This window comes from Stegodyphus dumicola, chromosome 5, assembly GCF_044657685.1.
Source record: "Stegodyphus dumicola isolate Sdum_Otavi_A_Nest chromosome 5, ASM4465768v1".
In the NCBI taxonomy this organism is placed as follows: domain Eukaryota; kingdom Metazoa; phylum Arthropoda; class Arachnida; order Araneae; family Eresidae; genus Stegodyphus; species Stegodyphus dumicola.
In genome coordinates, this window is record NC_140772.1 from 97,528,112 (window position 1) to 97,672,290 (window position 144,179).

General features: G+C 33.7%; 1 protein-coding gene across 1 annotated transcript; it reads right to left on the minus strand.

Moving 5' to 3' along the window:
- Window positions 1-23,680: 23,680 nt before the first annotated feature.
- Window positions 23,681-120,994, minus strand: LOC118184895 (uncharacterized). The gene is made up of 4 exons (XM_035354620.2): window positions 120,853-120,994; window positions 103,402-104,430; window positions 43,749-43,948; window positions 23,681-29,511 (listed from the first exon to the last, which is right to left on the minus strand). The coding sequence occupies exons 2-4, from the start codon at window positions 104,411-104,413 to the stop codon at window positions 29,470-29,472; spliced, it is 1,254 nt and encodes a 417-aa protein (XP_035210511.1). The 5' UTR covers window positions 104,414-104,430; window positions 120,853-120,994; the 3' UTR covers window positions 23,681-29,469.
- Window positions 120,995-144,179: the final 23,185 nt, after the last annotated feature.

Genomic DNA, 144,179 nt, shown 5'->3' on the forward strand with positions numbered 1-144,179 from the left:
AAAAGTAAATAAAACAAAAATAATACTGAAACAACCCCCCCCCCCAAAAAAAAAATCTACAGGCTTTCAGATTTTACATTATGCTCAAAGAGGCGGTATTTTTTTATTTTTTGTTATAGATTACCGAATACCATAAGAAGTACTATCAATCACATAGTTTCTTTACTTCTGTCTTTTAATTTTTATTGACGACTGTTAACTATTCTATTCTTCCATATAACGGAAAGTGGTAACTATAAGTAGTTATGTTCACATCCGATTTGATGCTTTGATTTGAAAAGATTTCATCGATGGCCGTATATCCTCTATTAGTAAAGTGTTTGGGATTCGCCGCAACTCGAGATTCATATATTGAAGTTCTTCTGAGGTTCTGTTTTGCGTACAGGACGTCGAATCTAACATTATTTGCACGTGGACCACGGCCATTTATACCATTGTTATAATTCGTTTTTAAAAAATAGTTCTCGTTTTTATCCCTCAGTTTGCTGCCCCTTTGAAATATTTAAAATATTAAATTAAGCACAATGCTTTTGTGCTTTACTTGAAATACGATATTCATCATGGGATTCTTCAACGTTGAAAAAATTAAAGACGAAGACCCTCCGTAACAGACCTCCTATTTTATAAATCGTGCTCTGAAAAAGAAACCATCCATCATTTAATCGCGAGAAATTTAATCGCAATTAGGAACGTCAAGATGCTCATTGCAAGGAATGAGGAAATTGGTAAGACTGTTTTCATACGAATAACAACTGTTTCAGCCACTCAAGAACAATAACATCGATAGGCGTTATGGTTTTGCGAATTTAATAATCGAGATAACAGAAAACGGAAAGCATTAGTAATAGAACGTTAAGATTATCACATTAAAAACAATAGTAAATAAAATATCCGGTTTATCAATGACACTAACTTTTAGTTAACGGTTACGTCAATAAACGTTATTGCTACTGAGAAATCCACATTTCGATATTGCATCACCACTAAACCACAGAAATTTGTTACTGTAGTTTGCAGTGCATGATTTACGTAAAAGCTACATAAGCTATAGCTTAGGGCCCTTACTTTCTTGCCTCCCCCGCCAAATAAATTAAAATATAGTATAAATATAATATTAAAATATAGTATAACAGACTTATAAAGGGCTCCATATCTGAAATAGCTTAAGGTCTCATCAAGTCTAAATCCGGCTATGCCAGTTTGCAATATTTTTCGAGGAAATAAATGTCCCTGTAATTTATAGAAAGTATTTTCGCTAGACAAACTTCAGAATCCAAGCATTTTAAAAAAATGTTCACTTAATTCCTGTATTTATTAATTACTAGTCTCATTTAATTATTTTTTACAACTTTTAAACTGCAGCTACTGTAATGAGAACCTGAAGGCGGTATACTTATGATACCTTTAAGCACGACCTACTTGCTTTATACAAAATGGAAAGTCTATCAGAATTCAAGATGTTTTTGCTTGTCTAGGAAAAGCATTCGAAGATGCAGCAGATCTCATCAGAAATGATATCCATTGGTCAAAGATACACTTCAAATTTTAATCTCTGTTAATTTCACTAGGGATTATGTAAATATATGAAAAATTTACTCGAAGAATTGAAGCAATTACTCTTGACCTTAAAGATAAACATTCTGATATGCTAAAATGAGTAATTATTAATTTTAGAATCCGGTTATATACGACCGTAACATTATAAGAAAAATATTTTTAAAACCTTGTTAACTAAAAGTCATGTATTTCTCAGTTATTGATTTGATTTAATTATACATAATCCAATCACATTAGTGCGACCACCTGTCAAAAGCCAGAATAAGCACCTTTTATAGAGCGGACCATCGCCCAGACGATATAGTGGTTAGAGGAGCCTACTACGGCACTGAAGGGCCCGGGTTCGAATCCCGGAGAAGACATGGATGTTTGTGAATGTATAGTGTCGGTGCAGCACAGCGGCACTCTAAATATGCGACGAGCCGAAAGTCCTCTCGTGTGGATTGGTGGGAGTGGGGAGTGGTAGAAGACCCCCGAATCTCCCCAGCTGCTCTTCCTCAAAACTGGGGATGGGAAATAGAAGTCCAGTCTCTCTTCGGAGTAGGCTCTGGCAACCATTGCTCTGTTATATGGACAAAACAACAGCAACATGGCGGACGGCTGAGAGGCGTGCAGGAAGAAAGTCAATTATGTTATTGAAGGTATTCATTGGGATCTTGAGCCATGCCGACTGCAGTGCAGTGGCCAGTTGCGCTAGGTTACTAGTTTGCTGGCCAGGGAAGTACGGTAAACTCATCCTGGTGCTCTTCGAACCACTGCGAGCTGTATGACACTTCACATTGTCCTACTGGTAGATGCCATCATTCTGAGGAAAAACAATTCTCTGGTAGGAGTGGATATAGTCTGCAAGAACAGATGCGCATTTCTTTTTTGATCCATCGTGCCCTTCCACAATGATGAGTGCACCCACAAAATGCCACAAAAACATTCCCCAGACTATAATGCTCACTCCTCCAGCGTGGACCCTTCCGAAAGTTGTTGCAGGGCGTTTGCTTTCCTACGTTTCATACCGTATACGCCAAAGTCCATCTGTCCGATAGAGCATAAAACGTGATTCATTGGAAAAAGCCACCTGTCGCAACTCTGTGGACGTCCAGTTGCGGTACTGGCATGCAAATTTCAGCCTTCGTAGCCGATGAACTGTAGTCAGCATAGGTGTTTTAACCAGGCGTCTGTGGATACCCATACGCAGAAACGTTCGCCGAACCGTCGTTGAACAGACACTAGTGATAGGCTCTTGGTTCATCTGCGCGGTCAGTTTCTCAATGGTTGCACATCTTTTTCCCGAACGCATCTCCGCAACCTTCATTCACCTGTCATCTATGGCCCGTGGTGAACCACATTTGCCACGTCGCTGATTTTGGATAGTGCCATATACTTTTACCACGGAGGCACGCGAACAGTTTACAAAATTAGCCATTTCGGAAATGCTTACACTTTTGGCCCGAAAGCCCTTTTGGACGTCAGGTAAATCGCTACGTTTCTGCATTACAACAACGATTGTAATGTGCTGTGACTTCTGAGATTGATTATTTCACGTTGACGTCGAAAGTAGACGGTGGTCACATTAATGTTACTGTGTAGTTCAGGATTCTTAAATAATAGTCTTTACTTTCTGTCAAGTTATTTGAGCCTCCTGTGAGATCATTACACTGGCCTAGATGATTAAATTTCTTTGAATGATAATTTGCTAGGAAAACAATTCTACAATGCATAAAATTTCTTTGAATGATTTATATTCAGCTGCTAAAGCAAGTATTTAAAAACCAGGCTCTCGCTATCAATCAGTGATTTTAATGACAGTAATAGGTAATTTAAGAGATCGTTTTAAAAACTTTTATAGCTATAACTTTGAGATATTTCTCCTGATGTGAAAGATGACCTGTTGACAGACAAAAATGTAAAGAATAGGAATAGGCCATCTCTTAATGACGTTAAGAAGATAGAAAACAGTTTTTTCTAACCCAGTTTTAATCACTTCCAAGTTCGCAGTATTTTCGATATAATATTTATTTTAATTAATTATATTTCAGATTGCATATGATAAATTAAATATTTCAATTATTTCTCTAGCGGAGATGATTTCTAAAATAATTGATTTAGTTAAAAATTAATAAATTATTATTTATTTTCAATTGCGAATAAATAGTTCTGAGCACATATGAATGCTTTTAAGTTTCTTTAGGTATAAATAAAACAGAATTATAAATAATTAAATTAAATTAGTAGCTATTCATTGTATTCTAGAGATTAGATTTATGACCATGCATTATAAAGGAATTCATTAGTGAAAGTGGGCGTTGAGTTAAATGTTAGTGCTCCTAAATGATTTTTAAAAAATTCCATTTAAAAAAAATGGAATTTTATTCCTCCATATAATTTCCCTACGCAAAGTGATAAATAAAAAAAGAAAAGAAAATAGGCTTATTAGCAATAACAAACGCATTTTAGTGGCAGTAATAAATATAATTTAATTAGCTGCAAGCAGCTTGTAGTTCTTTGTAATACTGATCAATCACATTTTGAAACTCTTAATCGATTATGTACCTTGAACAAATGAGTGTTTAGTGTAAAATAGCAGGCTTTCAAGAAACGCGTGAATTTTGTCACTTCAATGCATTCACCTAGCCATTTCAAAACCCAAATTGAGAATATAATTCAAAGGAACTTCTATTTTTCAATTTTACGAGATGGAAAATTTATTTATTGTTATTCCTAAAAGTTTGGCAGTTGTTCTGAGTGTGTTTATGATGATGAAACAGTGAAACAGGACGTGTTTTTTTTTTTTTTTTTTTTTTTTTTTTTCCTTTTTAATATATTTCCGGTGCACGGTCAAGTTATAAAAGTTTCGTAACCGCATGTGTGAATCATCACACCTGGTCCTCTTCATGGAGTTCCGAATGTCTCGCAATTTAAATTTAAAAAGGCGAAAACAGAGATCCAAATTACCCATAAACTAATCTTGACCTATTTTCTGGACGAAGCAAAAAGTGGCTAAAAGTGGCTGAACCCTTTTCAAGGCGGGGGGGGGGGTGAGGGTACTCTATTGAACTCTACTCTTATTTACAGGTATTTTTGCATTATTTATTTTCTTTGCAGTATAGATCACGAACACACGAAAACGTGATATACTTGTGTAAGAGTTTTTTTATTTATTTTCCTTTCAGCTTTTTATATTTATTATAAATCGTTATCCTCAAATCTCCTTTTTGAATTAATTTCCTTAACCTATATTTAATTGTAAAGATTAGCGAATACTTTACATTTTAATCATTTTCTAAAATACAAATTTATTGTTAAAATACAAATTAGTTCAAATGTAATATGAAATAGGTGCTTTGTACTTTATTTACAAAATACTAATCTAGCATATTATTTGCACCTCAGGTAAAAGTTTTTCATTTTTTCAGGCTGAATAAAAGAACAAGAAGTTTTATTCATTATAAATTGCACAGATTTGAAAAGAAAATTTAATATATATATATATAAATAACGAAATTTTTCATTATTTTCTGTATATAAGTATTAAGGTAAATAATTAAGCTGTGGTAAAATACGCAAAAGCTATTAGCCTTAGAAAGGGAAGCTTTCTAAGGAGAATCTGAGTATTCGGGTTTTCGTATGGAGGAAATCACGAGAGTCATTTAAAATAAACTTGTTTAGAAGTAGGATTTCAGCTTCAGGGTTAACTTCCAATTCAGGAGTATTAACTCATGCTTGCGTAAATCATTCTTTGGAGCTCGAAATAAACAATAATAAAAATGAGTAATGAAACACATCAATCTTAACAAGAAAGAGACACTTCTAGACAGAATGTTACTGAAAATCATATTTTCGTATGACATTAGTCTCGTAAATGTTAAAGGTTAGGTTAATTGATAAAGACAAAGTACTCTACAGGACTATCTATCTAAGAGGTATCAAAGTACACTATCTATCTAAGAGGAGGGATGCCTTCGTACAGACTTCTTAAAGAAAGCTGGCTTGTATGTACTTTACGTTACACGTAGGTAGAATCATGAAAATACCCATACAGCTAGCTCGCTCGCCAGGCGGGCACACTGGCTCTTGATATGGCACACTGTACAGGCGGGCTCTTGATATGGCAAACTGGACAGGAGGCAGTTGACATCCTGCGACAGCTGATCCCACTCCTGCAGTAAGGTAGTTTTCAACTCCAGGATGGTCCTCGAAGCGGGATGGCGAAATGAAATTGTCCTCGCAAGAGAATCCAGACATGGTTAAGTTTAGGTTATCTAATTGGCCAAATCACGCAGTGAGATCAAAGCTGGCTGCGTCACTGAAAAATCGATCCTATGGCTCTCTCTGTACCTCATAGTAGTCAAGCAGTCTTTGTCAAACACATGCAGAAGTTCGCGGCATAATGCTTGTCTAAACCATTACATCTCCACCACACCAAAGATCCTTTTCCTTGATGAGGAAGGGATGGCTGTTCCAGTCTCTTCCCAGATCCGTTCTCATGGCTCTTTCCAGATACATGTACGCCGAGAATCAGTAGCCAGCCTGAATCTCCACTTATCTCTAAACAGCACAATGCTCTAACTGAAGTGTGGTTCAAGGCACATGTCTGCACCATACTAAATGCGCTCTTCTGTGTATTGCAGTGAGCGGGATGCAAGCAGTGGATCAATACAGGTCTATTTCATGAAATCTTCAGGTAACTGTAGATCGTAGAATTCGGTTCCCGTGACTGCATACAACTCACGTGAGCGTTGTGAAATATTAACGGTCCTGTATTGCTGCACTGAAAATGACAAAGAACGATCCACATTCGTCGTTGTTGATCTTCTCGATAAGGATTCAGTGTCCTGAAAGTCTCTCCTCAAATTGCAGACGACAATAGGCGTTATATTGAGATCTGTAGCTATGTGCGCTTGTCACTGGGGCTTGCCTAAAATCTACCAACAATTCTCCCTCTTATTCCGTCATCCATACTTTCATCGCTACTCATTTTACGTGACATCTTATGAAATTTACCAAACTCTTTCGATAAACACTGCCAATGTCATGAGGGAGTACAAGCACACAAATAGCCGAAAGCACCTCATGCTATTATAATTCCCTCCACTATCACAGCTCTGCAGACACGCAGGTGTACGCTTACGTATTCTACTTTGAATACTAAGGCTGTTTGCACACTTTTTAAACGATTTTCATTGTACTTACAGAAATATTTTACCTAAAGTGTTTGTGTTCTAAATGTTCCATTTGATAACCCTTATTCTTCTCTAATTTTCTATACCGTAATTTGCAAGGCAATAAAGTCTTTTTTTTTATTATCGAAAGAGGTATTAATTTCATTCCCTCTTGGACAGCTCTGCAAAGACCAGGGAGAGTTATAGGTCGACGTATGGACAATACGCTTTTTAAAAATCCAAAAGCGCAAAAATTCGTGGTTTATACATCAGGAGATCTAGTAGGAATGCGAGACAAGGATATAGTCTTGATATACCTTTCTTGTTCCATTTTTTCAAAGAGATTAACGGAGGATTTTAACGTGCGGCTGCGTGCTTTGTCTTGATGCAGTTCTACCGATTGCTAGCACTGTGGGTAAAGAGAAGGTATTTCATATCTGAAAACTGGGTATAAAATACGTTCCTGATAATATGTGGAGTTGACCTAAAGACTTTTCTGCAATCTCTTGAATTTTTATTTGTCGTTATATCAAAAACCAGCAAAATCATAAATCCCTTTGAAAAACAGTCTTTAGATTCTTTGAACCATAATCTAAGAGTTTTTTCTTCTCTTTCATCTATTGTGACAACACTTTTCCATTTTTCTCCGAATAATTGTTGCTTATAGAGAATTCTGCAGCGCGCTCTGCTTTCGGCGATATGTCGTGAACAAAGACGATGCACGTTACGTTTTTTCGCTTTTTTAAGATTCAAATCAGCATTACTCACTATGCTTGTACTGATATATACTGAGCATTTTAATAGCTGATATATACTGAGCATTTTAATATTTTTCATTGCTGCTATGCCCTCGGATGCATTAAAAAATGTCCTTTTATAGGACATCGACTGATACTAGTGAGGATGAGATGAGTGAGAAGGACTCGATTAATTCCTTTATCTCAGCGAAATCGCAACCGATTCCATTTCGAAAAGAAGATTTCCTACTTAAGGAGGTTGAAAAGAAGCCAAAGAAGAAAAAGTCTAAGCAAGTCCTGGATCCTGTACCGCCAAAAAAAGGACCCGCTACTACTTATCGTTTTTCAAAGGAAACCCTGCAAGTGCTGTTAGCTCATTTTAAGCCAGAAAAACTCAAAGAAGTCCTTGGAGAAAATATGCCCATTCTAAAGCAGAAGCAGACCGACAGACAGGCGAGATGTTTAAATTCCCCAAAACGATGGTAATCAAGAGAAAAAAAAGTTGCTGTCTGATGGAGAATCTACAATGAAAGCTGTTGACTCTGATGCCGAATGGAAGCAGCCCAGGAATCCAGCCAAGCAGCCAGTTATTCCTGAATCTATGGATATTACTCAGGTGAACAAATTCCAAATACTGGTAGAAGGAGACCCTCTGAACGGCGAAGGAGGAATTACTTCAGTGGAGACGCCTCCTCCCCTAATTTTCCCTGGTGAGGCTACTGATTGAATGGAAGTGGATGAACTTTTGCAGAAGCTTTGTACGGAGGCAACGAATCTAGTGTGAAAAACAGGAGTAATCTTGTATACGTTAAGAACGTAAACGACTACAAAAATGCTGCGAAAGCATTAAGAAACAAGTAGATACCTTTCCACACGTATCAACTTCAAAGTAAGAATAATATCAGTGCGGTCCTAAAGAACTTACCTTCATCCGTGAAAGAAGTGATCCACAGCGATCTTGTGCGTAGAATGTTTCCTGTGGTTAAGGTCAAGCAATTCGTTAGATCCAGGAGAGGAGTAAAGGAAAGAATGCTCATATTTTTTCTCGAATTGAAGCAGAATGCCGAGTTCAACCAGATATTTCCCCTTAACAACTTGTTTAGCTTCGAAGGTCAAGTTAAAAAATACAATCCCAGTAAGCGGCCAACGCAATGCTTTCGCTGCCAGTCGTACGGGCACTCGCAGCATTTGTGTAATAACCCAGAAAGGTGTGTTAAGTGCGGAGGCTCGCATCGCAGTAATATGAACCCCAAGAAACCAGAGGACAAGCCCTGCTGTATTTTTTGCGGTGAGGAACATGTTAGTAGCTTCTGTGGTTGCGAGATCTACAAAGCAAGGTATGAGCAGAGAAAGCAACAGAAGGCACAGCCGTCACCAGCTCCAGACGCGTCACTTGAAAATTTCTCGGAACTCTGTGATGTTGAACAACGGCCGGCGCAAAAATCCAGTGGATCGAGATATAGTAATAAAGTCAAAGGAAAGCCGGATCTACCCCCAGTACTATAGAGGAGATCCTCTCGTGGATATTGCCTAAGTTCAAGAACTGTTAAAAACTGTTTTTGAAATCTTCAGGTACTTGCAGAGTACAAATTTAATGGATAAAGCGAAATCTAGCCTACAAGCCATCCAGAAATTGTTGGAATGTGCAACAAGGGACCTAATTCCTGAGTAAAGACAGTTATTTTCTTGTCACTCGCCTGCTCCACGCCTTTCAGGCTAACAGCTTTTCTGTCCTTTTAGTAACCTTACTATTCAAAATTTTTCTCCATAACGTTATCTCTTAATTTCTCTTAAAACTGTTCTTACAGTCAAAATTTCACTTAGTTATTTAAAACAAATTGTTAGAAATGTCTTTAGTTACTCCGTTTATAATTCCCAATAGCATAATTTGTTTTACACGAGGTAGGGCATCAGCCTAGGCACCCGGGCATCTTAAACACCGTTCTACGGGAGTGCCAAAATGACAATTAAAAAACCATAGAATTTTATATTATATATACTACAAGAAAAAAAAAAAAAAAAAAAAAAAGACAGCTCTATATCTCCCGTTCTACTGGGCCAATTGACGAAATTCAAATTGCACTTTTCATGTCTCGAAAGCGCGACTTAGGATATATATTAGATTTATATATAGCATTGTTCTAACATAGGTATTTTGACACAAAATCGGACTTTTTCTGAAATAGCACACCAATTTTTTTTTCCATATTTCGATTCTATGACTGAAATTATACCTAGATATTATATTTTGTAAAATTTGGTTACGGAGAAATTCAAAAATTTATCTTGGCACAATTTTTTCCGTTTTCGGCAAGAATCATTCATTTGGCGAACTTTTTAATATGTGGTAACCAGTTTTCCTTTCCCTTCCGTTATTCTGGAGGGAGAAAAAAGGCACCTCTCGCCTACCTTTTTACATTGTGCATGAACGGAAAAAAAGCAACATCGTTTCTACTTCGAAATAATTTTTGCAAAGTGTTTAAACCACATTTGATGTTTTATCGCATTCAACAAATATGCCAAATTTCACAACGCGCCAATATATAAATTCACGTATATCTTCGTAAATTTTGAATAAAAAACTGTAATTTTTTGCAGGTATGCTTAGAAATACGTCTACTTTAAGATGATGGTAAAACTTTTACAGGTTATAATTCAAAAAATGTTTTGAAAATTTTTTAAAAGTTATTTAAAAATACAAATTTTAAAACTAAATCATAAAAAATGGGCGAATTTGATTTGGAATGAACCTAAATTTCGAAATGTGAAAGGAATAATGAAATAAGTTTAATTAAAAAAAAAGAGAGATTAATAAATATATATCAAACTCAATTAACATTAAGGAGCTAAAATTTTGAGATGTAATTTTTTAAAAACTATCCGTGCGATTTTTACAGGACTTGGTAGTTTGGCTTAATTTGAATCTTTGAATCGCAGTATGGAAAAAAAAAATTGGTATGTCATTTCAGAAAAAGTCCGATTTTGTGTCAAAATACCTATATTAGAACGATGCATATATAAATCTAATACACCCTAAGTCGCGCTTTCGAGACATGAAAAACGCAAGCAGAATTTCGTCAATCGGCCCAGTAAAACGGGAGATAGAACGGGTAGAATGTCCCATTTGTTTTTGGGGGGGCGCAGTGTACATTGAAATCTAAAAAAAAAAAAAAAAAAAAAAAAAAAAAAAAAAAAAAAAAATTGGTCTAAAACTAATATATGCTAATCCGAAATTCAAAAGCAAGTAGAAATAAAGAGCAAAATAATATTCATTTAAACAAACTTAAAAAACTGGGAGGTCCCCGATTATGCTAAACAAAACCTTTAATATCAAGAAACCGAAAAACTGTACTTCGAGATTTCAGTAAATAAAAGGGTTAAATCTGAGCTTTAAGCAGCTAAAACCTAAAAACCTATTTTGAAACGTTAATTGAAAAAATTGCAAAACGCAAACTTACTGAAATCTAAACACGAACTTCTATGCGTGATCTAACAGAATTCTAAAGATTTAAGTAAGTTCTTGAATACGTATTTTTAGATATGTATTTTTAACTCTGATATTTTATTTTTTTAAATTTATTTAAAAAAGAATGTGGAATAAAATCTTTTTAAATGTTTTTGCTATTGTGATAGGCTCGGGCTTCAATCGATTACATTTATCCGTTTAAGGTTCATGTCAAAAATATCCATTAGAATGGATGTCAGATTTATCTTTATGAAAACTGTAGTTAAGCTTAGCTCCTATTAGAACTTCACAATGTACAGAGCTCCAAGAAGACCATGTTTTGTATATTGTCTGTTTAGTTTTAATATTTTTAGTGAAAAAAGTAAAAAGTATTTTTAAAAAGATCTGAAAGGTTTCAGATTTTAAATTACTTCCAAAGGGGCGTTTCTTAACGTTTTGTGTGTTACCTTTATTTATTAAATATCATGTTCCTCGCACTTAAACCATAAGATCCAGTGCAACAGCAATATCGCAAAATAGTTTTAGAGCATATCTTTAGAATTTCCGATACAGAGACTCACGCGCTGGAAATATAAATGTTTTTTCTGCACAACGTTGCCATTGCTCGCTTTTAAATAGTTGAGTTTGTTACTCAAAAATTCGTTAAAGTTTTACAAAATATGAAATCGATAATAAAACAAATTCCAAATTTCAAATTTGTATTCCACATCGCAGGATCGCAGGATAATCGCAGTAGGATTACGTCATTCAAAATTCGATGGCTCTATGTACCGTTGTTTTATCACTATGCGAGAAATATATATACATTTATGCAGATTTTTCATTATTTAAATTCTTCAAGCATAATGCAAAACTCTAACATTTGGTGGCAACAGTTTGAAAAGAGAAACTGACATAGTGATTCAAAGCAAAATCGCAAAACGAAAACAATAGTCCTTCAGGGGCTAATAATAAAGTAAAAGAAGTATATTCTATTTCATTGTAAAAATAGAATAGCATTAGCGACATTATAACTAATAACCTATAGCTCTGTATCTGCTCTTGATTTTTATTATTTTCACTGGTTAGAACGTATGTTTCTGCAATTAATCAACTCTTTACTGATGCAAATTTTTATAGTTCGACAATTTGGGGGAATTATTAGATGACAGTATGATATATTGTGTAAATGTAAGGAATTAACTGAGCAATCAAAGAACATTGACGTTTTTTAAAAAAAGACGCTTAAAATAAGTTCACATAAAGAATATCTATTTTTTAAGTATCTCAAAATTAGACTGTTAGGGTAGAAAAGAAAAATTAAGATTTGAAAACCCGTAATTAAATTCACAAAAATTTATAAAAACATTATCTCGTTTCCTGCTTCTTATATTAAGTTCCCGTCAAGCATCCTTGATGTTCTGGCAATACAGCAAGAAAGGAGGAATCGGAAATCACCGAATTAATTCATTAAACTATTTTATTACCATGGACAACTAACTCTGCGAAGACTACCTGTACTAATTCTTAATGTTGTTTTTATTTTGTTCATATGACTGGAAGGATACCCCGTGGAGGTACCTTTTAAGGGAAACTGGCTCGTATCCACGTTACACGTAAGGTAAACAACCAAAACACCCATGCAGCCAGCTCGTTCGCCAGGACTCGAACCCCGGGCAGAACTACCAGTGTTCAGCGGCTTTTACCGCTCGGCTCCAAAGAGAGGTTGGACTTCTATTTCGCCGCCATGCCGCACCGACACTGTACATTTACAAACATCCATGTCTCCTCCGGGATTTGAATCCATACCATAGTAGGCTTCCCTAAGTATTATATCGTCTGGGCGACACTAATTCTTAATGAACATTTCAAAAATTAAAATTAAAAAAACTTTTTTTTGTGTAACTTAATATTCATAGTTTTAACTTCATTATATAGATTTTAATATTAAAAAAATCTAAAAATGTAACGTATGTTGCAGCCTGTTTTGTTTTTTTCCACCCGTGAACCAGGATATACCATTACTAAAAGCCTCAAAAGAAAATAATAGCCTCTAGCGTCTAGGGCGATCGCCTTTGAGGCAAGTTTGTTTCTTTTTTTCTTGACAAATATAATCCGATATTACTTGACTAGTTTCTCTGAGCCATTGTCCTATTCGCCAATATTTTTATCTCTCCCAAAAATCTGCTTGCGGAAACAATTGAGACTCCTGTGAGTGAAGAAACTAAGATAAAATCAAAGCAGTGCAGTCAATTGGCATAGTCTGCACTGCAATTCTTTTTTAACATGTAACTGAAGCTGAAGAAGTTAAAACAACCGTGAAAGTTACTATTTACAATCTTAGATACTCAGGTAATTTTCATATTTCATAAATTTAATTACCTTTCAACTTAGAGACTCAGGTAATTTCACCGCTCTAAATGTCACTAAGACCAGTTTATTAATTTATTGCCTTATTTACAAATCTAGGAAAATAATTTTCGACATGAGAGATTAATTCCAAATTAAACAAAAACAAAAAAATATCCCAAATTAATTTCTAGCTTAATTTTGAAAGCAATATATTTTTTTTAAAAAAAGGATAGCTATTGTGTAAAGATGCAATAATAACTTTAATGAGTTGAATAATTAGGAATTCAATGAATTCGTAATCATCTCCATGGTAAGCAGCGGTATTGGGATAAACTCCACTGCAACCAGAATGAATTTCGAGTGAAATAAACAGCATGTTATCCAGTGCCTCTGGCTGTCATTGTAACTTTCAGGTTCATTTCTCAGATAATAAATAATACTGTCAGGACTTGTGTTTCTTTTGATTTGCTTTGGAAACATGGTATGCCCTGAATAAAAACAGGGAGCTTACTCAAGCTATGTTCAAGATTTGCGTATAACAGACGACACAAGCAGGAAGGGTATACGAAACAATTTATTTTCAATACTTTACAGGCACTTTCGAACTTCAAAATACAGAGACTAACCACTTGTGGTCTGAACGTAAGAATATAAAACTACTAACTAAAACTCTAATTAAAAGCTAACTTTGAATTATTATACAAATGCCTAGCACTAACACTGGCCTTTATTTAAAAAGGGTACGTATGTAGTACGCCGAGCTGCTGAAACTACAATACGTTTGCAAATATCAAGAGGGCTAAACCTCTTAAAGGCAACCAAAACCGAGTGAAAACTCGTAAAACTGCAGTGGCAAGCGGCTTGCTTCCTAAAACTCCTTCCATCTCCCTCTTGGCAAAAAGCCACAACTTAAGTACTTGGGCGTTAGCAAGACAATTTGCATAAACAAGTTAAAGCATTTAATTCTCGCCGGAAGTAGAAAAGATGAAAAATATGCAACCGTCTTCGCCGGGAATCGAACCATGGACCTCTGGAATACCGGCCCAGCGTGCTACCGTTACACCACAAAGGTACACCACAAAGTGGGAGAAATACCTTATAATACAAGTAAAAAATATTTCTGGTCACCTATTAACCGTTTTTATTATCAGAGATAACTTTAATTCACTGTCAGTACTTTTCAGTATGAAGTATAATAAGCATCATAACAACTGTCAAATCATTCTGTCAAGAGTAAAATAAATATTTATGTCCAGATACTTGTATTTCTGTGCAAAAATTATGCAAAAAGATCCATTCAAAGTCAAATTAGATTCAGTTGATATAAATGTAACACCAATATACAGAAAATTATGGTCATTTTTAATTTAAATACTCGAATAGATATCTCTAGTAGCCACAGTTTATTTCGTCTGTTTGTAACCATGCTATTTTTATGATATTTAAATTGGTGTAAATGTTTACTTCTCGTGTTACAAATGTTTCATAAGCTCATAAATATGCTTAACTGTTAACCCATTAAAAAAGGAGACTAATTAATAGTTTAGAAAGCTTTTCGACACAATTGAGCACTATCTTCAACACTTTTGAGCCTGACTCCGAAATCTGAATAATGCAGGGGTATTTTTGCATTACATTGCCTTTACTGAATGATGGTATTTGAAATCCACGCTTTCAAAACTCTTCAGGAATTTAATGGTAGGTAATGAGAGATATAATACCCTTAAATTCCAGCCTTTAGGATGTTCTAGATAAAAAAATTAAGTGAAGTTCGAGAGACCTCTGATACTGAAGGTTAACCTCTTAATACATGGTTACTCGTGAGTTCCATCTGTCTGCCTTATTATGAGGTTTGAAATAAGTAGTAATATAAGTAGTAAATATAGATACAAAAGTAGTAGTAGCAGAAGACAGAAGACCATCAACCAGAGCAACCGCACCATCATTTTGACTTTCGGCTTGTATGGTCTATTGATGGATACTATCCACCATCTGCAGCTCAGCGGCATTTATTAAAAACATTTAGTGTGCATGTTACGTTGCAATTGGTTAATGTACAAAACAGAAGAAATTAGAAATATTGAATACATAATATAACTTTCAACGTAGATAACTTTCAAAAAATAAAAATAAAATATTTAGGTAGAAGTCAACATATGTAATAGTCTGTGTAGAAGTCAACATAAATATATGTAAAAAGAAGAAGTCCATATCTTGTAGAATGTAGAAAAATGTTTCTATGTAGAATGTATATATATAGTAAAATTAATAAAATAAAAAGTCTATGTAGAAGTCCATATAATTATATGTAGAAGGCCATAGTTTAACAATATTGTTAATTAGATCAGAATCCCTTTGTTCAATCATTTTTATGGAGCTTTTAAATTTTCACAGTTGATGGATAAATAGTTTATGATATTTTGAAGTTTATTGCGAAGGAAATTGCTTTTTAGTGTTTGTCTGAACCAGAGCTGTGCTGATGTTTTGGTGAATGGCTTGAGGTGGAGGTCCTTTGTGATTTCGCAGTTAAAGAGGTTAGTGATCAAGAGTGCCAGTATGTCCGCAGATACATAGGTTTGAGCGAAGTAGTAGCAGCAGAAATAACGTCATAATTAAAATCTGTTGTTTGTTAAATAGCTGTCCACGGCACTGGCACTGTTACAAGCAAACAATAACATTCTTCTTGAAACTCGAATGAACATTTGCATCACTCTTACAAAATTCTTAGCAGAAAAAATACTGTCTAAAAATGAACAACGAATACCCACTTAATGATCGAGTAGAGTTGATAGATGCAACCGTAGTGCTAGATGCACTCCCAGGCTGGAGACCGAAGATCATCAGTTAAGCCAGCTGTACCGCCGTTATGACTTTTCAGCTTTATTGCTTAACTGATCGAATCATCTACCATCCGTTACACTTATTAATGAATTTTGAAAAATATACATCCAAACACATCTTACACACTATACATCTTGCACTCCAAGGTTATAAACTTTATCAGAATCGAAACGCCATCAAGTGTAAGGTTGTAGCAAGAAATAGAGAAGTTTATAATTCAGGTTAAAATAACACGCTGAATAACGATTATTGGAGAATTTAAACAACAAGAATCTCCGTAATGTTTGTAATTTTTTGCAGGATTAGATTTGATGGTTTAAATACAGAACCATCTTCTTCAGCTGCCTAAGCGCAAATGAACGAGATAGAATGTGGCATTAAGATAAGAATGATTGGAAAGAAGTAATTTTTTCCAGTCATTTGGAAGAAGTGATTCTGGAAGACTGGAAGGAAGTCTTTCCAGTTATAAATTTACAAACATTACGCAGATTATTGTTGTTTAACTTCTCCAATAATAAGTTACGTACAAGCGTATGCATTTGTATTTATACTTCGAAGAAAAATTTAATAAATAAGAGAAAGAGACTAAGTTGTTCTTATTTATTCTCAAATTTGGTCCCACTTAATAAATTTTAAGGTAGAAAGTTAACCAGTGCAAATCCATAGCATTTGACATTTTATTGATGGTTCTTGGTAAGAACAAGACTAATGTTCAGTTCGGTTTCAAGAAGAATGTTGACATATTATATGCTAGAAATAGTGACAAAAACTTTGGCAAGAACAGCAAATTTAACCCATAAATGGCGAGGCCTCTGACATAGGTTCGACTGTTTGAGTATAACTGTTCCTGCAGCGGGGAACGGGGCATTGGCAAGACCTGCATTTGAATCTGAAAATATCTAGTAACTTTTGTCTATATAGTAGTACATATATTGAAAAAAAAATACTGAACTAATAAGTACTAATTTCTGAATAGCAATAAACTGTCCATTGTAAAATAACCACGAGGAAAAAAAAAAAAAAAAAAGCAGAATAAGAACAGAACAAAACACGAACTGAAAGAGCCAAACCTATTCAAAGAGTTGTTCTAAAGATTACAAATGGCAGTTTTTAGTAAAATGAGGTAATTTATTGGTAATTAAAATAAAAATTCAGTGATTTCAAATCTGACCAGATACACTGTGTAAATTGCTAAGTTACCTTTTTCCGGTGAAATTTCAGATGAAGTGATTTTGCACCGTAAAATAAAAATTTAATTCCTATCTCTGTCCATCGCAATTTGCATAACTTATACCTCTGTAAAGAAAAAGACACTGTCGCTAAGTAAAGGATATAACACGATGTACTTGTGACCTACTTTCAACGAAAACCTATTTCGCTCTGCTAAAATTTGGAAGGGGGTTTGGATAAGGATCTAGATATGAAACATCTCAAGTTTCATTCCACCTGTGGGTGTCTGAAAGCAGTAATGGGTGCTTCAGCACGCGCCTGCTTCTATTCCTCAAATCTCTAATACAAGCGTCGCTCCCCACATCTGTCAGTGGCACTTCGCAAATTCGCTCACATCTTGAGGGGTGAGGGGAACTACGAGATATCAGCAAGGGGGGGGGTCAGTCGAGAGGGGAATCGGAAGGAGAGAGGGGAAGAACGCTATCCATCAACGCTAAGGGGCCAAGAGAAACGTGGCAAAGGTTAAAGCACAGCGCACGCGCAAGACAAATGATCTGTTGCAATTGCAATATTGGTAACGAAGCTCTGTCCAAACTGTGAGAGTGTTCCAGATCGGTTTATCGTACCAATCTGGTCAATTAAGAGCTATATAGTGACGAAGCTGTGGTTCTTATGTGGACGGTCCATGCTATCACATGAATTGGAAAATGGAGTATGCAAGGCACTTACTGTTATCTGATTGGGTGGCAAATTGCTTTGCAACTTCCCAATCCTCTTATCTCCTCTTCTGGCTATATATATATATATATATATATATTCTGAAATACACATATATATATATGTTTAAGATAAAAAAAGTATGAAGCTCAAAATTACTAACTTTAATATATCCTTGTAATTCCCCATTTTAATTTGGCTACCACCCCTTTCTGTTTTAATTGCTAATAATTATTTTTCTGTCCTGAGTCTTTCAAAATTAAGCACTACTACTATTGTGTATTCGTATATTCCGTCCGCTTCGCTTGCTGATGGCAATGAAATTTAGTAAATGGAATTTGAAATTAAACCTTCGAGTATCATTTTTTCAATGTAATGCGATAAATATGTTTGAGTAATTACTCGAATTTTTATTAACATTTCCAAAATTCAGGAACCATAGCTGAATAGTTGAACTGGTAGACAATATTCGAAGCGCAGCGTTTATGCACCATACGATCTCAGAAATTTCCAAGAGCTATTCGTAATAAATTTTCCATGTCTATCGAGACGACTCGAGAATTTTCCAGAAAGAGCAGCGTACCGATTACTTGAGTGAGATTTTTTCGTATGCCGTACTAAAAGAGTATGCCACATATTGCCTCCATGGGGAGAATTTAGCGATTCGGATACCCTGAAATTGTAACAATAGCAATCGTTTTTTTAGTGAATCAATGAAATTAATGTTTCCAAAAATGTGAGTTAAAAACGTTCGGCGATTTCTTAGGTTAGGATTCGGAGGTGGAGGTGGAGGATGATAATACTACTACTAATAATAATAATAGAGCTAAGATTCGGGTTTTCGAAATACAAATCTTTTTGAAGTACCTCTAGTTAAAATATGAATGCCTTATGCTTAGAAAAAATGAAATGCACTAATAATCCAATTCTCATCTAAAGATTTAAATCATTTATTTAGGGCTGGATTTAATAAGAGTGTGTTAGTCCTCAAATTAATTGTGTGAGAAAAACTAAATTATTATTTTTATGTAGAATTCCGAAAAAGCTAATAGCTTATTGAAAACGGCCTTCTTTTGTTGATAAGCGTTAGTATGTGCCAAGTTGCCTTAGAAAGCTCTTTAGGTAGGCATCTCCTTCAGCAGAAAATTTTCGTGCGTAATTTCTCCGCTGCACGCGCAGTCCCTTTTATCCTTTTCCATTCTTTCCAAAGAAGTACGTATGAGCTAAATGTGAAGAAAAATCACTGGATCTGTTTTACAAATCAAAGCTTAATTCTTCACTTATATGTAAAGCTTTCTAGGTTGCTGTACTCTCAAAGACCACTTTCTGCTAAAACCATTCAAAAATTATAAACAGACGGAGAAAGAAAGGAAACCAAAAGAAAATGCTTGGCTTTGTGTCTGAAAAAGAATGCTCATTTCCATCTTAATAGTTTCAGATTTACATATCATAGAACCATTTTCCTCCCTATATAGCAAAAGAAATAATATTAAAAAAAAAAAAAAAGAAAACTGTGTTTCAGATTTTAACCGTCGCCCAAAAGGGTTTGTTAAGATTTTTCACGTTCTTGCTAAGCTCGCAGTCTACCAATCTGCTGAAGGAGCATAGCAGTATACATTTAGAATTCCAGATACTAACGTTAAGGGATGAGATATATTTCTGTTTTTAGTCCAAAGGAGATAAGTCCAGAAGGGCTATTAGTCTCGAAAAGGCAATTTACGTCGAATCACTAAAAGCGTTGAATCACGCCTCTTCTTTTGAATTGCTCGTTGAAATTATTTTGGATCCCGACAAACTTTACTGCTTTGCTTCCAGGATAAATTTCCGTGAATAAAACTCTACGTCAACCTCAAAATCGTCTTTTTGTTTGAAATTATTATCAATTTAATATTATTAAATAATAATTATTCAGTGTTTATAATAATTTGAAGATGTGCATCTGGTAACTAAATACAGTTTAGCAATTCGTAAAAGTCAAGACGAGTCGATATACGAAAATAACCTGAAGGGAACATTGGGTATATGAGGATTAAAACCTTTTGACCGAATTAAAACGGCTACTTTACTTTAACTACCGGAAACTTGGATTTGATTTGGATTATTCAGTTATGGCAAAGCACACGAGGGCTACCTGCCTAAAGGGAGGGATGCCTTTCGTGGAGGACTTTCTAAGGGAAACTGGCTCGTATACACGTTACACATGGGGAAAACCACGAAAACGCCCATGCAGCCAGCCCGTTCGCGGGATTCGAACCTCAGACCGAACTACCAGCGTTCAGCGTCTTTACCGCTCGGCCGCTGGTGGGCCTACCGGAAGCTTGATTTACATTACAATTGCATAATATTTGCCTTATCTCTGCAATTTAATTAATAAAGATTTAAAATCAATAAAAAATTCTTTAGATTCTTCTTCTTCCTTCTCCCCGGTCTTATTTCCTTCCAGAAAAAAAAAAAAAAAAAAAAAAAAACTCTCGTTTAAAACGCATAGGTTTATATTTCGTCTTAAACAAACCGAAATCATGAAATATAAACCATTTATATGAAAACATTTTCAGTTATTAAATTGTTTAATTAATTAATTTAAATAATTCATATCAGAAATACAACTACTGTGTTAAAAACAATCTTTAGAAGTGAAGCAAAACTTCTGTAAGAGGTCTCCCTCCGGGCTTCCACTTTTGTAAATCTGTCTCTGGGAATGAATGATTATGGCAAATTTTTAAACTTCATAATAAATAAATTTTTGGATACTGGCATTTTTAAATTCATGAAAAGGAACTCAATCATCAGAATAAAATTGAGAAAAAATCACCTTTTAAATGAAATGCTTAGAAAAATATACGTAGCGTAAGTCTGACTTCTTTGCAAATGTGTGAAAATAATGTCATGTTCTCGAGAGGATGTTTCTAACGGAAAAACTTGAAGCCCAAGGAAAGCCACAAATTCAGATTCTATACCATACTTTCAGAATGTCTAGAAAACGACTTAATATTTTTTACCAATATTGTTTCAGAAGAGAATGCAGAATTTGTTTTATAACCTGTGAAAATTTCAAACCTTTATAACAAACATTTTTGCATGTTGAAATAACACGTGAAATGTTCGAAACATTAGATTCTATTTTTCTTCGAAAGTAAGAGTTACACCAACCAAACCTATCACCTAATAATAGTTAAAAACTTTCTTTTGGAAAAAAGTATATCAACTGCAATGTATAAACATGAATTGCATGTAAAAACATGCACACATTCTCAAGAATGTTTCGTTGAAATAATTTAATAAGCATAATAAATAAGACCGCATTAGCTGATAAAGGGTAGTTCAAGAATTTAGATGTTGGTCATTATACGGTACATTCCCGATTTACCGGAGTAATACCGGTGACGACGACTACGGTCAAACCAAAATAACGCTTAATAAAACAGCAGTTAAAAAACAGGAAAAGGTAATAACCCGTATCGTAATTAACAAGAAAAATGATATTAACAATGCCTGCAGTACCAAGTAATTTAAAGAATAATTCCATTTGGTTAGGTAAATTAATACAATCAGCGTTCAGAACCAGAATACATTTTAAAACAAAAAGAAGTGTTTATTTTTCATAATATGTTTATATTCCGATCAAGGTCAATGGGGAAATAGCTTAATGACTATGCATCTTATTTTTACGATTTATCACCTTACTTTTAACGGATGAGTTAACAATATTTAAGTAATTTTCATTGTGTGTAATTAAACTGCATACTGTAAAGACAAAAATAATTTTTTAATACTGTGATATCATCGACTAGCATTGCTGTTTATGCAAACGCATTTTCGTCCAAATTTTGCTTTATTTTGATGGTTTGTCAGAGTAATTTTTCCATCGTTTCGAGATAAACAAGCTTCTTTAAAGTATTTTTCACTTAATCAGGAGTATACTGCATAGCTTGCCTAATTAAGCTTTACCTAATCAATATTAATTCTGGAAAATGCAGTCTGCCGTAAATATGAAATTATTTTTATATTGAAAGAAAATGATGTATATGTACTGAATTGACTATTGCTGTAACCAATACTGCCGTTACCATTTATTTGCTGCATTATGTGAAGCTGTATTTTGTACGCACTGTGCTTTCATTTATTTTTACGTCTTTTCTGTGAAATGCTAAGTTTAATTGCACAGTGAAAGAAATAATTTAAGAAGTTTTATATTTTAATAATAATATGCAAGCTATGGTTTACACGTAAGAGGAGAAAATTTTGTGTCCGAGGTATATAGGGTATTGTATACCTCGGCACATGAAACATCTTAGAATGACTTAGACCTAGACCTAGGTTAGAATATGATCCAGATTACAATTATTCAATTAAAAATCTTGTTGAAAATAAAACGTAACAAAACTGTTTATAATGCATATTGACAGTGAAGGTCTAATTTTATTACACCGATAAGTAATGCATTGTTAAATGAAAGATAAAATTAAAAGATTTTATGTTGCATGGGCCAACTCTGCCAAAAATCACAATGTGTCATAAGTTTCGTAAAAACTGCATTGCCTCAAAGACATTTCTTAACGTCATTAATCGTGTGTGTGATTATGGCAAAGCCTCGAGGGCTATGTTCCTAAGGGAAGGGATCTGGCTCGTATACACGTTACACATGGGGAAAACCAGAAAACGGCCATGCAGCAGGCCCGTTCGCGGGATTCGAACCTCGGACCGAACTACCAGTGTTCAGCGACTTTACCGCTCGGCCGCTGGTGGGCCTCATCATTAAATCGGTAGTATCATAATTTGTTTTGCTCAGAAATGTTAATTGATTTAAGTCAAACAGTAGTAAATTCGACAATACTGAACTGTGTTTATTGCAGAAGTTCCGAAAAGGTAAAATTTTTTATCAGTATTAGAATATGTATTATCGATTAGCTTTCTTTGTATATATGTACACTAAGGATAAATGGATAACTTCCAATCGACCAAAAATAAATAATTAAAAAACCATTTTTTTTAATTGAAAATTATTAAAAGCTATGCGTAACGACTTAAATGAAAAGTCTATAATATATGTTGCTTAATTGTGAAGATGATTTCAAAAATAAGTTTTGAAGTTAAATTTAAGATAGAAGAAATATGTGGAAGAATCAGCCATTAATATTTCAGTGCAGTCTCTATACATCATTGTATGTGCAACTTTTACTCAGTCTTCATATCTGCAAAGCTCTTCTAATTTAATACCTTTACTAATTTTTCCGATTTGATTCTTAACTAATTTAAAGAAAAAGTTTCAAACCATCAGAATTACATTTCTATCTTAAAAATCATTGCACTCTGTTATTTAATTAAAAAAATTTTTGTGCATAAAAGTAAGATGAGGAGTAAATATTTTCACATTTTATGATAAATATAAAGATGAGAAATGTAAAAGTAGTGAATAGCTTCCCTAAGATTTTACAAAACCGAACAAATTTTTCTCTAAGTTTTTAAGAACAAGCTTTGGAAACTAAAACTGAAAAAAATTATCGGACTATTAAGAATATTAAGTGCACTTGATAAAGTTTATCTATTTGAATTGAAAAGTTTTAAAAAACGGCTAATAATTATTTGGCATATTTGTTAAAAATCACTAATATTTAACTGCATCAAAATTTAACGTGACAATATGCAAAAATCAATACGGTTTGGAAAAGTTTATGTGCATTAAATTATTCACTCATAACACGAAATCAAAAAACGGACACTTTTATTACTCATATTTCACAAGCACAAACATAGCCATTGACGTTCAATGAAAATACGCTTACAATACCCAGAACTTTCATAGGATTGGGTTAACTTTTTTTTTCTCTCAACTGTACAGCACAAAAATATTCGAAATCATGTTCCAAAACATTCATGTAAATGTATATATAATGTATATAAGTGTATATAGAGTTATCAAAGGCTATGTAAAAAAAAAAAAAAATCCATCACAGCAACATTGACAAAACGTATTTACATGGCAAAACTGTTAACTATATACAAATGGCGGAAGAAAGAACTAAAATAGCCAATACTTTTTTTTTTTTGTAACTATTTATAAAATCTGCAAGATCTTAACTTAATAAATGGTTATATTAGATTTTGAAACAAGAATATCTTTCATAAGACAACATTTGTAAAAAATTGATATCTTTTTTATTTCTTTGCATGTGTATGTGACGAAACAGAAGTATTTCCATACTTTACTTTTAGTTGCCTTATTACAAAATAAAAACGGTATTTCGAATTTTATTGGAAATTTTGAAAGAACAGAAATTTAAAATATGGCCAAAATAATTTCTTTAACTCATCTAAAAGTTCGATTTTTCCTAAATATATATTTAAAGCCGTAAAAAGTGAACTTTATTATAAAATTAAATTTTGTACACTATAAAACACTATTAAATTTTAGACCCCCCCCAGAAATAAAAACTGCTTAAAGAGTTATAAACTAAAATTTCTTTACACTTGAAAAAAAAAGTCTAAGTTAAAAAGCAGAGGGAAAAGAAGTATGTACAATCATTGCGACTCATCTAAGAGAATTAAAAATTTAATATCTGGACGAAATTTCATGCAAAGTAAAAATGTTATTTCTAAAACAACTGCCCAATAGATGTTAGCTATACACGGCACATTAACCGCGAATCTATAATACAATTCGAATTTTGGTAACTACATAAAATGAATAAAATTTAATTTATACAATGCGTTGCTCTAAATTACAAAAATTCTTTTCTAGTACTTTCCACCGCATTTCATTTAATGCTAATACAAAAATTGGCCCTGTACAGTACTTGTTGCAAGCAGAAATAAACATCTTATACACATCTAACACTGTTAAAACTTTCGTTTCCAGTTACATAAAAATTTCCCCCTTTTTTATATTTTATTAAGAGTAGAAAATATTCTTTTCAAGCGCATGTCTTACACCTTTGAAGCAGATTTTTATCAAGCAATAAAATGTCAGGTAATGACATATAAATATATATCTGTACACATTGTATCTCCTTGCCAATTTTTTAACAGTATGTTACATTTAAAATACGTTTTGAAACAGATTATTCATTAGATAGCTTAATGTTTCACTGAACGAGGAGTCTGTACATTTTAAATTAATAATTTGTTCAAAAGAACCTTTGACTATACAAGTAAATAATATCACAAAACTGAGATCAAGTTTCATACATAGAACTACTTGAGATTACTGTAGCAGAAATCTGAGCTTTTACGTAGTTCTATGCAAAAACATAAAAGTTGCAAGCGTACTCTAAAACTAACCAGTTACAGAGTTTTAATACGAGACAAAAGCTTTAATGTGACCTACTGCAGTGTTAGCCGCCGTCTCGCTGGGAATATACTCCTGCTTGCTGAATCCGTAGAATGAAAGAAAAAAAAAAAAAAAAAAGAAAAAGAAAAAAAAAAAAAAAAATTGTGACTTTATAATTAGGATAGCTATGATGTTTGAGATTTAAGAGTTAAGTATAGGGCAGACTCACCAGTTGTTCAGCTCTGAATTTGAATCATGTTTTGTCACTATCTGATATTCAGTTACAAGGCAAGAAGCCCCAATAGTTATAACGATGAGCCCTGGTTTCAATTGCTGCTGTAACTTCAGTCGTAAATCAATAGGAGTGGCTTAATATATGCTACTTTTGCAACTATTAGTTAATTGTAAGAGCGACAACTCGCGTTTGTCACTTTAATTTCATATTATAGAGTTGTATAATCGACACATTTTATTCGAAACTTATAGTTAATATTTTTTAAATCTGATTTCCAATTTATTACCTTCAGTTTCTAAATATAAGGTATGGATTACTTGCATCTTGAAAATTTCGATTGATTAATGCGTTTTATTAACCGATATCGCTATTGTGATAATTTTAAAAATGTATCATTTTAATGAAAGCGGAAATTACGTAAGGAATTTAAAACCATCACTGCTGGTTCGGTTGAAACAAGAGCACGCTTGCAGTTATTAAAAAAGAATATAAATTGCTTGCCACGGACATCAGAAATAAAAAAGCATATAGACCTGCAAAACGATTTTAAGGGGAAGAAAACCAATCCACTTAAATTCTGGACTAACCAACAAAAATAAGCACAACAGTTAACAGTTTCTATTACAAATAACAAATCACAAAGAAAATTAACATCTTGCAAACAAACATTCAAAACATAAATTTAATTTCTAGATTAATATTAAAATGAAATAAGAATTGCAAAACAAGGAAAGAGACTCCAGTAAATACAAATCAAAACAAGGAACATTATCTATGGCAACAAAAACACGAATGGCAATATGCAGGCAAAAAAAGCAGCACATATCAAATGAGAATTAACTCTAGGCCTGTGTTTTCTACAAGCATGCCATATGCGTAATAAGTATTATAGTTTAAGTTTTCTCTTCCTTAAAAATAAAATTAGTTCGTGAATTAATTGGTTAAATTACGTTTATGCATTCTAGTGAGTATGATTGTGCGTTGGATTGCATGGAGTACTGTAAAGCTTCTCTGTACAGAAACGCATTTTGATTTATCGCCAGTCACTAATCAGTAACGAAATCTAAGCTGAAGTATTGTTAGGTTCCCATTTTTGATTACTGACCACTTAAAATATATATATTAAAAAAATATTTGCTATTTTTTAAAACAATGAATTAAGAGTATTTTAAAATCTTCAGGAACTTTTACTACAAGAGTGCTACATTAAAAACAGTTTCATTAGTAAAATTATGTGCATGGGAATAATGAATTTTCTATTAAAAATACGAACATGCGGTACTTGTGTATTAATCGCTCTCCGCCGATAGTTCACTAAAAATACCATCCGACTTTTCCTATGAACGCTTAGCAACCCTAGAAAAGCTGTTCCATTTTTTTTAAATTTTTCTTGCTAATGTTTTTTTTCCGGGGGGGGGGTTATAAAAGGTTAGATGTAGATTTTTAACGTTATTTCGGCATTAATTCCAGACCAATTAAAGCAAAAGCATACACATTGCCTTAAAAAAAATATGCAATTTTCTTTTCTTGGAAAATTCTTGCGCCTACGCTTGTTAATTTTTGCTGCATTTTTGTGTTTAATAGATTTTCATGCTATGAAAAACTGTACATGGTAGGACATATACAGCGGAAATTATTATATAAGAAAATAACGATGAAAAACATTACAACTAAGAAATAAGTCGAAGTTCTAATTAATATCCTTAATTTTAAAGCAGCATTCATAGAGAGAGGCTGAGACAAGTTGCGGAAAACAATAATTTGAAGTAATTTTGATGCAAGCACCAAACAATAACTGCTTCAAATTTAAAAACACCTTTTACATATTTACCGACGTCAAAAATATATTTCATGGTTCAATGGCACCGATAGGTTGTTCATGGTGTATCGGTGGATGCCGAATAATACTCAAGTACGAATTCTCTTTCTTAAATTAATTTAGAAAGTTATTTCATGAGTTTGTTTCCAGAAACTTTACTGAAAACACAGTGCATTAAATTTAAAAATTTTAAACACTCATTAAAAATTGTTAGAAAATTTTTTAACTATATTAGGTAGTAAGTAAATTTAAAACAATGTTAGAATTGTTTACGAATATGTTATAAGAAAATTACAAGAAACACTGATAAATATGAAAAATATGTATCAAAAAGGGAGGTTAGCATAACTCTTATTAACGAAATTTTAGAAGCTAATTTTGAGATGCATTTTGATAGCAGAATTTATTACTGCAACAAAAATGAAGTAGAAAACTTAAGCCACAAAATCAGTAAAAACACTCAATATAAAAAGTTAATACATACAGTTTATATTTATTACAATAAAAGTAAAAAAATGCAATAATTCAAATAAATAATCAAATGCTTGCGTACAATATATTCAAACACTGAAAAATTATATTAGAAATTCCATTAGTTTTTGATTAACATTAAAAACACAATATGAGCATTTACAAAGAAATTCAACACACATACATGGATGACATAAATTTCCGTAATAAGAACAATAAGAAAATATTCTACTGTTCATGTTCCCCTTTCTTTTAGTTAAAACATTAGGGAAACAGGGATTCTCACGTATGTAAGTATAAAATATCATATAAGTACATTAAAGCATAAGAAACACAAAACACACTAATTACAACAAACTATATCTTGCGTACATTGCTACGTTTTCATAACCGAAATACATCAATAAGATAATTTATATTTTAGCTTCACTCATGGAAAAATAATTACAAAAGCTCATTTAATTAATAGTTCATTCATAGTCTTCAGTTTTCTATTACTATTAAATAAAGGTAATTCTTAGTTTACTTTTAATGACGTATATAATATCGCCTACGGGGGGGGAGAGATTTAAAATGTGGTAAACCAGGTAATTACAGCAGACTTAATATGCTTAAAATTACGACCTTATTTTTGAATAATGATAGAATTAACATATCTGAATAAATATAATATATAAATACACAATTCATTTAAAAGGGAAATTTACATTCTGATATCATAGTTAATCATTTTATCTAAATTAAGATTATAATTAATTTTAACATTTATGTCAGAAGAAACACTATAAATATATAAAAGTTTAATATAAATGCTTGGATTAAGGAAACTATCCAAGTTTTATTAACTATACATTCAAATACATAAAATGTAATAGAAATTGATAAGTTTTTATGACAACGCACGTAAAATTCTGAGAATATATTTAGATGCAGTATTTAGTGAAAATCCCTGTTTTTAGAAGTGTCAAAATTGAGCAACGATGTATTTCAAAAGGACAAATTTTTCTTTGGCTAGCTTGTAAGAACTTTGGTCACTTTATTTTGACAAAATAACAAACATTTTAAGCGCAACTGAATAATGGAAGCATGTAAAAAAATATTTCACAACTTAAAGTAAATAATGCAATGAAATAATAAAAATATACAACTGAACACAAAATGGAAACTCACGTACATAACAAAAAAATGAAGATGTGATAAAATATAATAATTATACTGTTCTGAGCAAAATGGTGAAGGTGTATGGATACAATGTGAATTTTAAGTAGTATAACACTTGCAATCCCTTTAACACAAACCCTTACAAAAGCAATTTTTGACAATACTTTTTTTAAATATCGGATATATAAAGCTTAAATCAATTTTATATTAGCACACACTATGAAAATCTCAGTGCAGTAAACACAGTAACCAAATATATAATTACAATCGAAAGGAAATAATAAACTCAATTTTTGTAGTATATAAATGTTGGGTTGCTCAGCAGTAGTATATACTGTACAACAGCGCCACAAGCCGGCTCCCAAACAAAAATCCTTGAAACGTTTGAATAATAGATGTTAACCGATCATTTAACATTTGTATTATATTGTCCTAAAGTGTGTGTATGAACAGGAACGCAGAAAAATAATACTTGATGAAGAGTAATTGTATAATTACAGCAGATTTCTCTCCATAAGATGATTGTCCATTGAGATTTGAGTTAAAATATTATATCAGCTATTGTCCGTCTTCTTTGTGAAATCTGAAAGAAAAAAATATGGCATTTATATAAGCTCACCAAAAGTAATTTTATCTATTAACAGAATATAGCTTTGATAAATAAATTATATTGGAACTACTTTATGAAGTGAATCATTCTTAAACCATACCTCATCATAGATGTAAAGAAAATATGCCAAGTTTAATTTAAAATTAGGCAAAATTTCAACTTTAGGTTTTCCAAAGTCAGGAAAAGAAAATTTAGACAGTTTCATTGATGACGATTATTAATTCTTCAACTTTGGTTTTGCTCAAGGTAATTAAAAAATCCTCTTCGGTTGAGGAACAAATTTCGTTTTCGATCCCTGTGCATGCATCAAGATCTTAAATGATTTTAATTCCAATACTATGCTTTTCATAATGAATACATTGCATAATAACCTAAAATAAATGTTACTATAGGTTCAATTTACGCTTAATTGTAAACATACTTTCTGCTGGGTTAAGGCAAAGATAAGTTTTCCTTCCAGAAAATTCGCATTTTTATTATTGCATCGTTTAGGCAAAAATTAAGAAGTTGAAGCAACATTTCAGTATTTCCCCCTTAATCTTTCAACAGAAAATACATGTTCGGCAACATTTCAGTACCAAGTTTGTTTCATACATCGTTGAGTAAATCTCACACTGGGAATTAAAGTTTAAATATGAGAAGATGGAATGGTTGGAAAGCTCCATATGACAAAGATTAGCACTGTAAATCCGGTGATCAAACACATTCGTTAAATAAGTAAAAATCTACTAAATCTATTTACAATTTGAACACTCTCACACACAGCGATTCGAAATTCTACCTATAGGTATGTAAGGAAAGGAAAGAAATTCCAACTTTAATTTATAATTCCCAGTCTCCTTTTCAATTTGGTAATTCCCCTTTTCTTACTTAAAAATAGTAATGTTCTCATGCATAAATGTTTTAGATGCTTTTATTTGAAAAATAATCCGTCATATGATTTTTGTATAATGCTAATGACATCATTATACATTCCTAACAACAAATGATAACGACGAAACTGATATCTTTACTCAACGTATGCAAACCAAAACCGTAGAAGTAACGCAGAACTAATATTTTTCTATTTTCAATCTAGCACCATCATCGTAATCTCATCTTCTCTGTGCATCTACCGTATTTCTTTTATCGCCATTTATAATCCCGCGAATACGTGAAAAACAAGCTGAGACTTTAAAAATACAAGGGGCGCGTCTTGCAGCTTCCTGAATGTTATACAAAGAACAAATAAGTGTTCAAGCAAGCCATAACTTCTTTCGTTTGTAACCATTCAACTATCATCACACCTACGACTAATTCAGAATTTTCAACACATACACACACAAGATGGTATCAAGACCCCATTAAATAACAGAAAAACTATTGAATCCTACACATTTCGTTAGATAGTTAGGCGCTTGTCTATCTTTATTGGAAAGGATAAATACCATGTAATCAAAAATGTCTGAAGAACCACCACTTGCTACCAGTTGATATTTAAACCAACACCTGCTTTGCTAAAAGATCTGAATGGATATGATAGTTAACGCTGTCAAAAACACATCTTTCAAATTATCCTATTTATCACCAGACTACAGAGCAACAGCATCATAAACGGCGCAGATGAAGTGGTAGTCGATGCACGTCAACAGCAAGACACAGCATGATGAACGAGAAGATGAAACACGACACTCGTTCTGGAGATAAGGGGACAATTTTAGGCAGCAAAGACTGCACGGGATGCTCATACTGGCCTGACCTCTAAACGTAAACTTCATTTTTCCAGAGGAAGGTCGAGGCAATAAGTTTATTTTGCCTGGCTTCAAGCGGACAGCTCTGAGTAATATTCTTTCTTTTCTTCCTTATGAATGTCACACTCAAGAGGCTTGTTTTGATGCTTTAAATGATTATTGCACTATCTAATCTTTGGGAGATGAGTGTTTATTACAGCACAGAACACACTGGGGAAGACAAGATAAAGAAGACATTATAAGAAGATTAAAAACCATAAAAATATTAAAAAGTTAAATTATTTTCTTTCTGATAAGTGAGCTGACATTAAGGAATTAAGGGTTTCACAGCATAAACAAAGTTGCCAGATTTTAAAAGACTTCAAGGAAAATATATTACTAAAATACTAGAAGTAAGCCAAAGAAATTTTAATAAATTTTTCATAGAGGCGCTAAGCGACAATGTTGCAAACTAAGTAGCCCATTGTAAGTTAAAATATTTGAAACATAATATACATTTAATTACCCAATATTATAGCCTAATATCTTTTAAACATAAACGTAAATCTAAGTAGCCTGCAGACGACAGAAAGTAGTTAGCCCAACCCTACATAATAAATCAAAATAATTTACTAAATTTTCCACACTAAATATTTTCAAGAATCAGTCTAACTATATATTTGCCACTAATGACATTTTTAACAAATAATGTGTGGTATATTAAAAGCTGTCTTCGATTAACAGTGAGCCAAGTCGACTTAACGGTTTGCCAGTCTTTCCATTGAAAATGCGGCAACTAAAATCATCAGTTTTGATGACGTTTTGAAACAATTTGCAGAAATGATAGCTCGAGAAAAACAATTTTAGCTTTTCTTTTATTGATAGAAAAGTTGAAAACACTGCATTTTCTAACATGAGAAATAGCAGATTATTATGTTTTTGAAATATATGTTTGTCATTAGTCTCAAGATTTGTTTCCCAATTCATTTTAACTATTTAATTTTAATTAAATAAACGTTGACTACATATTTGTGTTGAAATTTGTACGGTGATCATTCCAGTAACAATGAAGGGCAATTTCCGCCCCTGGATGAAAAAAAAAAAAATGCCTTTTAATTTTCACATCGGTTGACAAATGTATCATGGTGAAATTTATAAAACTGCTGATAAAAAAAATAAAGTGAACAAATTTCAGTTTAAATTTGTGATAACCGAATTCAAAGATATTAAAATATTTATAGTTTAAAAACAGAAATGCAGACTGTTCTGTAACAAATTCCCATATAACAATTTTAAGCATGTAAATTATGAGTAATTTCATTTCAGTCACTTATACTCCAAACAGTGCACAGTATGGATCAATTACGAATATAACAAGCGGCATAAATCAATAACGGCCAACATAATTCTCACACTTTTGAAAAGTGCAATCAATAGTTTCAATGTGCACTTCAAGTTTATTGCCTCAAATTGCTATGGTCCGTATAAAGAGAAATATTCGTACCACAATGAATACGTTTACTGAAAAAACTTTATTCATCCAACGGTGAAAGAAAAAAATCGATTTGGACCAGTGTACTGAGAACGGGAACCATTCAGCGGGAGTGGAGTGGAGGTTTATGAAAGAATTGTTGACAAATGCGCAGTAAGGGTAATACTATGTTGGGGAGAACTGAATAGAAAAAACACAGGAAAGCAACGTGATTTACTTAAAAGAACAAAAGGCCAAAAGGTATACTTAAAAGTTATTTATTTATTTAACCCTCTGATCACGGATACAAAATTTATAAAAGTATAAAAAGAGTTCATAAATTTTCTTCCTGCGAAAATGATGGCACTTGAAATCCCAATTTCTGACGACGCGATAAGAACGTTCGCCACGTATACTCAGGATAAAATGCGAAAGGAAAGTTATTCACGGATCCCGCGGCTGGAGGCTTCTCACGTGGCAAAATCATGCTTTTGTAACATATAAAACTAGCATCAATATAAAAAGATGAATACAAAATATCCTTTTTCTTTGGTAAAAGAGGAGTTCTTTTCCCTATAAAGCAATGCATTTATTCAATAATTTTAATTTTAAGTGCAATCAATAGTTAAACGCTGACTTAAGCCAGCGTTTAACTAACGCTGATATATTTTTATATATTTTTCCTGAAGTGTCTTAGCCATCAAAAGTATTTTAATATATAATAACAGACACTATAATACAATTACTACAACGACTAAAGATAGGTGGATGAAAGGAAAAAAAAAAAACTGAAACTAACGCCCTCTATCATATGGCAGAAGAATTCTAACCGACAGTGGCAGGTGTTGTCGAATCCTCCGACCTACGCTTCAAAACATCAAATAGGTATAGAGACGTAAGGGGGGGGGGATTCAGACATCCAGGACAAGGGATCGCGTTCGCTTCCAGGTGGGGGAGGACGACTAAACAAAAAATCATAAAACCGTGGGAATTTTTTCGCCTCGCACTCCCTCACCTGTTCGCCAACCTTGAAGGAACGGGGAACTCGAACGCGGAACAGTCATCTTTACCCAAAGTTGAGTCAGCAAGTAACACCGCTTGCTTTCGTAACCGCCGCGAACCCCTTATACGGTTTTATAGAAAAGAGGGCCAGGTGTTTTTGTTTTGGCGCTCGAACGTCTTTCGGCTGAGGAAGAACTCGCGCGAGTTTCCACTCTCGCTCACAGTGAAAGGACCAACGGTTCGATGATTCACTGTTACCTTTGCTGAAACCTAATGACAGGTTAGCAGTGGAAACAGAGGAATTCGTGGATGAGGTCATGCAGACACGCATAGTCTGACTTCACAGAATTAGGTGGTTTTAAAGATGACATAGAAGCTATGATGGTTGTGCACTCTTTTGAACGACAGATAGTTAAAGTACGTACAGATGTTAGCGTTACTGTTATAGTGTTTATTACACTTTCTAAAATGAGTGAGTCATTAAATAAAAACTCTTAAAGCCAACCCAGTTCCATCAACGGTATTAACAATGGCCTCTTTTGTAATTTCCCCAGTCAGTGTTGCAACGTCTAATTCTAAATCATTTTCATGAATATATTGAATATAAAGGCATATTTTATATAAAGACTTAGAAAAGAAACTGGAAACCAGGAAAATTACAATCCAAAATTATAAAATATTTCAGAGGTATGCAAAGTTACAAGAGATATGCAAGGTCAGAGGTCTCTGTTGTGCAAGGAATAAATATATTATTACTTGCATAACAGAGAAAGAACTCTCTCGAAACTACATGACATTACAGAGAGTACTTGTGTGACAGCCCAAATCTGTTGTTACCAGCAGTTTTAGCATGTTAAGAATGCATTCGTTTAAAAATAGGAAAATTTCAGATATTCATTTCGTACTAGTTGATTTTAAAGCACGCCAAATCTTTAGTTGCAATAACAAACATGTTGCTGATGTGGACGTCCACAACATTTACACTCCCAAAGAAAGTTTTATAGCTTTTCATAGTACAAACGTCATTTCACAACACCTTTATATGTGATCTGTACGAAGCTAGTAATCCGTATACCGTCGCGGTAGGTATAACAACCACCAGAAGCTATTATCACACCCATGGGTTAGTATTTGAACATTTATTAAAGCACCAACGCTTGCAAATGTGGTATTTGCAAAATGTAGCACGTAAAATACTAAAAGTAAGAAGAAGAGTTCTTTTTCATATTCGAATTCTATCTTTCTCCGGTACAGAAGCTGCAATGCAGGCAGGCAAAGTCCCCTTACCACAACGGGAATATATGAATAGGCCGGTCAATGATAGACTAGTCTCCGATCTATTCAGGAGAACATTTATATACTAAAGGCCCCCCAAAAGCATCATCCACTTTCCTTTGACAGAGAGCGCCGAATCTAGCGACATTAAAACCATAATCAAAACAGTATTGAAAACCATTTATTCACTTGAAAGGAATTTGTCATGTACCATGAAATCATTCAAGGTGTCCCGCAAAGAGAAAAAACTATTCAGCACAGTTTTCAATGCTAATCTGATGGTTGTCACGGCTGTCAAAATATGAGCTGAATTAGATGAGTACTTTTGCGGGGGGGGGAAGAAAGAAGAAAATGCCACATCTTTGCGATTTGCTTTTTATAAACTGTGCTTCTTTTCACCAATTCATTACACTTTTAAATTTTTGAAATCCCTGCCAATTCATAGACCTCACTGTACTTCTTTAATTTGAAAACTAAAAGCGTTTTCCAAGCATAGACATTTCAGCAGATTTAGAGAAGATAAGAAAACAGGAGGGGGGAACTGCTCTACTTCCAGCAAAAAGTAAAGAAACAGAACTGAGAAAGATAAATTGAAGCAACAAGTACTATAATCCCTTCTGCCACTTTATAGCTTTAACAAAATGCAACCGAAATTGACAGTAAAGCTACTCATTCTACCTAATGTGTATTTTGTTATCTTTGCTGCCATCTTACCCCCTGCAAGAACAATAAAACTTTCAAGCTTTGACGGGAAAATCAACCCCTCCTTCAAAGTCTCAACACATGGCCATAACATTTGCACCCTGTTTCTTCAGTTAAGAGAGATAAAGTTGTTTCCGATAATGGACAATTTGCGTCGGAAACCATCTTTCACTAGACTTTCTTCTTCCATCTCTCCTACCAATCTTAACTAATCTGTATCTTAAATAATCCTCAGCTGAGTCTAACTTATTTTAACGGATTTTTTACTAAAGCAATTGCTTTAAAACTTTTAGAAGCAGCTTCAAATTCCCATAGTATTTCAGGCTGATTTCATGCTACAAAACATGATAAAAAAAAACAAGCTATATCCATATAATCTTGAGAAACTGTTTTGTGCACATCCAGATGCTTTCTCACCTGTTCTCAACAGGTTATTAAAAAAAGAAAGAAAGAAAAGAAAAGATAAATCTTAACTATTTTTGATCAGTTGAAGAAAATTTGCTCCCTCCAAAATTAAACTCTTGCGAATCTTAAATCTCTACAATAATAAAGATAGCAGATTCGAAATTTATTTAAACATTAGTTTCTGAAGTGCCTGAGCACGAACATTTTACTTAATCCTTAACAAATTATGGACATTCAATTTCTTTTACGTGTTATTCGTTTATGCTTTGAAGTACTTGGTTAAAAGTTTCACTTCAGAATGTTTCAAAGCATGTTTATTGCTTTGTATAAATGGCTTTATTAGCAGGAAAGAGGAAGAGACAAAAATGCAAGCGGCGCATTATGAAATAATTGTACAGATATAATAATTCTATTCCGAATATACCTTTAAGCTGTTTAAAACTCATTATCGTGAAAAACTGACAATTTTTTTTTTCATTAACCCTTAACTTTCCTCATCTTCACAACACGCTTGCCACTGTAATCGAGAAGAGAGGAAAAAAAAAAAAAAAAAGCATAGCTACACTAAAAAGAAAATCCTTTTTGAAGGGGAAGTAAAAAGAAGAGAGAAACAGCTGACTTGATGTTTACATTAGCCACCTGGCTCCTAACTTGAACTCTCCCGGTGGAAATAAAATTTTGTCATCTTCTCTGTCATCGAGGAACCCATCTTCCGATAATGCAAGAAAGATTATGAAAACTAAGTAGCAATTTTTAAATGGATCCGCTGACATTTTAATGGAGTCAGTTTAAGACGTCAAGAAAATATAGACCTCTCCCCCCCACACTGAATGAAGTTTTTTTAAAAGGAAATTATCGAAAGAAAACAAAGAATGCCCTGCATGGAAAGTTTCTAAACATTTGCGCTTTTTAACTTTTTTGATTATTTCTGTACTGCACAGCTATTAAAAAAATTTCAAGGAACAAGGAATTCTGACATAAATAAGAGACGTTACCATAATATCCTGAGGTAACAATACCGGCACTTCTATGAATGTTGATTATGTATGGTGTATGCATTGGCAAAAACAAAACTTTCACAGCTTTGCCAACGCGTAAGGGTATGGGAACCTCGAATAATAATACCTTGTTTACTCGCTTAATAGTCGCACTTTCACAGATTTTTTATTATGAAAGTCTAGGTGCGACTATTATGCGGGGAAATCTACTACACAATACTGTACAATTTTGACGATTTTTCCTCTTCAAAATGAAGGTGCGACTATTACGCGAGTATACATGGTATATTAACAGCAATGTAAGGATTCTAATTCAGTTCTCGATTTTTAAACGTGAAATTAAATAAAACCAGAACACTTTTTTTGCAAAACCCTAAATTTGAAGAATGATTCCGCAAACGTTAGGCAAGTGGACAGTTTTTGATTACCGGTGTACTGGTGCTGGCGCCACGTTTAGCAGAAGTCACCAGTTTTTCAGAATGTGCCAAACTCTGGTAACTGTGCTCATAACAAACCTTCAGTCACTATTTTGGCATGCGGCTCTTTTCGTTTTATTTCAAGTTTAAACGTTTTTTATAGACATATTGATATTTTTTGCCATAAACCCAATTTTAAAAAATTCGCTTGTGAAATTGTCCAGCAACGGAACAAACTAAGAGTAAAATTTCTGCAGGAATACAGAATTTTTTCGCAAAATCTCTAAAGAAAACAACGACTAAAACTAAAGAAAAATAAGTTTAGTAAATAGCTGGTTTTGGGCAAGGTTTGCGCGATGTCGAGATGTTGCAGTTTTGATTTTTTTCAAGAGAAAACTGACCGTTATGTACTTTGGAAGATAAATAGCGGAGGAAAAAATTACAGAAAGATTTAGTGAAAAATGCAAATGTTTTATTTTTTTATACATAACGTAATCCTTATTTAATAACTTAAATTTGTATTTTAAATTTCTAAAGTATATTATTGACTTACGTTTGTAGTATCATATGTTGATCATGTTTGCTAACTTATGATAAATTTGATAATTAAGAATTTTAAAAAAATCTCGAAAATCACCAACTTGCACCCGATATGTAAACTTTAGGCGTTTCATCTGTAAGTGACCAATGTGTGCCAAGGTGGTTACATTAAGTATCCCTTTATGTTAGCATCCAATTAACCGAAGCATTGTTAAAGGATATGATTTTCCCAATGAAAATTGAAATGTACGCTTTTTGATACAGACAGGGCTCAGCCTGGACATTTTGTAAAATGAATATCCGAATTAAATTATTTTTATTTAAAACATTTCTGCAAATTCCTGTCAGTTGCCCTTCAATTGATTTTTTAAAATTTATTTTATTTATTTTTTAAAACTGCCATTTTTTTAATGACTGCTATTTAATTTACGTAACAAGCATGTGCATGAATGATGTAACTTTTAACGTTTCTAAAATACCTGGTTACTAATAAATATTTTCTGGTTATTAATAAAAATTCGATTTAGATTTTTTTGAAAGTTTCATACTTTTCGAAATGAATGGATAATAATTTCTAACGTCTATTAGATAAATTTAAGAAAAATTCAAGTGCATGTTTACTATTATTATTTATTTAAATCATGGACATTTCTTTGTGTTTTACGATACATATTTTTTTACCTTCCGGCACAAAAATGCTCAAATCACAGTCTTATTGCAAAAGCAAATCCGAGTAGAAAGCTTAAATGTGAATCTTTGGTCCCTGATAAAGCGTGGGGGAGAGCGTGTAATAAACATGCCAAAGACCTCTGCCGAAAAATCGGCCACTTGTCGAGCTTCAGGAACCACGCGATTAGTCATTCGATCTGTGAATCATCGAGGCAAAGTCACTACTTTCTCTAGTTTCGTACTCTCTTTGCTGGAGGTCAACAGGTGCTTTGCAACTTATCAGAGAGCAACGCATGAATACTATCTACCTGTCAGGCATCGCCAGCACACTAAACGGCTAAAGGGGGGGGGGGAGAAAAGGAAGAAAATGCCGCATCAGACTTCCGGTCGTCTTCAGTTGTGATCGAGAACGGAACTAGAGTATGAGTCAGCCGCTCCATCTATGGATAGTTAGTGGCAGTGGTAACAGTACATACTTTTACTTACCTTATTATAAAAAAGAAAAAGGGGAGGGACCAGAACGTTCAGCGATCTGAATTTGAATGTAATTAATTACACTTATACGCCAGAAAAAGGCGCACATGAAAAACAACCTGAGGTTCCGTGAAATTAAAACTTTACTTTTAAATGGTTTAATAACTCAGGTTAGAATATTTTCTAAAAAACGTAATCTTAAAACTGATATCATACGCGAAATATTATGCATTTATGTCAGAAGTAATTGACCGGATTGGTTTCCTTTCGTAAAAAACATTTTAAAAAGCAACTTATATTTAAATCATTCTAAATGCTAAGGAAATAAACATCGACCATGTGGATTGGATTTTCAATGCTGGCTCTTCGCGTACTGGCCGTGCTTTAGTATTTTGATGCAATAAAAAATATCAGGCCACAGACGGAATGACAAAATATGGAAGCATTGTAAGCATGCAAAATGATATTTAAAACTGCAAACGAATAAACAAAAATGATAAATAAAGATGAATTTGCCTACAAGTGGCAACTGGTGTGTTTTTAGTATAATTAACCAGCGAAAATGAAATAAATCAACTTTAAGTTTTGCTGCCGGAACATTAACCTTTCGCAGATTAAAACCCAGTATAGTAAAATAAACTTTTGAAACCTCTTTTTAAAATGCAATACGCACATAGATTTCCTAGTTATTCGTAAATTAGAAGCTTGTGATCTGTATTTATATACTTGTTGTTATTGTCATACATTATCGTTCATAACAAGTTATATTTACTCGTGCAAATCCCGCATTCTTTCGCCATAATTTTTCAATTCAGAGGCGTTTGAGTGATGGAAAGGATTATAAAAACCGTTCATCAGAAAAGATTAAAGCTAGTTCTCATTTTCAAATTTAAAATGATCTCGAGGTTAATCGATGTAAATATAATGTAAAATATATGACATAATGGAGTCCAGTGTAATCATCAGGGTATTATAAATATATCTGATAAGTTGGTCCGTGTACTAAATTTCTTCAGGTATCAATGTAATAGAATTTGCACAAAAAGCCGACGCAAGACTACGTGATTTTACTCTAGTATCTCAAAAGGTATATTTGAAAGATTCTATCAATTCCATTGACTCGGAAGCAGTGCATGAAGAGTATGAAATGGCAAATTGAGCAAAAAGACGCTAAATATTTGGACTGAACAATCACAGGGAGAAGAAGGAAAATTTACTACTTTGGTTTTGTAATACGGCAGGCAACAAGTTCGAAAGGAAAAGACTAACAGAATAAGAATTCTCATTACACAGCTGTAAAAAAAAACTTCACGGAACACATTTCAAATCCAGTCACTAATTACTAGAAATCAGAGACAATGATAAAAATTCACGAAAATCACCGATATAAAATACATCACGGGTTTTAGGAAATTTTTAACTGCGCAGTTCTTTTTATTCACTTTGATGGAAATAAATATTTTGAGAATTGTGATTTCACTTTCACCGTACGTCCTCTGTTTATGAAGAAAATTACAAACAGATGTAAAATATATGACATAATGGAGTCCAGTGTAATCATCAGGGTATTATAAATATATCAAAACTCTTAATTCTGATAATTTAGCTGAAGTTACCCATGGTCACTGCGGTTTTTAATAAGGAAAAATAAAACGATCTTGATGCTCGATTAAAATTCAACAATGACCTTCACTCGGAACATGACAATGGCCATCAGAATCATCGCATGCAAAGTTATGATCTCACGTGACGCACAGCCATTACACAAATCAAGACACGCGCATTAAGCGTGGATGACAACAGACAACCTGGGTATCTTCTAACAATCAGGAGCAATGTTATATTGATCTAAAAATAACCAAATTAAAAATCGTCGCTCAAAAATTGGAAGTTGAGTCATCAGCTTTTTCTTCTCATTTTCTTTTCCAGGCGTCCTGACTTTGTTCATTTTAGTATTTTACTTCGGAAACCGCAGAATGGTTACACGTGACTGAACAGAGATCGCAAAAGCAATCCCCCCACCCCACTTTTTTGTATTGTAAATACTCCGAACATCTACTTCGGTGCCTAACTTTACAACAAAAAGTAAAAAAATAGCACTAGCGTGAGGGAGCATCTTTTTTTTTATCCCCCCTCCAATCCATCCTCTACGCGCGTGCAGACTATGGCTTGCTTTTCACCCGCCTCCAGCCAGCTTCGGTTCGAAGAATATCTTTTCTACCTGCATGACTCCTGAGAGGGGGGAGGGAGGTCAAATTAAATGTTACAGTTGTTGCCAGTCGTCTCGAAGCTTTCAAGGCCATTTTCATTTACCCATAAACCAAAGCATGAAAATAAAGCCCCCAACCTGATATTGTTGACAAGGTAATCGAAAATTAATCCAGGAAAGCACTCGGACAACCTACATAACAACTCGAGAAGCATAAAACATACAACAAAAAGAATTTAGCACCCCTGTAACTTACCAATTGCTTAAAAGCAACTTTCCTACCGAGCCTAATCGCAGAAAGAAATTCTGACTGCCATTATGAATTCTGCATATATGAAAAAAATTTTTGTGAAACTGTATGTGCTCACTAAATTGGCGAGATATCGTCAAGCTGGCGATGGTTTTGGCGACTAATTTTTGTCCGGTTCCTTTTTAACTATAATTGGTACTGCAATTGAATAACTGTATTTGATCCCTATATGTAACTGCAACTGCATCCGGTCCTCATATGCCTTCTAGTAATTTCGAGAAATGGAGGTACTAGTGACTTCTCGCATCCCTCCCCTTAGGCAGATAGCCCTAGTGTGCTTTGCCATAATTAAATACACCAACACCAACACCAACTAGTGACTTCTCAGAGGCTTGGAGAAAACTATGAGACCGGAGAAAGCATCAACTCTCAGTTTTTCTCAGTTGTCTAGTTCAGCGTGAATTCGGAATACTGAGCAATCTTCATAGAAGCTTCGCATTGCATTGGATTTATCCTAATAGTTTGAAGTGAAGTAATTCCTAGTTGTATGATTGTGCTTAGTGAGAATAGTTGTACGAGTGCTTTTGTGGAAAGTAAGCTTTCTTGTACATGACAATCTTGTAGCATAATCCATACAAGTGACTGCCAGGAATTAAGTAACTTATAGGTACTATGTGTTTGTTCTTACAAATATGCTCAATCACTAACACTGAATAAATATTGCAAAAGTGTTATAGAAAGTTGCAGTCAAAGAGCAACACTCATTGACTTCACTGTGAAACACTAACTGCTATTCTAAACGTTGAACTACATTTCTAACAACACTTCAATGTAACAAACATATAATCAAATATCAGCAGAGTTGTCGAAAATGGTGCAGTCTACAAAGCAATTATTTTTAAGGTAGTCTAAAAAATTACTATATGCTAACAGACTTTACAATTAATACTTAATTTCATTACATAGATATCATAGACTGACACACTGATAAACTACTAACAAATTTTGAACATTCTTTTCTTAGTTGGTAAATAGGAATTCAAAATAGAATAATAACTATAGCATAAAAATCGTAAATTCAAAATGTACTTCAGGTCTTTCAAGAAGGAAGAATGTCAGCACGAATTGAAAACAATTTAGAAACAATCTGAATTTCTTTTAAACACACTCAGAGAAGGATTCACAGTTCCACACTGAAATGACTTAAATCCCAAGAGTATAAGTCAACATAAAATGAAGCTACGGATTCACTTTTCTTTCAATGCAAAAAGACCCAACCCACCGGCGATTACGGTCACAAAGCCGATGCGAACATATAGGTAATTCAATAAACGAGCAATAGAGACGATACAGTTCGAAGACTATAGTGAAAGAAACACGCAATTGCTGGTACTTATGCACCGCGGTTATACAGATTGAAGAGCCTGGAGTGCCCAAAATGGGCTCTCATCTATCTTGTCAGTTGCATTTAATGGTCGATAGTAGAGGGAGAAAACCTCAGGGGGACTGTTAACGGAGAGTTTTCTTTCAAACTCTTATAGAAGCCACAGAAACAATTCAGAGCATCCAAGCCATTGATTTGGAGAAGTATGTGGGAAGCCCATTTCAATCAGATGGAGAAGGAAAGGAATTAAATAACGCATAAGATTTGTCACTCCTACTCACTAAGAAAAATTATGATTATTTTATCATTCAGAATGGAAAGCAGCAATTTCAAGTAAGGTTGGATGAGCCATTAAGAAAAGAGGTTTACATTCATAGTATCAAGACCGCGTAAGCTCGACTTTTATCAATAAAGAACTGAACCAACACTAGCCTATAATCGACATTGGTTGCTTAATAGACAAAGCTTTAAGTAGCATCGACACATAATCAAAAAGGAAAGAATTTATTAAATTATTTTTAAAGTGTCTACAGTGGATCGTTACTGGCGTCGGATAGACACATGTTTTTGAGCGCCATATCGATGTATTGCCGGGAAAAAAACTGTTGATCCTACGCAACATTCCGAGTAAAAGAGCACCATAAACAATCGATAATCCATAGCTCAAAATTATCCCTTATGTTTTAGAACAAAAATTTTTATTTACCTCTCGTCCTCTTTCGAACTGATCGCTGAGATCTCGAAGAGACCTACCAATACGTTGCAGTACCTCTTGTGTTGGTGGCAAGTTGACGGATAAAGAGCGGATCCTCCGGCTGACAGATGGAGAAGACTGAAGGACCACATCTGGTAAAGGTTGGCCATTAGCCACCAGAGCGTAAGACGAAGAATTGGTCTCCGCCATATCTAAAAAAAGGGAAGAAAAAAATCTATCAATAATTTTTCTGCTAATACCTATTAAAGAATACATCGGAAAATATCACATATTCACTTTATTAGATTTACACGATGTACGAAAACTTTAATTTTTATTACTGCGATAATGTAAATAATGAGCGATTACAGTTTTAATACTAATTTTCGCGAATAAGAATACTGAACGCGGGTATCTGACAGATATGAACGAAATGGTCCATGAAAACATTGCCAGCTGAGTTGTCAAAAATGTCGCATCCTACAAAGTAATTATCTATAAAGGAACCAAAAAGAACATTAACCACACATAGCAAATATTATTGTTGAAAAAAGTCTACCGTGTAAATATCATCAACAGAGTGGCCGAAAGAGACGTAGTTCAAAAGGCAAATGTCGTCAATAAAGTATCTGCACCAAGAGATACTGAGCTCGGGTGCATGTACCCAGAAGGTATTTTGTAAAAGTTCTAAAAAAAATCAGCCTGAAGTAATCAAAGAAATTTGTTAAGAAATATTAAAATGGATATGAAGTGATAGCGATAAATAAACGCATATATGTAAAAATATGGCACTGTTCGAAATAATACATCGTTCGGGAAATAAATAATTCCTTATAAATTGCAATATTTTTTAGCAATTTTAGTTTGCCAACTTCCAAATCGACCAACTGAGAGATATTTAACTAAATTCAAAGAAAGGTTAAAAAATAACATAACAGTCTAATAAGTTTTTTAAATAACTGTTCAACTTAATTAAAGCGTTTCCTGTAAAAACAGAAGATAATAATTATGCGCGAAGAGACGCATCACTTGAGTTTAAGGGAGAGGAACTATGAATCCAGTAGGCTTAAAATAGCGAACAGCATATCAGTGACATGGCAGAGGTAATGTAAATATTTCTTTACATCTTTGAGCATCATAAGCATTAAGGCAGCTAGTACACGCAGGTCACTTAATGGTAATATATGCAATTATTGATTTTTTTTAATTTCTTTGTTTTGGGAGAAAGAAGTGCAAAACTGAGTTTTCAATTAAGCTTATGGTTAAAATCAAACTTATCAGTCAATAAAGTTATATCATTTCAAGGATAAGCACATTCTTCTAAGCAACTTAAAACAAGTATGCTTCGAATAATTGAAACGTTTCTGTTCTAAATTTTCTGCCTTGTTTCTCATTAGAAGATACTAAAACTGATATATGTATATATATATTGAACTGGTCTTAAAAATTAAAATTTTCGGCCCCCCTCCCATTTTATCACACACGATATTATATCAATATATATAAAACACTATCACAAATTTTTCCCATCTTTGTAGATTTGGTTCTTAATTTCTTTTTGTCAACAATTATATATATACATACACACATATTTACTGTCAAACAATAAGTTTTCATTATATATATACATTTCTTTCAAGAGTATAGGAAATGAAAAACCGATATAGAATCAGCATATTATCAGTAATAACGCACAGGATATCACCGATTCATTAATACGAGTAATTTATTACGGAACACAAATCCCCCAGTATATATAAATTATCTGTAATGGAAATATAAATTATTTGTAATCACATTTTAATTGTCACTCAGTTTCTTCTAATTAAAAAAAAACTATTATTACTCGTATTTTCTTTCCTTATCAAAACTGAGTACGCAAGAACACAGTGATATTAATTAATGCCACTGCAAAGCCTTATAAAACCAAATTCATTCAGAAGTTTGCTCCCTTTTTTCTCATCTTTTAGCAGCAGCCTGTGACCTGTTGCCACTAATTCAGCAGCATATAATAAAAGATAAATTAATTATCGCATACTATATAATACAATTAGTCAGCACAAGGGTGGCTTCATCGTTACCGTTAAATGACGTGGCGTCATTAATTCTTAGCCCGACTTATGGCCTCTTTGCATTGCAGAGGACTGTCTACAAAAATAAAATTCCGTCGACACAATGGCAGCACAAAAATAGTAATAAAAAAGAGACAATAAATATGAGAAGGTGGAAAGAGTGCGAGGATGACAGACATTAAAACGGGAGTAGAGTGATCTGGTCTTTTGTGAATGGGTGCAATTAATAACGGGGCAGCGCCCATAATGATCGCCATGCGCCAGAATTAATGCAGCGTGACTGAGCTTATATTTCTCACACACAAAAGGGTTGCCGAGATCCCGCCAAGACCAGAGAAATGGCGATGGCAGTAATAAAAGGAAAATTAGATCAACAGTATTTCGCTCGAATGGATTAAATTATAAGTTTCAAGACACTGCATAGAAAAAGCATTTTGATTAAATCTATGTTCTCTGATTTTCTCCAAAATATACTATTAGATCTCCTCCATCATTTCAATTTGATGTAGAATTCATTATGATTCGCTATAAATACAAGCGCAATGAATGGAAATTTTTATAGACAAAGAATTACATATATATTTACAACAGCCCACCAGTTGCCGCGTGGATAAGTTTGCTGAATACTAGTAGTTCGATCTGTTTCAAATCACGGTGAAAGGTTTGATGCATGATTTCTCCGCGCATTTCCCATGTATAACGCGAATACCAACCAGTTTTCCTTAAACAGTCTACCACGAAGGCATCCCTCGTTTTATGCAGATAGCCCTTGTATGCTTTGCCATAATAAAATAATCTAATCTAAATGTTTAAGTGCATTATAAAAAGACCCAGCTTTGCGTAATCTACATCAAATTTTATGCTACTTCCCGCTACCCTAGCTAAATCTTCCGATAATTAAATTTCTTAATTTGTTGAAAATTTTATATTTACAGATTTAATTTAGTTAAACATGTAAAACTTTTGATTCACGCAAATGAAGCTTTTAACGAAATGTAACACAGGTAAATCATTGCTCATTATATAGACTGGATTGTTAAAAGAAAGAAGAACATGAATTGGACTCCAAATCTTTCCCTAAACGTCTGTTCCACTATTAAAATTCAATAAATTTTTTTCTAGATATTGACTACAAAAAATTTTAAAAAATCTCAATATAGGAACTTTTCAATACATAACGATTATATAATCAACTCCACATTTGTTGGGATAGATTAAATGGCTCTGTCTGAAAAGTTAAGTATGTTCGTTGTGGAATAATGGAAAAAATTGCTATCCCAATTATATTAATTATTCTTTAATGTCATATATAAATAAATGTCTTTATTTTTAGGAATGTTTATTCCTCCATTAATTATACTGTGTTCTTTATATTTGGAATACTGATTTGATTTAAGTAACTAGTAAAACTGATTCTTCAAGTTAAACTGTTTAATTTTTTTTTTTTTTTTTTTCACCCGACACGAGACAATTTCCCGCATATTTTGTGAATTTCTTAGCTTACTTGAAAGTATTTCAAAGAAATCTAATGGTTCTGTTATCTCTGGAGATACTTGCGGTCCTGTGGCTTTTTCGTTAGATAAAAACGCTATTCTTTGCGTTATTTCTTCGGATTTTGTGCACGTTATCCATTCCGACTCTTCTACGAGTGATTGCCGCTTTCACATTCATTATCTATTACCCTGCTTTTTCGACCTCTTACTTCATCGCTATCTTCATCACTATCATCCCCCTCTCTATCATCAAGTAATCTATGCACAGACGTAATTTCGTTCTTCATCAACGAAAAATCAAACTCATGTTTACTTGAACTGATTCCTTCATCGTATTCCACGCTTACTGAGTTCCGTAACTTTGAAAATATTCCTATTGCCACGACTGTAGAGTTCGAACTAACGTCGAAGATACAGGTATAAAAATAAATCCAAAAAAGCATATTTAAGATTAAAGATCGGCAGTTGTTTTATACGCATGTATTGTTTAATACACTCATGAAGTGATATTGCCCAAACCAAAAATAAACATCGTTACCACTCGATTATCGCGTCAAACCGATTGGTGATCCAGAGTCACCTCTCGAGTTACCGCATCAAATCACAGCGATGACCCAGATTCAAACTCTCGAGTGCAAGGGATTAATTTTGTTCATTTCGAGTGATGTTTATTTCTCCGTTACTTATAGTGTGTTCTTTATATTTTGAATACCGAATTAATACAAGTAGCCAATTAAACTTATTCTACATTTAAAATTAAACTTATTCTACACTTACGTTAAACTGTTAAATTGTTAATACGAGTAATAGTAGTAGTATAATGATTGATTCCCTTTTTCTGGATTTTTGTTACTGAGCTGTGATTAACCATGATTCCGAGTTAATCATAGACCGATATCCCATCGATGAATCGGAACCTCAGTGCTTTTAATCTTTACATATATAAACGCGGATAGCCGGGTAATATTCCAAAAATTTAAATGTTATTAAATTTTCTTTTGTTGCATTATGTTTTAAAACTTACTATGGGCAACTTACTATATTATTATGTGCATCTGTTTTTAAATAAATGTGTCTGATGGAATGCTAAAACTATAAATCTTATTTGTCATTTAGCACCTCCTAAATGAACTCAATAATACAAGTAGATTGCCAAAAAAATTGAATTAGTTTCAGAACGTGGGATGTAAAAATACACACTGAGAAACACAAGACAAAATCTATGAACATAAAAGAGCACAGCAATAAAATGACAATAAAACATCACAGCTCTTTGATTTTGAGAGAGATGCTGAAATCTAAGAGCAGAAGATGCTCTGCAGCCAAAGTGGCGATACAGGTTTCAATGAGGATGACCCAGAGCGCCACAGCAGCCGTTCGTAAACTCTTCCGAAAGACTCGTAAAACTGTGGTGCCATCTTGTTGATGGCCTGAGAATAATAACGCGATGCGTGTCGCTTGGATATCTCAGCTTTAGGAGAGGCTTTTTATATTTATTTGCTGGCATCAATTTCATCCCATGGATGACCATTTCGCAGATCGTACGCTGTAGCTTCTTGATTCTTCGCATTCCCGGAGAGATACATTCTTACTGCCGTAACGATGCATATAAAACTCGTGCTTGCAAAGAGGTCACGAATTTTATGCATTCAAAATGACTGACGCTAGAGTTTAATATTATCATTAATTCTATTTGAAACAAATAAGAACAGAGGGTATTTTAAGAAAATTTGACAGCGAAACTTTCATGCAAATTTGAGATTTGTAGATATTCTGTTTGCTATAAATGCAAATTCAAATGTCGTGAAAATGCACTTGCTCGATCGTTCTATTGGTAAATTAGACTAAGTACTTTTTGGCAGCTTTGAGGAAAACCTTTGAAGGATTTTCTAAGTGAAATTGGATAACAGTAAAAAAAAAAAAAAAAAATCTATGGAAGCTTGTGCAACCAACCCGCTGAATCACCAGGTAACGAACTCAAGACATCTTATCCGCTAGTCATTGATGATCAATATTCAGAAACGTCAGTTTAAAGTTATCCATCGGATCAGAATCATTATAGGAAATCGAAAAGGAATAAAGCGAGTCTTAAAATTTCAGAATTTAGAAAGAAAACTAAAAATCAGAAGAAAAAAAAAAAAAAAAAAAAAAACAGGAACAGAAAAAGCGCATCAGAAAAGTACTAATTGTTAATAATGAATTTGTTTCAGGCAAATTTTATAGGATTTACTTAAAACTGTCGGTTTTAAATAAATTATTTCATTGATAATTACTTTGCTTATGTTTATAACTCGGAAGAAATTTTTATTGTTACAACAGACGAAATCTAATGTAGATCAGATTATGTCAAGATCAGTTTAATTTATAATGAAATCTAACCCTACACTTCCAATAATGTAATGTAAAGCAGACTATCTTGAAATATTCACATATTTCACCGCTTCCTTTATTATCAACCGTGCTTCTAAACTGCCTATGATTTGCCGCTTCCCAGATTCTTCTAGATGAAACCTTCACAGGCATAACAAACCGTTCTGTGTTCTTACCACACTGAAATCAAATGCTGTATTGCAGAAATTTACTCATATATTTACTTTGCGTATAGCGCTCGATTCACTATCAGATGATTTGATTTACATACCACAAACCGTTTGGTTTGGTTTATTTGATTACGGCAAAGCATTCGAGGGTTATCCGCCTAACAGAAGAAATGCGCTCTGGGAGACCTTTAAGGGAAACTAGCTTGTATACACGGAACATATGGAGATATCTACGATAAAGCCCGTTGGTCGGGATTTGAACCCCCGACCTAACTACCAGTTTTCAGCGATTTTACCGCTCGGTCATTGGCAGGTCAGAAACTGATTACTTTTGTTTGGATAACGCTAATTAGGCTTGTCTTTCAGACATTCCCTGAAAAATGAATTATGTCGATTTGATATTCTGTGGAGTATCATTACGTTTGGGTATGTAAAGATAAATTTGGACATGAGTGTAGTGCAACTTAGCAATAATGAGTGTGAATATGATATGCATATGCACTAGCAGATTTAACTCTTCATGCTGACATCAAATAATACTTAAAAAGGGAAGTTTTATTTATCCATTAATAACTTCTTCTAGCAAAGTTCAATAGTTCATACTTTCATGGGAATGAACTAAATCATTGAAAAAACTAATTGGCAGGCACATTTCACAATATCCGAAACCTATCAGAGCTGAAGTCTAATATCAACACCACCATGGGGTCGTTTTAAACAACCCCCTACCAGCAGAGTCTTGTGTAAAATATCTATAGTCCTTGTTTATAGACCAGTGCCACACTGAAATTCCATAAGTCGTATATTTATATGTAAAATAGAAAATGGGCAATGGCAGTTTTATATTTCATATGAATTTTCTAACAGATCCGAAAAACCAGTGGGGTGGTTACCCATATGCGAGCCTATTTACGGCACTCGGTTTTTTGATACACAGCTACAGATCAAGTGTTCTGCTTTTACGACCGTGGCCTCCCTTTTCTGTGGAAGAATAGCACCCACAGCGTGGTTTCCAAACAAAGTGCCACAGAGTTGGGCTTTTATAACCATTTTCCCTTAGTCTCGAATTCGAGACTATGAAAACTCAGGCCATAAAGATCCGTCGGGTTTTATGGAATTTGGCGGCCATTGGAAAATGTTCAGCGGAAGCGCCTTCCTTTGGTTTCCGGATATTTTTTCTTGAGTCGTAAAAACTGGAGGGGGCGGATGAATTTTCAACTTCTTTCCGACGAGATGGTGAACAAGCCGAGAAAATTTGACACTTCCCTGCATGGTCTAGCGCAATAAATGTCCATAAATGTAGTAGAGGATAAAGACATGTTTCATGGCATGACATAAGAAATGTAGAACATATCTGTTGCTTTTCACCAAAACAAAATTGTAACCTAAATCTGTTCTATGTTTCTTCTCCCTGTTCCTCTGAAGATTAAGAATCTTTCATTTTGGAGAAAACACTAAATAAAAATTCGAAGTATACTATCCCTGGACGTATTTCTATATTCTTCAAATGCTTCACTTCAGAAGCGCCTTCCTTTTTTGCACATAAAGGATTCCTAACACGTTAAAAGGAATTTCCCTCATTTTGTCTACTTAAGAATTTAATCGCACAATTATTTAACTCTGTAAAATAAAAATAAAAATTCATATAAATTGCTATATAAATTGCTAAATTTCATTCACAGTTCAAAAGAATTCGCTATCGATTGCATATAATTCTATCAGAACTTTTAATAATTATATGTAGTTGTAACATGAACACCAAATTATGTAAACGTCGTAACGCAGTCCAGGGAAAGTTATTACCGTGTTTAGAAAATAGAGAGGAAGTATTCAAATTAAAATGAGGAATTAATGGCTATTACAAATTTATATTATAATTTTGATTTACATATTTTTTTATTTAAATACTGCTTATATTTAACTCCCCCTTTAAATACGAATCTATGCTAAAGAAAAAATCAGAAGAATGGAAAAGCTTAAACTGATAATATATTACTGATATCTTAGCATTTTACCAAATAATTCAAAAGTATGCGAAAGAATGGTCTACGTGTATCATACAAACAATTTTCGCTCGTCATCTTAGCAAACAAGAAACAAGATCAACAAATGGCGACAGATCAAATACTCTTTAGAAATCTTAATCCGCAGAAGCAATTACACACACATTCTGTAACTTTCTCATTCCACGCTTTAACTGAAGCCCCCTTCACCACAAGGAAAGCCCTAATATAAATGAACGCATCTTCAAGCGTAAAATCAACAAACTTCTGAGCGCCTCGAATTAAGCGTCCACAATGAAACTGCGGTCAGGAGTCCCTTTAAAAGTCCTAATCGTATCGCCATTGAACAAACAAGGACGGCGCCGACGGAAAGAATCGGAGCAGTTCGGATTGTATGCATTTCGGACACGAACCACGATTTTGCAAGGAGGACAAACATCCATCCACCAAGGAAAAGCCTTTCCGACCATTTAAATGGAATGAATATAACTTCCGCCGCCGAGGTCTCCGGTTTTAAAAGCTTCCTTTATAACAAGCAGCGTTTGAAGTGGTTGGCAGGGAAATTAATTGAAACAGGGATTTTAGAAGAAAGTTTTGGAGACGGAAGCTTGGCGAATATCAGATGACTGTTTACTTTCCAAAGTGTGAGCAGATTAGGCAGTTCTGGACTCAGATGAGCCGATTTTAAAAACATTATGATTTCAAGCTCACTAAGGTTAAGCAATTTAAATGGTACCCGTATCTTGTTTGATCTAGAGACATCTTCGAGTTGAAGTACATTTTTCTAGATGGATACAAGCACTGTAGATTCATTAATCATTTCAGTATGAAAACGGGAGGGAGCAAAAACAAAATTTTAGAGCCATAAGAATTTGATTAAAAACTATACTTTTCAAGTTTGACTAAAAATTTAATTTAGCTTAGTTAGCCTAGCTGATAAAGAGGTTTGTTATATTAGGCTTTTCATAAATAAGTGTAAAATTATACGTATTTATATACGACAAAAAATCATCTCTTCTATTTAGGACTAATTATTTCGATTATTCGCACATTTTAAAATTACATTGTTACCACAATCTTTTGCTCAAGTATGGATGAGGTCAGTATCATTTCGATTAGGTGAATATATTTGTAATGCTTTAGAGAATCTATGCTAGCTAACTAACCTTTTAAAGCATACGATAATTAACAGCTGCAATAAAAATATTTCAGATCTTGCTAGTACTGTTTACAGTCACAAACTTATACAAAATCGCACGGATACTCAAAAGGCTTATAATTAAGATACTGATCCATTACCATTCGTAAATGCATGAATAAATTTTGCTTGATATACAGTTTTTTCTCCCACGAAATTTTTCAAAAACTCAAATCTATTCTTAAAGCGTCTTTTGACTCTTCCGCCTCCACAAAGAACATATTTCCTTTACCCGTCATAAGGCAAGCGAAAGCCATAAGGCACTCACATCGGGTGCAATATAATATATCAAACCGTCGCAAACAATAGTATCCTCTTTAACCGTAACGGCGGCTAATGTAAATGGTTCTATACCCCATTTCGAACCCTCCCCGCAATACCTCCCATGAATGGGTTTACAAGGAGCGGCATGCAAATCAGGAGGAACGACACCACTTTAAGGTTTGTGGCACATCTATCTATCTCTGTATATCATTCCATACACATACATATATCCATCCCGAAACCCCCGATAGATTTAAATGGCCCGCCATACGTCTGCACTCAGACCCCAAGAGGATCTTGCCAAGGCCTGGCGGGCCATCTATTACCGGCAGTGGTTTGTGTATGTTTATACGCACCGAGCGGTGACAGACAGGCTATATGGTAGTAGAAATCTGCATACGAATCGAGCGATAACAAAGGGTGGCATGGGTATTAAAACTTGGATACCAAGCCTGTATATGGAAGGATATCAATCATTATTTTCAAGATTCGCTTTCGAACGTTCCAGCAGACATGCGATTGTTATTCATTTCAGGGTTGAGGGCGGGGCAATAAAAGCAGTCCTAGATGCCGAAAATCTTAATAAACAAATCGCTTTATATCGACTCGCAGTGTTGCTACCGTTATTAAGGTGTCTAAACAATTTAAAGCATAAATGATCATTTGGATGGAAATTTTGGCTTAGTTTGCCTCGCTGGGTCAAGTTTATGCTAAACTTTTGGTGGGGTACAACCAGAAAGAGGTATGGTCAATTATGTTTAGCATGGCAAATTGTAAGCTCTTAACAAACAGCGTTAAAAAGTTAAACTATTGATATAAAATCACACTATTTTGACAATAAAATATATAGCAACAATTTACGAAACAGAAAATCTCCTCCTATATAAAATAAAAATAAAATACCTCTATATACGCGCACAACTGAAAAACGGACTAAAAGTTATTAACGCCATATTTAAATAAGCGTTAGTTTCTCGTCATTTTTTTTCAAATAAATAATCAAATTATTTTTAACAAATAAACAATCATTACACATTTTTAAACACCTCCCGAGAAAAGTGCACTTTATGAAGAGGAAAACGTATGTTTGTTATTGCAATGAACATATGCTATTACAATAAACATTGCTTGCTGTCATTGTCTGTTAATGAATTGTTGACATACGCACTTCGAATAAATAACTTTTCTTTTAATCAGAACCAAATTTTTAAAATTTAATATATTACTAATACATAAAATTAAATTTATTAAACGACAAAAATATAGCATCTGCTAGATGGTCAATTCGTTGCGTTTTGGTTTATTTGATTATGGCAAAGCATCTAGAGAGGCTATCTGCTTAACAAAAGGGATGACTTCGTGGAAGGAAAATGCTTCCTAAGGGAAAATGGCTCGTAAAAAAATACACGTTGAGAAAGCCACGAAAACGCCTATGCGGCCAACCCATTCACCGAGATCGGACCGAACTACCAGAGTTCAGCGACTTTATCGGTCGGTCGCTGGTGGGCCGTGGAATTTGTTGCGGGTAAGTTAATAACTATCTCTCCAAGACAAAACACACCTTAAGATTTTTTCTAAGGAAGAAAGGCCTTATACTTGCGCAAAATAGCCCTATTCCCAAACAGGCATCCTATTTAGCTACTGGAAAAGAAACTTTTAGAGAATTATCGGCTTTAAATTATTTATACGCATTCAGCCTGTGACTAGCAATATGCTTTAAGTTAAATGATAATCAAATACACTTAATGAACCTTCTTTTAAGAAGGATGACAAACACTTTTATACAATTAAATGTGAAATATTAAGCATAATGCCAATAAAGTAATTCGTAAATGCCAAGCTTCATAAGAAAATCACAGTAACTTCAAAAACTCCTACCTGCTCCATCTAAGTACGTCATCGTCCTAAACATACAGGATATATAAGAAAATATCACAGAATGGTTGACATTCTGATTTATTCATTACATAAAATAAAAATCATCTCTTCACAGGAAATCACCCTGCACCTGTCCCTTCCTCACTTCCATTGCAGGCGGGAGGAGAAGGAACAATTACAGGATATGAACAAGTTAGGACAAAATTCCCCCCACCCCACCGAAGAAGTATGTGCTTGGAGGGGGGAAGTAGGCAGAGATCCGTAATTCCTACTTATTCCACGCAGAAGAGAAGGAACGTTTATGTTAACGGTGCAAAGGAATTCAGCACGTTGCAACCTGTTGAGACAAAACACTTTATATTCAAGGGCGCTGAATCGATCAATATTTTTGCAAAAATAGCTGTACTGAATCTTCAGTTAAATGCGATCGTTATTAATACGTGATTTGCGATGAATAAATAAATTATTCCCTGCGTCCCATAATATAGCAAGTGAACATTTAAACGAGAATTATTTGCGAATGCACTTGTAAGTGATGGCGTAGCTCGAAATTGTTTCAATCAACATCAATGTTTCATGACATCTGTCATGTTTTGACAAATCTTTCAATTTTTAGGTTAACCTAATTATTACGAATTCAAACTATCTTTTTTTAAATTTATCCGTTGATCGTAACTAATTACCTTATTTCAGTCGAATATCAATCCATCGTAAAAGTAAGATGAAAAAAGAGAGTTTCCAGGCAAAGATTGAGTTGCGATTGCATCAAAAGAAAAACGAAAAATTACAGAAACATGCAATTACACTACTTGCAAAGCAATTTAAGTGCAACAGAATCTGGAAACGTGCTTTGGTAAACAATTGTCAAAGTGAATCTTATGCTAATGCTGATTCTTTGAAAAAACGAAACTTGGATGCAAAGATTATGGAGAAAATCTTATATATAATTCCTCTTCGCACAAGAGGCACCACAGAAGCAGTAAAAATAACTTTTGATAATATTTCTTCCGAAATACCGGACAATACGTTTTTGTCACTTCAAAAGTTATGTTGGAAGCAAATGAAGAACGATGGCTCCAATAATTTTAAGCTCATGCATATAGGGAAAGCAAAGCTTCACAGCCAAGGGATTCTATATACGAGTTTAAAATGCGGTAATGAAATTATTGAAAAACCCAAGACACTACCTGAACGCTAAATATTAAAATTAAAAGTAATATTTTTAATTTATTGTTTAATTCGGTCTAGTTTTTGATAATAGATGTTGCGTTCTGTATATATTTTCTTTCGCTACTATTATTATGGCACAGAGAAAGTAGTATTTATTTATTCATCTTTTCCAATGTCCACAATTTTTTTTTAACTGCTGTTCTAAACAGTCTTTCGCTTACCTTTTAAAAAAATTACTTATGATAAAAGATGCAACCAGCAGAAAAGACTGTATTTAAGGCTGATGGCTAAAAACATTTTTATTTCTCTGAAAAGCCTCTTGCACGCATAAGTATAATTTTGCAGATTTTCTGATTTCTTCCTCTTCCAGCCAATTCATCAGCACCTTTCGTGTCAAACTCCATACAAGAAAAAGTTCGAAATGCAAAATAATAGGCAATTTAAATCCCGACTTATAAAAGTTGACATTTTGACTCCAGAGCAACCCCGAAGCCGTGACTCATCCGTAACCGCAAGGAACCAGGCTGCCGAAATCGCAGACAGACACGTAATTGTTTGAGGTCCAGTGAAGGGGCAAGATTTATCTATGCCAACCTCTTATTAAATGCTAAGCACTTAAGGTATAAAATGAAGGTTTTGCTTTGGCGACCACGTCACGCGAAATCAATAATTCAAAGATTAAAAAATGTGTATTTTGAAAAGAATGGATACGTTATTTTGCATAGATCCTTTGTGTAGCAATTCATTTAGCATTATGAGAAAATTATTCCATGAAATCCTTGTCCTTTTTTAAACAAATTTATTACTTACAAGGCTTATTATATACACGAGTAATAAATTTCTAAAAGAAATCTGAATTTTAGGATAATGAGTGAAACAGAAAAAATTAAATTAACAGTTAAAAATGAATGATAATTTCTGCTCTCGATTTCACGAAAGATCTAATTATTCACGGTTCCTCAACTGAAAGCGTACACAAATTAAATGTCAGTACAATGCTGTTTTTATTACATATGTGCGAGACACGGACACACATTAATGTATTGTGGTGGATCAAGTGTAATACAACTACAAAAAATAGAATAGCTCTAATAGTATCAACACATATCAGATTAGCATGCTTTACCTTTCGATGTAGGTATATTTTTATTTGAGATACCCTGTACAGTACAATCAGTTCCGTCTAATACAATCAGCATAATTAAATGGAGCTTTTTTTTTTTAATTCTTTTAAAGTAAAAATCTCGGTCAAAAACGACTAGACTTATCTTCTTTTATTTCGGAAAATGCATAATTATTGGAACATTAATCAGTCTGAGATAAAATTTCATTTTGCGAGTGTAGCGTTTGCTTAAAATAAACAAATAATTAACATTAATCGAGTGATTAAAAGACTAAAATAACTCAGTTGCTTAATTAAGGCGAAGAGCACAAGCGAAGACCGACTAGAACGTTCATTTCCGTTTATCATTTCTGCAGGAAGTAATGCTGACACATTTGAACTTGAACCAAAGACTTCCAAAAGGAAAAGGGGGGAACAAAAAAATTCATTACGAATAGACTGCATGCAGGAAAAAAAAGGGGGTAGAAATCATTTCCTGCATTACACTGCCTCGATGACTTTCTTCGCTTGCAATAAAAATAAAGTACAATGTACACTTGACATACATTTTAGAATATCTTGGGAAATATTGACAAATAATGTGCACATAAAATACAGTAAATTTTAAAGACTAATTTTCTCAAATTACTTTAAAACAATAAAAGTACATCTGAAAAGATAATACGTACACTATACAGACGTATATTAGACATCTTGGAGCTGGATAGAAATTAGTGAAACCATAAACACGTAAAAATGTTTTCATACTTATTTTGATACAATTCATTCGAATAAATAATCTGTAGTTTTGACAATTTTTTTATATGTTTTACGTGTTCAATATTAAAAGCGAATATTCCAATAAATTGACCACCGCTGTAATTAAGCCAAAATTTAGTATATAAATGCGCCCCTGTTATAACCAAATTAACTGTGTGTCCGCCTGAACACATAGCTAACTTATTTTAACAATTAAAATTAGAACAAATAAGTAATTGAAGGCCTTATTTTAAGCTACGAGGAAATTTTAAAAAAAGGGGGGAGAAAAAATTGCTACTAATTTAGGGGAGGGTGTAGGGGGAGAAAATTATACGATGCTTACCTTTAGTCAAATAGGATTTCATTTCCCGGGCACCAGAAGTTCAAACTTCCTTCGACAGATGGCGCTGTAACAAGGAAGAAAACCAAAACTCGGAAGAAGCAACAACTGCTTACTCGAGTTCCCGTTTCGCTTACTAATAAATGCGCGCTCTTTCAAGTCTTGTACAACGCAAAACTCAAAGAATTTTAATGAACTATTAATTTTATAAAAGTGAAAATATCCTGGAGAAGGTATAATTGATAATCAAGAACAATTGCACAATTTAGAGGCATGCGCTTTGTCGAAAAAAAAAAAATTCGGGGGGGGGGACAGATTACAACATATTCTCAAACCGATTACTTAGTGTCTTTTTTTACGCAAAATCCATAAAGGGACTCGTAGGGTAGCCTGCGCATTCGTTTTAAATTTTAATACCCCCAAACCATACATAGCTTAAAGCATGAATTATAAACATGTATAATTTTACATTATATACTACACCATACTAAAAAATTTTTAGACAAATTATTAAGCACTCATAAAACAGAAATCTAAAATTAGTATAGAATGCAATTTCATTTCATTCTTTTGAATAATATTTTTACTTTATTTTTATAAAACTAATTGGTGCATTTTTATAAAAATTGGTTATAAAAGTAATTAGCCTTTTTAATAAAAATTATCGTATTCCTGAAAAACTATTTTTTATCGAAAACAATTTACATTTAAAAATGTGCACTTCATAAAAGGAAAATGATCAAGAGAAAAACGCGCATACTATAACCAGATAATTTTAAATGATTTCCTTTCATAGATCAGGGAAAAAAAAGAGAACTCTTAAAATGAGTTTAAAAGCAAATCAGTTTACATAGATAACAAAGTAACAGATAGCGAGCCAAATCAACCTCACTATATTACGAAAAAATTGCGTCATTGCTAAAAACATTTCGACATCTTCTAGCTCAAAAATATTTTGAATGACATATCGACGTTGCTATGTCAACAGCAAACATAACGCTATATGTACAAGTAACTAATTTTTATAAAAATATGGTGATAAAAAGAAATTATGAAAAACTGATAAATTCACTATCGATATAAATGTAGCATTTGCAATAAAATTTCAGTTTTTAGCGTTTCTTTTTTTAGATGCTCAAGTAACCGATTGAAGAAACTCGTTAAAACATTGGTAGCTGGATCTCTGTGTGGAGTCCCTCCTAAAAAAGCTGATCATGTTGGTGATTCTATAAAAACGCTTCATACAAATATAAATTTTTAAAACATCACTACCCACCTTTGCCATAGTATATTAAGCAAATAATAGTCCCTTTCTCATATTTACAGTTTTAATATTTGATATGGTAAACGAATCACATCTACATAATTTTAAAGTAAATATATTTGATATAACTGAAAGGATATATCAAACTTAAACATATGCTTTTAGTCATTCCGACATTTCAATTAAGCGGGAAATTCCCGTTTTTCACAGTTCATGTCCCCCCCCACCCCAGTTGCATGAAACACGGAAAATAAAAATGCACATTCTTGATGTTCCTGTGTTTTAATGAAATTTACCAACATCTAGTTAAACAGCGAAAAAAATTTTTAAACTACTTCAAAAAACCAGTACTCCGATCCCCAACAAAAGTTAACTGCTGTCTGGACTTGTGAAACACATAAAAATTATACATTTTGTTGTGCAAGTTAAATATTCAAGCTATTTAAGACTAACTGGCCTGCCTATTAGATATTTCTTAATTTAATGTAGCAAAATAACTTCAATTCATGGAAATTTTTTTCAGCATAAAAAGCTAGCGGTTTTTTAAAGTCGCCTCGGAAAGGGGGACGATTCAAGAGAGTAACGTAAACTGCACATACCAATAATACTCTAGCTAGTCATTTTAAAGGTATCTTACAACCTGCAGTGACTTGAGAAAAAAATTGAAGGTAGTGAAAGAGAAGGTTACGCTGTTGAACTGCTGATTAAATACCACAGGAAGATTCTAGAATACTTGCATTACAGAAATGCCAAGCTTGGTGAATATTTACGTTCTGCGAGTCCATACTTAAGATAAATGAATATAAAGGTAAAAATAAAGCAAATATGTACGCAACAAGTTTTTGCATTATACAAACTTAATTCTGTAAAATACGTAACAAGAAAAGAAAATGATTGAAGGGCATTTAGAAAGGCAAAATATAAGTGTGCAAAAAATTTTTATGACACAAAGAATACGAAACAGCCGTCAAACTGTTTGCAAGCGTCAAGAATATATTATCCTGCAAGCGGTATTCTATATTTTATTGTAAGCTGTGAGAAACATTACTGTTGTTAACTTTTTTTTAAAAAAAATTTATTTAACACTTCTTTAATACCCCATTGGATAATACAGGCTTTAGGTACTTGTAACAGAAACCTAGGAACGGGTCGAAATTCATCCACTCAACTTACTCGGCTAATACAAAGCAAACAGGAACAAAAAGAGATTCTGTGAGAACAAGTGCAAAGGATTAAAAAAAGAACAAAAGATATTTCCCCTCTTGGTACACCAACGACAAACGTATCATTCAGAACGACACACGCAGCCATACTCTCTTCAAAAAGTGACCAAACCCTAATCGCGTGATTAGCATTATCTCGACAACACCTAAATACCCAGAGTCATCTCTCACGGCTGGAAATGGGATACTGAAACACCACACTGGGCGACAGACGTCAAAATTAATATCGCCCGCAGCGAGAAACAGAAAGCGCCCTTAAACTCTTCCTGACTACGAAATCCGGATCGAATCCACGTGTGGCTATCAAAATCCTCATCAAAAATCGGAACAAGAGGGTCTTGGACACCCGGAGGCTTATTTCTGGGAGTGTGGTAAAGGGAGAGGGGATTCAAAAAAGCATGCGTTAGGATTATTAGAAGCGATAGTGATCGCCGTCATTTGCATACGTTAATCACCAAAATTCTCTCCCGTAGAGTGTTTACGAGGTTTTTTGCCTGTTTAATTCTGGTCGTGGAACTGTTGCTGTTTAATGAAATGAGGCTTTGCCGGGACGCAAAGGTAAAAACAAGCGCGTCTGAATAATAAACCATAGCACTTTTTTGTTAAAGACACGTTTAATAATAGGACACGTTTTATAGAAGCCCAAAGGGGGCCAAAAGAAAAATTATTACGTGTGGATGATCATTCCTCCCCCCTTCAGAATAATTATTTTTTAAATAGCATCTAAAACCGGGATTGAGTAAGACGGACGTATTCAATTCACAATCGTAATAATGGAAAATCTCAACGGCCTGTAGTAAACTTCTTTTACTTAATCAAAAGTAAAAACTGCACAAGATTAAAATACTGATTTATACCGATTTTATTACTGAAGATAATTGCAAAGTTTGGCCAATATTCTAAAAGCACGCAAGCTAATGTAAACAATATCTTTTTATTTTGTATTTATTTAAAACCTCTGAGATGATATAGTTCATAGCAAATACCTGAAATTATAATGCAAGATTTAAAGGTCCTTTCCCGGCCGAATAAAGAGAAGCCATTTTTATAGGAAAATAACTAAAGAGACCAGCTCTTCACACTAAAGCATGTCGACAGAAAGTGCGAACATTTGATAATTGTACTCACTAGAAAGTTAGAAATAATAGGAAAAAATATCGCACACCGTGTAATCGCATTACTTAAAACGAATAAAACTAAGAAATTTAAATTTTTTAAAAAATAAACCAGTTTGTCTTACAGTCAGATGCAATGAATAAGATATAATTTCTATAACAATATGTTTCCTCATACACTACATTTAAATAAATCCTGATATTTATTGCTGCTCATCATGCATATGCATTTTTCTTAAGTCCTACACTAAGAGAACATAAAGCAATTATACTAAAAATGCATTCTATTATAGCTATAAATATTAGTTGGGGGCTATCATCGAAACTGCTGATCACTAGAACCTCGATTAACCATTTTCTGCACTTACTTCTCCAAACTGTATAAATAATAAAGACAGCAAACACGAAGATATCAGTGCTTCAAGTATAAACAAAGAAGTACCGAATTTATCAGGCAATAAAACAACACCATACTATTTCGGAAGTGAGAGGAGATAAGATTTGAGATTAATCCTAGTTTAAATTAAAAGCTTACTATTAATTTATTTATAAATTCCTTTATAGAATCGAATGAATTCATATTAAATGCATTAATTAAATATGCAATAACGTTTATTACTATTAATACTTAATTATACTTCGGCAAATAGATTAAAATGCACACTCATATTTCCTTCTCAGCAAGTAAGAGACCGGCAGTGTGTTGTGCCGAAGCTCTTTCCGAGATGATAATTAAACCACAAAATTAAATTTCATATCATAGGAAATCAAAGAAATGACCCTACAGTCGGTAAAAAGCCTAAGAAATGACACTGGCATCCACGAAACTGCAAGGGTTTTATGCCTCACTCTCTCTGTTTTCTGAAGTATACAAATGAGTACGCATGACAACATCGCACGACCTGAATATCAATTATTCTGTAGGAAACAAAGATAATGATTCTGGTTTGCGATAAGTCTTTTCGTCTCCGTCTGTCACGTGTTTACGCCTCCGTAGCCTGCTTGCTATAAATTTCCAGCACTAGTATATTATGCAACGCTATTTATGTTATAAAGTCTTTTTAGCCTAAAAGAGGCTATCAATTTCGAAGTGGGATTTTGGGTCCCTTCATTATAAACAATATCACTTTTCAAATTGTTGCCACCAAATATTACTATTATAACCTTGCATTATTTTTAAAGAAATTAAATAATGAAGAATCTGCCCGTATGCATGCCCTATGTTCCTTGCATTGTGAAAAAACAATGGTACTTGGAGCCATCAAATTTTGAACAACGTAGAACGAATTTTTGATTAACAAACTTAATCATCAGAAAACGTGTAGTAGCAACACTGTACGGAATAAAACATTTTTACCTCCAGCGTACGAGAATGTCTATGTAAGGAATATATTTGACAAATAAAGTTAACACACCAAACGTTAATAATAAAAAGGTTAACGTTTTGTAACACTGGTAGAGTGCGCGTTCAGGAACAGCGTAAAAAATAAAATAAAAAAACCTTAAGAAACCCTTTTGAGCGACCGTTAAAGTCTGAAACCTTTCAGATTTAAATTTTTACGTTTTTCTTAATTTAAGATGTATTTTTGGCTCTTTAAGTAAGGATGCACAGACCAAACCTTTCTTTAAACAGGGACATGCTTAAATAAAAATCTGTTACACCTTCACTAAATTACAACAAATGAAACAATATTATGCACTACACAGCGAAACGCGAGTAAAATAGGCAAAACAACGAGTTAGATTTTCCACTAATCTACTAAGCTATACAACTTAAGCATAAACACTTTCATATAAATCATTAAACATAAACCTACATCAACAATGCAAGATATATATCATTGTCATGAAATGTACGTTATTCAATCAGATATATTACAAATAATTCTGCATCAGGCATCTGATCTACAGAACCAATTAAAATAAAAAAGGTCGAGGGTGAATCACATGGGAAGCAACAAAAGTGAGCGAACAAGGACAAGTGTTCCCTTTTGCCAACTTTTTCCATTACCAAAGACAAGGAATTAATCTTGGGTACAAACTTCTCTCGTTTTTCATAGCAAAGAAGTGCGCGTAACGCCAAGACCTCAACTAATCACTATCTTCGGTACCCTGGGGCGATCGCCCGGGTAAGCACCCTGGGGCAGAGGTTCAACAAACCCTGGAAGTCGAAGATTCATTAAAAGATCTCAGTCAAAATGAACAACAGAAGATTCAAAACGATGCTGGTGTGGATGTAATCACGAGCCAGGAGAAGCAGAGTTTAAAAATATTGAATACAGTACCTACTTAATATGCTACGCAGGTTTTCGAAACAATTTCACATTTACCTCTTAGATGCAAACATGCAAAACATATGAAACTGAAGTTTAATAGCAAATATACTGGCATGTTTTGCAATGATGACTGGATTCTCAAAACGCAAAAAATTGAAAAAAATGTGTATTTATCTAAAAAAATTTAAATTACAAAATGCGTATAGTCTGGCTTTTTAACCACTTGCTGACAAAGAGCTGGAAGTACAGCATATTAATTACCTCCAAGCAAAAAATGTGTGATTACATATAAATATATAACCGAATATGTACTAAAAATTTTTGTTTCAGCGAATGTTTTGCTTATACTATCTTTGCCTTAAATTTATAAAGAATGCGTCATTAGAATTCGAAGAATTAGCATAATCTAATCGAAATTTAACGAATGTATAAAAAAGTTCCAAAATAAAAACTAATGGAATCAGTATCCCGAATTAAACCTGAAATTGTACAATAACAATACGCAAACATGAAAGGAGTCCTTTCTTTTTTAATTTATTTTATGATGCTTCTACTATGTTCCTTCCTATATTGCAAGAATCGTATTTCTCTTCCATTCGAAAACTTTTTTTTTAACCTGCGAAAACGTCCCTAAACACATGAAGCGCCTTAGAATCGGTTTTTCGCGTGCTAATGGTTTCTATGTGGTTTTCGCAAGTCCAGTTCATTATCAAAGCTTCGGATGGCTTAAAAGATGAAATAAGATTACAAAGATCGCTCAGGAGAATCAAAATTTGATTTGAATTAGACTTTGATGTTTTAGCAAGATGTAGAAATCGATGGTTTAGAAGAAAAAGTTGTAATGTTGACATCTAAAGGAAATGGCAAATAACACAATGATAAAAAAATACGATTTTTGACAGCAAAATGAACCGGTATACTATAAAAGCATTTATTAATTCTCACTTGCTAAAATGATACAATTAGTTAAAAACGGGTTAAAATATTCATAAGCACATTCTTTTCTTGTAAACTTTGAAGAAGCAAACTAATCTACACTTTTCAATTCATAATTCAGCCTAATCACAAAACGCTTTGACTCTTGTCACCTTTATTTTCTCCTTTCTCTTATATGGGAAGGGCTTTCATTTACTATGTCTTTATTTGCTGGGGAAGGGGTCTTTTTGCGAATTAGTTGTTTCCGCGATTCCTCTTCCCGCGTTTTTCGAATTTATTCCTATTCTCGCAAAATCGGGGGGGGGGGGGGTACAGTCCCCCTCCTACAGCTCCTCAGGAGATGTCACGATGAGTCATTAAGAAGAGCTAAGCAGTTTCTTTGTGAATAAAGTTAGTCATCCTTAGACTGAAGAGACTGAAGACGTATCTTAGTTTAGGCTCCTCTCGAAATCTTTAGTTTCATTCCATTTGTAATCCTGCTACAATATTAGCTGTTACTTTCGCATCTTATGTTAATCAACATGGATGTTTTAGACATTGCTGAAACTAAAACGAAAAATACGTTTAGCCCTTAATGAAGGTTTTCAGAATAAAAATAAGGAAAATATAGTTTATTGGATTTGCATAAATGAAAGAATTAAAAATCTGCAAAAGCGCAATTAAGACCAAAGAAGTCGTCGTTTTAGAAAGAGTATTTATTCTGAAAGATTTTATTATGACTTACTTTTATGCAGAATTTTGGAAGAATATTGTTTTTTACTGTAGGTGTATGTGTGATTATGGCAAAGCCTCGGGGGCTATCTGCCTAAGAGGAGGGATGCCTTCGTGGAGGACTTTCTAAGGGGAACTGGCTCGTATACACGTTACACATGGGGAAAACCACGAAAACGCCCATGCAGCCAGCCCGTTCGCGGGATTCGAACCTCGGACCGAACTACCAGTGTTCAGCGACTTTACCGCTCGGCCGCTGGTGGGCCTTTTTTACTTTAGGAAACAGTCTTTTAAGTTCATTGCCAAAAAAAATCATCGTCGAATTTGAACATCTCTTTCTCTCCTTTTAATGTGCAGTACTAGCCTAATTCATGCAAAGATCTGAAGTAGTAAATATTTTTCGAATATTTCTTTTAAAATCTATTTTTTTTTTTTTTTTTTTTTTTTTTTTTTTTTTGCTTTCCTACATTTCGGGAGAGGCCAATGTCCAGTCAGCCTCCCCCCCAAAAAAAATTTAAAACTCCTTTGGGAAGGGGGGTAATGAAGATTGATGATTTCAAGGAAACAGGAATCGCGGAAAAAGAAAGACACCCATTTTTACATGGAAATCATCGGAGAGTTCTTTCTACTAAGATATTAATAGAATATTAATTATAAAAAATATACATGAACAGCATAAATGGTACCCCTATGTAAACCCTCAAAAAACCATAGAGGGGAAAAAATGAGTATTTATGTGCTACAGCACATGAGAAGCTGCATTTTATCAATAATATTTTTTTCTTTTTTTAAATTGTTACAATAAAGTTAAGACTTCTAAAGAGATTAAGCAGCTATTAATTATGTTTCTTTTTTGGTGTATAACAAAGGGGAAGCGAAATTATTTTGGGAGTTAGGGAATGACAGTTCTAGGCGCCAGATGTACTAGCCCACCACAAATTGGCGCCAACAAAATAAGCCCAATTGGTTTCTGCTCCGACTGGAGTACCACTGGCACCAGCAAAATAAGTACTATTTATTTTTGCTCTGATTGGAGCATCCTCGCACCAACCAGAACCCCAAGCTGTTACTAACATGAACAGACTTGTTCGAATCGGAGAAGAAACCTATAAAAACACCTGTTGCTTCCAAGTTTCTTTTTCAGTTTCCCCGAGGTTTCTCACGGTTTTCCTACCCTACACCTAACTGTGACCTTCGAAAGATCAGCTGATCCTCCGAGCCTTAGGGGAGGGGTTGCTATACTGTTCCGCTTTTCTTTGTTTACAAACATTTGAAGTGATGGTGACTGGGGGTACGTACTGCACAGAGGGAACTTCCTAAACAAGTTCTATTTTGTTTAACGTGTTCAGATGCGTTTGTCTCTCCATATAAAGTTGAAAGAGAGATAAGATCACAGATTGGTGAAGTATACTATGTAAAATTTGCCTAATTTATATCTCTTCTAGCTGTATGAGTCACCTTTTGATACTATGTTGAGGCCTGTTATGTTTAAGAACTACTGGTTTGTCGGGGATCAAAGGTCAGCTGAAGATCATGGGACCACTGGACAACAATGTAGCTTGAAGCATGGGGGTGAGTTTTCAAAAGAAAAGGGTAGTCTCCATGAAAATAGGCACTGAAATGTCTTTTGTGTGGGGACACAGGTGTCCCAGTTCAACGTGGCATTTTACTGATGGATAGAGCATAATATAAAGAAGTTGGCCGGGATCTAATGCTCCAAAAATAGCTTTTCCAGCAACCCTAATGAATGCTATGCTGTCGGTTAAGATTTTGATACAATGTAAACAAAAGAGTCGTCGAGTAAGGAAGTAATGAGAATCCACAGGAGAAACAGTCCTTGAAAGAGAAGTAGTATACAGAAACCAAAACTGCCAATAAGGCAGTTCCATGTTTGCAAAATATTTTCAACGGTTTCTACACATCATATGTTAAATGGGCAAATAATCATATAACAAATGGTTGTCTAAAATTACATAAAATTGGTATGATTTATACCAGTGACGTGCCGTGGTTTTCATCAAAGGACAGGGATTAAGAAAATTAGAATGTTTTCTAAGAGGACCACTCACGATTTTTGAAAATTGTTATCATAGTGGAGGAAGTCGCCATAGCAAGATGATATTTATTCCGAAGTGGTGGCAATGGCTGAGTTTATTATATTTTGAGTATTAATTAGTAAGACATACTATGCTCTGTTATACTGATAAAAATCAGTAGCAAATAACAGGTTTTTAAAAATTTCAGTGATGTCACAAAATTAAATAAATATAAAAAAATATGTTTCAAAAGAATTCAAGGCTAGAAAAGCAAATTACTTCTCAGTTTACATATCGTTAATCATTCTGAAACTGTAGAATATTTCGTTTTGGAATGGCGGGTATGTCACACTTTGCACAAAAGAGAACACATTGGGCAGATCTACATTTTATAGCTTCTCATTTATTTTAAAAATGTAAAATGCCATTACCAAATCCTAGCAAATATGGTAAACAGGCCATCGAGACCACATGATGTTGGCGATTATAACGCAAAGCGGAAGACTATAGTCTTATCTGAGCTAGGGAAACCTAGCATGACCTCGAGTCTCAAAAGGCAGAAATACTCTGTGTCTTATAACCCAAAGACCTAACAGTAAAGTTCTAAATTATGAGATAACTGGTTATGTAAAATAATAATATTAACCTTGTAACTTGGAACTACCTAAAATATTAAAGAACTAGCATAGTCCACTGATGGCCACCCTACATACATACATTTTAAGTTCGACATTAACGGCTCACAATTTTAAATTTTACCTGACAGATAAAAAATGATCATGAAAATTCGGTAAACAGTCATCACCTTTGTTACAAATTATTAACTAAATTTAAAAAATGGTATTTAAAAATCAGATTCGACACAGAGTATGTACATTTTCGAAAAATTTAGAACAATTTAAGTATGTATGCAAACGAATGTTTCTTGAAGTGCGCTTTCTACCGATATTTAAAACAACAATTTGGGTTATTATATTATCAAAATGAACTGATAAGGTAAACAAGACCTCAAAATGCTTTATCCATTCGTAATGCTTATTATTTCCAACTTAGACGGCAAAGATGTTGTTTATGGCATCTCAGCGCATAAGGAGTTACTGTAGCTGCAATAACTGAAAAATCAGTCATGAGTTAAAGTAAAAACTGAGTGGATAATTTAAATATTTAAAATACTGAAATCTAACTCCAGTAGTACGGGAGTTGTTTGTATCACGAATGTCATGTAGAGGTTTTGAACCCTATTTTTGCACTTATATAAATAGTAAGCTAAACAAATGCTGACACTTCGTGTTTTCACCATGTCCTGCAATACATTCAAGTTCCCTGGTAGCGTTGGCGTTCCAATAGAACCAATTTAAAAAGCTGTTTCTAAAAAATCTCAGTTATGTACTTTTCAGTCCGACGTTTGATTAAATTAGCGAACAAAAAAAGATGCCTTTATAATCTGCGTTAAGACTCGAAATAATGGAATGAGAAGTTCTCCAACTGGCACAATACTAACGGGAAAAGGCAGAAACATCGTGAATTCATAAATCGAAACATGCGAATTTTTAATATTAAATCTGGATTCTCTTCGGACACCTTAAAAATTGAGAATCAAATCCGTTTCTGCTATAACTTTATCCTAAATGTATTTAAAAAATAAAAGAAATATCTAAAGCAGCAACAGTTTTGAGTAATTTGAATTTGCAATATTCTCCAGTAGCAAACGAAAAATACTCCCCCTCCCCTAAAAATAAGATCTGTAACCTTTGTAAGAAATGAAAAGAGTACTGCTATTTAAAGTTTGAAATGATTTTGTGGAAGAAAAGAAATCTCTCCAAGGAAATTTATGCAGCCCTATTCCTAAATTTAGCACAAAGCCACAAAAGAGTTTTTTTCGTTTAAAACGCATAAACTCACTGTTTTGCTTTACGAATTTACAAGGCGGTAAATTTCAAAATGGCGTGACAGTGAAGAATGGTTTTTCGATGGAGTTGGAGAGTAAATGAAAAAAAAAAAAAAAAAAAAAGCTTCATTTTTTTTTTTTTTTTTTTTTTTTAGTTTAATTTTCAGTGGGATGGAAAAGATGCCAAAAAAATGAAATCTAAATTTCGTGACTTTCGTTTTTCATCTTTATACCCTAAAACACTTTTTTTATATTCTGCCTAATATTTAATTACTCTTATTACGTATTTTTCCCCCTAGAAAGCCATACAAAGTAATTACGTGTATTTTCATAATTTAGTATAACAAGCTTCTGAAAAAAGTCGTAATTTTTTCACGAAATCATAGGGAAACTGCATATAATAAAAACTCAATTTGGATTCGAGACTATATCACAGAAAGGGAGGGGTAGACACAAATAAAAAAAAAGATTTCCTCAATCATCTTCTAAAAGTCTGAATATTTTAAATCAATGAAAAATTCAAAATTTACAAAGCTGGTTGTTAATTTCTGATTTACACCCAGCTGCAAGTTTTAATGCGGATATGCACTCAGAAAAACTTTTCTAATATTTATTTGGATTGTTACCATAGCAAAATTTACAGAATAAATGTAATTATATATGTTCATAAAACATCTTAGTTAAATTGAAGAACTTCAAAAACCTGAATGTTCTTCTCTTCTTTTTAAATTACTAATCACAGGTTTTTTTTTTTTTAAAAATAAACTTACGAACTGAATTCTCAAGTTCTACGTCTTCATTCAGCATGTCAGCTTCAAACACGAAATGAAATGGTTTATATATACATAAAATATAAATCTAAACAGCGTAATCCAAAATGATTGAAAACTTTATACTGAATCTATTATGCATAAAGAGCGAAATAAACAATAGTCAGATGATCTATAAATATGAGTCACTCGGTTCAAGAACTGAATAAAAAGCTTTCAAAGTCAACTCAAAGACAACAAAAGACATGTTCCGTTAAGTTGATCCAGCGACGCGCGAGAGTAGTTCCGTCACAAGTTCCACGTGGATAAATCCCGCCCAAACCTGCTTGGTTCCGAACGAGCCCCGAGGTTAATATTCAACATATATATATATATATATTTTTTTTTTTTTTTTTTTTTTTTTTTTTTTAAATCCACAAAATTTGCGTCCGTTTCTCTTTAGCTAGGAGAATACACGAAACTGAAGTTTGAGCATTTCGCTTTGCTGCAGTTATTTCAAGTATTAAGACTGCTTCAGCTTAAAAAGTTTGTGGTAGCATTCCACAGACATGTTTTTTGTCAACTCAGCGTTATTTTATTCGCCTTCTTTGGAAAATGCCAGACAGATGCTACCGAAATTCACATTTAAATTAAATAGTCTCTCTTCGATTCCCCCTCTTTTTTATTCAGGTTGAAATAAACATTATTTAGGAAAAAAATTTAAGTTGTGTGTAACATTCCAGCGTCCTTGACAGCACCCTTGTCCAGCGTGTCTAGACAAAGTTAATTTTTTAACGAAAGAAATGAAAGAAAAACAAAGACAGACTATTCTGTCTTCATCCAAAGAAAAGAGGAAAAGGTAAAAACAGTTTTTTAGTCCAAAGGGGCTTTGTCCCTGAAGGACTATTGTTTTCGTTTTGCGATTTTGCGTCGGACTCATAAACGTCGGTTCACTTTTCAAACTGTTGCCACAAAATGTTAGAGTCCTGCATTATATTTGAAGAAATTAAATAATGAAAAATCTGCATAAATGATTGTCTATTTCTCGCATTGTGATAAAACAATGGTACATAGAGCCATCGAATTTTGAATGACGAAATCCTACTGCGAATATGGGCATCTGAAATCCCAAATTTGGAATTTGTTTTATTATAGATTTTATATTTTGTAAAACTTTAACGAATTTTTTATTTACAAACTCAATGCTTTAAAAGCGAGAAATGGCAACGTTATATATAAAAAAAAAAAAATACTTTTATCTCCAGCTCGCGAGACTGTGTATATCGGAAATTCTAAAGATATGCTTAATTTAACATTATTTTGCGATATTGCTCTTGAACTGAATTTTATGGTTTAAGTGCAAAGAACATGATATTTAATAAATAAAGGTAACACTCAAAACGTTAAAAAAACGCCCCTTTGGACGTAATTTAAAATCTGAAACATTTCAGGTTTATTATTATTATTATTATTATTTTTAATAAATATTTAGCAAGAGGTGACATGTTAAATTTGGTACATTCATTACTCAAAGCACAATTTTAAGAAACACATACCTTGGCAAAATACTGGCTTATATAAACTCGCGCATATATAAATATACCATAAAAGCATACCATACATTTACATCATAAAGTTTAATTCCCTAAACTATTAGGAACATCACCCAGGACAATCTACAACTGCTTCCTCGGCCATTGTTTCATGCAATAACTAATCAATAACAAATATTTTTATGAACTGGTATATGAATATTTCATGAACTGAAATATGGTAGATAATACTAGGACTGTTTATTTACTGATAGAAATGCCTCCGTGGAAAACTTTACAAATGAAAGCGATTTATGTTTACCTGACCCCCAAGAACACCCCAAAACTTCACGAAGCAGCGCTTATTCAACTGTCTGGAATTTAACTAGGGGTGAACAACTGTTTCGCTTTCTTAGCCATTGGTATGCAAACTTCCAAGAAAATAAATCTAAGAAAATCATAATCTGTACAAACATCTTCTACAGAAATAATTTTAACACTATATATATATTTTTTTTGTTTAAAAAACAATAACCGCTTTTAATACTATAATACTTGCCTTTGAAGCATTTATGGCAGACCGAACTGTAAATGTCTCCTTCTCTGCAGACAATAAGAAATGAGAGAATTCTTCAACCATCCAGAAACAATGTAAAGTAGAAACAAACAGGCGGCAAAGCATCGAAGATAAGATTCATCATCGTTCATCTAGTATTGGGTCAAGAAGCAGCACTTAGAATCTCTACGCTTTAAGTATTGTACAACTTTTGATCGGAGATGACTCATGCTCAATCTCCCGATAAGAGAATAATGGAAGAACTAACCTTCAGCAGATGCCATCGGATCAAAAACAAAAGCTTAGTATTTACGTCGTCATTAAAAACCTTGGAGTAATGTACAGAGATAGGATTTTAGCATCTTATCGATGCGAATTTACTAATCTGTAAACATGCCTGGTCTTGCAAAGCTCGGTATTTTTTGCAAATGATATCATACGCAGCAAGTTATTGCGGAATATAAATCTAGGAACGAATATCAGATTTAATTTTTGTTACAATGTCACCTATGTACAGTAAAATACCTTGAAATTGAGTTTTTTGTGTCGAATTTTTTGAAAATTTTTATCAGGATATCAAAATTAGCAGTTGATCTACAATGCAAGAGAAACATTCATAACATTTTCCTTTATTTAAATATTACCAGTTTTAAAAATTTCGTTGCAAGGTTTTAAATATTACCATAGAGTGATACAATTTTCCTCCGAGTTCTGAAGAGTAATACCAAACTCCAGTACGTATTTTATTATGCATATTTATTGCATGCAAAATTCATAACTGTAAAACACATGCAATGTGAGATACTGGTAATTAGTTCCGCAATGTGACACACGCAATAACAAGTAGGTAATCGGTCCATATTTTGGAGTTCGGGAGGTTCTTTTATAAGAACAACATACAAATGCATAGAAACAAAATATATGCACGTTATACGAACAAACAATATGTGTAATATGCTGCTTTAGTGAGAATTTAATTGATTAAAGCAAAACAATTTGAAGGCCGTCTACCTATGGGGAGGAATGCCGCGGAGGATGGGGAACCTTTTGTTTTAAGAAAAACTGTCTCACCTTTACACGGAAAACACGCAAGCTTAACTTCTATTGCTCAGTGATGAATTTATTCTGCATGTATTCTGCAGTCAACTCATTCGCCAGAATCCGAAGCCGGATCGAAAACTACCTTCAATTCGGCAATTTTATACTGTTCTTCCGCTTTAATGAAAACATTCTCCCATTTAAAGAATGTTACGTGGCATACAAAACTATGGTAAGAGTAATGGGGAAAAAAAAAAAAAATACACCTGCAACAAATTTATCGCACGCGTATTGCACAAATGTAACATAATGCCAGTGCTACATCAAAGTCCTTTAACTGGTTTTTGTTGCTGCTACGTAAATGCAATATTTTCAGATTCTACCATAAAGGGGGAGATGCATTTTCACATTTTATCCAGATGGGGAAGGGGAGATGTACATGTTCTGAGAATGAATGAGAACATGAAGAATTGTTAATTCGATTCTTCCAACTCTTCCCTTCAAAATAACAATAATAAATACAAATAACGTATTCCACTTTAAACGAATTTATCTTAAAACAATTATTTCGTAGGATCATGATTAGGATTTGGATTATGTAAATCATTTTTACATTCTCAATCATTTTTACTTGGAAAAATAATATTTCCTTATTAAGTTAGCTATCTTTATTTTTGAAATTTTTGTTTTCTCGTTATGTTTTTATGCTTTACTGATCTGTAATGTAGTATTGCCGAATATTTTATTTAACTGTTATATCATTTCAAAAGTAATATCTAAACATTCTATTTGTCACAGATAAAAATCCCTGCGTCACATATGAATACACTGTATGCTTAAAATGCGTTGCCTGCGCAGCACGCTGCGTATTTTAAGCAGACAAATGCGCATTATACGTGAAAGTACGTGCGCATTATATGCTAACACTACACATATACGCAGATACAGAAATTTTGTCGTGGCCCTAACTTCCGCGTTTAATTTTTGCGAACTTTGGGAGACTTTTCTAAGATTTCACGAATAATAAATTTTTTCGTAAATACCCCACAAATCTGTAAAGTTCAGATTTTTTCTATTTTTAACTTTATTTAATTATTAGAATGCTTTTATATTTGAATAATTTTTATATTACTATTCGCTAAAGTTTCTGAAAAATAATTCTCTTCCAAAGTCTAAACCAGAACTCTGAATTATTGTAACAATACGTAATAATATTCGGCAATATTACAATTCGGCAATATCGTAACAATATTCGTCGAACTTCTTTAGTACGGAAAAATTTACTTCTGAAGCTACGAATGTTGCCTGTTAATACCGGCAAATAATTTAAAGACAATTTTTTTTTTTTTTTTTAAACGTGAAACTTGGTGAAAACATAATGAATAAAATATGTATATGTGCAGCATTACTGATAAATACACTGCCCAATTAAATTATAAATTTTCATCTAAAATGCTGTGTTGTGATAGTGCTGTATGCATTTTTAGAAATTGGTTAGTTTACAAATGAACATTTCAGTTATACAATGTATATGTTTGTTTAGTAACGTATTAGTTACATGTCTTACTGTTCCTTTTCTAGAAGGCGTTATATTCCCCCTCTCCAAAATGATATTATAAACCCTCGGTACGAAATTATTAAGTCAAAATCCCAAATCACGAATATTTCGCAAAGTTTGTCTTTTTTTTCTCGCAATAAAATTTTTAAAGATATTTTCCTTGCACTTTTTTTATTACTACTGCATGATAACCTTTAAAACAAATAAGTTTCAAAAGTCTTCAAACACTGACCGTTTTAAATATTCAATATACAACAGGTCTTTTGGATCAATAGCATTATTTTATAAATCAATCACACCTTCCTATTTTTACTCCCTTGTACGAAGTAAATCCCAAATTCATTTTGACTATTTTTTGCCTGACGTTTGTACGCACGAAAAAAATAAAGGATTCCTTATTCAAAAACGGACTGTAAAATGTGTTCAAACTGGACTTTTTTGTGATGTCTGTATTTATGTATCTCGCATAACGCAAAAACGATTAGCAGTAGAACGTTGGGACTGTTATAGCATTTAGTTGTGCGCCTCCCGTTTTTATTGCAATCGACAGTACCCAAAGTGCATATATATATATACATACTTATTCTCTTAGCCGGCTTGAAATGTCTTTACTCAGCCTTCATTTTCTCATTCATTGATCGTAGTCTTATATTCCCAATTACAGGAATGTTTCAAATTATCTAAATTTTCATGTTTTAACAATGCCAAGTTAAAAAATAATAATTTTGAACAAATAACGAAATCTAATTTTAATGACAGTCTCTCGGTTTCTGTACTTAACTTTTAAGAAAGTTTTATACTCGTTATGAATTAATAAAAATGCAAAAGTTTGATTTCCGTAAATCAAGAATTAACCTGGATATTTAATTTCAAAATTTGCGATTTTTGATGTCATTTTTCAGTTTTCCTTTAGGTAAATTAAGTTACAATGATTCGAGGAAATAAGTTAAAATAAAGTGCAGCAAAAACTGTGTATAATTTTTTATAGGCCGTTCGAGGAAGACATGTGGTGCTGACATCAGATTTTTTAATGAATGAAATTATGTGCCTACAAACACCAGACGTTGCTTTACATTTAAGCCCAAATATCAAATTTTCACATGTATAGATCGGAAGTAAAACTAAAACAACAAGCTGTTACATCAAAAGGTCGCGCCGACGCGGCTGCGCTGAGTTGAAAGAGAAAAGCTCTACCGTCACACTCCGATAGGTATCTAGTTTCTGAAGAGCAGCTAACAATAGTGAAAGAGAAGAAGCATTAAGATACTAATCTGGCGTTTACTTATAATGATGCCGAAGTTTTCTACAGAATGCCATTAATAACCCGTCTGGCCGCACGCAAGTCTCTTCTGGAATGCTCAAACACATTCTGGAGAGGTGCCAATCACCTGTTCCTTATGCTAATCCGCACAGGAACAGATTTAAGGTTAAAACACTCCATTATATTTTATGTCGTGGTAAGATATGATACTTTTTTAGCGTAAGCAACATTTCTTCATAAAAGTCAATTCGAAGTAATTTATTGCAAGATAAAAACTGAGTTTTAACATCAAATTATCCAAGCCATCTCGTTTGTTTTATCAATTATGGTAAAGTAAACAAGAATTTGCAGAAAACAAGGAGACGCCTTCATAGAGGATTTCTGAAGAAAGAAAAAAAAAAAAAACACTAATTTTATTCTTTTTACGGCAATACACACTAGAGCTGTTTCCCTGTGGTGGAAAAGGATGCCCTCGTAACGAGTAATCTAAGAAAAGTTGACTCGCATCCATATCATCCACGAGGTAAACCACAAAAATATCCATGCAGCTGGGCCATTCATAGGGATTCAAACTCCCCAGCTTCACATGATTTGGTTTGGTCTACTATGTCGATTTACCGCTATTCTTTTAAAGGGATTAAACCTTGTATTGTTTAAATATCACTTAAACATCAAATACAACATCTATTAAAATTATGGTTGCAAAAAGCCAATGTCACACACACACAAAAAGAGCGAACATACAAAAGCGTAAAAGCATTCCACAATGAATGTACGATAAGGCAGTAGTTCGATCTGAGTTCAAATCCAGCGAATGCCCTGACTAGTATATGAGTGTTTTCTTGGTTTTCTCCATGTATAAGATGAATATAGTTTGTTACAAAATCTTCCACAAAGGCATATTTCATCTTAGGGAAATAACTCTACTGTAACAAATTCAAATCTAGAAGTCGGCAATATGGACATTCCTATCTGAATCAAGGTCGAAAACTTTCATGACAACTTCCATTATACTGTAAAAATAATTAAAATATGTGACAGTCTTTCATATAGTTTCCACCGATTTCTTAAGTAGAAAGCGGGCTGATCTTTATGTTAGACAGATTTGTCGTTGTCTACATGTCTGTGGAGTTAAGTTAAAAAAAACTTCTTTAATTGCTATGGGTGCCTTATATTTCATTCATATCTCTATGAATTTGAATTTTACTGATAGTCTAACTAAAGTAGTGTGAAGGCAAAATTCTCTACTCCGACCTAAACTTGAATCTTAGATACCCCAGTTTATAAATGGCCTCGAGTCCTCTGCTAATTGTATTATCGAAGCCATTTCGTATCACTTTCTTAATTTACTTTTTTTTTTTTTTTTTATAGTGAAACAAACGACCATACAGGACGTCATACTTTAAGAAAAGAGACAACGTTTACTTGATGCAAACTCAACAGAAATTTTAAGATTAAATTAGTTTGTGCACTATTATTCCTTACATAATAGATAATAGTATATTTATTAAGCAACAGGTTTTAAAATTTGGTTTGTGTCGAAATCAAAATATCTTGGTTTTATTCGGATCATCTCGTATATTCCCCACAATTTCTTAATTATTATTATTCATAAAAATTATCAAAAAATTATTAAGTAATAATTTTTTAATTATTAAGTAATAGTTTAAAAACCCGCAATGACAGTTTAAAAAAAAAACAGCAAGAAATGGGAAACGCCCGAGCTTAGCAGAAATTCAAATCTTAATTCTCTTTAAAAACAAAAGTTTCAACATTCAAACTCTAAGGAAGAGAACAGAAGGTCAGCCAAAGGGATGAAAAAGATCTTCCGAACATTCACTCTTCGTCAGTTATCTCGGCTGTTGCCCAACCAAGCGTTAAATCACATCGTTAAATCTTCCAACGATATAAATAACATCGTAAAAAATTGACAGGGAAGGGTTAATACAAAACCCCGACACGTAGAGATTTTTTTTTCTCGTTCCAACCTTATCATCGGATGGTAACTTATTAGACAGTCACTGTTATTAGGATTGTGACCCAAAAGTGACATCACGGCAGACACGTGCGAGCCAAATGAGACCTAAAAGCACGTGCTGTATACCTCCATGCGGAAACAAAATAGCAACCGGAGATTTCTCAAGTTCCATTCTTCATAAAGAAAGAAATTGTTACACTTTTTTTTTTTTTTTTTTATCCTTCCTCCCCAACTTAGTTTATTATACAATTAATATTCGAGGACTAGATTTTGATTTATTAATCAATGCAAGCTCACATCAGCTATTTGCTAAACGAGAAGGAAACGCTTCTTGCAAAAGTTTCTAAATAAAACCGACACTTATTTATGATATACATAATCATAAAGAAACTCACGCTGTGTCTTTTCACCAGTAGGGAAGAGAATCTGTATTCTACTTCCTTGCGCTCTGAAGCCTTAGCGTTTCGACTACCTTTATTCGTGGCCAAATTTCAGTTTCCCCCTTTTATTCATTAACAAATTTACACTGTCGGCATTTATGTTTTCACATGTATTTAACTATCAGAATATTAACACATACTCAACAGAGTATTGAAATATAATCACACCCTTATGTGCATCCTCACATTGTTAGGCCATTTCACTGGAAAATGAACAAAGGGTGAGACTATAAATGCCCCGTTTCCAGCTGTTGCACGCGATCTGTCATGAGGTTTTTAACATAATTTTGACAACAATTTTATTGATGCTGCATGGAAATGATAGTTCACACAAAATTTAAAGAATTGTTACTTAAAAATAATGATTACGGTTTCATTAATTTTACCAAATTATGATCATACTTTGTACAATTTATGATCCTTAATATAAAAGGAGCATGACGAGTTTGAGTACAGTTTTCCCAGAAAAAAAAATAACAAATAAACTATTGTTGTTGCTAATAATAGTTGGATTATCATAGTTGGACTATTTAGTTATAATTTCCTAATATGGATTTCAACAAAAGTCCTAATTTGGGAATGTGCATGCGTACTTTCAGCAATCAAATACTTTTCCTTATTGTTTACGTAAAACAGCCAAATAAAAAAAATCCTATTTAACAGTTGCATTTATTATAAGTTCAGTTTTCTTTATAAAGCCAAAAATGAAACTCCAGTGACTTTGCTATTAATAAATACATGCAGCAGTAGCGAAGCTGATGAGCAAAAAAACAAGCCGGTTTCGAATACGCAATTAATGTGATGACGAGGAAAAAATTGCGTCAGGGGAACTTAAAAAAATACTTCAATGTCATTAAAAAAACAATCCAACAGTTTGAATCAGAGCTGAAACAAATATTACGTTGTGCAAGAGTGAACCAGTCGATACCCTTAAAATCCTTCGTTCTAACTCTACTCCTTCCCTCCATTAATTACTTGATTTCAATTATAGTATTTATGTCACTCTCGATGTTTTTATTTCGACAATAAACTAATACTGTAATTTTCGAAAATCATTGCAAAAAAAGCTTCATTGTTGCGGAGAAACAACTATCAATTCTAGAAATCTATTCCATTCCTTAACATTTATTTCCAAAATATTTAGAAAAGTAAATCATTGTAATCCCGGGAAGATGAGTAATGCAATAGTATGTTGCTTTAATAAAATTAAACCTTATTGCACAATTCTCATTGTTGCATTATTACTACTAACTATAACTATGGCTACTATAAAATTACCTGTATCCGTTCTGCGATTGCCATAGTTACAGTAGAATTTTCTTTGGTACATTTTTAACAGTCATGTTTTGGCATTCAGAATGAGAAGAAGACTAGAAGCATACAGATCGCTTTGCTTTCACAATGCATTTCCGGAGTATGAATATGATCTAGGATCCTAGATTTTCATATGCACTCAAAATAATTCTAATAATTCTGTGAGAAAAAATCTGACGTCAATATCATACGACTTCATTGTATGGCTTATTGAATTATAAACATTTTTTGCTGCACTTCATTTAAACTTATTTCCTCGAATGATTCTAACTTAATTAAACGATTCTTCAAAGCACGTCGAAAATTGCAAATTTTGAAATGGCATATGCCGGTCCATTTTTCTCGTACGAGAGTCAAACTTCTTGTATTTTTATTTTTTGATAACGAGTAAAAAACTTTCCCAAGTCTACGAAAAGAAAGACCACATTAAAAGTTATGCTCCGCTATTTATCCATTTTTTTTATTTCGCATTGCCCAAACATGATTATTTCTGCCATTTAAAGCACTTCTATAATAGGAAGCAAATCACTACGACCAATGATTGTGAAATTAAACGAGGGGTAAAGACTTTTAAGCTCGATAAGGTTGGTTTGGTTTATTTAATTATGGCAAAGCACACGAAGGCTATCTGCCTAAGAGAAGGGATGCCTTCGTGGAGGTCTTTCTAAGGAAAACTGGCTCGTGTACACGCTACACATGAATAAAACACGAAAACACCCAGTCAGCCAGCTCGTTCGCCGATATTCGAAGCTTGAATCGAACTAGCAGTTTCTAGCGACTTTACCGCTCGGCCGCTGGTGGGTCCCAAGCCGGGTAAGAAGAGTGGGTTAATTATATATATATATATATACATACACTTTTGGTACAGCCGACTGCGATAAAAAAAAGGGGGAGCTGCACAACTAGATATTATAGCTGTCCTATATACAAAATTTCAACGTTTTACACCTAATCGTTTTTGAGTAATGAGACATTCGAATAAAAAAAAAAAAATTCTGAATGCATTTAAAAATAAGGATTCCTTTATTCTATCCGTGAGTAGAGACGTCACGCAAAAAAATAGCCAAAATATGTTCGGGAAAGGTCAAAATGTAGATGACCGTTGAAATCCGATAGCCCAAATTTTTCGCGATTGCCATACTCCCTTTACTTCGTACAAGAGAGTAAAAAAGGCATTTTCTTCCCGCTCTTCTTAAGAACGGGAAAAGTAACGTCGTTTGTCTGCTGTGTCAAGAATATCTTTAATGGGGCCTAGAACACCATCAAAACCTTATGAATAATTGAAACACTAACAGGAAACATAAGAATATCAGTTTAATATATTTCGAAAAAAATCCCGAAAGATATCCGGAAAAAATTTATTGTAGAAGATAGACGCTGCAAAATAGACATTTGCCCAATTTTAAATCGAGTGTTACTTCCTATTCCCCGAACATTTATTGCTACCATAATTTCTTTCAAATGAAATAAATTTTACTCTGAAAGGTTTAATAATCGTCCGATTTAAAAGTTTTCGGTTCCGACCTTATCCCTCTGCGATTATTAAATCTTAATTTCACTCCAGCAGTAAAACTTTTCCTCTTAGCATAGTCGGCACCGAGAAACTTCATTTCAAACAATTTGAAAATTATATCTGCAAACCAACCCCATCTTCACCAAGATTTATAATAATGGCGGGGAAGGAGGGACACCGTCAAGTTCCAAAACTGTCGTTTTGTGATGAAGCGGGGAAGAAAAGATGGGGGGGGATAGGAGAAAGGGTTGCGCTCAAATTAGTTCTCTGTAGAATGAGAATTGGAAGATTCGAAGGAGGGGGGGGGCAAGGCAAGACCAGAAAGCACTGGAAGACTAATTAGTATGAAAGGGTTCGTGGTTGCACTGCGGTGCATTATGGGTTTCGAGCCTCTGCCATTATTCGTGTTAAAAGAGATTTCCCTCCTCTCCTCGAAATTTAATTCGAAATTTTTTTAACCTCAGCCATCAACTGCTCACTCAATTTATGACGACGAATAAATATAATACTCCGCCAAAAAAATTATCTTATATATATTTTTTTTTTTTTTCTTTTTTTTTTACTTTTAAAAAGTTTCTATTGGGGGGAGAGGAGAATTTAAGCAGGCGTTACGAGTACGTTTGCCTTCTGGCACTGGATAGAAAACGAATGAAGCGTTACTTCACACAAGACCCCCTAATCTCCGTTGTTCAAAAGTAGTCAGTTTCCCGTTGGGAAAAAAAAAGAGGCGGAGGAGTTTATCCCTCTTCTAAACTTCTAATTTGAGGGGGATAAAAACATTGAGCTTGCTGAGTTTGATTTGAGATTTGAAATATTCAATTTCGTAATGAAAGCATAAATTATTCGGAGAGATGGAAAGGGCTTTAAGCGATAAATTTCTGAAGTCTTCCATCCCCCCCCCGGCCGTGCGTGCGATAAATTTTGGGAATTGTTCACTTAAAGGAAAGACTTTAAAATGCCCAAATCATTAAATTAAATAACAGATTTAAATAGTTATTGGAACTATTCCATAGCTACAAAATATTTTTAATATATTTAGGAGAACTTCAAAATAAACTTTAAAATGAAATCATATTCTAAAATTTGAAAGGTATGAAAATGGGTAATTATTTCAAGAGAAACACCGGATTGAGCAGTTTTTAAGCGCAAGGATGAATCTAGATATACTGAAAACCAATACGAAAGCTTACAATATCCTAAGAATTTAATATTTTAATAAATAGCTAAATGAGATTTTTTAAGGTACGTCTAGAATGTCATTTCTTAGCTTACATGAAATAGCAATTATATGAAATAACTGAACTATATTTTAAAATGAAAAGAGTGATAAAATATTCTTTTACTACGAACGTTTAAATCAACAGCTGGCATAACTATGGCACACATGTCTCTAGGTGCAATCTTTTAAACTAGTTATATTTTGCTTTTTGTTTTATATCAGCCTACCACTTTCGGTTAGATTAGTTTAGATAACTTTGAATCGGATAGGATTGTGACCAAGAACACAAGTGTTATCTGCTTGAGGAAAAGGATGCTTTGCTGGAGGATTTTCTAAGAGAAATTGACTTCTATTCGAGTTGCACATTAAGAAAACCTTCATGTAGACATACTTTGCCACGGAAAACTAGTAGTTTAATATTTCTGTAATATATATATATGCATATATATGGTAGAAATTTTTAATTATGTATGTAAATAGGTTTTATATGTATATATCTAAGATTTGTACGTCTATTTATAGCAATAAAACGTCCGAATGCAATTTTGATACATATTTGGCAATGAACATAGCCTTAAAACGAGCATGCCAAATATGACGCGCAAAGAATTTCATAATTTAAAAGTTGAAAAAGTAAATGCATTACATTAAACTCAACTGCAACCCTTCCATTACCAGAACACATGACATTATTTTCACCCGAGCCTAATCTGAGAAGAATGAGCAATAAATATAACCATTAGAAATAAAGGAGATAATATATTTACAAAATCTCGATAATATTTGAAAATAACTTTACAAGCACTGTAGATCCGCCTATTTTAATTACGATTTCGATAACCTGTAAACGCGCGTTGAAAGTGGAAGTCTAGAAGAGTGTGGCAATGAAAACAAGGCAAGAAAATTGCACCTGCAATCCTCCAGAGGCAATGAGCTCACTTTCCAAGGCCACAAGAGACGGTTGACAACCGACAACAACAACACGCGTGACTCAGGTCAGGCGAGCGCGCGAAACGGCAGTGAAACTACTTTCTTCGCGTTGGTCCCGTTTAGCTATTATTAAAACGATGGCAACTACGCTTGCGCCAGAAGACGGGAAAACGTTTGTTTTTAATAAGCTAAAGTTAGCTTAAAGAACTGGCTGCACAGAAGAGTTTTTTAATATAGAATTCACGTTAATCTCGCATCATCCTAAAATAAAATTTAGAAACGTTTTATCCATTTACGTCATTTATCGAAGCAATTGCACATTAAACTGTATTTTAATTAGTGGCATACAGAGGACATTTTCATTTTCTGGCAGGGGCGGAGCGTAGAAGGCAAGACAGCTGAAGACTAGCAGCTAATGACAGTTATCAATTCATTTGTGTAACTTTACATTTAATGAATGTTTTTATTTGCTATAATAATAAAATACATTGAAGCTTAGAAAATAATTTATATTACATTATAGAAGTAAATTAAGCATCAAAATAAGATTCGAATCAAATTAGTTGTTAAGTTATAAAATAATTTATTTCCTAGATTACTTAAATAATTAAAAAAAAGTGAAAATTGTAGAGTACAGGTTTGTTGGACCTACATCTTAAAAAGCTACATTACATAACATTATTTATTGTATCGTACGAGAAAAGTAGTCAAAATGTAATAGATATTCCGGTAAAAAGTTCTGAAATCTAGTGAAGTTGTCCTTCATATGCTCATCAGTAGAGTTTATGCTAACCCATTTTCTTACGATTTGGATCTATACAAACATTTCTCCTTTTCCTTGGCTCCACTAAAATGCAAATAAACTAAACATATTTTAAGTCGGACTTTTTGAACAGTTTCTGACGAAGCGTCTCTCTCGTCCCGCTGTGCTAAGTTAGTTAGCATGCATTAGCCATTTTGATAGCCGAAGTTAAATTGCACAATTTGAATTTAAACCAACGCTTAATAAGGCCATAAGTCTCCTGCTACGAATTACTTTAATATACGAATTCGGTTTTCTGTTATCTAATACCCGCAAATGGCGGAATTTTATTTTGTAAGCACAAGTTCCGCAATTGCTAAGTTTAAGATTTTAATAAAAAAAAAAAAAGTTTATTTAAACATTCTAATTACTCTGTAGTTAATTTACGCAGATCGAGTGATATCTCGCTTGTGGGTCATAGTAGAATTTGAAGAACTTTCAGTTAATTTACACGGAATAAAACTCTACACATTTAAAGAAGATTAACATTTTTTACACGACTCGGAGGAAAAATAAAAGACTTCACTGTGAAACAGTTTTTCGTACAACAACTGAGTATGTTGTGAGAAGCCTGAGAAGCGGTGAAAAAATACAAGTACCAAATCGGCATTTAAAGTAATGTTTTATTTTTCATTCACTTCGGCAGCAAAAATTCTAGAAATTCTTAAATAATCATCAAATCTACCCGCACCCCAGAAACGGTGAAAAGTTGTAAAATATTGTAAATGACGCTGGCGAGGCAATAAACAATACTTCAAACTTAAAAAGAATTTCAGCAAAACAAAATTTGATTCGAAGTATATATGAACATAAAAACACTCGCAGTAAATTTAAAAAAAAAATTAGAATTTATCGCCGAACGAAATTGCTGATACATTTAATAATTTCGAAAGAAAAAGCACAGGCGTGTGCAGAAATTTAGAAAGCAAAACTTCATCAAAACATTTGAATCATTGTATACCTTTACTTATGTTAAGAAATTTTCCAATGCTATGTACGTGAATATTTCTTTTAAGTCGGCATTTTTTTATTACTATACAAGTATTTTTTTATGCTTGTATTAAAAAATACACATTAACACACCCAAAGAATGATACTTGCCATATTAACAGATAATCCACTTAAACTGGTTAGTGGTAAATCGCCTTTAATACTTCCGAATTGATCGTAAATAAAAACACATGAACCAGTAAGGACAAGCTTACAGTACCTTACGTGTGAAAGTTATAACACAAAAGTTAATTGGCCAAAAACGCGTACGTGAAAGAAGCTGTTATTTTTAATTGATCTCAGATACCCTATCAAGTTACGCAAGACAAAAAATAAAGAAGCAAAATGTTTCGTTTCAGCTAATTGTATTTAAGTGGTAGATCTTTCTTTCTTTTTATTTTGTTTTTCATTTACTGTCGACTTGAGTCTTACTTTTCTTTTTGTTCATGTTTGTTATTCTTCCGAACGTCCACGCGAGCTGGGTTACTGCAAGAGAGGTTATCAACTTTGGAAATAATCGCCAAAATAGTTTCGCCAAATTATTTCATCAGTGTCTTCTCGGATAAACAATACGGAGAATTTCTAAATCTCAGAACGTTTGTAGTCATAAAAAATAAGGAAGAGAATAGAAAGAATAGCCCCCCCCCAAAAAAAAGTAAAGAAAATTTTTGTAAACACGAATTTTATTTTACTCTTCCTTGTAAAAACATGAACCTAAATTTTTGCCACCAAAAGAATGCTAAATCGTGATTTAAAGGTATTTATTTTATTTTCTTCAACTGTTTACATTGGGAAAACGAAATCCCTAAGTTACATTATTTAAATAACCGCAAAACAAACAAATGGAGTAAAATTTTCAAAATAAGTTTAAATCAGTGGGAAGCAGTATAATTTTTTTTTGACGTCATATCTCAGCATCGAACCTAGGCATGAAATTATTCACATTCAATGAATTTTCCTTTGTCCTAGATAAAGAATAACTATGTGGATAAATTGTAGATAAAAATAACTATGTGGATAAATAAGCACATTTAATTAATAATAATTACTTATATCGATAAATTTTAAGTTTCCGTTGGCTGTGTTTAATGTTTGGATTGCAATGTGTTCCCTTAATGGTCTTTGTTTTGTCTTAATGATTTAATAGTCCAAGAGATATTTAAAAAAAAAAAAAAAATCTGGTGTGGATATCACATGACTTCCTTGTTAGCCTATTAAGTTATGCTTTTTTACAGAAATTCATTTAAACTCATTTCTCCGAATTATTTTGATTAATCGATTCCTCGAGGCAAGTTGAAAATGACATCAAAAATTGAAAATTTTGAAATTAAATATTCCGGTCAATCTTTGTCGTTAGGGGGTCAAACTTCTCATAATTTTATTTTTTACAACAAGTATAAAACTTTCACAAATATTAAGTCTAGGAACCGGGAGAATGCATTAAAAGTTGAGTTTCGTTAGTTCAAAATTAAATTTTTTATTTGTTTAGGTACTGACAACACGTCTTTTAAAACACTTCTGTAATAAAAAGTATAACAGTTACCACCAACAAATGCGAAAATAAAAGCCGGTAAGGACATCTACGCTCGGTAAGGTGGGTGGATATACACAATGCTTTTGGTACTACCAAGTGCAGTAAAAAAGGGAGGTGCACAGCTATCAACATTTTATGGCTAAACAAAACTTTGAGTTAAGCCAGATTACATACGTCACGAAAAATCCATTTTACAGTCCATTTGGGGGGAGGAGTGTTCTTTATTCTGTCCAAATGTCATGCCAAAAAAAAAAATCGTCCAGGTGGATTCGGGAATGATCAAAATGGATATTTCCGTTGAAATATGATACCCGAAATTTTTTGCGATTACAGTACTTCGTGCAGAAGTAAAAATAACGTTCCCAGATTCTATAAAGCAGGAATATCAAATCAGATTTTGATGCAGTTATTTAATATGAACTAAATTTAGTCTTTTGTTACACATGCCAAAATTTGCAGGAAAAATTAACAGGAAAAAAGGTTAATGAAAAAAGAAAAACTTCATGAAAAACTGTTTAAAAGTTTTTAGTTTTAAGAAACCAAAGTAATCATTTTCTTATGCTCTGTTATTATGATACAAAGATATAATAACCTTTCGAAAAAGTCATTTGGATCAGAAAATTTAAAACGAAAAAAAGTTTCTTCTACTGTCACTATATGACAAAAGCCAGTAACGTTACGTAAGTCCCCATTTTCATCCCCCTTAAAATTTTAATTACTACCATATAATAAACGTATTGCATCAAGCTACGTGTATACACTGGCATTTGGATACAGGTTCATATTCCGGAGATCGGATTGGCTGCATGGGAGTTTTATGATTTTTTCCGAGCGTAATGTGAATATAAGTCAATTTCTCACAGAAAGCACTCCGCGCAGGCGCCCTTCTCTTAGGGAGATAGCCTTCATATGTTTCACCGTAATCATTTAACCAAAGAATAATAAGCCTTGCTTACTGAATTTTCTGGTGGGTCATACGCATGGAATTTTTAAATGTGTTAATACAAATATACGATGCCTTCTTATTACGCACCACATCATAACTGGAGGGCAGTGTATGTTTACACGTTGAAGCATCTGCGTTAAAAAATGAGCAAAACATATTTAATATTATAATTTTTAAGTAACTAATAGAGGTAACTGAAATATCAAAGCGCTTTTGGTTTAGAACTGCTAACATACGGGCATTACGACCATCATGTTATAAACATCAAAAATAGAAGCTAAAAGCTCTATTAAAAACAAAAAAGAAAAAGCTAAGTAGCTGAGAGAAGTACCGTATCGAAAGAAAAGAACTATCTTTCCGTTTGCAACTAGGGGCAGAATGTAGGGGTGTCAACGGTTAGATGCAAACTTTTTTTTTTTTTTTTTTTTTTTTTTAATTCTTTCTTCTAGGACTCCCTTTTTCTATTCAACTTGTGAGCAAAGCGAAGACGAGTAAAGCGTCACCCCTCTCCCTCCCTCCTCCGCGGGAGGACGCAAGTGGAGAGGTGCAGAACCCAAAACCCGGGAAAATAAAAAACGAAAAGAAAAGATGAGTGAGTGACCCCGCAGGGGCCATTTTGCACAACGCACGCACAATATTTAAGGCGAGAGCATTTTGGCACAGAGCCAAGTCGACCGATAACTTCGAGGTAGAATCCGTATTAAAAAAATAAAAGAACATAATAGAAATGAAAAAAAGGGGGTTGGCATATATACCTAAAACGCGCTGCAAAAACAAAAGTAAACATATCAGAAGCATAAACGAGATATTTAATTTTCGAACTTATTCTGCATGAAATTACATGCATTATCTCAACAGCCTGTAATAATTACATAATAAATGGTATTAGAGCAATAATGCAACTACTTGTAAAAAATCATCATTCCTACTCTCCGAGTTCAATCTACATAATCATTAATTTCTGCAAAACTATGCAATAGAAGAGATACCATTAATAAAAATAAGCAGCATAGTTAGGTAGGCGAAAATAATGCAAGTCTCAGAATGACCTAAGATTATGTTAGTTTCGCAGAGGCAGCTTTCCGAGATTAAAATTTATGCATCAGTCGCCCGTTTTTCATTGAATTAAGCGAGTAGTCTTTTTGTTAGCTTAAAAGTCACCGCAATTAGAAACGGATTTTTTTAATTAAAATTCCGATTTCAAAAATAAATTCTTTAACAAAAGATATACACGAATAGTTTACGTAGAACGAGATTTGTCATGCAAACTTTAATTGCATTAGACAGGAAAGAAATGGTACAATTAATTTCTGTTGGCACCTAAAATTCTGACACGTTTAATTCATTTATGCTGCCCATCTTGCGGATGATTTACAGAAAAATAAATTTTGGAACATCCAGATGCTGAGCACAGCAAAGCCAAAGAAAAACAGATTAAACCAAAACACAATCAAGTCACCTGTCCATGGAAAGAGATGCCACATTTAAGTCGCAGAAAGACCACTGAAACCTTTAGCACTTTTCAAAACATAATAAATAATTATAACTGTATTAAATTAGATATAGAAAAGGTTGTAGCTAAATAACGTTTTTTATATGAATAAATGAAATTGAAAAAGAATTATCACAACATTTAGGGAAAATTTTTTGCACCAAATGAAAAAGAAACGGGGGGATCTAGCTCTCAAAACACAATTTTGGCTTTTGCCGAAGACGCAAGAATGTTTGGGGGCTTAAGATACGACTCCCATAATAAAACAACAACTCGCGCATAAAACCTGCAAAATTCGTTCTGCAAATGTTTACACGTCTCCCCGTTAAACCATGCCATTGGCTCCAAAACCGCAACCAAGTCAGTGTTTACAGTCAGCGAGGGTCTCGACCCGCGCCTCTGACCTGTCGCCGAAGCTGCAGCAGCTACCCTCTCTTCTTTTCTGAAAAGATCTAGGTATACTGGACCGGGGGGTTGGAAGGGGGATGACAAGTCTTCCCCGGGCCTCGAAGGCCCTGGATGTCCCCAGGGCTCGAGCTGCTGAACCAGTTTCCACTCCCTATCGTGAACACGCGACAAGAGCCGGGATGCGATTTTTGGCGCGTTTATCGCCACTTATTTTCCAGGATGAATTTCTTTCGCGAGAATTTTCGAAGGCGGCCGTTTTCTGCGCAGCCGCAAGGTCATGACTCGGTTTCGGTTCGTGAGCGTGAAGCAGCGATTTGTTTCTCGGGCAAAATCGGTTAACGTCTGACCGTCTCAGACAGACATGGGGCGTCTTAAGTTCGCGTAATTGATATTTCGCACAGCCCATGCGGCTTAATCGTTTTTTCAGCTGAATAAATGGAAAATACGATTTCTATCTTCTGAAAGAATTGTGCCGCGGAGTACCGATAAACATAAAATGTCATCTTTACTTTTTCCACTTATGCGATTTGAACTGATTAGGTTAGGTTTTCATTACGGCAAAAGCACCAGTTTCGAATAAAACTATCAATATTCTAATCGCTTGATGGGCTGTAAGAAGATATGTTGGTGGAAAGGTCATATCTGAAAAGACAGGCTACTTACTTTTTATCCCACCAAAACTGTAAAGGGAAAGAAAGAGGCAGGAATTATATTAGTAATGTAGCTTAAATGCTAAAAAGTTCAAATTAATAAAACGTGCATTATTTTTAATTATGATGCCGTAATTAAACTCAGATCCAAGTATTTTGATTACATCATTATTTTTTATTTAACATAAGGATACTAATCCTTTAATCGCTTGAATTCCTCCTCCCCCAAATAGTGGGCTATAGCCCATTTATATAGGCGTTAGCCACTATTATGGTCGGAATCTATGGTTATTTTATTATGGAAGCACATAATAGGTGGAATACCGTTGCCTCCTATGAAAAGGAAAGAAAAATTACATCCGTGTTTTGTCCGGGATTCGAACCCGGCCCTTTGGTACGGCAGACAGAGTCACTAGCCACTTTCTCGTCTGGACGGCGCTTCAGAAAATAATAAAAATATCAGATTCCGAAAGAAAAAAATTACATCGAAACGAGGAATCGCTGAGATTTCAAAAGATATGGACAATGATTAGAAAGAAAATAAAACTCAGACCCTCCTCTGCTTTTTTAATATAAACGAATGCAAAATTTTTGCAATATACCAATTTTTGCAAGTTACCTCTCCGGTAACTGCAGTGTACCAAAGGATTTTAAATAAATGTAAAGACTTTCTAGATGTGAATTAGCTTTAGGTGAATCACCAAGCACAAGTAACTTTTGAATATCGATTTCTATTTTCTCTTTTGTAAGTCTCTGTTTCACAGCTTACCATAACTGTTTTACAACTTCTTAATATTTCATAGTTATCTTTTAGAAATGCAAGCAGTTATTAAGTTATAAGCTATTCGCGTACAAAAGAGACTGTTTAACTGAATATGGCAAAGCTTAGTAGGGATACCTGCCTGAGTGAAGGGATACTTCTTCAGGATATTCTAAGGAAAACTGGCTTAAGTGGACCAGTTTAAATGAAATTACGCATTTCAAAGAGAAAAAGCAAAACATAGCGAATCTTAGGCACAATATGAATACGCTGCACATGTGAAAAACCATAAAATACTCTTAAAAATAGCCCATTGGATTTAAATTTAAGTCGAACTATCAGTACTCAGCAATCTAAACCATTCGGCCACTAATGAACGTGATATGAGGGAAAGGATATTTTTTGTACATTCTTTGAAAAGGGATTCGGGTAATTATTTCATAGCCTATGAGTAGATTTAAAATAATTTCAATAACTTTAATTGCATTAAGATACACGCAGAAAATACTTAGATGCGAGTAAGCTTTATTTGTTTAAAATCATGCATTTAACGAAATTTTTCACGTTTAAAAATTCAATGGGGGTAAAAAGGTAAGATAGGCCATTCTGTACAGTAATAATAATTCGATAAAAATGTCAATTATTCTACGAGGAAAACTGAAGTATCTTTATTGCTTCCAGTACTATACAACACCTTTCCGATATGAATAGATCCTCATAAAAAATTGGAGATAAATCTTAAGATAAAGCAAAAACAATGTGTATAGTGAGGCATATTTTAAGAAATGAAATCGAAAGAAAATCATACATATATATATATATAATTTAACAGACTGGATTTCCTGGGTTAAGAAAGCAAGAGCTATGTGCCTAAGGAATTGCCTAAGTTGTGGAAGTTTTAAGAAGTATTAGTTCGTAATCACTTTACATACGGGTAAAAGCATGAAACTACCTTAGAGAACCCATGTAGTAAAACCCCCTACAAAGATCTGAACCCTATCTTAACTACATTTACCGCTCGACCATTATAGGATATTGCAATTTTCACAAATACCCTTTAGCAAAAGGATTTCATTTAATTGCCACTAAATATCAATAAAAACATAACACAACTACTGTATTATTTATTAAGTGGACCAGCTTAAATGAAATCGGGAATTTCAAAGAGAAAAAACAAAACACAACGAATCTTAGGCACAATGTGAAGCTCAAATGGCAAATAATGTACACAAGGTTAATTTGAATAAGGTAAAAACATTACGATTCGCCGCCAGCAGATAATTTCATTGCTGGATAGTCTCACTTAGAAGAGATTTGATGGGAAGTAAAAAAACAATAAATGATGTATCGTTCGAGATCCCTTCGGGCACTGCTAAACGAGATCACTGCAAGCCAAGCGCAGCAGACCATGGAAAGGATAGCCGCGCCAACTTTTGGCGCGTCTTAAAGAGCGATAAAATCACAGCAGAGATTAATAATAACAATAAAAATGAAAAACCAGAATCGGCAACCATGCTCTTCTTACTACTTACTACGCTCGTAGTAGTTGGAGCGTGGCAGGACATGGAGAGAGGGGGGCGCATCTTCGAGGATAAAAACTCAGGGGGGCCAAGATGGGGCGCAGGGTCCCAAGGGCAATGACGCGGGGCTGCACGCTGCGTCGTTCGCCAGTTCCACGTTGCACTGTTGACGATTTTTTTCCCAACCACTTTCTGGGACTTTTAAAAAAAGTAATGTATGTAGAAAGTAATTTCTTAGCGCAGCTGCTGGGATGAAATCAGTATCAGTGGCCTTGAAGTGGTTAGAAATAATGGACGAATATTTGGAGACGGGCGATTTCATTGAAATTGCTTTGCACAATGAAACGATAATGGAAGAGAAATATTTCATATTGCCATAAATGACATCAGTAAATGGAATCAAATGAGTAACGGAAGGGAGGATATACTTTTTTAGATATAGCAGCGAGCAACTGTCAGAAAGATCCATGCATAGCACATTCGAGGTGCTCATGCAGAATAGAAAAAGAAGTGTTCATGAATTAACAATATCATTACTCACTGAAGACAAATTAAGTTTACAAAATGGCAAGCCCCGAAGAAAAAAAATACTTTTTGAATAATTATCGAGCAAAATTGACACAATTTTTGTAAAAAAATCTAAATTAAAGGAAGCCAAAGGTAGAATTCTCACTGTTCATTAGCAAATATGAAAAGTATAGCGACCAAGTAGATAAAACCCCGAAAACTAGTCTCTAATTCGAATCTTTTGGCGAAGATGCTGACAGCATAAGTGTTTTGGAGATCCTCCCCCCCCCCATTGTATAGAATAAGTGTAGTTTCTCTCACAGCGTCTTCCAGCACATCTTTTAAATTACAGCCTTCATAAGCTTCACCGCAATTTAAAAAAACACTTCTGACTACGAAGAAGGGAAGCAAAAAAATAATATTGAAGTTTTAATTTGAATCAAAACTACTCAACTAAAAGCTGCGCATTAAAATAAATGATACAAGATGAAATACTAATGTAAAAAGAGAATAAGGACAACAATTAATTTTACAAAAAACTTAAAACCCAAGCGAAATAAACAAATTTGATTCACAGCGTGTTTTAATTTGTTGCAGAATTAAGGAATCGGGAGTTTTTATAATACTACTTTTACACTAACAGTACCTTGTGATGCAATGAAATGAAAACATTTTATAAAAAAAAGTTCTTCGTGGCAAAACACTTAATTACCATTAATAAAACAAAACGAATGCTTTCATAACAAAACCATCAAAACTATGGTCCAGTAAATAATATAATTAAGCTTGTGTACGTGCATATACATATACTAAGTTTAATTTACGAGACAGCCCTTCTTTAATTTAGAAGTTTGACGTCCCGTTGTAATTCGTAACTTAAATGAAATTTCGCTTTCGGAATTTATACAATTCTACTGGTTTTTCTTGCATTTTGCTGTATTTTTATGAATTATGAGTTACTATGTTTCCAGTGTTTCACTTTTCTCTGCTTTATTAGCACCTTTTTTTTATTTTAATAAGTTTTTAATTCGATAAAACGAATAACATGTCGGGAAGCTCTTCAGCAATGTGAGACGACTTAAAAAGTAATTTTTCAAAAAGCCAGTTTACAACGTTTGATGTCTTACACTGCTGACATTAACGAAACATATCAACATATCATTCATCTCTCATTAATCAACCCGATTTAATTTTTAAATACTTATCCCTTGAAAAATTCTGTTTGAAACATTAAATAGGAGAGATTAATGATTTTCAATTTGTTAGATAGGATAATCTTAATTTTGCTCATCTTGAGGTTAATCTTTTATATATATATTAGGTTGTTGCATTTTAACAAATTTATTTAGTACATTAAAAGCTTATTTTCTTAAAAGATTTACTTACCCTTTAACTGCCTAAAATCTTGAATAAAGAAGTCACTGAAAAATCTTAAATTTTACTTACCTTTTGCAGCTATGAAGATCAAACGAATACTGGATGAACTTTGAAGATTAAAAGTGTCGCTACTGTTACACATAATTCTCTTATAGAAAAGCATTCCTACTCTTATAGATAGACATTACTATTCTTATAGACAACTCCACTTGCTAGCATTATATATAATTGCTAAAACTAACAGTGGTATTAGAATGAATTTAAGACTAATAAAAGCCAACAAATAATGATTTTTTAGGTGTAGTTCTTTGATCTTTTTAGAAGTCAACTTTCTGCGAATGATTGTTAGTATTTCATATTTCGTGTATAAGGCTTTTTATTATTTACATAGTATGCACTAGATAAACTTATATTTATAGTGATAGGTAATAAACCACAGAGTACTTCCTGATTGTTCGCATCCCCGGTTTCAACAACGATAGAACTTGCGTTTTTTGGCTCATACATGCATCAACAGCCAATTGACGCATGCGCGTCCCACACTCGTTTGAGAACAACATATGGATTTTTATACGCTGAATTCGTTATTTGGCTGAATAGCATCATTAGCTGCATTGTGTATATAGACTTGTTCCTTCTTACCGAATGATTGTCTTATTATTATTTATGAATAAAACGATATGTATGACGCCAAATAAACAAATGTAACAAACATTTTTCAGCGATTCACGAAGTCTGCCACACTCACTGGCGACTTTTCGTGGGAGCGCAGAGAAAATACCAGTCCGGTCCTTCAGCATACAGAAACAAACTCAAAAACCCGAATAAAAAAAGTGCTAAAATTGCTTATGGAGTCCGCAGAATCATAAACACGTATTTGCTCAGAATTTCTTGGCCAAGGTCGTTGTATGTCTAGGTGTCTTCCGCTTACAGCGATGTCAACAATTTCGTTTTTAAGAAACACTAACACAACAAAGTCTGGCTGAGAAACGACGCTTGTTCATAGGCAGGAATAAAGGGAAGGATTACGTGAACGAACCAGGAAACAAATATATAAATAAAATTGTTTTGGGATAAAGTAATACACAGTAAATAATTTCACACAAAAGAGAAAGTTTTGACTGTACTTACATTATATACTGTCCTTAACACCTTACTTAAGTTTTGTTACTTAATTTGTTAATTATGGCAAAACTTTTGAGATCGATCTATTTCATAATAAATATTTCTTGAAGATTTCGTAGAGAGAAACTGGCTCGTATTTCCTTTATACATTGCTATAACCTACAGCAGAGATTCCCAATTCTTTTTCTTGCATCGACCGCTTTTAAAAGAATGGCTTCACCCCCCTACATTTTTCTCTATATTACACATCACATAACTCGATAAATAACTGGACATAAATAACGTAAATATAACAATTAGACGAAAAATTGAACAAAAGATTTTTAAAAAAATGATTATATTTACGTTTTATTACTTTTTAAAGCTATTTTTTAATTTTTAAAATATACGCGAGTTTATAGAAACAAAATCGGGATCTAATTGTACAAAAGTTTGACTTTAATTAATTTGATGGCTGAACTTGATACTCTGATGCATTTTTTTTAATACTTGGCATAAAATTGTAGAGCTTAATTCTTAAATCACCTCCTTGGAAAAATATTCAACTTTTCCCTACTTTTCGTAGTAAATTGGTGACTTGATTATTATTGACTATTACTGACTTGGCTGCTTCTACGATTGTCTGTTATTTTCGAATAGGCACTTTCAAAGTAATTTACTTCCTCCAAACCATGGCAATGATTGTCGCCCTCCCCCTCCTGAAAAAAAAAAAAAAAAAAAAAAAAAAAAAAAAAGACTAATCCTTTAATTTGTTAAAATCCTGCTCGGCAACAACTTCTAATTAGGGATATTGCTCTCGTATGACTTTTCACTACAAAAAATTAGTGTAGTATGCCGGAACAATCTCCTTCAATGCAATCAGTTCTCCGTGCATCATAATATCAAGATCAAATATATCGCAATTTGTTCGTATCGTAAAGGTGAAGTTTCAAGCAAAGAGGTAAACTTCCATGCTTTTGTAACTTTTTGGATATAGTTAATGATATTTTATTATAATCCTTAGTTAAATTTTTAAATTTGAAACATGACGATCATGGCATTTTTATACTAACAAAATGAAAACATTTTTTATTGAAATCGCTAAAATGTAAGACATCTACTTTAAATGCAATCTTATTACGACTGAGTAAACAATATGCTTAAGGTGGCAACTTCTAAAATATTACTCTAACAAAAAACAAAACAAAAAAATGCGAACAATGCGCATCTTGGGAAGTCATTTTCCCAGATGATAAACATCAAAAGCAAGTTATAAAAAATAAGGCAAGGTTGAAAAATCGTAAAAAAAGTGAGAAATAGTCCGAGTACTTCATTAATTCTAAACCCATCGGTCATGCAGTATCCAAATAATGGAAATCCCCCTGACCTTATTATTCACTTTTCCACTTCAGAGCCATGGAGGAAAGTGAAAAGACAAACAAAAGAAACAGAAGACCAGGGAATAAAATAAAATGCAATTTGCGAAGCAGAATCAGATAAGAAACAGATACAGTCGCGTCGGTCTGGGTTTTTAAAATCCTACAGCAATGACTGGGCGGAACAGATTGTATTGATAGAAGTTTGAAGCAGAATAAAAACGTACAACCGTAGAAATGGGTTCGAGGTGGCGCCGCGAGGGGAGATACTGGTACTTTAGCCCGGCTTGTCTCTTTGGGAGAAGATATGTCCGACTATGCGATAAGTCTCGACCTGATTAGGTAGTTTCGCTCCCAAAAGAGATTCACTAAGCTGACAGGGAAGACGTAATTAGTATGCAACGTTGAGATAAAGCTTTGAATAGGAAGTAAAAATTCTGGGTGATTTGGAGGTACTGATATCGGATAGTAACACTACTGCTTCAGTACTTCAATTTTCCTAGTTAGAACACTAGTCAAATTCGTTTATTAATGACCCGTGTAAAATGCTGCCTAAACAAAGACTTCAGCATCCGCCCTTTTTTTAAGATACTTTGGGAATATATTGTGTTATGACTGCAATTCAGATTAACTACAAAACTGCTTCAGCATTCAGGTTTCTTTCAAATATTTTTGAGAATATATTCAGTTGTGTGTACTGTGTAAATAACTTTATGATCGCGACACGATCTGTGTGCAGAATAATGCCATCCTATTAACAGAAGTATCTGAATTCTTCAAATTATTGGAACTCTAAGGATAGCTAAAAAATTCGAAAACCGCTTTGCTAAATTATTGTTTCTGGCTTTTTGCAGAAATACGAATTTTTGTCCTATCCTCAAACCTGAATATGTGAAAATTAACACTGAAAAGTAAAAGGAAGAAAAAAGTATATTTCTATCTAAAAATGTTTCTTCTATTATTACATTAATAATAATAATATCAGATTGATTTAAATAAAATTAAAAGCAGTCGCATTACAATTATTTTGAATGCTATTCTATGAGCTAGAAATTTTACTACAAATTTTAAATTACTACTAATTTAAAGGAAAGGAGATTCATTATCATTAATGTACACTATGTTAAATGGCATGAGTATGGCGAAATGCAGGAAATTAAACAAAAAGGGGCATATTTTCGTTTAGTAATACTGCCAGAAATCAGATATTCAATATCTATCTAAAAAGTAATATTTTACCGCATAAAAAACTCCGTGATAGGCCAAGAATTGTTCAAGCAAAAGTCATTAATATCGTATTCAATTTTGGATTTGCATTTGACTGTAGATGCATCCCAGACTAGCCAAATTAGTTTCACAAGCACAGGTGAATTAAAAAGAATGCATAAAAAATTTAATCATTTCTTTTGTGCCTCTTTACCAGTAAACTAAGGCTCCATCCATCACACTTCCTCTTAACTGCTGAGAATCTACCTTTTTCTGACTGCGCGCAGCCTATAGCAGCATTTTTGAAGTTACTTTTAGCTTAGCAGTTGTTGACAAACAGATAAAATGAAAATATATGTACTCACCCTCAAGCGATATTTTTTTTCATATGTGGTCACACTTACACAGCTTGCGCGGCAACAGACACAATTTTTTAACCCACCCAACGAAAGAATAAACAACAAACTACGTCGACCAGCAATCAGCGCTCTAAATATTTCACGAAGGATAAAATCGGAAATACCTGCAGTAACAAATACAATACGATGATTCACATTCCGAATCTGGATCCTCCATCAACCACAAGTGTTCCTAAATCGGTGCAACACCGCTGAAATAGCGTGCAGGCGTTAACGACCTCGACCTGTACAGAATCCGGACACAGATTCTTTGAAACGGATCTCTTCTAGAGCTAAACGGTAGGGACTTGATGCTTATCACGACATCGCTGAAGCATAGATGCAACCTAATTAAAGTAACGGGCTAGGTGAAAGGAGAAAAGTTCTTCTCACTACAGACAAGCTATCCTTTCCTTTACAAAAGACGAACTGTTTTCCGGTATTTCAAAATATACATCGCTAATGACGATGGCAAAAATGCAACGCGTTGTTAAATGAATCATCTTTGCTAGTTCACAAAAGTTCGTTGCATTATTATTACGTTATGATTACATAATAAGCTGAAAGAACTATTGTAAAATTTCCAGCATAATAAAAACTACTTCAAACGATGTGATACCACAAAAATGTGAAGGTCTTATAAGTCTTTTCAAAACAGCAGTATATTAAAAAATACTTCGAAACCGTTCGCGACTCACTTTCAGGCCCACTCACATCCGAGTTCCATTAAATCAGGTGTTTGATTGCTGGACAATTTCTCCTTCATCTTGTTAATAATTCTAACGGAAGAATTAGTGCGCTTTTTTAAAGGAACGGAGGGATTTCGTAAATACGAGTCCAGCTCACACGACCTTAGATAACCGCATAAAATAGACGAAATTTTCACTTTTTATTGGGATTTAGAGCATCCAGCGTCTCGGCTGACCTTTCAGCATTGACATCCGGTTGCATGAAAAATCGGAAGCTAAAGATAACGTTCAAGCTTCTAGACAGGAAGAATACATGATGAAGAGCAACCAAAAGAATTTAGTATGGGCACCTGCCGGTTTTCTCTACTGCGTAGGGAAAAATATATATTAACATATATATGTAATTAATTTCTAAAGGCCGAAATTAACAATTTAAATGAAATCGAAATACTGCTACATGAACTTCTTATCACTAATTATTAGACTACATGTTAAATGACAGCATTTCAGATTTTTTTTCCAAATTAAAACGAAAAGCGGAAATAAATGGCCGTGATTGTTAGAATGCTTCCAGGAAGCCAGTCATTAAAAATGTACGTATTTCCTTACTAAGTAATTTTTGCTTAAGAATTTCTCATCGACCGAGAATCGAATCTACGATCTCTCTGTCCATAGATAAGCGAGATTATCATTAATGCGCAAGATGTTAATTATTTTTTGCTGCGTTAATAAACTGCTCATTTTCTACTAAAGGTGGAAGATATCCCGGCCATAAACCTACCTGCTCCTCTATGAGTTACAGTTAAGCTGCACTGTAAAGAATTTTAATCTGACGTCACTTTGGTTGCATAATGTAGAAGCAAGCTTGTCTATAAAAACTGCAGACGCTCTTGTTGATATGTCTAAATTTAATTTTAGTTTAAACAAATACTTACATCATAAACTATAAAATGAATTTTTCAAATTTTGTAATAAAAAATTAATAGGTTAGGTTAGGTTATTTAATTACGGCGAAGCCTCGAGGGCTATCTGCCTAAGGGGAGGCATGTCTTCGTGGAGGACTTTCTAAGGGAAATTGGCTCGTATACACGTTACACATGGGGAAAACCACGAAAACACCCATGCAGACAGCCCGTTCGCGGGGTTCGAACCTTGGACTGAACTACCAGTGTTCAGCGACTTTACCGCTCGGCCGCTGGTGGGCCTAAAAAATTAATAATACTGCACTTAGATCAAAATGTATACTGTAGTGTACCGAATTCAAAATTTTAATTACAGCACTTCGCATCCCCCAAACGTAACACAAATGTTGCTTAGGACTTTTTCAATGCAGAATACAGGTTTAAATGTTTCCATAAGCCGTCTCAATGGAGACTGGGAGTGATAGACAATGTAACAGAAAAACTTTATGATTTTCGAAAATATCAGTAACAAGCAATGCAATAGCTAAAATCTTTTTAATATTTTTTAACTAATTATGAAATGCACTTCAAAGATAAGTTTATCAAAAAAAAAGGGGGGGAGGGATTTCACAGCTTACAAATCATTTAGTTTCTAAATGTAAAGAGAAACTAACTAAAGTACCTTAGTAAAAAAAATTCGCATTTACATTAGCTTCATTAATCTGCTGCGCAGTAGACTGTACTTCCTTGCCAGAATTAAGCATCGGCTAACATAGTCATTTTCGAGAAATAACTACAATAAACACATCATTAAAACCCGATGATTTAAGGGTGCGAACAAATACGTTTCACTGATGTCATTTGTCATTCAGGAAGCTCACAACCGTTACACAGGTTCAGCATTGCAAATAAGGCAGGATGAAGTTACACTTGCCCGAGTATAACTTACATGATTAACGGTTGGTATAACAAAAGTAATTTGATACTCTTTACACTGAATTTTTGTTAACTACCGCTGCAGGAGAAAAGTGCAAACTAACAAAAGAACAGGAGGACAAAAATTGGTCAAGTTCCGAAAATGTGAATCCAGATAATTGAATGACTGTACTACGATTCAGAACCATTAAACCGTGTTTTGCAGTGACAAGCCTCGTTTCGTAACATAACTGTCATATTTCCTCATCATTCTCGTTGTCAAAGATCTCATCTTAATTGGCCAAGCAACAAGAAGTCGTTGCTTTGCCTAAAATTAAAGCTGTTATCGAAACCGAAGAGTCGTTCGACAACAAATGGATGAAGCAATTTGGCAGGTCATTGTTCTGACCTTCCAGAAATCCAGTTACTTCCTCTACGCTGTTTTCTTTCAATCATATTTTATTGACTCGAATCCAAAGATAAAAGCAGCAAACGGGATCTTAAAAAGGGAGACCAGCGGTCATCGGTAAACGATTTTAACATTGCATGTCCCCTTCCCCGATACCGATAGTTTGACCACGATAACTCTCGATTTCGGTAAACATTCGGCCCAGATCGAGTTAATTTATCAGTTGAAAACAAACTTCAGCAGCGCGTTAGCCGTTTTTACTTCTACTGATAGACGATAGCGTGATCTGGTGGATTCTTATGATGAAGCTAGCTGCTTTTTTTTTTTTTTTTTTTTTTTTTTTTTCCTTCTGCATATGGGTAGGCAATAACATTTTTGATAAGATAGCAGTAATCGAAGTATTATCAAAACATTGATCGATTCCATGTGATGATTACAAAAATATTTAGCATGCAGCTAACATTAACCTTTAAAAAAATGTCAAATATTGCAAATCCATGATACGGAACTATTTCATTTTAACTGGAAAACAGTTGTCAGAGCAATACGAAACCTTGGATTGGGAAACAACGCGAAATAATTTGAAAATTTGATTTTAAGAAGCAATGCAAACAGCTCTCAATACATGATAGTCCACCAGCGGTCGAGCGGTAAAATCAAACACTGGTAGTTCCGATTTTGGATTCGAATTTAGGCGAACGGGCTGACTGCAAGGGCGTTTTCGTGGTTTTCCTCATATGTAACTTGCATACGAGCCAGTTTCTTTAAAAAGTCATCCCTACCCCTAGGCAGATAGCCCTAGTGTGCTTTGCCATAATAAATTTAACCAATAAATAATGATACAATTTTTTTACTGATTGAAAAATTGTTTAATTTCGGATTATTCTAAAAATGATTATAATCGGATACTTCAGATGCACATGATTACTAACAAATTTCTGCATAGTTATATTATTACCAAACGCATATCTGAAATTAAAAAACATTTTAATACTAATCTCATATTGTGCTAGCTTTTTAAATGACTGTAATAAATCATTTCCGCAGATTGTTACTTTAAAGATGACTGATAACAGTTAAATGATATCTTTGAACCTTGTTTCTGAAATGCATGCACAGACCTGAACAGCTACCAAGTTTAACGGAAACTTAAAAATCAGAACTTAAGAAAGCTGTATGACCTCTATAACTTATTTAAATTACTTTGAGAAATACTACCAGAAAAGTCAGTGTTATAAAAAGCTATATTTCCTTCAAAACATGAATCGATTGTAATTAAAACCATACTGTACAAATGCATATTTAATTAAAAACAAATACTTACTGAAAACATCTTCAACAGTGTCATCATCAGATGAGTGCAAGGAAGATGCATCGCTGTCAATAAGCTGCCTTCTGCTTCTGCCATGTAGTTGGTCAAGTCTCCGGGAATGGCTTGGAGCCCGGTTAAGTCTTGCGGCATTGCTTGGAGAGAGTTCATGTCTTCTAGAATTGCTCGGAGCTCCTTCAGATCTCCTAGAGTTGCTTAAATCGTCCCGAAAAGCTTGCCTTATGTTATCTATGTTACTTAACAAAAAGGGTAGAGGTCCTCTTTGTGCTGCCCAAGCAGCAATAGAAGAAGGCCACGAAACAGGATGAGATCGAGCAATCAGACTCACTGTCCTCAGAACAGGACTATACGAGCCGAAATCGATCGGATCTGAACGGCTCGGTTGAAGACGGCTCGGTGAAGCAGCATAGTTTGAAGGCATTTCATTTTGAATTTGAACATTTGGGATCTGAATGGGCAAGCTGGACGGTCGGTTTGAGGAAGACAAATCGCTAGAAATGCTACTGTTATCACATTTGCTGAGATCGGTTGCAATGGCAGTGCTGGTTGCATTGTTTAGAGAGGAATCAGTTCCATAGCAGCCATAACAAAATGTAGAGTTGCAATCAGGACACATATCCCACTCATCATCAAGCTCAGCGTCCGATTCAGTCTCTGATTCTTCCAATAGAAAAACTGCAGGGCAATCTTCAAAATCATTCTCTTCTCCAGCTGCCTCCAAATGATGTCCGGAAGTAGAAGCTTGGACAATCTGGTTCGCTGTTTCATCAGACTGGATACCAAAGAAGTGTAAGCGATTGCTCCTGTTGTAACTAGAAGGAGATGCCTCATATCCGGAATCTTCTTGAGAACGTGAACTACTTGTGCTGGCGTTCGTTTGCCTTTCGGATGAAGTTGAACTTCGACTTACACCGTCATTGGAAGTTCTAAGAATTGTAGATTCTTCAGCAGGAGGAGTTGGAGGCTCGCCAGTGCTAGAATAGTTTTCTGTGTAATGGTGAAACATATTTAACTGTATTGATCCTAAAAAAAAAAAAGATAACATTATCAATGAAACCTTGAACGGAAAAAGGACTAATAATTATGCTCTAAAATACGAGGGCTATCCAGAAAGTAGATTACGTTTTGGAATAAAAAAATAAACAAAGTATAGGAAACAAATTTTATTATATACAGATGAAAGCCACACTCAAATACTACTTTTCTACATAGTCACCATACAAATTAAGGCATTTATCGTAGCGATGTACGAGCTTGGAAATTCCTTCGTCGAAAAATTCGGCCGCCTGCGCCTTCAACCACTTCGTTACCTCTTCTTGCCTTCCATCTTGCACAAAACTTCTGGTAACCAAGCTTTTCGCTGATGATTTCGTGCAACAAACTTCGCGAAATTTGTGGAAAACTCAAAGAAAGTTCCGTTATTGTGAAATTTCGATTTTCACGGACTTTAGCATCGACTTTTTCGAGAAGTTCGGCGGTCACTATGCTGGGTCTCCCACTTCGATCTTCGTCGTGAACATTGGTTCGGCCATTTTGAAATCTTATGACCCACTGACGCACTCCACCTTCAGTGATAATGTTGTCCCCATACACTTCACGAAGCTGCCGATAGATTTCTATCGGTTTACAGTTTTTTGCAGTCAGAAACCTTATTACTGAGCGCACCTCGCGGGATTTTCAATTAACGCAGACATTTCAAACCGTCACAGTATCTGAACGGAGCACAGCACGAACCTCTCACTAGCACGGCTAGATGCAGACTGAGCTGCGCAACGCTCTGACCCCAAGATGGCCGCGCTAGCCCCGCCCCTAGCGGACACAGACGGAAACGTAATCTACTTCCTGGATGGCCCTCGTACTAACTCAAATCAATAACTGAAATTAAAACTAGTAAGATACACATATCCTCCGAAATATCAAAAAAATTAACCCAGAAAGATTTATTTTACGGTAACTGCTAATTGCTTTTAGTACCAGATTTTTTTCTCAGAAGTATTTTAAAGCATTTTATTGTGAAAGTGAATGTATCCACGTGCAAATCTTTCGATAAGCAATGATAGCAGCAGCATAAGAAAAGGGCGGAAAATCGGTATCCGGTATCTCAAATATTCATTAATGAGATTCAAACCGCTGCATTTAAAAATACGTTACAAATATATTTAGTCTAATAGATGTAGAAATTTTCATAACTCACTCATTTTCGGGAAAACCAGGATTAAAGCGCAAATAAACAAAATAATGATTTAAAAAAGCGTTGAAAGATTAAATGAATTGCCAAACATATTACCGTTTTCTAAAATAGCGCAAGTATCGAGAAGAAAGACGTTGAACGAACCGTATTCGACGAAATATAAGCGTATTTTTACCGGTAGAAATATATAATTCCGTCATTAAGAATGCTTTTCTGAGAATTATACCCATCTTATATGCGAAATCTAATATTTAAAAATATATTAAGATTATTTTTTACAGGAAGGCAACATTAACTTAATTTTACCTCAAAATATGGTATTAATGACTATTCCACCTGTATTTAATTAATTTACATCCCAGCCAATACCATACATTAGTAATAAGCAGCGTAGCAATTTAATTCGCCAGACGGGAAGGCAAAAATTTTGAGTTGAGATTAAGCAGCAAAAATCGGCGCTCTAGCAATTACATTTTCGCGAAAAATTTCGCGGCCCAAGATTTATATTAATGTTTCGGAGCAAGTGGATATCAGAACCGAAAGAGTAATAGAAATCACTAGTAACTAAATACAAACTGAAAAACATCGTAATTTAAGATCAGCATAGTTTGTCAGCCTTGAAATATGGAAAACCGAGAATTTGTGAGTTTCCGGGAGACTTGTGCTTCACAGCGGCGTAACTCAAAAGAACTCCACACTGATTTAAATTCTCTTATGATTTAGGTTATTCAAAGGCGCTAATTTTAAACTTGTTAGTTAATTCGTTAATTTTTGTAAAATACATTTTTGCCTACCTTATTAATTTCTTAATATTAAATTACATATTTTTAAATTTATGCTCATTGGTTAGTTTCAATTTGTAATTTTTTGACTCTTTTAAACTGGAATCCTGATCAAAGAAGAAAAGATTTACTTCATCAAAATAATTAGCATACATACTACCATGTGAACAACTTTAGTAATGTTTCGTATGTTAACATAAAACAAAATTTAATACAAATATTAGCGGACTAAACAGTAGTTGAATCTTCCTGTGAAGTTCTACAAATTTTGAGAGATTACAAGAGATTAAGACAAGGGTATAATCAAATAAAATTTAATCCTTTGTACTCGAGGCCTTTTCTGCTCCGACGAACCAGCAACTCGGGGGGATTTTCCGCATATTAATGGTTGTCTTACAGTTAACTAAAAATGATTTCACGGAAATGTAACGGTTTTTTTTTATACCTGAAGATACTTTCGGTCCTGCGGCTCTTTCGTCGTTATTTTTTGCGATATTTTTTGGATTTTGTGCATGTTATTTATTCTGAATCTGTCTCTTCTGCAGAATCACTGCAGCTTTTCCCATTCCTTACCTATTACCCTGGTTTTCGCTATGTATTACCTTGACTTTCGCCTTCTTACACCTCTTATTTCATCGCTATCTGCATCACTGCATTCCTCCTCTCTATCGTGAAGTAGCCTATGCATATGTAACTTCGTTCATCATCAACGAAAAATAGAACTCATCATCACTTGAACCGATTCTTTCATCGCATTCCATGCTTACTGATGAGCTCCGTGGCTTCGAAAATAATATTCCTGTTGTCTTCATTAAATAGCGCATTTTTAGAAAACGATATTTTAGAATAAAAATTGTTTGTCTACACTGGCAGGGAAGAAGAGGACGATTTTATGTTAACTTTGAGAAAGGAATTTCTCTCGTATTCTAGAAGTTTAGCAAAATTTGGGGTAATTCAATTTTCTAGTTTGGATTTCCGAATAGCATTACTTTTCGGTAAGCTTTTGAGAAAATTCAATCAATAAATAAAAGATAGCTCCAAAAATTATTTAAATCTAATGAAAATCTATTAGCATAGATTTTAAGAATAGAAAAATTTCAATATTAATAAAAACAGACATTTCTCTAAAATTCCGGAATATAATCATAAATTCAATCCGCGATCAAGTCTAACTTTAGTAATGAAATGAGACGTCACGTAAGTTATTCGTTAAGCGTGTTTTTTTCAAACTAAATGAAATCTTAAATCATGTGTGCGACAGTTACTGTCAAAGCTTTGAAGTAAAGGCATGATTCAAAATAAAATTGAGAATAAGAAGAATAACTTGAAATCTGAAGCAAAACTGTGACGATTAAAAAATAAACAGCCGCTTCCGAGACAAGCCATAAAAATGAACTGGTTTTGAAGAAGAAAAAATTAGAATTTCCCTTCGCTTTCGATTTATATTTGGGTCAACGCAAGTGCCACTGACCTTGGGAGAGACAACATAAATTACTCACGCTGGCTGATGTGTTGATAAACAAATCCTGTGATGAAAACGACTAGTTTGCATAGGCAAAAAAAGTAAGGCAGTTGGCATAGGTTGAAAGCGGTCAGCAAACCGCAATTAATCCGATAGATTCAAAATATGCATATAAACTTTCCTAAAGAATAATTTTTATATCAAAGATAAATATTAACAAAATGCAAAGGAAGCGTTTTTCCTCATAAGATTTCATTGAAATGTGCTGAAGTAAAAAAGATTTTTGCAGCATTTTTTTAATGAAGGACTTAAAAAAGAAATTGAAAATCATTAATATGATGAATTAAAATTCGCAAAGATAAATTTAAATGAATTAAATGTGGTCTTTTTATATATACGTCGTTTATACTATCGAGTTTACAATTCTGCAAAATTGTTTTATTGTCCCATTACAAATGCTTTTGAAAGTGCCTCACCGTATTACTTTTAGTAACAGATGATTTTTCTTTTACTAACTGTTGTGATAGCTTAGTTTTTTTTTTTTTTTTGGGGGGGGGAGACAAAAGGGACGTAGGTCGTGACTATGAACTATTTATTTCTACGGGGGCCTGGGACGGAGGCACTAGCACCATCTACGCGCTGGTTTTTTTTTTTTTTCTAACGTTGAAAAAGAATGTTAGCCCCGAATGGGATATTAGTCTTCAAAGCGAATTTTGCGTTGTATCACTGTTTCTCGCATTGTTAAATAACAACGATATCTACGGCCATCCATCCCATTTTGAATAACGTTGTCCTCCACCCGAACATGGGCCCCTGGAAGCCAGAACTTTGAATTCGAATTTGTTTTACTATCTATTTTATATTTTGCAAAACTTGAACGAATTTTTGATTAACAGACTCGACGATTTCAAAACGAGCAATGGCAACACTGTACGGGAATAAACAATTTTATCTTGAACGCGCAAGACTTTCTATTAGAAATTCTAAAGATATGCTCTTTTTAAATATTTTGTGATTTTGCTGTTAAATTTTTTATGTGGCGCAAGCGCGAAGAACGTCATATTGAATAAATAAAGTAAGCACACAAAACGTTAATAATGAAAGGAAAAAAAAAAGTTTTGTAAAGCCATCCGAGTCAGAAAATTGGGCATTGATTGATATGATAAACTGAGAAAAGACTGCGTTGCATCTGGAATTCTAAGCGTATACTGCTATGCTGCATTTAAAAGTTTTGTAATTTTGCTGTTGAACTGTACATTGCATAAGTGCGACGAAAATAAAGCTAAAAAGACAAAAAAGGGGCGGCGAGTGTTAGTATAATTGAGTAACAGCAAACTGGTACACTGCGGGCTTAGGGAGAGCATTGAAAACCTTAACAAATCCTTTTGGTGACCGTTAAAATCTGAAACCTTTCATATTTTTTTTCTTTTCATGCATTATACTAAAGAACAGTGTGTACTTACGTATTACCCTTTCATTCAATGCCGGAAATTTCGGCAGCGGTCGCTGATTGTTACTGCAGAATTCTAAAGAAGTGAGTCCGTCAGAATGCTTACATAATCACCCCCTTTTTTAATGCAGCGAAATATATTTCGAAAAGCATTATTCATATATCCCATCCATAACAGAAAACCCATAAAAATTTTCTAAGATCGATTTTAAAAATTTATAAATTTCACAGACATTTGTGACTTTTAGAAAAAATAGTACCTAAATATTTAGTACATGATGTATAAATAATTATGTATTTATGGTACGTAAATAATTCAGACCACAGGCGTTCATGGAATTTAACTACCCTTACAGAGCAAACTTTCAATGTGCAAGTACAGGACAAACTTTCAATGTGCCAACAAGATAAGTGTATGAATCGCAAAAACGCATACCCGTTATCGAAATGTTAAAACACTCATCGAGCAACATTTGGAAAAAACACCTTGTTAATGATTGGCAGGTGGCAAACATTACATCACGAGGGCGTATAATCAGCAGTTTGCAATAGAACCCTCCAATCTCGTCAACAACTGTTGGAGGTGAGAAAACCAGATAAGCCGAGAATATGAAATGAAATAAAAAAAGAATTACAGGAGGAGACTGCGTGGTGCCGAACGAAAATAACAGACATTGCTTGCACAAGATTGCTCAACCCGACATTGTCATGGGTGAAACTACATTTTTTAAGGCGATGATTTCTATTTTCAGGGCTGGGTGATACATAATCTAATGGGCTCTCTTTGTAGAAGAAATCTCAAACAGTCAACGTCAGGTAGAAACTATGCACGCAGCGTCATTTGGATGCAGTTAAACATTTTTACTACGCAGGGGGTAGAAGAAGCTGTTAAATTAAACAAGATTACCACAACAGTTTCAACTTTCTAGTTACTATTTCAGTTTCAAGGCTTTATTACGCAATAGTTTGGGAAGCTAAAACCGTACGGGAGTTATTAACTCCAATCGGCCCATTTCCAATTATTTTACAAATGTGTTGCATTCTTTTAACATCCATTTAAAATCAAATTACAAGTCTTAAAAACTGGCATACACTAATTCTTTTGAAGAAGCGTTCCAAATATCTAGACTTTCAGTGAAATTGATCTCGCACGATTTCGGTAAATTTTCTTTGGAAACATATCCACCAGCGAAATAACGTCTTGCCCAAATAAATGGTGCAAATCACAAATGTGTCACGCATTAAAAAAGGGAATTTCACAAAAAAAAAAAAAAAAAAAAAAAAAAACTGCAACTCTCTCATCAATCGCACATTTCTTCAGCATAAGCCATTACGTTACTACAGTAAAAAATTCGCTCGTTGTTGGCGATCTTGAGCGCAAAAGCATTCATTTTATATAGTTGGACTAAGTAGCAACGGAAGTTATTAGTTACAGAAACGGTTACGACAGTGCTCACTAGAAACAAAAGCAGGATGGCTAAAGTGGCACTGGACATAGAGCAACATATTTTGTAAAGTAATAAAAATTAGTTAAAAAATCTTGGTGCAATTTTGATGAAAAATTGCTGGAAATAGGTCGAAAGGGGGCATAATTATTTAAAGTCTCACATCCAAGTGTAAAATATCTACGTTTCCGTCAAATTTTTCTTTTCAACGGTACACTGCCAAGCGATGTCCGATTTCTGTTTTTCATTAATTTCTTACTGCTCTTGTCTTTTTAGTGTAAGAGGATTAATTCGTATTTGCGGAAATTGAAAGGGAAAAATTGTACAACTTGTATTCTGATGAATTAAATAAGGATGAAAAATTGCCGTTTTTAAATAACAGAAAGAACATCAATCCTTCACAGCCGTGAAGAGAATGCACTTGCTCCCGTCAGAAAAGAAGATAGAGGAAGGCGCAATTTTGAGATTTGTTCTAGGCTTTCATCTGTTTACACTACTCTCAATTCCATGCTGGTCTTACTGGGAATAAAAAGATAGTAAACATTTCTGTCGGCAATTTAGCTGCCCATGCTTGACAATCACATTGATAACTTTGTGCTCAAACAGCTGGATCTTAGTTTTATCATTACTACACTGCGATGTTTAATATCTACCAAAAACGCCGACGTTTCATTTCGCTAAACAGACATTTAATTGGACACACTGCGACCCGGAAGACCACGACATCATTCAGGGCAGACTGTAAAATCAGACAGACGCAGTCCTTGAGTGAAAACAAGACGAGACGGGGAAATGCGGAAGTGGAACGTTATATTACCACTGACTCAAAACTTTTCAGGTGCAACCCCGTCCAATGAATGCATAATAAGAATAATTGTAAACATTACGTAATTTGCGAGCGCATAATGCTAACTATTAACAGCTGCTGGCCCAAGGTTAAACAGACGGGAAGATTTAAATCCCCCAATCGACTTAGTGTTTAGGCAAAGCGCCAACAGATAACCACAATTTTTAATAAATTAGACGTAATTTTTTTGAACGAAAACGGTGTGCGCAATAACTACTAAACGAGACAGTGCGTTTTACACAAAACCGATAGAAAAAAACAATCTTCTACACCAAATAACTGTGAGACAATACAGGTGCGGATCAAAGTTGGTAACTTGCTCAATTAAGAGGCAGGGAGGAGGGGACAGCCGTGTGGACAAACAAAAGCAACGTATTGGTTTATTTCTATTCTCTTTATTTTTAAAAAGATTTCGAAACTGGCACTTGGAGCAGCGCTCGTATTAAGCGAATGTTAGTTAAAATGATGAACGACAGCCTTGAAAAAGAGGACACGACATAAAAAGAAAGGTGCTGAACAAGTTTCAAATGCATTCGATTTCCGCTTCACTTTCATTCGAGGACATATCCGAAGGCTTAATTATTATCTTTTCGATCGATTCGTTTCGTATTTATAAGGACAATTAATTGCAATCGAAACGGCGAAAGTGATGAAACTATTCTGTTATTATGCATAACAGGTGGTGATTCTAAATGAACATATTTTCTACTGTGAACAGAAACTGCTACGGAGAAAAAACGTATCAATGCACAGCACGTTTATAATAGCCCTAGATTTGTCAAAGTAGACGGATGTTTTATATGTAATTATGCTCACCCGTGTATAGTGGTGGCTTACTAGATGAGTCATGTTCTAGACAGACTTTCTTTTATAGAATAACACCTGACGTGCACGATTCGCGATGATGTATAGCGAATGTGATGTCATTATCCCCAATAGTTGTTTACTGACATTAAATCTCTACAATATTAATGATTTTTTGCTTAATTGGCAGAAAATGTTAAAATATGCTAAAGAATTTTTATGCGTCTGTAGAATTTCACGTAGAAAGATTCTTTAAATTAAACTTGTTAAATACATTTTTTATTGTGCATTTTATTTAAATTACATTTTTACTAAAACTAATTTATTAAAGAAAAAAATTAGTCTTTGTTTGCTTAATCAATCACAGGAGGAAAGTATGCGAGGATTATCTGTACCGAACAGACGCACGAGTCCATGAAGGTTGGTTGGTTTGATCAATTATATAGCAAAGCACGCCAGAGCTGTACCTACCAAATGGGTGGGGGATGTCTTCATGGATGACTTTCCAAGAGCTTGGTTTGGTTTAGTCTTGTTTCATTTATTTCATTATGGTCAGGCATTAGAGGGCTATCTGCCTAAGGGGAGAGATGCCTTTGTAGAGGACTTTCTAATGAAAACTGGCTCGTACACAGGGGCAAGATGTCCATGAAGCTAGTTCAGTTCGAACTGTAGGCGTTCAACAGTTTTGTCCATGGCCACTGGCAATCAAAAAATTTAGTGGTATTTTTAATATTGCAAAATTTATTATTACTTTAGGATCAATAAACCGCAATTTCCGCTTCATTTCATGCGAATAAAAACAATTTTTTGTTTGACTTTGTTTGTTAACGGTCCATATCAATTAAAAAAACCTAATTCGAGGTGCATTGCATAAGTATTTTATCTGCGAAATTTTTATTAAATAAATATACGACAAAAATTGCACAAATAAAATAACTTTCGTTATAAAAATTTATAACTTCCATTGCAGTAACTAAGTTTAACGCACAGTTTTCAGGCTTTCAACAGTTAATTAGGTTTTGTTTATGTGATTAGGGCAGTCTTAAGGTCTATCTAAGAGGAGGATGTCTTCGTGAAGAACTTTTTATGGGAAATTGGCTCGTATACACGTTACACATAAGGAAAACCACGAAAATGGCCATGCAGTCAGGCCGTTCGCGGGATTTGAACCTCAGACCGAACCATCAATGTTCAGAGACTTAAGCACTCGGCCGCTTTTAATGGTTGTGGGCCCGTTTAAGCCAGATATTTGGCCATCTGTCCTAAATTCAGAAGTCCACCGAAGGGTGAGCATTTAATATTACTGAATTGTCACAGTAAAATCGTAATTGTCCCAGCCGGGTAAACATCTCAGCTAATAGACTGGCTGCATGGATGCTTTTGTAATCTTGTTCCTGTATAATGCGTTATACGAGCAAGCCAGTTTCCCTTAAAATGACTTCTCCATAAAGGCATCCTTTCCCTTAAGAAAACAGCCTTCACGTGTTTTGGCTTAATTAAATTAACAGACATCAGAAAGTCGTTCACGAAAGCATACTCGGCCAAGTTACATAACTCGTATGTTCTCCACGTTCCAAGAAATATTCTTGGATAGGAAGGACATCGTTATTTGGCTTCATGGCTTGATTTACGATACATTTAAATATGCAGTTCAATTACCTCGTTAACGGCCTAATTGATATAATAATTACAGTAATTTTTTAATAACGTCTCCGGTAGCTGAAAATATTTTTAAAATTCAGTTCGCAGCACCATTCCTCAAAGATTATTCCTTTTTATTTTGGCACGTTTACTACTTGTTTACGTTTAGAAACAAATATTTATTTTCTCTCATACAAATGAATGGATTTTTTAATGTTATCAGACTTGAAACATTATCTTATCCACACTGCGAAAGCAGCGAAGTGTTAAAATCCTACACAGTAAAATATTTGCTCACACAAAGGAACATATGGCAAAGAAACTAATCTTTCTCCTAAGCAGAGAAATGCCCTACGTAGAGGACTTTTTAAAGGATGCTTCTTCGTATTAATGTTACATAATAAAAACCACGAAAATACCTACCTACCCTTGACCAAGATTCGAAAACTGAATATATTAATGTTCAGTTATTTTACACAATCGGTCATAGCTGGGATAACCCACCAGCGGGCGAGCGGTAAAGTCGCTGAACACTGGTAGTTCGGTTCGAGGTTCGAATCCCGCGAACGGGCTGGCTGCACGGGTGTTTTCGTGGTTTTCCCCATGTGTAACGTGTATACGAGCCAGTTTCCCTTAGAAAGTCCTCCACGAAGGCATCCTTAGGCAGATAGCCCTAGTGTGCTTTGCCATAATTAAAATAAACACATAGCTGGGATAATTCTGTACTTTGATCAGATTTGGATTACTTAAGATTTTAGCTAAGCACACCAGTAACTATCTCCCTAAGGCAACGGATGGAGGTCCCAAGGTCATGGAGGACTATTGAAGTGCAAGCTTGGGTTATTTAAATATGGTTATTTGAATCCGGGTCAAATTACCAGTACTCAGCGGTCTTAGCCACTGGTGGAGATGACTTTTTAAGGAAATTGGCTCGTATTCACGTCGTACATTGGGAAAACGACAGAAACTCCTAAGCCCCTTCGTTGGGATTTGAATCTCAAACGAAAAGTCATTGCTTAAAGGTTTTATCGCTTAGCAGCTGGTGCGCTCAAGCTATACTTTGAAGAACAAATTAAAATGTTTTCTATAGCAAAACTAGTGAAAGTTTTAAAACTTGCTTGAAAACAAACAAAAAGTCACGAAAATCTCAACAGCTATGAGAACTAATAGTCTGTCAAACCACGTGGATAAGAGACGTGACGCAAATCTGAAAAGACAAAACTTGAGAAATTTCTAATATCAAGAAAGGTAAAAAAAAAGTCTTACCTATTGAAAGACAACTAAAATTTATCAAGATTGCAACAGGGTTACGAATTATCACATATGCACGATTTCTTACAGAAATTTAAAGCCAATATTTTCACCAAATGCTGCAAATGAAATTACCCATGCATTTCTTTGGCTCTGCTGTAATATATAAAATAATTCCGATAAGCCATTTACCGTAATTCTGTAACTTGAGCAACGCTCCTAACCGTGAACGGTATTCGTTGAACATCAGTTAACGCAACACTAGATCAAACTAGGTGAAAAATATAGCACGAAACTAGAGAATTTCTTTTGAAGAAAATCAAATAGAAGCGGGAAAGCCTCGAAAGTTGCACAAGCCGCGATTCAACCACGAACTGGAACCACGTGATTGCAGTCATTACATCATCCACGAGCGGGAAAAGTCTAATTATTTTGGGCGCGCGGAACTTCCGTTAGTCGACGGATTTTGGAATCCACTGCGCATCTTGTTAAAGAGTTTGACAGAAATACGGTTTAGTTCTATGTACAAGCTACAAAAAAATAAAAGATTAGACTCTTCAAGAACGATGGGGACAGGGTAGAAAAAATGTAAACGCTTCGCAGAAATGAGTTGTTTTTAAAAATGAAAATGAAGTGGTTAAAAAGAAATCTAAACTTCGACATCCTGCTAGAATTATCACTATTATTATTTTACTAGAGTAGTTAACTTTTCAGAAGACCTAAATATGAAAGATTTATTGCAAAAACACATGCCTACCAAAGATGAAAGGTTATTTATTCTAAGGAAGAATATTAATTGTATCAAACCCTACATTAGGATGGAGCAGGGATTTTCAAACTTTTCCTTGCATCGACTCTTTAAAAGAATGGATTTCTTCATCGACCCTATTACATTTTTCAATTTTAAAAACATAAAAGAATTTTTAGAAGCAAAATAAAAAATTTTAATCTCGCAAAAGTTCAGTTTTAATTAATGGAATGGATAGCTGCGCTTGACGTACTGATGCAATTTTTTTTCTGATATTTGGCACAAAATTGTTACTTAACCACTTCGTTCTAAAGTATTCAACCTGTTGGTTGTTTCCCGAAATAAATTATTGACTTAACTGAACTTTCACTAGATAAGAAGAGAAGGGAAATCAATCGTGTTGTTCGGTTTTTGGGATATTCCTCTCGGAAGTCCGCCTGCATTGCAAATCGCTTGTACTCGTATATAACAAAATATCTCCCAGGAAGTGTTGCATTCTTGGTGTTCTTTTGGCTGCGTTTGCTTGAGTTCCTGCGTTTAACTTTTTTTTAAATAGCACATTTTGCATTAAAATTATATTTGATTTTTTAAATAAATTAAATATATTTTCTCCTTATTTTATACGATTTCTTCCTGGCAACATGATACAGATTTGTATCAATAAACAATTTTACAATATTAAGAAAAAATTTTATAATCAGTGTTATCTTCATTATGCTGATCAACTGCTCGTGCCCAGCTATCGGACACTTGATCATCATTGACCCCTTTTATTCATCGATCCTCAGAGGGTCCATGCATTCATGACGGATTTTTTTTAGGCAAATTGACTCATTTTCATGTTACAGTTCGGAAAAATCACGAAAACGCCTGTACATCTATCTACACATGCTAGCGGGGCTTTAATGGTTTGATTTAGTTTATTACGGCAAAGCACTGCCTAAGGGGAAGGATGCCTTCGTGGAGGATTTTCTAAGGGAGGCTCGATACACTTTATACATGGGGAGAACAACTAAAACGCCCTTGCAACCAGCCCGTCCGCTGGGATTCGAACACAGTTCGAAATTACTAGTATTTAGCGATTTTACCATTCGGCCGTTGGTCGGTCGTCGGGATCTGAATTCTCGAACATTGGAGCACTAACGTACAATTAAAAGCACTAAATCAGGAAAAGCTTACCAGAAGCGTTTTAGAATTGATTGAATTTTATTGCGCAAAATATGTATTGTCTCACTGGGTAATTTATTTTCTCGAATTCTAGAGTTTTACGGATCGGTTTGGATTATCTGTACTATGGCAAAGCATACTAGGCCTATCTGCCTAAGCAAATGATTGCCTTCGTGCAGGACTTGTTGAAGGAAATTGGCACAATACACGAAGTTTCATGCAGCCAGACCGTTCACCTGGGTCAGACTACCAGTGTTCAACCATCTTATCCTTTCGGTGACTCGTATGCACCTCGAGGTTTTTATAGATTATTCCTCTTACAGGCTTAAAAATTCGAAATTGCGTATCAAAACAAATGTGCATATGTTAATACTGGAAGTTGAAACATACAAGTATCTGTATATTTTAACTTAATGCAGATTTGGCTGTATGGCTATCAATAAACTAAATTAAAAATATACATATAAATTACATTTTTTAAGCATTATCATAAGTTGAAGAAAAAGCATACTGACGTTAAAAGCAGCATAATGCAACTTTATATGATTTTGTACGCTAATTAAAGCAGAGAAGTTCAGAGCTATTTATTTAATGGAAACATGCTTTCTACAAGGATTTTTAAATGTTGTGTTTAATATAATAGAAAAAAAAAAAAAAAAAGTAAACCCCATCAGCCATCAATTCCTCCGACGGCAACCGTAGTGGGAATGAATGACCAATGCTTCAGAACTTTTAGCTGCTCGATTACTAGCGAGCTACGCTTGGATTGGAGTTAATTTTTAAATTGATCTAAGTTTGAATATTATTAAAAGATCTGATCTTAACTGCTAACGATAAGTCACCTAAGAATGATCTGCATTAGGGAGATAAGTGTTCGTGAAGGAATTCTGGAAGTTGGTTAACTAATCGTCGCAAAGCTCTCGAGTCTGCCTTGCAAAGGATACCTTGGAGGGGAACTTTCTAATAAACACAGGACCGTATTTAAGTTTGGGGAAAGCCCAGAAGTAGACTAATCACCAGGCATCGAGCTCGAAACGAACTATCAGAGTTCGGCGATACTCACTCGGCCACCGGTTGGCCTTAAATTTCTGAAAGATAATGGAACACAACAGGAAAGCCAGGACACTTTCGAACGAATTCGAGGCGTTTTTGAGGAGATTCTGTTTTAATCTAATGAGTCGCCAATGAACATTTAACTCTGAATCAATTAATGCAATAATTCAGTTTATACTAGCATGCGCAAAAAACACATTAATAAAGTTTTCAGGAACTGAACTAGTTTAAAACCATAGCTTATGTTTATATCGAGATCAAAAATTCCATTACACCTTAATAACATATGTAAAAGAAACATAAAAGCCAGCGGCAATTAACCTCTTTATGATCACAAATATTTCTCGGTAATCGGTATCTGAAGAAATATCAGGTAAGAAAACAAAGTGAATCAGTTACTGTTATTCGTAGCGTGCCCTTTTATAATGAAAATTTTTCAAAATTAACTTGTTCGCTACTTGGAAAAACCTGCGAAATTTTGTCTTCAGTTCACTTTTTGTTTTAAAAAAGTTCTAATAAAGGGAAATATTAAGTATACTAATCAGAGTCTGAAATCGAGCTCGGGTTAGAACTACCAGTATTCAGCGATTTTACAGCTCGGCCGCTGGTGGGCGTCAAAACGAACGATCTTTAAAGGAAATAAAAATAATTAAAATTTTACCACCAGTTCACTTATTGTTTTCAAAAAGTTCTAATAAAGGGAAATCTTAATAATATAATAAGTGGAGTACAATAAAATTTAACAATTAAATTCTCATTTTATCAAGTAAAAACAAACTATCTTTAAAGGAAATATCTATCTATATTTTTAATGCCTCGTGAAAATTCATGCTACAATTTTATTCGATAACCGAATAGTGAAAACAAATTTTCAACTCCTATTTAAACATTAATCTCATTGTGGATTATTGGATTGGATTATTTATTTATATCAAAGCACACGAAGGCTATCTGCCTGAAGGGAGGGATGCCTTCGTGGAGGACTTTCTAAGGGGAACTGGCTCGTATACACGTTACACATGGGGAAAACCACGAAAACGCCCATGCAGCCAGCCCGTTCGCGGGATTCGAACCTCGGACCGAACTGCCAGTGTTCAGCATCTTCACTGCTCGGCCGCTGGTGGGCTAATCTCATTGTGGAAAAACAGCTAAACAACAAAAAGATCGAATGCTTTTTTAAATAACTTGATTCATATTTCAGCTTAAACATAAAAACAAACTGCTTTTTATTTTGAAATTTGTTTTGAAAAAGGAACTCGATAAAAACGATTGCCAAACAAATATATGTTGATATTTCCGCAACCGTGGCGGAAGAATATTTATAAAGGGCAGTACTTTCATAGCTGAGTAATATATATATATATGAGTATTTACGCGATATATATTTCTCTAGAAGTAAAAGAAAATTAAGAAATTCTTAAATACTCACATACTTTAAATTTTCGAATTCGTTATAAGATAATTACTTGCTTATAAGAACAAATATATTATCCTAAAAAATATAATGCAATTTTTAAACTTATCATTTAACATACTGCATATTTATTTGTACATTTTAAAAGTCCCCTTAAATTCGGGCGCATTCTTCACTAAAATACGGGATGTGTTTATTTTAAATATTTATTTTATAAAAAAATATGTCTTTCCAGAAAAATATGGAATATAATGCTTTAAAAATTGATTATTGAATGTTATTTTTTAATAAAATCTGTATAATATTAAAACGCAGTGATTGTTGGTTTTAGGGAAACCGCGTCACAAGTTACGTAACAATAACGGAAACGAAAAATGAATCAGAACTATTTGTTATCACTGTGAACTTTGTTATCACATTGCGCGTTCAGTGCGTATCGAGTTTTAAATAAACTTTCAAATACGGGCTCCCATTATCATTATTTCAGATTATAGGGAAAAGTGAATGATAACTATGCAATGCTGTGAGTTACAGCAGTATTGCATACAACACATTCAAGCAACTTTTATAAAGGAATAGGAAATCATTTTTTGAGGTATCAAGAACATTTCATGGTACAACTTCTAAATAGAAATGAACATTTAAAAAATAAAAAATTCTAGTCAAAATGGTAAATCTAATTTCACTGTATTTTAAAATGGCAGAATTAATTATCACGTAACATAATATAGTCATTAAGAATGAACAATAAAAATAATAAGCATATTATAATGAGACAAATTTTTTAAAAAAATCCTTTGTTAATAAATGTAATAATAATCATTCAAGATTAGTCTAATAACCAATTACGAGTTTATATTTTGAAAATTAAAATTAATTTTTTACGAAAATGCAAAACGTAATTTTTAACAAAATGTTTCATAAATGGTAAATAGGAGGATTTTTAACAACTAATATGATATAGTTAATTTAAATAAAACGTGAAATGTTTTGGAAGAACATCTTTACGGGAAAAAAAAAAAAAAAAAAAAAAATTCGCAGACTTCGCAAAAATGTAAACAAATGAAATTTTTAAAAAAAATTAACTATTCGCTGATAATGAACATTCCGTGAATCTTTAACATATTAATTAAAACACTGAGATACAAATTAAAAAAGATAAATAATATTAATGTAAAACATAAACATACCTGCTACACGCAAATACGAAGTCAATTTTACGCTGCTGTCAACTTAACACTACTTGACTGGAAGCTACCGAGTATGTGATAACACGATCAACTTTTCACGTTTCTAAAGCGAGCAAAACAAAGGGTTGCTTTGAATCACATGTAAGAGGAATATCGCCAAAGCCATCAGAAACAAAACTGGTAACGTAGTTGAATGGGAGAGAATGGCGATTACTTGCCAAACTTGCAACCCATAAAATAATACAATTCTTTGACGTCACATCCAGGTTCGCGGGAAAATTATCCAATGGTAACAGCGAAGACTCTACAGGTCCGAACATGACGATTGGATACAAGTCGCACGATGAACACGTGGCGCCTTCTTTTTTATTTTGTTTCATTTTTTTTTAGCTGACGTATCACGTCGCTTTTTTTTTTTTTTTTTTTTTTCCAGTGGCGCACGAAATAGGATTGGCGGGCACTCGCTAAGCCAATGTCCGCGAATCTTCCATGTTTCCCTTCATAGTTTCTTTTTCTAACTTTTTTTCCTCTTGCTTTCTTACAAGTGTTTATTGTTTCTGCAGGTTTATTATCTATGAGTAGAGCAGAAGTTTGAAGAATAAGATATTTTATGATCAAAATATTTTGAAAGTATATTTTTGATCTTAATGTTGAACTTCATAACAAATCAGAAAGTTACATGATATTTTTAAATGTTACAAAATGAATTATCTGTGCTTTCTTTTTATATACACGAATAAATTTTACAGAAAAAAAATATTTCTCGCATTTCATTGGACATTAAAAATTGTGTTGGTGCAAGTTACGAATTTTTATTCTATAAACATAACAACAATATATAAATTTTTATTAAAACTTCACCATGGCAAAAAGTAATAATAATTTTTTATCATCTGAATTTATTATGTAGTGTAAGAATTAAGCATTCGAAACACAGTCATGCTAAAGGGTAAAGTGAATATTAATCTGAAAGTACTACACTACACTTTGACCTAGGCCGAAAAACAATATTAATCTGAAAGTGATTAAAAATAGTACTTAATAACGCGCTTTTTAAGATTTACTGTTAAAAATATGTCATCGCGACTCTAACGCATTACGTTGAAATCAGAAACATCCGCGTGAAAAATAATCGAATAGTTGCACAGAATAATGAGAAACCTGTGCACAAATGCATCTAATGATGAGCTTTAAAAATCATTTTTATTCATTATCATTTCGTATGAACAAAAAGCAATAAACGGAGTAAAAAAATACAAATACGAATTATAATCCATTATCGAATCGAACGACCATAACTACCGACGTAATAAAACCGAACGACCATAAGTATGTAATATACATAATATATAATTAACATTAATTGCACACATCTGTGCATGCGTTTTTTATATACTTCATATGCATTACTGGTACCGTGCCAGAAACACGAATCGAATCTTAAAAGTTACGGTTTCGAGTAAAATGCATTTAACATACATTTTAATTTAGAAAATTTAAGTCACGACTTCTACAATATGATTGTCGTATATTTAGATCATAAAATATACTCTTATCTCTTTTAGTGTAGCGTAAAATACCCACACAAGGGGGAGGGGGAAGAATGAAAGAAAAAAAATATCTGAAAGGATTCAGATTTCAATGTTCCACCAGAGGTTTTATTAAGGTTTTTTATGCTCTCACTGAGCTCGCAGTTAAATCTCATATTGAACTCGCTCCTGTTAACAGAACTTTTTTTAATCCAAAGGGACAATTTGCCCAGAAGGACTATTAATTTCGTTTCGGCATTTTGCATTGAACCACTAAAAATGGCATATCATTTTTCAGAATGTTGCCACCAAATATTATTGCCCTGTGTTATATTTGTTGTTGTCGTGACTAAATTATATGCAACAATGGTTACCAGAGCCTGCTCCGAAGAGAGGTTGGACTATTTTCCATACCCTATTTTTAGGAAGAGCACCCCAGGCGGATTCGAGGGTCTCCCTCGGGATGCTCCTCACCCACAAATCCACACAAAAGCACTTTCGGCTCGCCGCATATTTAGAGTGCCGCCACGCCGTACCGACACTATACATTTACAAACATCCATGTCTTACCCGCGATTCGAACTGGGCCCTTCGGTACCGTAAGTAGGCTCCCTTAACCACTATACCTTCTGATCGACCTGTGTTATATTGAAAGAAATTAAATGATGAAGAATCTGCATAAATGTTTGCATGTTTCTAGTATTGTGATAAAACAACGGTACCTAGAGCCATCAAATTTTGAATAACGTAATCTTCCACCAAATATGGGCATCTGGAAGCACTAATTTGCAATTTGCAATTTGTTTTATAATTGATTTCATATTTTGTATCACTTCAACGAATTTTTCATTAACAAACTCAACGATTTCAAAGCGATCAATGGCAACACTCTATGGGGGGGGGGAATTATCTCGAACGCGCGAGATTGTGTACCCGAAATTCTAAAGATATGCTCATTTAAAAATTATTTTGCAATATTGCTGATGGATTGAATTTTATCGTTTAAGTGCGAAGAACATGATATTTAATAAATAAAGGTAACACACAAAACGTTAAAAAAAAAAAAAAGTTCCTTTGGAGGCAATGTAAAAACTGAAAGCTTTCAGATTTTTTTTAATTGTTGTTATTTGTCTCTGTAACTTTATTATTAAATATCGCTTTCTTCACACTTACGTCATATAAAATTCAACAGAAAACCACAAAACTTTCAAAAGCATATGTTTAGTATTCTTAATACAGTGTTAAGTACTGCTCTTAATTTTTATGCCATTCTTTTCTCAGTTCATCATATACCGGTGATAGTTTTCTTAGGCTTACTAAGATAACTTTTAACAACATTTTTTTTTTATCTTGTTGTTATTGACATTTGTCTTTTGAACTTTTTTTTTATTAAACATCACTTTCTTCGCATTTCCGCGCAATAAAATCTTCATATCTTCAGATTTTTCAGCAGTGTTAAATATTACCATACCCTTTTTTTAATATATATTCGCTATATTATTTCTTTAAAAACAATAAACGGCGATAACATTTGCTGGAAACATACTTTTATTTGTGTTGCCTGTATTTTATTTTTAAATTTCGCTAGATTATTTTTCATTCGCTATATTAATTTTAATTAACATAGCGAATTAAAAATATGTTTTTAATAAAGAATTAAAAATATATTTTTAAAATTATAATTAAAAATATTTTTTAATTCACTATATTATTCCGATATAAATAATGTATGGCGATAATATTTGGTGGCACCATCCTTTTATTTGGAAAGTGATACAAACAAAAAAGGTGGGGATTGAGATTAATAGTACCCTCTGGTGCTAAACAAAATTACGAAATGCCATGTAAGAGAAAGGAGAAAAATTGCAGTTCCGAGTTTTCGTCCTGGTGTCGATAACATGTTTGCGTTCCGCTTCTATTTTCTGCAAATTTAACTTTTGCAAGTAAATAATTACGTAGATTTAATTAGAATACTCTTCCCCCCCCCCCGCAAAAAAAAAAAAAATCCGTGCAGTTGCTGAAATACGTGCAGTTGCGTCCGCCAAACTAAGCTACCCTATCAACGCATTTGCAGCTTTTGCGCCTGATGGCTTTTGAAAACTGATGTTTCACTCCGTCGCGTTCTCTTCGATCCAGTTTTCGTTTCCTTCTGGGAAGGTTTATAAAACTGGCTTTCGTGATTCGCAGGCAGGAACTGATGTTTGAAGAATCGCTGTTTTGTTGTTGCTTTGCACGTTTTTCTCAGACCACGTTATTTGCACGTGGTTTTATTTAATATACGAAAGCGGGCTGTACTGATCGCGTTATGAAAGAGTTGCTGTCTTACAAGTGAGGAAAATAAATGTAACTGTTAAAGGAGACCTGGATACATTCCATTCTTTAATTTAATAAGTCATCTCTTTACAAAGTAAAATAGCTGATAAACGTTTGCTTATTTTTAATTCAAAATATGTGTTGCAGGGGATCTATTATACTCTTTAATTTTGAAACAAATTTATTGTAATGAGATTCATATATTTTAATTTAAAACCAATTTCAGATTTACTGCCAAGACATCATTCCGACTTTTGCATCTATTACTATTTGACCAGTTTTTCCAATAAATTTCAAAGCTAAAGAACTTTCAAATTACATATGACATCAAAATCAATTCAGAGCATACGAAAGATGCTTTACAAAGAGCTTATAATGCTCTTTTCTCAACTACTCAAAACTTTAGGATTCGTAGCGATTTGGGCTTAGCGATTTCATACGCTAGTTACAATATGGGTTTTCACTTAATTTGGAACTGGAAATACACCTTCTTAAGGTTCTAATTAATTCATCTTTCAAATTTTTAAAAGCAGTCTGTTCCGCATTTCTTTCTCTGGACATAAAATAATTATAAACGAACAAAACATCAAAATATATTTTCTTAAGTGTTACCGTTTGAAATAAGGTTAAAAAAAGTACTTATGATTGAATTAAGTTTCTTAATTTCGCCGTCGCCATTTGATTATTCTGGATACAGACGACAGGGTACAGATGCAGAAATATTAGAGATATTTTTCATCGATATGTTGTAAATTATTAGAAATGCGTTTTACTTCTTATACTTACAGTAATAATATTTAACAAATTTTACTGTATGTATATACTTATTTACTATAATAGCAAATAATATTTCAGAAAAATCTTATTAAGAAGTACGTGTAAAATAATCTTCTAAGTCATTAGCTTTCTCTCGCAAATGAAGAACACAGTTTTATAATTAATTCGGCATTTTAAGCACCTTTTGTCGGCAACAATGTGTTTTTATAATGAGCAAAACTGGATCTTTTTCCATTTTAAGATTGCTTATTAGCTCCCGAGCGGACAGGACGTTGAACACTGGTAGTTCGACCCAAGTGCAAATCCCGACGAACAGGTTCCCTGTATAATTTTCCGGATTTCCTTCATTTGTAACCTTGTTCTATACAAAAATAACCTTCTCCTGAGGGAGATAACTCTTGTTTGTTTTGCACATCTAGTAAATCCTCCCCTCTTTCCCTGAAAAAAAAAAGTCTGATCTGGATACCACATGAATTTTTTCTATGGCCTATTAAATTATACACATTCTTTTCCGCACTTTATTTAAACTTATTTACTCGAATTATTCTAATCGAATAACCGATCTCGCAAAGCAAATTGAAAGTATGTATTAATATCAAAAACTGCAACCCATTTCTCTTCGTTTGATAAAATTAAAACTTTAAAATATGACTCTATTTTAGAATATCTATATACGCTATTCTAGAATATCTATATGCTATTCTAGAATAGTCAAACTAAAAAATCTGATGTGGACACCACATAACTTAATTGTGCAGATTATTACAAACATTTTTTGCTGCACTTCATTTTATTTCCTCGAATTATTCTAACTTAATTTAACTGATTCCTCAAGGCAAGATGAAAATGACATCCAAAATTGCAAATTTTGATCCGATCACACTTTGACGTTGGCAAAACATGGATATTTTCGTTAATTAGAATACTTCATTCTGTAATTGGAAGTGCATGACAATGACAAACGATTGCGAAAATAAAGTCTGGGTAAAGAAGATGGTTTTATATATATGTGTAAGATAAAAAATATGTAAATCAAAACTATAATTGAAACTAACGGTAAAACATTAATTCTCCCTCTGCGTTTTAAAAATCGTAATAACTTCTCTGGATTGCGTCATCCTATGGCCTGCGCAGCTTTGATGACGCAATAATTGGGAACCAAAACTTTTCTCTTTCCGTGCTTCCATATTGCATAACTACGCACTTCAGCTTCGCTCTTTGCCCTGCTAGGATGTAATCTCGCTGTCTTGCTTGCTATCGCTATAATATCAAAAATGTAAATGTTCTTGAACAGGCACGACTAGGATGCCAACTAATTGTAGCCACATACGTCAACTGGAAGATGAAAATGAAATTAAAATCGCCTCGACTGCCGAGTTCTTTAGATATTACGAAGTCAACGTATTAGCATACGGCGAAATCAGAATTCTTCCTCTCCAATACGAATCGACGATCTATTTTATTTGGGTATTACGCATCAACAGTGCTCCATATATATCTATATATATCTATATATATATATATAACCTTTAATCTCAACCTTTTAATCTCAATATATATATATATATATATATATATATATCGGACGTGTCGGGAAATGAAACAGAAAATTGAGACTAAAGGTTTTGTCTAAGTTATTTTTTCAGTTAATATTCAATAAGTTTCGTGTACAGTTCCAATTGTCTGTTTTAACGAAACACGATATGGAATTAGCTGAATTCGGAAATCATTATGTATTTCCCCTGAAGAGTCTGTAATGAGATTGGAATTGCACTAATTTACCATTTACCGCTTTTTTGTTTTATTGTATTTTTGTTTAAGTCCTATTTCACAATTGTATTTTGATTCAAATGTTTAAAGCATGTCTTTACATTAATCACTTATTACTTCCAATTAGATTTGAGTTTTAAATAAGCTTTTTATTTGTAAGAATTCTAGTGATAATTTGCTTATTTTGTAATTACACTTTTCATTGTACTTTATTTTACTTCTGTTAAAAAAAAATGTTTCACCGGAACCACAGTATCACAACCACTTTTAAGCGGAAGCATTAAGAATATTCTTTTTACCTTGTTTTTTAATTTTTGCAGCTCAATGGGCAAAATTCTTGACCACAAAGGTCTTTTTTTTTTAGTTTGTTTTCCTTTCTTTAATTATATATATATATAATTATATATATATAACTATATATATATATAAAGATTGCAATAAAAAAAGGGAAGTACACAACAAGTCCCAGAAACAAAATTTCAACATAGTATGACTTATTTCTGAGCTATGTGAAATACATACGTGCGTACTTATATAAAAAACGAGTCATAAAAAAAACCTCTTTTGAATCCATGTTAAATCCATTCTACAATCTGTTCGAAAAAAAAAAAAAAAGTTCTTTTATTCTGTCTGCACGTACAGATATTACGAAAAAAAAATCGTCTAAATGGATTCAGGAAAGGTCAAAATGCATATTTCCGTTGAAATATGATACCCGAAATTTTTCTCGATACCAGTACTGCCTTTGTTACGTACAGGACCACCAGCGGTCGAGCCGTAAATTTGCTGTAGTTTGGTCCGAGGTTCGAATCCCACAAACGAGCTAGCTGGCTGCATGTTATTCTCCATGTGTAATGAGTATACGAGCCAGTTTCCCTTAGAAAGTCCTCTACGAAGGCAATCCTCTCCTTAGGCTGTGCTTTACCGTTGTAAGGATCCTAAGTTTTACTGACGTTTATTTTATTTTAAAACTGTACTATCACTTCTTATTTTCTACTTCCGGCCAGAATTAAATGCTTTAACTTGTTTATGCAAATTGTCTTGCTAACGCCAAGTACTTAAGTTGTGGCTTTTTGCCAAGAGAGAGAGAGGAAGGAGTTATAGGAAGCAAGCCGCTTGCCACTGTAATTTTACGAGTTTTCACTCTGTTGCCTTTAAGGCCAGAGGTTTAGCCCTCTTGTTATTTGCGAACGTATTGTAGTTTTAGCAGCTCGTCGTACTACATACGTACCTTTCATTAAATAAAGGCTAATCTTAGTGCTAGGCATTTGTATACTAATTCAAAATTAGATTTTAGTTAGAGTTTTAGTTAGTAGTTTTATATTCTTACGTTCAGACCACGAGTGGTTGGTCTCTGTATTCCGAAGTTTCGGAAATACCTGTAAAAGATAGAAAATAAAGGGTTTCGTATACCCTTCCTGCTTGTGTTGTCTATTTCACATCTTCCTGAACATAGCTTGAGTAAGCTCCCTGTTCCTATTCAGGACCATTCATGTTTCCAAAGCAAATCAAGAGAAATACAAGTCCTGATACCGTAACCAAACAAACCAAACGAAACCTTTGCTACGTATCACGTAGTAAAACGATCTGGGATAGGTTAACACGTGACAAGCAATTTTCTAAATAAAAATATATCCATCGTCGTCGCCTATTGCTCGCCATTAAATGTTCCTTATTTGTCTTTCGTTCCAGTGCCCTTTTATCCAAAGTAAGTATTGTGAATAAAAAATTTTTAAAAAAAGTGTTGCTCTGTTTTAATCGTTTGATTACTAAAATAATTAAACTTATAGATAGGTTTTTGCCGCCTTGAATTGTTCACGAAGACTAATTGTAACTTCGAAGGTGCGGATTTCATTCTTCTATAAGACTTCTTTGGTCGTGGGGCCTGTAACATACCTCGTTCTCTATAATAATGTTTTAAACGATGGAGCATTTGGAAAAATTGAAGGATTCGGCTATGATTCCTGACAAATACTTAATTGGTAAGGTGCCCAGATACTAACAAAATTGTCTTTTGACAAAACATGAAATGTCCCAAAACAAAGCTTCTCTTCTTTTTAAAGTATAACTTATTGTATTATTATCAAGAACAGCTGAATTAATTTTTTATTTGAATGATGAAAAATACTACTGATTTTTCTTTCTTAATGAATTTCGAGCCATAACGAGCAGTTATTTTTAAGTAAGATTAGCAACTGAAACTTAAAAAGTGTTAAGTTAATAATTGAAATTAGTTATATATAGATTATGCACGTATTGAAGTACGTTAACACAATGGTATTTCAGTTTCGTGTATGCTTTTTAACAAATTTCCTTTGATAAATCTTTTAATAGTTTCAAACAGTAAAATGGTAAAACTGATGAAGTAGTTTTGACCAACCACTAGTGAATTTCATTTTTAGTATTATTTTTCATGCCGTTATGTAAGTATCACTGAAATATTCTTGGCAGAAACTCGAGACATACTATCACAGAAGATAAGGCGCCAGGTGTCAAGGTCATCGTCAGATCAAGTTAATTTCCTTTCTACGTATGGAGATTATCTTTAAACATTTTTGAATAATCTCATTGTATTCCATTTGGCAACTGCTGAAGATAATATTGTGCCTTGCAGTTGAGTTCACAGAGTAGTTTCACATTTGCTTATTGATTAGAAGCAATTTTTTTAAGCGGTCATTAATTATTTAAGCATTTTTTTATTTGCTTAAAAAATTCTTAAGTCACAATGCATGAAAACAATTTGCATGAGATAATTATTCCATTAACCGCGCCACCCCCCACACACTTAAAGAAGAGCTATACAAAAGGACGAAAATCCTCTGGTTTCTAAACTACACTTTTTTTATAACGCTGATCCTAAATTTGAGACAGTATACCAGCGGCCGGGTGGTAAAGTCGCTGAACACTGGTAGTTTGGTCCAGGGCTCGAGGCTGGCTGCATGGGCGTTTTCGAGGTTTTTCCGATATATAGTATGCATACCATCCAGTTTTCCTTATAACGTCCTCCACAAAGGCATCCCTCTATTTAGACTGATAGCCCTCGAGTGCTTTGTCACAATTAAATAAAACCAAACCAAACCTAAATTTACGAGCCTAAAAAGTAAACCTACAAGTTTATAACCTTGATGTTGTTCAATGTACGTAGCTCTGTCCGATACTACAAAACTAAACGAACCTTTAAATCCGTTTACAGCTACTGGCAACTGAGTCAACAAAAATATCAATTAGAGCGATATTTGCGTTAAAAAAAAAAAAAAAAAAGGAATAGAGCAGATACGTCAACAAAGCAAATGAGTATGTCCACCAAAAATTATGCTTACATTTAGTGAAAGTAATTTGTTTATCTTTACCGTTTCCCAAATAGTTGTCTAACCCGATGATCAATCTGGCTTTATGAGGATCAGTACGAACAAAATTTAGGAAAATAATGACCGACTCATAAAGTAAATAATGCGTACTTCACTACTGAATATTGCACAGCTGCACGAAATATTAAACAAATGCGGGAGATCATATATTTATCTTCGCGTCTAAGCGTCTAAATATGCAGTGAATTCTTAAGATGGGTTTGATCAATCCCACTGCAAATTTCAATTTGCTCAACCACAATCACAGCATTAAAAATTTTGAAAAGCGATTAACTGAAATCAGGGTTGTTAGGGGTCGCGCAGCATCCGTAGTTGCGGAAAGCCCCAACGCTTTTAAAGTCAGCCGCTCCTAATGTTTCGTATTACCTCAGATCTGCTTAATACTCATCACTAATTTCACTGCGGCCTCCGTGAGGGAAATGAAATGTGAATAACATCAGCAGAAGACAACCAACTGCATAACAAGCATACATTAACAAAAATGGGTTGAATTTCCCGCTGAAATAGTACTTTAAATTTTTGAAATCAAATTTGCCAATCAAGAAGTTATGGTAACTTGGCTATTGTTAATTCCCTGGTGGGCAGATAAACAGTGAAAGCTGCTGTCCATTCTTCTGGTCTGAAACTAGCTAATACCTAATTGCTTTCTTCTATATTGCGTATAGTATATTCTAGAAGAGTGATGGGAGAGGGTTTAAGATTGTTGCAATTCTCAAGTTCTCCAAATATTCCGAAAATAGAATCCCTTCCAAATGCTCACTAAATGGCTGATGCCCTTAAACTTCCTTTCTGCTCAGTTGTTTTTCTGAGTGTTTATAATTCATTTCTAAAATACCATTAGTAGAAATGATGGAATTATATTCTTTGGCAGAGAGTATACTTTTTTGTACATTCAGTGTTCTCAAGTTAGCTTGGCCGCAATGAATTTGGTTGTTACTGTTGCAGTTAAATCTTCAACAATTGGATTAGTTTGGTGAGAAAGGCAAAAGCTGTTGACTTTGATTTCTGCATCTATGAAGCGCAGAGGGCCGTGCGGATGGGAAACCGATTAATGACTCTGACTGCCATAATGAAGAGCCTGGGTTCGAGTCTCGGAGAAGGCATGGATGTAATTTGACAGTCTGGAAGGAGGAAATGTGGCCAACCTATTAGCTGCCTTTCACCTCTTCTGGCCAATGCCTGTAAACGGTTGGAGACCACCACAGGGGAAAAAAACTGAAGCGCAGAGGAATTCTGACTTCTCATGTGCCCTAGACTGTGAAGCTAATCTTTTGAAACCAAATGGAATGTAAGAATTGATAATATTAAAGCTATTAAGTACATAATATATATACCTTAAATCAGCTTAAAATTAAAAAAATGGTATCCCATCTGTTTTCATGAGACATCTAATTTGCGCAAAAAAATCACAACATTTAATTTTTTTTTTTTTTTTTTTTTTTTTTTTTTTTTTTTTTAAAGCCCAAAAGGGGCTATTAGTCTCGAATGGAAATTTCGTCAAATCACTGTAAATGCATCACTTCACTTTTCATTTAAGTTCGTTGAAGATGCAGTTCTTAGAATATTCGTTACTTATTTTTCAATCGGATTGATTTAAATAATAAAAATTCCTTTAATTCATGATCTATCTAATTAAAAATATTCAGTATTTTCATAGAATGATGTTATATATTTTTTATTATTTATTTCCAATTTTGTAAAATTTTAATCAATTTTTGATTATCAAAATCAACGATTTGAAAACAAGCAGTGGTAACATTGTACGGAATAAAACATTGTTATTTCTAGAGGATTAGATTATATATCAGGAATTCTAAAGATATGCTGATTTTAAATATTTTGTGACTTGCAGTTTAATTGAATTTTATGTGGCGTTAAGTACGAAGAACGTGATATTTAATAAATAAAGTGAACGCACAACACGCTAATAATAAAAGTTTTGTAAGCCAGCTTGTAGAGTCATTAGGTTAATTGGAAGCAAGCAAGATGAAAAATATGCAACCGCCTTCGCCAGGAATCAAACCACGGACCTCTGGGATACCGGCCCAGCGTGCTACCGTTACACCACGAAAGCCGCTAGGAAAGTGGGAGAAATACCTTATATACTTCCCATTTTAAAGGGCGACTAGGTTTTTTGGGGACCTAGTCACCAAATCCTGGGTGCGGAGAATCATCATCCACAACTCTTTTTAGTTCGGGCGCCACTTGTAGAGTCATTTTTTGAAAGCAGACAAGATGAAAATAGCAAACCGCCTTCACCGGGAATCGAACCACGTACCTCTGGAATACCGGCCCAGCGTGCTACCGTTACACCACGAAGGCCGCTAGGAAAGTGGAAGAAATACCTTATGAGCTTACTAAGAGAACTGAACATGGTTAGGATAAACTGAGAAAGGACTGCAAAAATTATGAAAAATACGTGCTAACACTTAATACGGTATCAGAAATTTTAAACATATGCTGCTGTGCTACTTTTAAAAGTTTTTTAATTTCCCTGTTGAATTGCGTATAGTGTAAGTAGTAAGAAAAAGATCTTAATAATAAAACTAACGGGGGGGGATGCGTTAGCAGAAGTGAGTGCAACTGCAGAATGTTAGACTGCGAGCTCAACGAGAGCACAAGAATTCTTAACAAACCCTTTTAGCCGACCGTTAAAATCTGAAACCTTTCAGGCTTTTTTTAAAAAAAAAATCCCGTAAGATCTAGTACAATATTTAATACATTTTTAAGAGCCCGGTTCAATTCAGGAATACCAGATGCAAGATTTTGAGGGGGGAATAAAACAAAAGAAACAGTTTTTTTTTTTTTTTTTTTTTTTTTTTTTTTTTTTTTTTCAAAGCAGGGATGAGTTAAAACTGGACTGGACCCATCTGTGTTCAAGTTAAAACTTGAACTGGACCCGTCTGCGTATGTATTTTAGGGTAGAAAAACAACTAACATTTTAAATGTTGAAAACAAACAAAATATTTTCAATGTTGTTGTTTCGCTATTATTATGTCTTTGAGAAAGAGATTTGAACAATTAAGTCATTGCTTTGTTCTGCTCAATGTTATTTCTGACATTGAGAATTTTTCAAAAATAGAGGGTAGATCTGAAAGGAGATGAATTGTACTCAGCAGGTTTAAAAAAATTGCAAACGTTTATATAACTGTATTTCCATATATATGAATATACTAGAAAATATATTAATATCTTTCATTTTTTATAGTCTTACTGCAACTGCGTACTTCAGAAATTAAATTATTTCCATAATTTTTTTCCTCTCGATCTTTGTATTACAAAATGAGTGAAAAAGGAGAGAAAATAAGCGATTAACATGCTTTTTCTTCTTTGCTTGTGTCTTTGTATCAACTTCGCACCATCTAATTCCTCCAGATTCTATGAAACAATACATAAAGTTATCAAAAACATCGAAGGAAACCTCATATGTGCCGCTGGAAGCCAGAAATTAAGTTAGCAAAAAATGTAAAACACGCGTATTTGATATGAGAAAAACACAAGTTTCCTTAAATTCGTTTCTGTTTATTCCTGACCTAAACTTAAAAATGGGCTCAGTTTTGAGGAATCAATCTGTTTAATAGTACTTAACACTTCAACGAGAAAGTTATGCAAGATCAATCCTTACATTGTATCCGTTACGTTGCGCACAGTGTCAAATAATAATAATATGCACAGCACCAGTTTTACTCCCACATGCAGAATACAATATTAAATGATATTCCTCACAACGAAACATTTTGGCATTATTCCTAATAGATAGCATGGGGGAGGGGGCAAATTGTGAAAGTTGTGACGAGGTCTCCTGAACTTCTTTGTCAATTGAAAAAATTCTGATATCTACAATATAAAAGCTTAGTTCAATCAGAATCATTTATCAAACAAATAAAAACGGATACAATCAAACGCATAAATTTCATAATCACTGAATGATAAATGTTATTTGATATCATATATTAAAAGTTTTGACAGGTCTAGAAATACTCTTTCCAAACGATATTATATTCATAATTAAGCAAATGAATAATGTTTTCGAATGTAATTGTGTACTGTTTTACTAGATTTCCTAACAGTTTCTTTTACTAGATTTTACTTCGCTTTTGTAATTTTTGCAATTTAATTTAGGTTGGTTTTAAATTTAATTATATTCTATTCTTGTAATTCATAAAGTGACGAGCGGCATGTCGGGTAGTTCTTGATATTTTAAAATTATTCTAAATATAAATTTGCAAACGAAAACAATTAATTAACAACGATTCGAGTCTAATGTCAGGAAGAACGAAACATGCAGTTCGGCACTCATTATTGGTCTGAGTTTAACGTTTTAAATACTAACTCCTTAAAAAGTTCTTTTTGGAGCATTAACCATAGGGTGATTAATAGTATTTATTCTTATTACTGTCTTTTTATTTTTAAATTTAATTTGTTACTCCAGTTATTACATTATTCTAGCTATAATAGCACTTTAGAAGAATAACTTACCTCTTAGGCTGAATTTTTTTTCCCAATTCCAGTTAATGAGAGACAGTTTAATTACCCTACGTATTTTTCCTCGGATAGAATAATCCATTTAAAAAAATAATTTCTTTTTTGTACTAATGGATTATATATTACAATATATATGTCTGCGTGTGTGTTTGTGTAAGATAAATATATATCACCAAATCATAAAAATCCTAACTTAAATTAGCAATAACCCCTTAATTCTTCATTTTAATTTTGGTATTTCTTCGGCTAATCTTTAGAATATGGTAACAGTAGTTTGGCGACATTTTGGTAAGGCGATAAAGGTTACTAGCTCAGACTGGATTTTTGTCAATTTTCTTTGACTTTTTAAGTGAAAATAGGTCGATGTGTACATAGATAAAGTCAAGAGTGTGCGCAATGCCAATTTTGTACAATACTGGGATGTTTTTTTAAGTGAAAATAGGTCGACGTGTACATGGATACCGTGTATGTGCAATTTTTAAAAACGCGGCAAGCAGTTTGGGATTTTGCACTTTCTCCCAATTTCGCACCTAATCTTCGTCATGATTAAGCATTTTTGTTCCATAAAAGTTCTAGTATACGCGTAATTTGGCTAGCAGATTGTTAGAAAAAATGTTGAGTAAAAGAAAAAAAAAAAAAAAAAAAAAACATGCCTTTACTTCGTGAAAACAAAATGGCGTCTAAAACAAAACTAGCAGGTTGCTGTAGCAGGGTTGGTCGCAAGGAGGCTAACCTCCTTGGTTGGTCGCCATATTTTCGCCAAAAAATCGCCAAGTTACCATAATGTAATGATTCACCATTTCTTCTTTCTGTTCTAAAAATAGCTTACCTGAACTTATAAAAATGGTTTCTGAACTGCGTCATTTCTAGATTAATCCGTATCATATGGCTTTAACATAACGCTGGTGACGTAATGGAATTAAAGCTCAAACTGCCAACAATAATTTTAGAGCTTTATTAATTGTCCTCTTAAATGTTATTAAAACCGAAACTCACTCAAAATTAAGATTTCGTCCTGAACACATCGCGCTTTGCTTCTGGGCCTCGTTTTAGTTAGACTGCTACTGTTAAGCTTTCTTCTTATTACAAAAATCTCAAAAATATAAACTTTACCTTCTGGAATGGGCACGATTAGTGTACCAAGATATTTGTTGCTGTAAAATGCTTAACTGCAATAAAAGGAAAATTATTTAAACTGGACCCGTCTGCAAATGTTTGCTTTTTTAATACATCCATCTTCTGTTTGCACGGTAGTCTTTCCAAGCTACATTTACGAAAAAACTACCTTCTTCCATTATAGCTATCTCTTCCAGTTTATTACATATATGTGTAATAAATTAGAAAATGTTATTGATGGTAAAGATGTTGAAGCATTACTATAGAAATATTTGAAGTGCATGATGATGTAATAAAAAGCAAATCGTGGTAGAATTAATATTTTTTTTTTTTTTTTTTTCCCTCGTTGACGCACATTTGTAAGTCAGCAAAATAATTTTAAGTACTAAATCAACACAGTTACAGTTTAAAAATATGATTTTGAAGCTGGAAAGCAGTAGCAAGTTGGCAAAGGCGAAAAGCCAGTACATTATTCAATATGGAGCACTGATTAAAAGTGTTTTGAGTTTCCGTTAACAATTTTTGACATTCAGTTCTGAATTAGTTGTATCATTCAGCCTTATGAAAATAATGGAAAGGGAAAATATCGAAATTGAAGACTTAACGGCCTATTGCAAATTTTAGGTGGAATTTTTATTTGCCGTATATTCCGGTGTGTAACGCGAACTTTTGATACAAAAAATAAAGAAAAATAATAAGACAGAAATTTACGGGTGCACGTTATATCCCGGATGATATGAAAAATGATAGATTTCAAAATAAGGAAAAGATGAGCATGCAAAAATTAGATCTCTACTTTTACCTAAATGCTCTTTCTGGCGATTTTCTAGGACGAAGGTCGCAACACTTTTCTTCTAGGACAGGCATTTCTTTACTCCTTTACGTAAAGCATATTTATTTTTTGGCATATTAATTATTGTGATTTCATTTTTTTTTTTCATTCACGTATGTATTCCAAACATTCTTGTTGCAGCATGATTTCCGATTTCTCGCAAACTGAATGACTGCATTTGAAACCAGCACAATGTTTGTTTCGTTTGGCAGGAGCCATATTTACTACTAAAAGCAACACCCGAACAACTGTATTTCAACTGAAGCAAATGCGATTTACTAAAGCCTTCAATGTTCACTTCAAAATCACGGCTTCAAGTGACTACAGAAAGAGAAAGCATTTGACTCCTAATTCCACGAATCCATTCGAGTCGGAAGTACATTCGTATCCCAAATTATGTCCCCTTTACTCGAAACCCTAGAATAACATTCTTGTGCACACCTGAATTGAATAAAGCCTACCCTCTTTGCAGAATTATTTATTCTCTCAAGCATTACCCTCCCACACACATATATTGTTCCCCTTATCGCTTGTCATTTCAGTATACCACTGTTTGAAAGCCTGGAAAAAAAATCTTCGAATGAATGACTTCAAAAAATAAAAGCATTCCACATGTTATCCTTCAAATTTCTTCATAAAGAACGGGTCGCGTTATACGACGAATACACCAAAAAATTAAAAAATGTATTTTAAAATTATAGGTGCACTTTATACCCCAGAATATGCGATAAATATTTTTTATCTTATATATAACATAAACTTTGTAGCCAATACAACTCAAGATTTGAATGCTAGTAAAGGAGAAAAGAACTTTTTTTTCTTTACTGCATATAAAAATATAAAAAAGAAAAAAATCATATTGTAAACCAAGTAAGCAGTAAGTAACATTTTAAAAGTCAGACATAATTAAATGATACAGAACCACAGAGAAAATTCTTGTTTATTCAAAAGATTTTATTTTGAGCCATTAATACGTAATTTTATTTTGAGCCATATTTGAGCCAACGCGTAATTGCATGAATTTACGTATTTTTATAGCTATATTTGCGCATTTTTATAGCTTTAATTGCGCATTTATATAGTCGTACTTACGCATTTCGAAGCAACAAAATAAACGTCGTAATAAATATAGATATTACATAATTATGCAAAGCTATTATAAATTTTATTTTCAGAATCTGCTTTAAAATCTAGCAATCACCCTTATTATATTTCTTCAATATTACGTCAGTTGTAAAGCCCAGCCCAGTAACAGAGATTTTGTCTTCATACATGGTATAATGGTCTTTTCAAATTAAATTAAATAAAAAATCTCTTCGTAACTGAGCTAAATTGAACTCTTTTATTTCTATATAACTACGCAAATATCTTCGGTATGAAAAAGGAAAATTGATATTTTTTTTTTTTTTTTTACTTTATTTATTGATTAAACTTCGATAACTTGTTCCAAATCAACTTTTTGAGTACAATGTTTCATGAGTTACATCAATGAATACTTTTATGTCCCGATAATAAATAAATCAAGTTCATTGAACTGTTCATTTTTTTTTTCTTTTTAAAGCTAGAATCAAAATCTATTAAAAATCACTCAATTTGTGTATGCAGCCTCGCTGAGCAAAAGAAATAAGTTGACAGACGAGGTGTTTGTTAAATATTCAGAAGGTAGACTGTGCATATTAATACAAAAATGAGTGATCATGATTTTCAGAAGAATGTTGTGCAAAGATCAAATGTGTTATTGAAACATTAAAACTGTTTGAATGTCGTTTGTGGCGAAGGCTCGGTAAAAAATTTCACTGTGTCTTAAAATATTCGATAATGGGCAGAAGGTATGAAAATACTCGTAATTCAAAAAGCGAACAGATAAAATAAGCAATGACAGATGAAGAATTAACAGAATGGGAAATTCGACAGTGAAAAATTTAATACACGAAAGAAAAAAGGTTGTAATTATCTATTCTGAAGTTTTTTTTTTAAGTGGAAAGGTTTCGTAATTTGTTTATTTTAAATTAAAAGTAAGTTATTTAGTGGTTAATTAGAATTATTTGAAATAAATATCAATTGAATATTTAGTATTTAGCTGAAATACGTTAAAATTAAAATGTGAAATCGACAAAAATTTCTTACAGATACCAACCAACCTTTAGATTTCAGACAAAAAAATTAAACTTAAATTTTTCTTTTCTTACTGTTACTGTCTGCGTAAATTTTGATAATTATTTAATGAATAAATTTTTAAATTTAGTTAAAATCTTTTATTAAAAAACATTTATTTCGTTAAAAAAATTCTGTCCCATTAACAGTTTTCAGATCCTACAATAGGACCGCGCGCAATTTGACATGATTGTTCCAATGTTTTCGAAATATTATGTAGCACAATGATATTAAGACAAACCTTTTCACTCTACCTTTACACCAGAGCATTCCAGGTCGCTATAGCCAAAACTCTCGCTTCTTCTTTTTCCAAACTTACTGCCATTTACCCTACTTTTACTTTTATAGTTTATTTACTTATGTTTTATTATGTATACTTATTTTATACTTATTTATAATCTTATTTTATTACTTTTAATCTTATATTTTAATCAAAATGGTACAGCACTTTTTAGACAAAATTATTTTTATTTCCGAAATTTTTGAAAATCAAATAAGGATAATTTTTAGTACATTTCTTCTGAAATTGTGTCTGGGAAACAACGAAGTGATTTCGAAAGACAAAAATTTTTATAGCGGCATAGATGAATAACTGATTTTTAAAGAAGTAGTAAAATTCACATTTAGTTCGGCTTTGATTTTAAACGAAAGATTAATTGCATTTTAAAAGACGAAATGAAACAGATTTCTTTTCAATGAAAGAAAATAATCTTCTTGATAAAATAATAATTGTATCAACTTGTTCTTTGGAAAGTAACAACTTTTCAAATGCAATTTTATTACTAGCAACCTCATTAGCAACATAATTAGTTTCGGGAATATTGATGTTGAAAACCAGTAAATAGTTTTTGCAATGAAACTGTTATCAATTTCATCATGTTGTGAGAATATTATACTAATCATTTTACAGCATTTGGCATTTTTTTATGTGACTGTATCCGTCAAAGGATGAGAATACAAAAATAAATCACATATAATTTGCTTACTAAACACATTGAAGTAATGCGATGGGACATATTATTTTAACTATTCCAAAAATGCTTATGTTTTTATTTTGATATATGGTGCGTCATAGTGACACAGTTTGTAAATACTATTATCCGGTATTATGAAATTATTCGGGAAACGTTCAGGGCTTCGCACGTGATTATTCATTTTGATGTTTGCTGTCGACAATATGACGAAGTTCAGGTGTCGTCACATGCGTATCTTGAATTCTAACTCCGTATCAATGGTGTCTTAATGACCGAAAATGTAATCTAATCATACAGGTGCCATCTGATTACAAACGTCCACGGCTGCAAGTATTGACAAATTTGCCGCCATTTCCACGCTAATGATACTGATTCATAACGCAGCGTAATATGAAACAAACAAACAAACAAACAAACAGGCTATGTAACAGCTGTCACTTTCGAAGCGATTTATGAAAACCTGAAATCTGTGACATCTTTTCCCCACTCACCTGGAAAATTACACAAGGTTATGGACCGCGGAATCGGTTAGGTAGGTAGGAAGTAGTATTTTTTTGATATTCACGAATTCAGTCTCACGACTCTTAACGCGGCTGATACCACTGTCGATCATCTGAAAAAACAAAAGGCGAATCGTAATTGATGCGGACGGGAATCAAAAAGGAAGTGTCGTCATATCTCCAGCACCAAAGCGGAAGTGGTAAAGGACGGAAATGAACCACTAAGACGTCAGGTTGTTCGCCTCTTCGCGCTTCAAAATCAAAACAAAGCCTCCAGAAATATTGCAGCGCGTGGAGCAATTTATGGCTGCTTTAATAGATCATGTTTATATCCACTCGGCTATTATTTATTTTTAGATCTTTCAGCTGTTTCATGCGCGCTAACAGATAGAAAGCACTAGGAGGGAAAGCCTTGACTCTGAAACACAATCGAGGCATTCATGAACACTTAAAGAGAAAGAAAATACTGGAGGTCATTTCATGTCACTAGGATTCTCCAACATTACCACCATCAAGCGTTTATTCCGTTACTGGTTTGGGGATTTTCTTCAAAAAATTGTTAAGCATTATTTATTTATGGTAGGCATGTGTTTAGGATCGTTTTAGGAGTGTTTAGGAGCAATTTACGTTATTGCATTCGTGAATCCCGCGCTTTCCGTCTTAAGAAAAAAATAAATGGAAGGTTATTCATACTTTGGGGAGCGAATTTGAAACGTTCGAAACCTTTTCTTTCTCACAAGGAAGAAGATATTAAATCGGAAATTAAATTTGCGGAGTTAGCAATGTGTTCTAAATCAAATAATCAATCTTTTGTTATCTGTTCGAGCTTTTCCATCGCGGAACGGAAGAAATTAATGTACTCTGCCTATAAATGGCACATCAGATAAAGTAAGGTTGAGCTGAAGAAATAAAACAGCTCTCCTTTGTTAACAGCTGATTATGATAATTGTTAAAAACCATCATTAGCGCGTTACTGTACAGTTTATTGCCAAACGCCAAGTTCAGGAAAATTTCTGTTATTTCTTCTTTATTATGTGTTGGCTGTTTGGGTAAAAACTTAAATCAGGAGAGAAAATTCTAACTGCATAGAAATTTAGCCTATGTTACTCGCTGTGCCACTCGATTGTTCCCAGGTAGTCATGTGGAAAAAAAAGGGGGGGTTAAAATTAGCCATAGCAACAAAATCCATGCAACAAATTGATCAATGAACATAAGATGCTAAAAGTTGTTATTATGTTATTAGTTATTGCTGCAATTATAACGAGTAACATATCGGGAATCCGATGTACAACACTCGTGGCTGAGGCAAAATGCGCTATGGTGCCCACCCTTTTCAAGATTTTTCATTGTAGTAAATGCTACTGATGCAAATTATACTTCATGCAATGCAAATTTCATGTAAAGTGTTTCGTGAAATACCATTATAGGATTATTATTTGAAACTAATCAGTAATTTTGATTTCTATCTATACTTCAATTTCTCCTTTCTGTTTTCCTCACGAGAATGTAAATGTAGTACTTAAACTGAGTTTTTTTAATGTTAAGATAGAGCGTGTTTCTGTCTTGCGTGTGCACGATACGTTTATTCCGCTTTGCGTTATATCGTTACCGAAACCTTGAATTTGATGCACTGATTAGAATTTTCGAGCCAGCTTAGAGTAAGATTTCATTGTGTAGTTTTTAACTACTATTCCACGTTTAACTTGACTTTGATTGTTCTGCTTATCTACATCACCACGAGCTGTGGCTGATATTGTTAGTACAAGGAAGTGCGTTTGTAGTCTAAAGTCTGTTTAAATAAAAAGGTTATTTAAACCTTTTCATGGCTTGTAGTTACTTCAGACATAGCGATAATTCGTTTTACGTTAGATGGGGTTAGTAGTTCCAGATCATGTAAAGCCACATAACTTTTAAGTCAGTATTTTTCATTCAAAATTATTTAAAGAGGAAAGTATATTTCATCGTTTTGTACATTTTGTTTTCATGGTTTCGAAACATTTTAAAGCAGGATCTTGTTTTGCCTTGAATAAAACTGAAAATGATGGAAGAGGTTAAGGAATTCTTATTCATTTTATTACAAACTTTCATTAAAATACAGAAATACGACCAAATTAATGCAATTAATTTGCTGATCAATTAAATAATGAAGTATAATGCAGAATTTTAAAAAATTAGTTTGTTTCAAACCCGAAAAACATTTTTTGGCAGGTCATTCCCTGATGTTATTCTGACTCTTTTAAATATTAATTTTTGAGTTGATTAAAAAAATCATATCATCTCTTTCATTATAAACCGTAATTTAATAACCTATAGTTTTAAATGATAAAAATCTAGGTCCTTTTTACACTGAATTTGACAGAAATTTTAAAGACCCATTACCTGACTTTTGAAGAAAGGCATATAAAAAACTAAAATATGAAGTTTAATAATATTTTCATTCGACCCCAATTCTATACTTTCAAAATCTAAAATTAGGGGGGGGGAATGCATAGAATTTAACAAGTTTTAAAACACTATGGGAAGATTTCAGGGACCCCTTGAAGTGGATGCCCAGGTCCGTTAACCCCCATGAAAATCAAACCTCAAAAATACCTCTAGAACTTTTTTTTTTTTTGTCAAACTTGTTTTCATTCCGTTTGCAAACAAACATCACGTTATTACTGCTTCGAATAGAAGCTACATGCAGCAAACGCGAACCTAATACCAAAATGTTCGACTGGTCTTAACGAGTATGATATTTTATGAAGAAGTTTTGACTTCCTACGGCGTGTTTTCGTGGTGTAATTGGTGTAATTGCAAGGGCATCGCTGAATTTTCGTATTTTCTATTTCTATAAACCTAAGACTCTACAGTTTTGTCTCACCTGCAGGCATTTACCATCCTGTTAAAAACACAAGGACAGATTACATTCAATGCTAATTCACACCAAAATTTCAAATCGATTTGCCAATTCGCGAAGTCAAAGTTTTGGTCACCCTCGGAAGTTATATTTGATTGAGTTACTTATTTCTCGAACACGGCCTATTGGACAAATGGGTAAACATGCAACGCAATAGTAACATCACGTGCAGTTTTATTTCTAGCGGAATGGATTGGCTATAAGGCTCTTTCTTCGTTTTCCCTCAGGGTTACTGCGGTAAGCAGCAGAAACCATGGATAACCACGTCTATATTAAGGTACTTTGGGTGTAATGCAAATAAGCACTTTCTTTCAAAAAGGTCAGCGGTAGTATTCCTCCCAGAGGCTAGTGGTTGTTAATCTTATTCGGCTGTACTTCATGAACCCTTGGAAATGTTTTAAACAGGTAGGTAAAACTGTGTTATACTGCTGGAAATAAAATAATATATTATGTCCCTCCCACACGTTAAATCTTGTGTTTAAAAATTACATACATCGATCAAGGTAAAAAAATCTGATGTGTACACCACATGACTTCCTTGTACGGAATATTAAATTATACGCATTTTTTCTTGCATTTCGTTTAAACTTATTGGATTGAATTAAATCTA

Excerpts from the sequence above, each read along its gene's own strand:
- LOC118184895 (XM_035354620.2), bottom strand. The coding sequence starts at position 104,413 with ATGTTTCACCATTACACAGAAAACTATTCTAGCACTGGCGAGCCTCCA. Across the intron at positions 43,949-103,401 it reads CACTGTTGAAGATGTTTTCA|ATATGGCGGAGACCAATTCT; the intron begins GTAAGTATTTGT and ends CCCTTTTTTTAG. Across the intron at positions 29,512-43,748 it reads AGTTCGAAAGAGGACGAGAG|ATTTCACAAAGAAGACGGAC; the intron begins GTAAATAAAAAT and ends TTTTTCTTTCAG.